Source organism: Semicossyphus pulcher, unplaced genomic scaffold, assembly GCF_022749685.1.
Source record: "Semicossyphus pulcher isolate SPU_LCO1_2020_fin unplaced genomic scaffold, fSemPul1.0.p SCAF_14, whole genome shotgun sequence".
Classification (NCBI taxonomy): domain Eukaryota; kingdom Metazoa; phylum Chordata; class Actinopteri; order Labriformes; family Labridae; genus Semicossyphus; species Semicossyphus pulcher.
This window is the reverse complement of record NW_027211648.1, coordinates 22,261,328-22,371,498: the sequence shown is the minus strand read 5'-3', so window position 1 is coordinate 22,371,498 and position 110,171 is coordinate 22,261,328. Positions and strand designations below refer to the sequence as shown.

Below are 110,171 nucleotides of genomic sequence, written 5' to 3'. Positions count from 1 at the left end.
CTTTTGTTTGTGAAAGCTCATTGGAAATATTCAGGCTCCTGCCATGGTGCTATGAAGACAAGATCAAAGTCCCTCCACTAGGCTTTTATTATTTTCGTTGCAGTTTCCCTTTTACCAAGAGAGTGCTGTAAACAATGGAGAGGAAATGTTATGATTCTATTACTGTCTTGTTTCCTCACATGATATCTCTCATAGATGGAGGATTTCCGAATCAGTTGTTAAATGACTCATGCTCTCTAGAGCTGTTAACAGTTTATGTTCGAATGTAAAAGATCCCCCTGCTCAGTCAGAGATGTGGTGAAGGAACACCATGTAATTAGCTTTGTGAGATAGCTGTGATTAAAACCTGTACTATCATTTATGACAGTAAACATAGGGTGGCAAAATTTTAAGTGAATTAAAACACTTAGAGTGTTTGATGGCCCTCAAGCAGAGATGTTCACACTCAGGGCCATGCACCCCTAAATTAATAATTTCACACATCATAAAGGATCTTTATAAAGAAGCTGTCACTGCCTTGCAGCCTCATCAAAGAGCATAAATCAAAGTAAAAGAGACTGTGCGCCTGAGTGTTGCATCAGTGGGAGTTTAGCTTGGTTGTTAAAGAGCAGCTTCTTCAGACCAAAGCTCCAGGTTTCCAGTGCTGACTAGCCATCTCAGCAAGAGATCTTTGACCTGTGGGTCAGTGAGTGAAATGAAAAGAATTTGTCCCGTGCCGCAGTTTTGCAAGAGGGGTTAAAAGTTCATAATTTCTCAAGAGATCAGCTTTCTTCCAGAACAAACTTTAATTCTCTACATTCTACCTCCAAAAACTGAGCTGATGAAATAAATTACATGCTGTCTTTAGGTTCTTGTCAGATGTGCCAGAGCCACCACAAATAGAGAGTGCTTTAACAATACAAATAAGAGGATATCTTTATTTGGAGGGTTATTTAAGGGTTTCTTGGGGGAAGTAAATTCATATTATTTTAAAGTCCTGCAAACATTTTGTTTCAATCAGCTTCTTACTATGAACAATGTGGTTCTACAAGAACACATATTTTATGCAAAAGTTTGTAGTTATGTTTAACAGTTACCAGTCATGATTCACTGTCATCAAATTGTACCATAGTCCTGATGGGGCAGATTCATTCAGTGTGTTATAAATTATTTTTAGATTTAAAATAATCATTTGTTGTGACCAAACTTGATAAAATACTAACCTTTTTCCAGTGTGCCCCTCCCTTAGTTGCGTTACCAATCATTATGTCGGCTACATTTCACTGTCTGGTTGCTCCAGACTTCTGTGCTGTTTGATTCATGCCTCACAGTAACATGAATCAATAAAAAATATTGGAGTTTGGAGCAGTCGCTCTTCCCCGTGCCCAGGGACTCACTTATAATGTACAGACAATAATGAAAGGTCAGTTGCTAACCGAGCTGGCCTGCAGAGATGGAAGGTTCTTCCCACAAAGGTATCTCCAAAGGCCCTCAGGAAGCAGCCGTAAAGCTTAATGTTATTGCCTGTTGGGTTTTGATGTTGCTGCTGTTGTAACGTTGTAATAGAGGCTGACAGCCACGTTGTTGAACTAATTCTCCTCAGACCATCAACCACCAATGAGTACAGGCTCTCTACAGTAAGTAACTTCTCTTCTTACTACGGATACAGTGGATTAAATTAATCATTCTTCTCATCATGTCTAAAAAGAACTAGAGATAAAACTCCAGTAATTGACTTGTATCCAGTTCACATACAACTAAACAGGCAAAAGCATTTTGAAACTTAATTCACTGACTCAGAAACATATTTTAAAAATGGTGCAGAGTCAGACCAGAAGTATTCATACACTGTGGTGTAAAAAACAGATGGAGCCCAAGATTTTTGATTGCGTTTAGAGCCCCTAATGTTGAAGTTTGGCATCTTTCTCTGTGTTCAAAATGGAAGCACCCTATGATATATCTCTGCAGCAGTAAATAAGAACAGAAAGCTAGATTCTGATTAGTGAAGCCGATGAAAACTGTCACAAAGATTATTTAAATGTTGTTTAAGTAGACTATTAAACACAGAGAGTGTTTAGGAGCGATTTTGGCACTACAGCTACTACTGGTATGACCGGTACCTTGGTGGCTAGTTTTAGCTAATATGAGCTAACTTTATGCAGATGTTGTAACTGGCATTGGTTACTGACATTTTGAGAGTGCAAAACAGAACATTAAGTTAATTTTGGCCTTTCTGAATCCAAACTTTTTTTTTTGGCTTTTGCCTTTTTTACAGCTGACGAGAGACAGTAAGTGGGGGGAGTAGAGAGTGGGGAAAGACATCCAAATTATCGGCAGACCGGGAGTCGAACTTGCAATCAGTGCATTAAGTACTGTAGCCTCTATACATGGGGCGCCTGCTTTACCAACTGAATTAAACCAGTGCCCCTAAATCCAAACATATTTGACCGCTGGTCTGTTTTTGAAGTCCATGTTTGTTTGCCCAAAACAACCTATGTACAGACTGTACAGGTATTAGTTGTATGATAATCAAGCTCCCAGTGCACTGGGCTTTGAAGCTGATTTGACATAATGGCCAAACCATGCAACTACAGTTTCTGTCAAGTGATTCACTCCAGATCCAAAAATACTTTTTTCCATATTTACACTATGAAAGAGATGCCTGTAAATCAGTAGTTAGTTTTTTAAAGAATTTTCAGTTTCCGCTGCAAAACAGGTCAATTTAAATGTTTGCTCTTTTTGTTCAGACACACATTAATGCACATTTTTTAAATTTATTGTTATTCTGTAAACATCCGCACATGTGATGCTGTTCAGAATTATCTCACTATCCTGTTTTAGATTTATTTCTGTTTTATAAACCACATCACAGCCATACAACAAAATTAATAAGCTACTCTTCATCACTTGAGGGATGAAAATTGAAAATGTGCATAGAAACAGGTGGATGAAAATACTTCCTGAATTAAGTGCAGGTCTGCCATGGAAATGTATAGTTATACTTTATGCTGCACAGCAGTGAATTGAATTTTCATTGTCAGGGAAATGTGAAATTGCTCTTACCATCAGCTCCCCATTTAACCCTGCTCTGGTCAAAATTGAGCACCACTCATCTCATCTCAGTGGAACTGCCCCATTAAAACACAGCTTGTGGCAAGTGTCAGTGAGAGGCGCAGTGTGAAAAATGAGAGCAATAACAGAAAAGAAGCACATCACATTGCATCAGTAGTCAACCCCACGGGTGTGGATTGAATTGATACATACGAACCTCTGAGGGTAGAAAAGGTTCAGTGTGACGTCATTTTACAGACTTCTCCCTTGAGTTGTATTAGCCGTGGCTGGGAGCTTATGAAAACGCCCTCCCTACACAGTGTTACGTGTGTATGAAAAATTACAGCTAGGTTCCTGGAGGCATGCAGTATGATTTTTGCTGAGGCCATGGAGAATTACAATCATATTAGAGATGTCCTCTGGGCTTAACTTGCAACCCATGTGAACACTAACCCTGTAGGCAGCTAAGTGTTGGAGCTGCCTTGTACTCAGCAGCACTGCGGTATTGCGCTTAAAAAATCCCCAGAGCTATAAGTTTATTTTGAAGGATGAAGGATGGAGAGAAACATGCCTTTTACATATGGGTGTCTCTTATCAGTGCATGTTAATTTGTTGTTTCACTGTAGTCGCCCAGCAAGTGAGATGAATGATTATAAAGAAATTAATTTGTGAGTTATGACTCCCTGCCCCGTTTCCTCCTGCAGATACTAAATCACTGAGAAAGAAAAGCAAAGCTAGGCGCTGATTAATTCAAACATTTATTCTCTGTACAACAAGCCTCACAGTCAGCTTTAAATAGACCCATTGTTCAACTGAAATTCGATCTCATAGGACACACTGCTTCTCATGACTTTTCAGTGAAACACCAATTAATATGGTCCATTTTTTGGGGCTGGCCAATGGCAGTTAGTTTAACACCGAGCAAGTGTAACAAGTCTAATAAAACAAAAAGATCGGACCTACTTGCTTAAACACCTACAATACATATTTTTGCTATTTAACACAAGAACAATTACCACATGTTTGCCCAAAAATCCACTCTCGGATTAGCGCAGGAGTCGAATGTTAGCCAGCAGTAAAAATGATGAGGCAGAAGTCAGGGCCTTTACGGGATGAAGAGGTTGCAGCCATGCTTACAGGGTCAGGAGAGCTAATTAGACAGAATGAATGACAGGGACCTGAGGGGGTAAATGCAATTACCAACAGAATGAAAGGCATAAGTGGAGGAGATGAACCCATGAGATAAATGCTGATGAGAGTTTACATTTTTTACCTTTAAGCCCTGAAACACCTAAAGTCAGAATCAAGTATATGCAGCGCTGTTAGGTGAGTCAAGCTTTGAGATAGAAATAAGCTCTCAGCTTATTACAACACAGCACGCACACTGGTAATTATGCATCACAGCTAGTTTGAGTGATTAAACTTCTCTTCTGTCAGGAAACATACGGATGAAATATGATAACTTATGATGATGACTTTAAAAATTATGACTTATCTTTAAATTATAGGATGAGCTAAAAAGCTGCAGTGTGTCAGGGTGACAAGGATCACCTGCTCCTAAATATATATACATCACTGTCTCAGCAGGTGCTGCCAGATGAGTTGTCTGAGCCTGCAGACAGAAAAATGTCACTTCAAGCACGTCTGGAGAGAGAAGCAGCCTGAATAATCATTATAGCTATGTCAGCTTTCGCCCAAAAAGGCAGCAATAAGCAGAGGAAGTACGGGCGCTGCTACTGTTTCATGTTGTCTGTTTGATTGTTGATCCAGGATAAAAGACGCACTGGAAACCCGGACGGCTGTCTCCACTTGGCTTCCCTCCAAAGACTGTCACTGTTTGGAAACGGCTGGGAGTCCCGTAATGTCTTGGCAGTATAGGAAGGATGTCTAGAGGAATTTCAATCAGCAGAAGACTGCGGTTGACACCTAACAATGTCTGAAGGCACAATGGTAATAAGATCAACAGGGCATAAATAAACTTCGACAAATCACAGCAAATAAATCAGATTGTTAGTCAGGAGGATTTGTAAATATCAATGTTTCAGGTTGACGCGTTCGTAATTTAAATATAACAGATAATTATGTATTATATAAAATCCAGTAACATCAATGAAACAGTCTTTTCCCTAACAGAGCATGGATACGTCAAGATTCTGCAAACCCCAAAATTATTATCAATGACATTATTATCATTATGAAGATGATGTGTTATTGACATATTAACACATCAAATATTGACAAATATGTCAAAGACATATTTACTGAACATAGACAAAGCGGATTGTTTTCAAATTGGAAGGTTGGCGGTTTGATCCTGTGCAGCAACAGCTTTTAAATTATTGCATTCAACAGTACCTTCACATTGCAATTCATAGACATTTGTAAAGGTTAGTCAACTAAAGTATCGGGTTAATGTTAGTGATAGATCATATTTAGGGTTAATAGGTGAATTTAACAGGAGAATCTCATTTAAAAAAGGCTTTCATTTCTGTGCATTGGCACTGCAGATCAGTATAACATTAGCACATAATGTGTAGATGGTGAGCTGACGGTGAGCTGCAACTCCTATGATAAGGTGTGATGTTATATAGGACTACACAGTATTGTGAACAGCAATAAAAAACTTTATAAATAATGAAAAAAGGTACAAAAAGTTCGACAGAATATTGAGTGAACTCTGTGCCTCACTGCTCAGGTCTGACTTCTGACTAAGGCAGCCCCACCGAGTGCCACTGGCACTTAGACATAGGGAATTGAAAAACAAGTTCAAAGGGATTGTGGAAGCTTTGGTCCTGACCCAAGAAAACCTGAGAGGGACAAAGCAATACCCTTAGAAAACAACATGCTGCCAGCAGAGACCATATATTGCAGGAGGGATGTGGCAAGTTCTGTTAGAATACATTCACAAGCAGAGAGGGGACTGACTGGGAAAACTAGAAGAGCTCTGTGTGTCCTGGTAAGAAGTGTTAAATTATGCTTATACAGTACACTTAACTACTGTAGCAGCAGTTGCTGGAATTCTGTAAAGATAAGATGTGTCCAATTTAGATTTTAGTATACTGAATTTGCATCTTTATTCATTTCAAGTTTTATACTGAGTACTTGTAGAGTTGGGGATTCATTGCCAGAGAAGGCAGCTTCAAAATCAGCTGAAAAGAATACGTGCATAGCCTTTCATCACTACTCATCACATCCAGTGCAATAGAATAAGCAAATGACAACCACAGAGAGTCACTTAGCATACAAATGCATATTTGCATGTGTGAGTGACCAAAAAAACACCAGCATAAACATATTATATAAATCACTGCACAAGGATTGCACAGAGGCAGGTGTTCAAAGGGCTCAAAGCTTACACCATGACAAATAAAGCATGATGAGCACATGTGAGGCATGAAATCCCAACACAAACAAAGACAGTGGGTCTGGACTGGACAATAACTGGTGCCCTTGGGTTTAAAAGAGCTGTGCTCGCAATACTGCAAACATGTTGCATATTAAAAGACATAGTAGCCTCTTAGATCAAATGAAAGACATGTGTGTAGTATTAAGGAAGCCAAAGACAATGTTTGAATGAATGATGCATTTTGAATTGATTAATTGAAGTGAGAACAAAGAAGGTCAGACATACATTGTTGACCTGGCTCGTCATCCTAACCAATCAAAATCTGTTTTAAATATTATGAAAGGAACATGTTATTGAAGTATTACTGGTAAGAAATACAGAATTAGTGTGGTTGTCTAGGACTGGAGACAAGCTAAAATATTTTGATTTGAAGAATCAGATGCAGAAATACGCCAATAAAGACCAAACCAAATAATAAACCAAAAGGCAAAGATGACAGAAACAAATGTCCCAGGAGAATTTACAATGATCAAACAAGCTGTATAAATAACTGAAATAACACAACCTCATCTGCTACAGGCAAGGACTCTCCCAAAGTCAATGGCTGAATGGCTTTATATACCCCTCTGGGCCCAACCCTGAGTGCACTACACCACTGCAGGGGGTGAGGGAAACCTGACAAGGAAATCCTCACTGAAACCTTACCCAATAATTCAAGGTGAGCAACTATTAATAAGATCTTTCCCCCATGATGAATTATTGCTCCCCCACCCTTAGCAAGCCAACAGCGTCTGGAAACATATAAAAGGAGAGAGAGACTCTGGGCCCCTTTCTCTTCAGCCCAGATACCCTTTGACAACAATGACACTAGAAGAAAAAGGGAAAGAAATTCCTAAGGTACATACACAATGTACCGACATGCACATAAACCTGCTTAGTCAAAAGCTGTGTTTCATATACAATTGATGGCTCCACCTTGTGTGCGGGTATAGAGGAAACATTTCACAGTAATAGTATATTATTGGATACACTTACTATATTCCTGACGAAGGCAAAATTTAAGCTCTACAGAGAAACTCATTATGCCTTATGTAATTGATACTGAGGCAACACATTTTTCAGCGGTGAGCCTACATAAATCACCTTCAGAAAAGTTTTCCTTTTCTAGTTTGTAAGTTTACAATTTTAATGCAATTTTCTTAATGTAAATGTGATAAAACAATAAATGATATTAAATACATTTGTTCCTTATAATGCTTAAATTTGGCAAACATGGGAAATTAAAAATGATTTATAAAATAAAGGTTTCTTGTGCTCTGCATTATAATCCAGTTTTGATTTTGCATAATGTTTGACCCATATGCACCCCTTAAGATCTTCTAATGTTGCTCAGACAGCGGGTACATACACTATTAAACCCTCTGTTCTGATCTTACTAGCATCTCATGATCAGTTGTTGAGACAGTAATTGAGACATGTTTTACATCAGCTTGCAGTGTTGGTCTGCTTAGCTGTCTATACCAAAGTACTTTTTTTCTCTCATTATAATGATTGGTCTGTGGCAGTGAGCCACAGTGCAGCTGGGCAAGAGAAAATTAGGTTCTTTGAAGTTCCCTCTTTTGAATGGCAACACAGATCGTTGTTGTTGTGCCTTGTTTTAAAACTGGAGCCTGCTTTGAAACTATACAAAGGGATAGGGCTTATTACTGCCTTGAAGCCTGTCCATACTTTGCCCTTTTTAAAAACTGAGGAGTTATTGGAATTGGCAGGATCAGTTTTTACTGAGCATGATCATGAGAGTGACAGACTTTGTATCTTTATGATGTACTTACCGCGTGTAAGGATGTCAGTGTATCCTGTTGTCTGATGTTATATGTCATTGTGACCTTCACAGCATGTACTCAGGGTTTTTTTTACAAAGAGAGTAGGGTATCGTGGCAGAATGAGGGAGGCTAGGATTCATGAAGACCCTGGAGGCTGCTCTGAGGGCAGTTTTGCCCTATTTCTCGTGGCCATGTGGGTTAGCGGGTAAAGGACTGATGTTAAACCGATCCTAATGGATGTTGGCGGTGGGCATCAAGCTGCCGGCCTTGGCGGAAACAGGAGCCCGACTGTCTGTCTAATGTCAGATGAAAAGAGATGCTGTGCTGTCACTCCTCTCAATCCCGTCTCCCTGAGCAAAAACACTGACACTAATGAAGTGAACCAGAGATACAGAGACACAGCCACAGACTCCATAACCTCAGAGTTTTTAGTACAGATGATGGCTCAGTTATCCAATTTAGCTCTTTGTACTTGAAAATCCAAATGAAATTGAGTTAAATCCCAATTAAATTAGCAATTCATGAGCTATTTTCAGTGCCAAACATAATGCTAATCCATTTGAAATGACTTATCAAGATACTATTAAGTGTCATTACTGTCTTCATCAAGGTTTTAAAATGAACATTCTTACCTTAAAGCTCAGTTGACAATCACAAAATCTAATTCACCTGCATTTTAAATGACTAATGAAACTGAACTTGAAATGCTATTTAGTATTATCAGAAGGCCATTGTATCTAAGTCAAAAGAAAGCAGCAGGCTGCAGGGTTAGTACAACAGCCACACTGACAGGATGATTAAACCTTGAGGAATGTTGTGTTGGCACTTGAAGAAAAAGTAGGGGATCCCCAAAATCATAATTCTTTGCCTTCTGGGGGATCAAGAATGAATATATAGAATTTCAGGGCAAACAGTTTTTTTTAATGTTGAAATGTTTCAATCTTAACCAACCAACAGACAAGCCAACATTGCATGGAGTGATACCACAGACATGGCTAAACAAAGTGGTCAGCTGGACAGCCATATGCTAAAAATATTAACCAAAAAAAAAAACCCATTAATGTGTGTCAACTGCAGGCTACAGTCAGTAAACATACTGCTGGCTGAAAATAGCTTTATCAGAAGCACACAGGTCAGAGCATTGTGACTAATGGATTCACAGCTGTACAGCTAATTATGTGTAAAACTGTGAAAGTGAAGGTTTCATTTATTAAGTGATTTAAGCCTTAGAGGGATTTTTCACACTAATCATGAATGGGTTGTGATAGGGAAACAAAAAGGTTGGCCTCCCACTCATTAGAGCACTCAGTAGAGAAATTGACAGCTGAAGACAACAGCAAGACTTTATACTGTCAAAGAGAACAGAGTTAACATTGGTAAATATAACAAAGTCAGAGAGGCTGAAAAGTTGGAGGTTATTAAAATGCGATCTTTACAGATGAAGAGTAAATTCACAGGTTTGGACAGTAGAGTAGAGGTGTGGAGTTGTTTGGCAGCTGTGCAACTCTAACCTCTGTAATTTCCCACATATCTCATATAGATGGTGAAAGAAATTTCATTTTTATGTACTACATTTATATTGCTCTTTTTTACTTGCTCATTCACCCACACCGCTTCCACATAGGGTGCTGGTCTTTCAATTGGGTTCATATCTCGCATAACGACACTTCCATGTGGACAGAAGAATGTGGGCATAGAAATGGAGGCTCTGTGATCAGTAGACAACCTGCTCTACCTCCTTAGCCAGAGCTACACCAGATGTTTGCCTCTTATTAGATATCAGAAGTGATTTAAAGACTGGAAATATGTACAGGATTCGTACAGATTTGCTACGTAAATACTTCCAGGCTAATTCTCAGAAAGGGGCATGTTCAAAAGGTGCATCAGCTAGCACCCTGGAATGTCAGAAAGAGGTAAGTGCCAAGATGGAGGTCTAAGGAAACGGATGGGAACTTTGCTGTCAAACAAAAATGAGGTTTTGTGATATGACATCTAAATATTTGAATGTTTAACTGAGCACATACTTGACAACGCGTGTTTTATGATTAGTTACGAGCATAGTTCTTGCTGGAAATATAAGAATATTGTGAACAAGAGAAGCAGTAGGAGTATTGCTCAAAATCTCCCTTCATGTCTCCATATGCCAATGGAGAGACAATAATAATCAATGCATGCTATCCACATATGTGAGAGACACTGCAAAACTACATATATCTAAATTTTGCTAGTATAGTGAGCGCAGTAATAATGGCTACAGGCAGTATAATATATGAGACGTTCAAGATTTCAGTTCTTGAAATGACAACAGAGGCAGCTTATTTTCAAATAGAGAACCTGTCCCAATACAGAACCTGTTGAACAAGTGGTTGGGGATCTTTAGCAACATAATGCAATTCTGAAAATCAAGCACTTAGAGATGAAAACTGTAAAAAAAAAAAATAAATAAATAAAGAATGTTGCTGAATGCAAAGCTAGAGTTGGAGATGGGCTTTGAAATAGCATGGATTATGTTATTGGAAAGATGCTTCTAGGCTTCATGAATATCTTGAAGAGGGTGTTGACATTGCCCATTGCCTTGTCCCAAGAAAGAAGGATTGATCTAACAGATCAATTATCATCTTGTTGGCACTCTTCCGTTTCTGCTACGCTGTGTGGAAGAGCGCCAAGGGCTGTAAGTTTCTCAAGAAAAACATACTGTGTCTCAACGAGGCACAGTCTTCACAGGATGGATCAGCAAGAGAATAACTTTGATCTTATGTGGAAAAAAGGAAAAAAGTCTCCTTCATTTGCTCTTCTGCTCTGATCAATAGAAAAAAGAATTGACCAACTGGACATCAATTCATTCTTTTATGCTCACACTGATGGATTAAAATTCTCACAATAATTCTGTTGAGAAACTTACACTCACAATCAAGGAGGCAATTTGAGTTCACTGAATATATTGTCTGAACACTGAACTTTCCCCTGACGGAAGACTATTGTCGGCTACATATTGAGCCATCCTCCATTCCTGGAACAGCCTGGAAAGAATCCTGAGCATCCTACTAATAATATAGCAACTAAAAGAAATATTTCTTCACAGAATCCTTGTCATTTTCCTGTACATTAAGAACTTGATACCACATACTGTATTTCTCATCAGTAACACTACTTTTTCTAAAACACAGCATACATTTTGTCACCTGTTTACATGGGAGCTTGTACTTCATTCATTTATTACTTAGTTAGTTTTGTAATTTAAATATTTAAATGAAATCCTCCTTGTGTTCTTGAATGTCAGGGGTACAGACAATCAAATTCTAGAAACAATCATGTGAGGCGGATTTAAATTTAGGCAGGTATGGCACCAGCTACTTCAAAGGGGTCTGAGGATGCTGCAAGATAGGGAGAACAGGGGCCTACGAAGCAAGTTCAACATACCCAGGGTATCTTTTAGTTAACTGGCTACAGTAACCCTGAGAAGGAGATCATGTTAAGTGGTCACACAACGCTGGTTATTATTTAAGTCAATCCAGGGTTTCCATCAGTGAGTTCACATAAAAGTGGTGAAGTCTGTAGCATATGACCGATCACACAGAGTGACAAGTCTGCCGTTAGCTGATCGGCATATTTTATTTGAAAAAAAATGAAAGAGATAATGCAGACTGAAATCCACTCAGCTGCAGCTGCTGAATGCAAGAAGGACCACTGGCAAAAAAAATCACAGACTGTGTAAATGTGCAAATTGAGTCATTATCACTGCTCCATCATTAGAGCACAATATATTGATTATAATGGCACTCGTGTATTACTTTAAATTAATATGTTGCACAGATATATTTATGAGGCGTTTATGACAACGACTTATTTTCAGCCGTATCAAATTAAAGCGGTTTAAAGCTTATTTACGTATCTAAATATTACAAGTACAAGTGGTTAGCATTGTCACGTCACATCAAAAGGGTTACTGGTTCAAACCCAGCAGCCAGCTATGCGGAGTTTGCATGTTTTCCCCAAATTTTTAGTTACTAGCCTTAAACATACAACACTTAATAACTGACCACATAGTGGCGCTATTGGTATCTTTTTAAACAAATATATTTTAATCATTTTCAAGTGGGGCAGCTTTACAAAAAAAAACTATATACTTTAGCGCTTTTGAAGTATCAGCTTTGAAGCATTACCCCTATAGACTTCCATTACAAATTTTAACCTCTCACCGAAAAGCTTCTTAGGTTTAGATGAGAGGTGAAATGTTTTCAAGAACTTCATCCAAGTCCAGTTGCTTTTTGGATTAAGCCTTGCATTACCATGACCAGATGACAGAGAACCTTCACAGACAATTCTCTTGGTCCTGCTGTAAACACAATGATTGTCACAGTTGATACCCAGCGTCATGTGACAGCTTAACGCGATTGCTTTTGTAAGGGTAAGTGAAGCTACATGACCAAACGATTCCCTGGCTTTGTTGAAATTCATTTGTAGAACAGAGGCAGGTAGGACAAAGCAAGTTCAACATACCCAGGTATCTTTTGGCTATCTGGCTTCACCCTAACGAAGGATAAACTGCTAAGTGGTAACACATCAACTCGATAATTCATCCCAGGGTTTCCGTGAGTGTGTTTATATAAAAGGGCGATACTAGCAGCATATCCATTCACAAACATGAACAAGTCAGTAGAGTGGCATATTTTACAAACTTGCAGTAAACTATAATATCATAAAACTAGAATGGGAAGTTTTCACAATCCTTGAGCACCACCCATATAGTTTAGCTCCTACACACCCTTTCACAATGTGAGGAAATTACTTCTAAAGTGTAAAACTTGGATTTTTGGTCATTGAATTTAAAACGCTTACATTATAACATTCAATCTTAAAGTGCTAAAAATCTGAAAATAATTCATGCATGTATCTGATGGTTTTATGGTTCTATCTAGTATTCATATAAAGTCTGTTTCCATTTGTATGCATATTAATGAAATGTTGGAAATATTTATCAATTTTGCATATTTCCAAAAATATACATTGAAGGACAGTAGATTGCAGTGAGGCAATAAATCAGCTTCATCCAAGAAATACCCTGTGAAAGTATTGCTTTGCTACGCCTTACAGTTCATGAGTTATGGGCATAGATGTATAACACGTTATAACTGAACACATGGTGGTGCTATTGGTGTCTTTTTTAACATATTCAGAATAGTTTAGTACTTTTAGACTTCCATTATAAATTTGAATACTTAAAAATTATATAATATCGAAGAAACGTGTTAGAACTTAGAAGAGTAGTAGCACACTTCTCCTAAATGAGCCTTACTTTTTGACACTGGAACCAAGTTTTTAGCACAAATGGTATGAGAGGAGATCCACATCCAAAAACTGCAAAATAATCACAATAAGGAAGTATAAAAAGTGACGATAACACGAGTTGTCACTGTTGCCAGCTCTCACACTAACTGTGTCATCTCGCTGATACATGGCTCTATTTTAAATGTTGGTATACAAGATTTTACTTATCCTCTTAATTCAGGATTTTTTGGTCTCCTCATCTGCTCTTCATCTTATTCAAGGTGTGTCTCATTCTTTTTGGGCCTTTGCCAATTCAGCAAATTTTTCAAAAGCTAGGTATCTCACGATACTTCAATCCATCCATCCATCCATTATCTGTTCCGCATATCCTGTTCAGGGTCGCGGATGGGCTGGAGCTTATACCAGCTGTCATTGGGCGAGAGGTGGGGTACACCCTGGACTGGTTACGGCTCTTCGGGTACTTCGACTTCTAAACATTGGAAAAATTGTCCCTTACCTTAACAGGCACACTTTCTCAAAATGGCATTTTTTTTGTTTGTTTTTTACATCAATACAATGATACTTAATATACAGATAGGTAATTTCTGAGAGTGTTGCCCCGTCTCTGAAAAATTAAGATGTGGGAAACCTCCTTCCCTCGTTGCAGTAGTGAAGCTGCAGTGCTGTTCGCAGAATGCAATCTCATCAGTAGGGCAGCCAGCAGGTACACAATTTTGTTAATGGGCAGTGACCTTGAAAGTGATCCAGCTTTGTTAAGCTGACTTGCTGGCAAGCTTTCCGCACATTGTCCAAGTTTGCTTAAGTCATAGATAGGACACAGGAGATATTGGACAAAGACTTCCACAAACTAAAAAGAAGTAATCTAAGCGATGAAGGTAAAGGAAAAAGAGTCCTTATATGTTCCAAATATTAAGAGACAGCAATACTATAACTCCTGCCTGGAGGCAATTAGTGCAGCTTGTGTGGTGTTTGGGACACATTTTCTTACCAAAAAAGAATGGCCTCCCTGGCCTTGGCTCATTTTCTGTGAAGAACATATAAAATAACACATTTTCACCATGATAATATCTAGCTATAATGACAGAAACCATGTTTGAGTAAAATTTATCAGGCGTGGATTTTGATTTTATACTTTCACCCATGTCCCACCTGTTAACATGGAGGAGGCGGGCTTTATGACCTATAGTGCAGCCAGTCAGCAGGGGGCGCCCGAAATGTTTTGGCTTCACTTTTAGGGAGCTGTCATGTCGTCCATCTATATATACAGTCTTTGGTCTGCTCCCACATTTCGCACATTTTACCCTCTGTCTTGCAGGAACCATTCCATAATTTCTTGTGCTTTATCCCACCTGCAAATTGGGGGGCAGAATACAATAAATATATAGCTTTGCCTGTGTGCCTCTGAATCACAGTCGTTCAAGATGGCGAAAAGATTCTCTGCTCAGAGGGCCTTAAAGGTGATTTTCGAAGAGAGAGAAGCTTGGGAAGATAATGAAGAGGAATATTTTTTCAGAATTTGAAGATCACATTTCTGTCAGTGTTTGACAGTGAGTTCGAAGAAGAGGACGAAATTGACCTTGAGTCAGCTCCTAAACGAGCCTGTCAGCAGCCAGTCTCAGGCCCTCCTCAGCAGCCAGCCACTGGACCAGCTCGTCAGCAGCCAGTCACACCAGCTCGTCAGGAACCAGCCACTGGACCAGCTCGTCAACAGCCAGCCACAGGACCAGCTCGTCTGCAGTCAGCCAAAGGATCAGCTCATCAGTAGCCCACCCCAGGACAAGCCACTGGACCAGCCAGTCAACAGACAGCCCATCACCAGTTGGGGCAGTTACTCACATGCAGGACATTGAGTCTTCTTTTGAACTTTTTACAGAATAGCAAGTCAGAGCTCCCACCTCAGCTGTTGACTACAAAGAGCAGGCTTGTCAACTCTTCCAAGTTTGTGTTCACAGCTGACACATCCTTGGTGTCCCAACAAAAGGAGGGGGGGAAAACATGGACAAGTTGGTGACTGGCACACACACACACACACACACACACACAGACACACAGTAAAGCTCTGCCCCTCATGTGTTGTATAGGCTGGCATGAATAGCCTATGAGTTCAAAGGGGCTGATGTTTTGTGTAGACTGATATGGATAGTCCATCTGTTCAATGGGACTGGTGTGTTCAATTTCTTAACATTGTTTCATTTAGATTTGTTCAAAATAAACAAGTTTTTCCACCCATATGTTGAAATTGATTGATTGATTGATTTGTTTTACGTTTTATCACAAAAACATTTATCATTAACATTATTTATAAATATGATCTAACAGAGGTAAATGATAAATATTAACCATATATGCTGTCTTTATTGCTTGTAATTGGGATAAAGTAAATATCTGGTAAGAATAAACTGTTATGGCTGTATTGATTTAAAAACCCAATAACCACCAAACCCGCAAACATTGGCTGAGTAACAAAAACATGAACACCACACAAGGGTGAAGAACAGTTGAGTTGTCAATAACTTCATGGTAATACTGCCCCTATATAGAGTAGATCTAAAGCACTATCATTTCTGTTTTCATTTCTTTAAATAAAGCGTCAACCTGCAGCCTATAAGGGTTGCTTAAAAAGGTGGCAAAAACCTAGCCTGGCCCTGACTGAAGCGTAGACTGTGTTAAAAGACTCAACCTAGCCATTGTGATGTCATCCATTGGTTTCTATACAAATGAAGCAAAAAACAGTAGGCAGACAACAAGGGCTTACTGTGTAAGCGTCCAAGCAAAATTAATCCAAAGGAGAAAACACAGGAAACTAGAGGAGGGATTCACAACCAGGTATCACGTAGAAGGACGACATGAAGACCTAGAGGCCAGACCACAGGGGTTCACAGTTCAATGTTCAATGACAGCCAGGAGGCTGGTGAGGGGCAGAGTCAGAGCCTTCAGGCGAACGGTCTGGAGGCAGGCAGTGGCTAAACAAAAGCCTGCGGTACGGTTGACATAAAGGAAATATAAAACAACAACAAGACTAACTTACTAACCAGCCATTTGCCTCGACTGGAAACCAGGAGCAGTTTTTGGCCAGGTCACCGACAGGGAACCAGGAGGTTTCGGCTGGGCCAACCATGGAGGACCAGGGGCTGGTGTCAGCCGGGACGCTGAAGGAGAACCAGGATAGGTATCCTCCTGGTGGCACAGAAGAGGATCTGGGCCAGACAGAACCTCTGGCTGGGCCAGAACAGGATCGGGGGTCGGCTGGAACTAGGGCCTTGAGGTCTGGGGATTCAGACTGAGAGTCAGCCAGAACAGTTGACTGGAAAGAACGAGTGGGCAGAGCTTCCGACAGGAACATAGGGGCAGGAGTTGGCAGGGCCTCTGACTAGAACACATGAGCAAGAAACACAGGGGAGCTTGGCAGCGGAGGCTCTGGGGTTCTGGGCAGCGGGGAAAGGCGGTGATGTTGGGGGCCATGATGGCCCCATCTCCATTTGGTGCCTCCTCGTGAGCCAGTAAAATTGGCCAGATGAGTCCCAGTCCAGGGAGACAGATTTTGTTCATCATGACTCCTCGCCTCTTTAAAAATGTCCTGCATGTAACTTATCTTTGAAATTAATTCTAATGAATTAATTAAAAACTGTTCCAATCTGCTGGGTCCATATTTGGCTAGTTCATTCTGTCAGGTTTTAAGTTAAACAAAAGGTTGCGGACCCAGGTGCAGACTAAGGCAATTTATTTAAACACAAACACCAAGCAAAAAACATAAGGCAGACAACAAAGACTTACTGTGTAAGCGTCCAATCGAAGTTAATCCAAAGGAGAAACACAGGAAACTAGAGGAGGGATTCACAACCAGGTATCACATAGAAGGACGACACGAAGAAAGACTAGGTCTACCCTTGCGTCACCAAACGCCACTCCTGTCGCCTAGCAACAGATAGCTAGCAGGCTAACTAGCTAGCATAACTAACTTTGTGTAAGTTAACCTATTATTTTAAAGATTATTTGTTTCAAGGGCCCTTTCATTTTCTTAAACGTGTAACGCTACCTATTCAATTGAGGCTGTTTAAAAGTCAGCCATTTAGTTTGAATTGGCGCGCAATGCATCTCAGGATACGATAGGTCACAGAGGATCCATTGGGTGCATCCTTTGTGGCTGGGGAAATGGAGGATGCATTTGTCGGCCGCATCTGAAGGAGCCTTCGAATTGGGACAACCTTCGACGTGCTTCTGTGGCGCAATCGGCCTTCAAATATGGCCTTCGAGGGCTGCAGCCCCTGGATTGGGACACAGCTAGTAATAAACTGGGAAATGATAACTAAACAATTAAACCCAAAAAATGCATAAACACAGAACGTGACAAGAACACAAAATACCTTAAAGGGGCTTTATGTAAGATTTTACATATATTCATCAATCAAATATAATTTTTTATTGCCAATGTGTGAAGGGATAGTAGAGGAACTGATAAATTGAGACCTCCCCCAACTTCCTCCATTGGCTCTAACAACCTGTGGGGTGATTTTTATGTAAAGCACTCGGGACGGTTTTTCCGGGAAACAAGAGGATGTGACATATCTGCATGTTCACGAGTACCTCTACGGAGAGCTCATTCTACGTCACTACAGTCCACAGTGTGCAACACAAGACAACGCAAGCTGTGAAATGGAGATAGATAATGCCAACAAACCACCGGCACCCACAACAACACAACAGGAATAAAAAACAAAATAAAGTTTTATCTAGTGAAGCCTATCTAACCAAACAGGAATGTGATCGAGGTCAGGGGGAAAACTAGAGTCAACATTGCCAGGGCATGCGAATCATGGAGACATTCGATTGCTTTTGAAGATCAAAACAGACCCACAACTTATTGTTGTCATAGAAAACCCGCGTGCAGCGTTCTCTCTCCAGGTGCAGCGTTTTTTCTCTCAGGACAAGTGCTTCATCCCAACTCTCTCCAGCCGCCCTGCCCTTCCTGGCTAATGTTAGCTGATGCTTGTAATGATTTGCTGGTTCGCCGGCGTAATTTGCCGTTTGGTTACGAAGCACAATGCCAGAGTCATGCGCATCACCCAGCTCTCTACAGCCGCCCTGTCCTGCCTGGCTCATGTTCGCTAATGCTTGTGATGATTTGTTGGTTCGCCGGCGTAATTTGCCGTTTGGTTACGAAGCACAATGCCAGAGTTGTGCAGTGTATTTATGTTAGAGCTAGTTGGCTAAGCTTAGCATGCTCACTAATGTTATGACTACCAAAACACTGAGTGTGTATGTCAGTTATCTAGCTTGACAAATAACTTTGCCAGCTAACATGTTGTAAATTATGTAGCAGAACAAAACAAATGTGTATAACTACCGATTGTTTTCTATTAGCCAATATCATTGCATTACCTGTCTAGGCTAAGGTCAGCCAGCCAGCTGTAAGCTGGCAACAAGCTACCGTTAGCTTGTCTGCTATCGCAGACGATTTGCCAGTTAGGCAACGTAGCAAAACACCGTCGAGTAGATAACATCAGCTAACTCACTTAGGGCCGGTTTCACAGACAAGGCTTAAGCCTAGTCCCAGACTAAAATGCCTGTTTGAGCTGTCTTAACTAAAAGCGACTTGCACAGACCTATTTTAAAATAGTCATAGACTTAGCCTGTTCTGGATTAAACTAAGCTGATTGCAAGAGGGAAGGTTAGAGCTACTCTAGGCCTAAATTGAAGCTTAAATTAATCCTTCAAAGAGGCAGGTTTAACTTCTGCTTAGTCCTGTTTGTGAAGAAGAATGGACTATTTGGAATATCTAAATGAAGACCAACATGCACTACAGAGGCCAGCCAGATGAGTACTTGTGGATAAGTGTAATCGGAGTGCTGCACAACTACCTGAAGCAGCGCTGCTGTCCTGATCCTCCAATGGAAAATCAGGATCAAGCAGTTGTGCCCATGGCTCAGGCCAGAAATGACAAACAAGGACTTGCATACAGAGATGCTTTTACATTGAAGCACAACCAGATGAGACGCATTTAAATATGTAGTGTATTTATTATGGCTTTTTTTATTTTATTTTTTTATTTAAATAGTGTGCACGGAAAATTAAATGAGAAAATCGAAGCCGTCTTAAGATATTGTTTGCGGTGATTAAAATACTCCATTAGAAGCAGATATCATTCTAAAGTGTATGTCACAAAAATAGAAATATGAGAAAAGTAAAACACTGAAAACAATAAAGATATCTCACAAGAAGTTAAACTTTTCTTGTTATATTTTAATTTGTGTTGAATTTACTGCAAATTGCAGCCCAACCACTCTTCTCTTGCTCAGTGAAAGCAGTCTGGCTTTTACTTTCAGTTACTGGATTGTTTGACACAGTTTTGTTTTAGTTTTTTCAGACTTTTTTCAGACTCACTAAGTATTTTGAACAAATTATCTTTGCTTCTCCTGTTGTTTTATTTCCAGGTTCACACCAGTCACTGTGTTTTTCAATTCCATTCCGGGTTTTTAGGAGCACCATTAGACCAACAGCATGTGCTCATACTTAACCTAATGAGGCTTAACCCTGGTGTTCTCTTTTAGGCTTACTTACCTTACGCCAGGACTCCATAGTCACCGACTTACTAAGCTAAACTTAGGCCACGTCCATGAAAGCCACTTAAATTTCCTGGTTTAACTAGTACACATTAAGGCCTACTCCTGGCTTAATTAAAGCCTTGTCTGTGAAACCGGCCCATAGACTCCCGGGGCTGATCTGGCTGGTAATTGAGTAATTTGCCGTTTGGTTACGAAGCACGATGCCAGATCCATGCAGTGTTGTAATGTTAGCGCTAGTTAGCTAACCTTAGCATGCTCGCTAAAGTTATGACAACCAAAATACTATCCAAGTGTGTATGTCAGTGTTGTCAGTCTAGCTTGACAAATAACTTCGCCACCTAACATGATATTAACTTAATTATTATGACAAACAGTGTTGATTTTGGATAACATGATGCCGGTCAACATGATATCGGTCAATGAACACGTCTCGTCAGTGAAAAGTAAACGGAGCCGGTGAGTCCCGAGATTGAGCATGCACAGTTTCGTATGTCTCTGGCAAAAAACCCGGATGCTCCTTCATGCGTGCAAGTGTCCGAGCAAGCGCTTACAAGAAGGCTGACTGCGGTTCCCTCAATGGCCGACCGTGTCGCTTGGAATGAGGATTTTCTGAAAGTTACATATAGCACCTTTAAATACAAAACTTGACAGTAGAACATGACAATCAGAAAATAAACTCAAGGGAAATTTGTTTACTAAGGTTATAAATTAATTGAAAAGTATGGGTCTTATCAGACTTATTTTTGCCCCATCTTGGGAATAAAAAAATTGTAGGCCTTTCCACACTAGCTTAACTTTTGAAACCATGACGCAACATCCACTTATTTTATTCCGTTTGGACCAACTGTAACAAAATTGTCTACCATCAGTCATATTGCATTTTATCTGTTTAATTCATTTAAAAATTGAGGTATGAAAATTGATAATTTGGCTTAGTTGATAGTTCCATGCCAGAAGCAGCCTCCTAGCGTCTTGTTGCTTATGCTCTGTCATGCTTGACATAATAGGTAAAGGATAATGTATGATGAAGTATCCATAATTTGAATCAGAACTACAAGCACATTTATTGGCAAAGTATATGTACAGATACAAAGAATTTGACCCTGGTTTAACGTTGCTCTCCGTTTCCATACAAAGAGGTAAACATACATTTAGGAAATGGACAACAAGCTTCACAAGTTAACTCAACAGACAGTGAGACATAAGTGCAATGTGATGAGCTCAAAGAATGTTACAATAAATATGAGAAAAAAGAATTATGTTGTTAAATTATTATATAACAGGTTGGTTTATCTACAGGACATACATGAGTTTTTACAGTATTTTCATTATAACCAGTGTTCATAGATTCATGTTAGATGAATTAATGAAATTTAATTGATTAATTAAGGTAAATAACCTTATTTACAGGCAGACTGGATGTTTTTTTCACAGGGTTATTGTACACGGATTAATCCTGACAGTCTGTGACTGATTTAAATGTTCATCAGAGTGACAGCCTGCGGGAAGAAACTGTTCTTCTGTCTTGTTGTTTTGGCGTACAGAGCTCTAGAGCACCTACCAAAAGGAGAAGAGTTTGTGACTGGGATGTGGGGGTATGCAGTAATGTGTATGTGCCTGTTTCCTGACCCTGGATCATTACATGTCCTGGGTGGAGGGCAAGTTGTTTCCAATGATCCTTTCTGCAGACCTGACTGTCCATTGTACTCTGTTCCTTTCCTGTTTGGTGGCAAATCTGAACCAAACAGTGATAGATGTCAGGTGGTTCTGACTGAGGGCCAGCTGTTCCACCTCCTGTTTATATGCAGACTCTTCACTATCCCTGATGATTGTTGTGTTGTCTACAAACTTCAGGTGCTAAGAGGCAATGGGACTTGCGTCCTTTAAACAGTGGTCCAGAATGTTAGTGTCACTGTTAAAATCCCAATGAATGATGAGCATTTGAAAGGTGCATTTTCTCCACCTTTGTTGTCTCGTCAGCCATATGTTGTAATGCCTCACTAACACAGGCCTGAGGTGGGAGGTAAACACCAACCGGAATCAACAAGGACAACTCTCGCAGTGAATAAATGGATAAAATGTATAAAACCTGATTATGGAAACCTTGAAGGGCATTATACCATGGTCACTTGCTAAAGAAGAAAAATATGACCAGAACGGTATGCTTTTGTGTATTTTGTGATGAAATATAAAATTCTCAATAAGCCATAACTCTGTTCAGATCAGGTATTACCCAGATGGTAAATCAAGTAAGATTGAATGTCAATAACATTGTGTATGGCTGACATATGGTGTCGGTGAACAGACAGTGTCACTGGAACTACATCATAGGTGTAACAACTGGTGCTCAGAAAAAGACTCAAATGCAGGGATCACACAGAGAGGAGTAGGCTTAAAATCAAACAGTTTACTTGACACCAGGCAGTAGTCATACGCAGGAGGTCAGTCAGAACATCAACAGTACAGATGAAGATCAGGCTTTCACTCAGTATCCAGGAACAATCCAAGGTTAAACAGTAAACAGACTTACGGAGGGGCATAGGCAAAATCAGAGTCCAAAAGGCAAAGCAGAGGTTAAAAACACATGAAGGCAAAACACAGGAAAATAGGCTGGAAAGCTTGTTGCAAAAGTACAAAGACAATCTGGCAGAGTACAAGTGATGGTATGGTACAATGGTGGAGGTATATATACTGAATGACTGATTGGAAATAGACAACAGGTGTGGCTGATTGCAAGGCGGGAAACTTACAGGAAATGACATGAGAAAATGAGGATGAAACTAAACTTAACAAAATAAAACAGGGTAAAAAGCACAAGTAAAAACAGAGTCCAGAATCATGACAATGGGTGTCCAATTCTCAGTTAATTGACACACTTCAGCCAATCAGAATCAAGTATTACCAAGACTATGGTCCAACTTAAGTTATAGGACACCAACAAAAATGTCTTAGATAGTGGCACAACTGAGTTTACAGTTTTCTACTCTCTTCAGTAGGGCTGAATGTCTGCAGGAGCGATTATTTGCACAACTGATGTGCAGTTTAGAGCCAACAGCTTCAGTCAACCTATCAGTGTCTCAATGAGACCATTAGGAGTAATATTTCAAAGTAGGTGTATGCTCAAGTACGTGAATATACAGCACAGAGCAAAGGAGTGTAGGTAATTTTGCTGCTATTTAGTCGAATTTGATGAAGGGGCTCACTGCATAACTGCTTTGTTTGCACACACTTTCACCCACTGCATACAGTATTGTAAGATGCTCTGTTTAATGGATGTGGGAAAATGGAAAATTCACGCTACTTCTGAAATGGTTGAGTCCATTCTTCAAAAAAAAGTTAGGTAAAAGGTTGTTTAAAGTTTGTCTGCATTTGAAAGATATCCTCAAGGAAAATAGCAGAATAATGTTAACATTATAGGACACATTTAAACTTAATTTAGTGATGGTCTGCAGCCAGTTGCTCTTGGGAGATGTTATGAATCTGCATTAATCAATGATGATTAAGTATGATCGCAAGGAGAAAAAGAAAAAGAAATAACAGCATGAAGTCTCTAGGACTGAAGTGGGGTGCCATTAAATTGGGCCTTCATTTAAAATAAAAAGCACATGGAAAGGTTTTTGTTTGCGTTCACGCTCAGTTGTTTGACCAGGCTTCATATAAAAAAAAACAACCTCATTGCCTGCAAGTAACCTCTTGGAATGAAAATTATATCATTGACTCACTGTCCACTGTTCTGCCTCGCTCGCTAGAGGACGCTGTGCATCACATTCAATGGTTGACGTAGTGCTAACGTCATAGGAAGTGTCTTGAAGACTGAAAATGCAGCTGACTAACCTGGATGTATAGAGAGGCTAATCATTTAAATATTGTATGCTATGTTAATAACAGCAAAAAAAAAAGAAGATTTTTCACTTACACCTGAATCTCTTCCTCTAGAAACGCTGTGGGTGGCGATTTAGTGCAAAAAAGACAGAACAAGTAAGTCACGTCTATGTAATTCCTGTGCTTGGTTTGGCTAATGCTAAGTTAATAATAACAGTTAGGTAGCGAGCTAGGCTCGATCCAAAAGCCTGAGTTAGCCTTACAATACTACAAGCTACTAACTAAACACTAACGTTATTTCGTTCTTTAATCCTTACCTATAACGGCACTGCCATTAAGCCATACAAAACGTGAACCATGTCACACCAAAGTTAGCTTCAAAGTAACAGTGTAATTTCTTAAAAAAGCGTAACACATAATGTTTTATTATGTCTTATACGCCCTATCGATCAAATTACTCGGTACATAAAACTTAAAAAGATAAAGTAAGGGCAGCGAGGGAATGAATGAAATCATCGCGGCTTAAAAGAGGTTTGGTGAAACCTTCGTCAGAATAATCTGTTGGTCAAATATTAGGTGGCTCCGATAATAATCAGCTGACCCGCACCACATAATTAACAAATTAATCTACTTTCCACATAAAGCCTTATAAGATTTCTTGTACTAAGTGAGTTGAAAGTATCCTGATCATTATGCACTTACAACTGGAAATAGGATCATCAGATAGGATGCTTTAGAGACTTTTCTACCTTTCTACCTTTTACCCAGAATTGACATGACACTGTTTTTTACAAAGGTGCATTTAACTAATACTATAAAATGTATTTTTTTTTGTTCATCATGCAGGTTCATTATCATTCACTCTTACACGTGAAAAGGCATTTTCATTGCCAATGTCCTCTGGCTGTCCACCCCAGTCACCTGCTGTGGCGAAGTCTGAGGTAGCAGTGGAGGGAGAATGCCCGCTGCTGGCTGCCACCTTTGCCTACTGGGACAACATCCTGGGTCCTCGGGTGCGTCACATCTGGACACCAAAGGGTGACCAGTTGATGTTCCTCAGTGATGGAGAAGTCACATTTTTGGCCAATCATACACTTAATGGAGAGATTCTGCGCAGTGCTGAGTGTGGCGCTGTGGATGTGAAGTTCTTTGTCTTGGCAGAAAAGGGTGTCATAATTGTGTCTCTCATCTTTGATGGTGAGCTGAAGGGGGACAAAAACACATGTGCCTTGTCCATCATCCTGCCTCAGACAGAGCTGGCCTTCTACCTGCCTCTTCACACCATCTGCGTGGAGAGGCTAAAGCATGTTATTCGCAAGGGACGCATTTGGATGCAGAAGGTACCCTGCTATTTCTGCTGAACTCTTGACTTCTCACTCTTAGACGTAGACTTATTATTCACACAAGAGAAGGCAAATTATTACCCTTTATACTCATTAAATGCACTTAAAAACCTGATCCCGCTTTAGTTCCTGATCTTAAAGAGGTATTAAGTAATCCATCACCTCTGCTTTACCCATTTGGGAATGTAGCAGCATTGGCAGAATAATAAAGTTGCAGTCTCCCAACACAAAGGAGTAAGTTCGCTAATTAGGTCTGAGAGCTCCCACAGAGAAAGCCAGCCAGGTAATAACAGTGGCAGACAAAATAACAGGACACACAACACTTGATTTAAAATTCATCATCTTTGCAGACACAGCTGTGGAAGAGTGTGTATTAGGCTAAATATCAACCTGTAAAATGCTTTTGTATTAATCTTCACATCAATTTCTGTTGGGTGTTTTTTTTATAAGACTGTTCTGTCTGTAGATTGGCCTTTTGGGTGCTCCGTTACTAAGCTTTGAACACATATAAACCAAAGTCCTGGTACTAAAGCTTTTATAGCTGACAAATACTGCTTACTGGCTCTAGAGCTGAGTAAAATTATCTGTGTATTTTGTGTCACAGACAAAAATGTGTCTGTGTGTGTCTTTACCATTATGTGTAAGAACGGTCAAACATTAAAACACCATAATGTAGATTTTTAGATTTTAGTTTTTTAAAAGTATTTCTTGGACAGCTTCTTGTTGTAACATTGGATAAATTTGACGTCTGATGTTATTAGGAAAAGGATGTTACAGGAAGATATTTCTTAAAGTAAAATATTAGTCTGGGCAAGACTCTTTACAGGTGAGAAATATTCCTGATTCTTGGGAGGGCAGACTACGTAAAACTAGGCCGATTTATCAGTCCGGCCTATTTACTTTATATTTTTCCCATCCCCTGTATATCATAATGCAAAACTTCCTAGCATTAATACATGAATATCTTTTTTTTTAGTTTGACAATTAGGCCTCCAGCTTTCACAGATTGTCCCTTTGGGCCAACAGCTCCTAACAACACATTTTATTGTGAATAGAGTATTCATTAAGATGACTTAAGTGTTTGTGTAGTGCTCGAGTTAACTTTTCACACCTTTTTTCAACTTTAGGGCTACAACATCATCTCAGTTCTGAGCTTGGAAATTGTCCCTATCATGGAGCTGTTGGCCTCTATGAAGACACACAGTGTTCCAGAAGAAATAGATGTGAGTAGCACACATATACACACATAACCCTATCCTGGCAGACCTCAAAACTGAACAGTTATCGAAATACAAACTAGAAACCCTAGTTAGTAATTACGTTTAACATGACAGCAAAAAGAATGTAAAGCTTTGGGGGGAAAATTAGGAGTTAATGGGTAATTTAAACATTGTGTTTTCATTGACTGAATGAAAAGAAGAAGATATCTTTATCTTTATATCAGATCTGACTCTAAGAGACTAACTGAATGGTAGATATTTGAGATAATCAATTATTTCATAATGGTTTACATTTTTCAGGTTCGCTGCCAAGATAACCACCCAGTGTGATTTAACACATTTTCCCCTTCTAATATGCAAATGTGACAAAAAAGAAGCAGCACAAAAACGTCCCTAGAATCTTTCTTGCTGTTTCCTACACTGTTACATGCTGGTATTTTTGCATCTTGTTCACATCTCAGCAGTGTTTGGAAATGTGCCTATCAGCACTTTGGTCTTTGTTTGGACCAATTTTAAAAGGGACTCATTTGTTTTGCTCCCACTGCGTAGATAAAAGACACCGTGCTAAATGATGATGACATCGGGGACAGCTGCCACGAGGATTTCCTCCACAAGTAAGCACTCTGGTACAGGCAAATGGAGACAGATGATGAACAATGCCCATTTAACACCCATCAACCGTCCAATGATGAGTAATGGCTCTCCACTTAGGTGAAGTTTCCTCCAGAGAAAGGACGAAAGCTAAATCGCTGTTAGTGTCAAGAGTCCAGAAAGTCCATTCTGGCAATGAAGCTCCCACTTGCTCAGAGGTGTACTACATTAGTTCAGCATCCTGTGGACATGTCAAAGCACCTGTAAACAGGAATTTATTTATTAAATTATATGTATAGCTCATGGAGTCTTTCTAACAAAAGAATAAGACTAATTTGTAACTACTTACTTATGAGGTAATGTAAGATTAAGTTTATAAACCAATCAGGCAAATTAGATTTTTGTGACCAATCAAATGATAACCTATGATGTGAAATTAATTATTTTATTCTATTTATTATAACAGTCTATTCAGAATAGTGAGACAGAATATTAACCAAAATACATAATTAATGATTACTAGGCAGATGTAACTTTCACTAGACAAGACCAGCAGTTGAGTCCATCTACGATCCTTCTCTATGCAAAGCCTTTGAATGTTTGTTCTACCTGGGTCTTCTGCCTTAAACATGATTCCTAAAAACTGTAATTAATAATTAGAGCAATGCTAATGAAGCTAATTGGCTATAATTTGCATGTCTCTGTCTCTCTGGTTCAGGGCCATCAGCTCTCATCTGCAGACTTGCGGTTGTTCAATAGTCGTTGGAAGCAACCCAGAGAAAGTAAATAAGGTAAATTTACCACTTTAGGGGCTGCACACAAACACATTTGTCATGAATCTATTTCATTCAAAATGTTTTAAATTGTGTTGTGCTGCTGTTTTGTGTTTAATTAGCCCCTTATGTACTTTTATACTCTCTTTTGGTGCTTGTGTCAGTATTTTTTAATGCCTCTGTAAGCTTGGTAACAACACAGTTACTGCTGCAGCCATAATGACAGAAGTTTGTTACAAAGCGTATAATGTTTTCAAAATAGGTAATGATGATGTAATTGTAGGAAGAAAAATAGGACACACTTATTGAGAAAAAAATTATATTGCACATCAGCCTAAACCAACCACCAACATTTTGCCTAGTGAATATGAAAGAGATAAACAGTCTATATTTGCTGTTGTATTGGCTTGAAACCTTGACTGACCACCAATTGAGAATTTTATTTATATATATCAACAAATCTCAAACCTTATGCCAGATTAAGTTCTATAAAGCACCATGTGGCTTCTTTAACAGATTTTTTTGCTGACAGTTTGCAGGAATCCACCTTTTTTTATTTTATTTTGTTTAATCTCTAACCAACAGAAAAATGAACATAAAAATCAAAAGCCCTTTTGTTTCCTGTTCACATTTTCAATAGAGAAATCTAATACAGCATGGACATATGCTTTTGCACAGGCATTATACTGGCATAAGTTACAATTATATTAAACCAAAGTGTTAAAATGTGGCTGTATTCTGCAGATTGTGCGTACCCTCTGTCTCTTCCTCACCCCAGCTGAGAGGAAGTGCTCTCGGCTTTGCAAGGCTGACTCTTCCTTCAAATATGACACAGGCCTGTTCGTACAGGGTCTTCTCAAGGTAGCCACCAGTTCCCTTTTATTAAATAGTACAATACATTTTGAATTTGAGCATGGTTATTTTTCTGGTTTGCTCTGCTTGCTTGAGGTTGCCAGGTGATTTTATCTGACAATATGACACAGACCTTGTGTGAAACAGAGGTTATTAGTTTGAATATAAAGTACAGTATGGTACACATCGTCTGTGCTGTAAAGCTCCTGCAGGAGTTTCTTATGGACTTCCACATAAAATGTTTTGAGGAACAAGAAAACTGGCCCAGGGAGAACTGGCCCAGGGACCCTTCTTTCTTACATAAAGTGAAATGATTTATGAAAACTTATTTGCACAAGCTTTTGTAGAGCCTTGCTGATGTTCATTTATGTGCATCTGAAGTTCTAATAAATACTTTTACTTTCTGCTAGCAAGCTGCTTCCCTCTGTTATTTTGTTTCTTCTTAGAAACATTGTATCTGCTGTTCTCTGTAGGAAACATATTTTCTACAAACTAAGCATAAAAAAATGCATTCCATATTCATGACATAAAAAATATAATCCCCAGGACTCCACAGGCAGCTTCGTCCTGCCCTTCCGCCAGGTTCTCTACTCACCTTACCCAACCACGCACATTGACGTAGACATCAACACAGTAAAGCAGATGCCACCGTGCCATGAGCACACATACCACCAGAGACGCTACATGCGGTCTGAGCTCAGCGCGCTTTGGAAGACAGACAGCGAGGAGGACATAGCCCCGGACACAGTCATTCACACTGATGAGACCTTCACACCTGACCTGTAAGCCATACACTCAGTATCTGTTGTATTTATGGATTACATGAAAGTTATAGGTTTCCATTTTTAATACACTAAAATGTTTTCAGTTATTTACTTGATGTTTTTGAAAAAAAAAAAAAAAATGCTTTTATCATAACCACTTTGCCTTTTTTCTTAGGAATATCTTTCAAGACGTCATGCATAAAGACACTTTGGTAAAGTCGTTCATAGATGAGGTAAGAATGAAGTGACAGTACTTGTCATACTCTTCTTTATTGTCTCAATAAAAGCTAGCATTAGCATTCATAATCCAGTCAGTAAAATCAATAAATCCATAAAGGCGAAAAGAACCAAACCCACCAAACTACCCTATGTTGCTGATGTATGTGTACATATGTATTTTTAAGCTCACAATAGTAATATTTGGTAAGGAATATAAATATTTGCCTAAATGTACTCTCTTAGCAATGCTCTTTCATACCTTCTGTGTTCTTTGAGAGGTATATAAATAGTTTCAATCTTAAATAGTTACAATAACAGAAAATATATACAAATAGTGCAGTTTTGTTCCCTTTTAAACAGATTTTCAACCATGCTGAGGCATATCTATTAGTAGCAGATGTTAAACCAGCATGATTATTACCCTCTACTTATCGCACAGGCCTAAGAATTACACCCAGAACAAAAATAAGTCTGTGTAATTGATTCTTTTTAGTATTGATCTTTGGAGGCTGTGGCTCAGTGGTAGAGTTGGTCGTCTCTCAATTGGAAGGTTGGGGGTTTGATCCCTGACTGCTACAGTCACATGTCGAAGTGTCCTTGGGCAAGACACTGAACCCTAAATTGCTCCCGGTTGCATAGCCATCGGGTATGACTGCATAGATCCTGATTGGAGATTGGCACTGCCATCAGTCTATCAATAGTCGTGTGAATGGGTCAATGTGACATGTAGTGTAAACAGTTTGAGTGGTCGGAAGACTAGAAAAGCACTATAAGTACAATCCATTCCATTTATCAAGTCATGAACCTGGACTGCAGTTTACTCTTCAAAAGTCAGTTATTACATAAATGGTTTACTAAGACAGAATCTCAGACTTTCTTTCAACTGAAGTGTAGTATGTCAGCTCAACCATACTTGTAAAGGGTTAATACAATCAAGAACTTGTGATGTCACCCATAATTGAATGTTTTTTTTTATGTATAGTGTTTTTGAACCAATTCAGACTTGATGAAAAAAACACTTGATGATGATGATGTGTTTCCACCTCTCTTATTCTTTCTCGAGCCCATAGATAAATTGAATCCCAAGGGTCACAAACCATCATCCTTTTCCATGAAAGTGCTCAGAGAGAGGTGGTTACAAGTTTCTCTCATGACAATAGCAATTTGTTTCTTTCTCAAGGTTAGCACAAAGGAGGTGGTACCTTTTGCAGCACAGCCGTAGCCCAGACTACTAATTGACATCCTGTGTTGTACCCAGGTGTTCATGCTGAAGCCAGGCCTGTCCCTGCGGAGCACCTATCTCGCCCAGTTCCTGCTGTTACTCCACAGGAAGGCCCTCACGCTGCTCAAGTACATTGAGGACGAAACGTAAGAGCTGTCACTAATACCACTTTAAACTTTTGTGTGGCAACACACCACTGCACTCAAACCCCCTCCTCCACAGAATAACTCACAAATATTTTAATACCAGAGCTGATGATTCACTTGTTTTCTGGGATTTGATTTTGCGTCGTCTTTGCACTGCAGCCACTGACCTTGCTCTGATGGCAACATCACCACTAATCATCATGTGGCCATCACAGGGCTCACAGCTATAAATACCTAATATTAATAGTGATATTATCCTCAGGGTTTTGTGTACAGGTTTGAAGGTACTGCAAGTTCACATGGATAAAAAGACCAAAAACTAAAAGACGGGGAGTGGACAACATAAAATCTAGTTAAGAAACGTGTTAGTCCTGGGTGAGGACACAGCTCAGAAGAATCCCAAACAAGACTAGGTAGATTGACAGTGGGGCTGCAGGAGGAGATCCTGCAGGTGCAGAGTGAGCACACTCACACAGTTCTAAACCTTTTTGGGGCACTTAAACCAAAAGGAAGAGCAGTATACATCGTAAAGGCCACTTTGGTACTATTGAATTGAACTGAAGTTAAGCATGCAGGATTAGGTTTGTGATGGTGCTACAATTATTAGTTGTAAATTATTCCACAACAATTTTGATAAGGCATTCTTTTAGTGTATTAAACAAAAATGCAAACAATGTATTCATATTTATTTTTTCAAGTGAAATGTGAAAGATTTGCTACTTGTCATTTGTTTTATATGATTGTGAATTATATCAGAATCAGCTTTATTGGCCAGGTATGTACACAAACAAGGAATTTGACTCCAGTTTAACATTGCTCTCTATGTACAAGCATTAAACATTTAATATTAAACCAAAAACTTTAAGCCCATTAAACATTAGTTAATAAACTAATATGTACAAGCCTACATTAAACATTAAACTAATATGTATAAGCTATGCGAGACAATAGTATAATGATGGAGAGTGCAAAGGGTGCTGAAATAATTTCTTTTCAAGAGTTTTCAGTATTTACAGTAAAAACACTGTGCATAGTGTCATGTCAGATGAGGGATGATATTTGTATGATTAAAAGTTGTGTCACACAATGAGGTGAACATTATATATCATTTAAATCCACTGGTTTATAGATGTCTCTTTTGCAAAATATAAAAGGGAAAAAGATTAAAGGCCTTGCAACACTATTTGCATTTAAGCCTTACTCATTTAGACACTTAACACTTAATTTTCTGAACGATAAAAATATTTAGAATACTATAATTTTACACTCTACTAAATCCATGGAATTACCTTCCTCTGTTGGGAACTTCAGTACCTTGTTAAAGAACTAAAAATAATTGTTTACCTAGTCATGATTTAGTCCCATCAGGGTTACAGTAACCACCTTCTGGCTCTGACCCAGAACTAAATTATTAAACCCCAACAAAAGCTCCCCAATTTTTTTCATGCACCCTCCTTGTGGTGACCTGGTCATTGCTCCATCTGGGCCTGACTCATCTCCTTCTGTGCTCCCTAACAGTGATCTGACCTTCCCACTCCTTTATGGGCTGGAGACACTGCCTGTTTTTTTTCTTTCACTTCGACACCATTCGGTGTCTTTCAGTAATTCTGTTCCTGAGAGGAATTTCCAAGAGCAAAATAGATTCTCAGCTCAGAGATACAAGACATATGCAAACTTGTTGAAGTGTAACATTAGGTCAGTAATGCCACACAAGTCTGTGCAGTTACAGAGGCACACACTATATAAATCACATTACAGTAACTATATGCATTCAGTTGTTGATGCAGAAAATGATCAACACTTTAAATTTCACAGCATATCATTTTTACTTTGAAGGAATGGTGAAGGCACTGCACTTATGGACCATTGTGGATTCTGCTGGTAGTGGTCTATTAGTATTTATCAGAAATCATATTAATTTCATAAAAAATATTTCACCTTGGTTTTGCCAGAAAGTAATTTTTCACCTATCCTTATTATGGGACAATGTCAGACGTACATGCAGTTCTTGCATAGTATTTTAAATGATCTATGTCAAGTTTAAAGCTTAAGATGCTGAAGAAGGCGAACCACAATAACTCCATTTTCTACAGAAGAGTCAAATGATACAAGCCTGAACAAGAACACCAGGGTTGACACAGCAACTGTCATGGTAGTAATTATCTCTGACTGGGGTTTTAAGTTTTGTCAAGCAAGCAACAACAAAACAAACATAGATAACTTGCTTTGTAGCACACCCCTCAGGTAGAGGTAGAAGTAGAAGTGGAGCGCTAATCTTTGGAAATATTCACTATTACACAGTGGTATTTAATCACGACAATATATATTTGAATTAATGTATTCCTGCATTAATTAATATAAATTATAACAAACTTATTCATGGTGATGTTTTTTCTATCTAATATTACAGGCCATTTTGACATGATTTTATATATGTATAAAATACTATGTACAATTTGTTCTCATACATAGTTAATACCTGGAAATATATCTCACTCCAGAGACAACACTAACTACACAAGCAAAACCATTATTTGTGTTCTCATGTGGAAGCATAAAAGTGGGCTTGTTTATGGTGTTGCTAAGAGCCTGAGGTCTAAGGGCATGCAATTTTACAGGTGCCTTGACAAGATTGTTTATGCTCAGTTGCCATCCTGTAGCAGCATACATAATTCATCGTAGCATGGAGTTTCTGCTCACAGATGCAACCCAACTGGATGCTAATGCAATCCCTCAGACCCTGATTATTGTAAGGTTGTTCACATTTACACCACTATGTCTCCCCTCCTCACTTTACAGGCAAAAAGGGAAGAAGCTGTTTCGATCATTGCGCAATTTAAAGACGGACCTGGATCTGACAGTGGAAGGTGACCTGAACATTATAATGGCCTTTGCTGAGAAGCTGAGGGCAGGACTGCACTCGTTTGTTTTTGGGAAGCCATTCTTCACTAGCATGCAGGAACGAGATGCACTCATGAGCTTTTGACCTCTTTCTTCGCCTGCACTTTATCTGTTTCAATAGTTTACTGAAACAGTCATTTTGTTGTTTTGTTTTGTTTTGAGTTTGTTTGATTGTTACATAAATGCATGCACATGTGTACTCTTAAGACCAGACTACTATCAGCCTAAATATTTGTTCCTGCTTTGCCAAAATGAACAGTCTTGATCAATACAAGACAAAACTGATTGTTATTGCTATGATGAGCCATTTAAATTAAAGGTTTGATATATTGCCTTGATCAACTGTATGCATAATATGAGTTTAATAATAATCATTTTTAATTAAATTATTCTCTGTGGATGAATTATTCATCTATTCTATGCCCTCTGTTAATAGAGAGTATGTTTTAATTTCTGATATTATAACTGGCTGAGATGCACGTCATTTTCAGCTTTATGAAGAATCATCTCTATTAAAACATGGGTTTGTAGTTTGTTTACTGCCAGTGTTATACAACGACCTTTCCATTTAAAAAGACGAAATAACTGAGCCTACATGATTTTACAACAGTAAAATTGTGAGTTATCATGAAGCACAATATTTCTATCAAACAAAATAAAAGACAAAAGCACTGTAAATAATCTTATCACAGTCCCTCCTGACTGCAGACTGTGTATCTTTTAGCCAGGTTGCCTAGTTGTGCATAAAATGGATTTGCAGTGATTTCTTTCCTCCCATAGCAACAACACAGCTGTTTGCAGTTCTTATTACCTGTCTTTACTGTAAACATACATTAGCTGTGTTTCCAGGGTAAATACATCTATTGTATTTGATTAGAGTATTTGTTTGAAAAATGCTTATTGTGTTGACATTGCTAACTTAATTAAGAATTGCTATCTTTATCACCATAATAGACTTGTCAGCATGCTACTATTTGCTTATTTCAACTACACTCAGTAAAGCTAAGGCCAATAGATATGCCATTACTGCAGTAACAGCAGATTGCTGTAACAATAAAAGTTAAGTTGAGAAAAAAAGATTTAAAGCTGGTTGGCAAAATGCAAAACGAATAAAAGGGGTTGGAATGCCCTTATTTTCTGTTAATTTTTTTTTTTTTTGGGTTGGCTAATTTAATCCTAAAAAAAAACCATTAACCTGCCTGGCTAGATTGGTTAGATTTTTAGGACTCTTGACGTTACACCAGAAGTTTTCAGTAACTGGAGCTTGGAAGAAAAAAGTAATTCTAATTTCTACTGGCAAGCTCAATTTTGGCTTACCAACGTGACTGTTGATAAGGTTAATGGAGTGTGCCAAATGTACTTCATATTTTTTTACAGTCGTTACTTGATGTAAAGTGGTTAATAAATCAAGTTATGTCTATCTGGCAAAGTGTTGTGTCACGATTGAGATTGATTTGCTATTTAGAATAAATGTAGATGCATTGAAAACACCTTTGGGCCTAACCCAAAGAACACACCATATATCAGATAGATCAATATAGTATATGACCATCAGATTCTTGTGGGAACTTAATCCGTGACAAACCACCTCTTCAAGATATGCTAAATAACATTAAACAGCATTATATGACAGTTGATCTCTTGACAGTACTAAACTTGAAAGGAATATAGTAAAACATTAGGTTTATCAGTGAGGCAGTGAAACATTTTAACTCGACAGTTCATATTCACGTTTTTAACAACCTGACTGCATGTAGTCTGAGATGATGATAATGATCATTATGATTATTTAATCACCAAATTAATTTAAAGCTCAGCCTTAAACAAAATATTCTGCCTTCTCTTCCGGGGGTTTGCAAATAAAATCTCCCTAGAAAACATGTTTTTTATTAGAACAAGTCAGTCTTTCAGCTGAAAGAAGTCAACATAAATTAAGGGTATTTCACTAAAAAGTATGTCACATACGTCATTATAGACAAGACAACCAAATGAAAAAAAAAAACCTAATTCTCAAGTTAATCTAGTTCACACAACAAAAAAAGTCTATCTTCCTCTGGAGTGAGTCTGAGATGTGGTTAATCGTAAAGGATATATGTAAGAAAACTGAAAAACGGTGAAAAAAATCAGCTCGAAGACTGTAGCCTGTCTATATTTGCCTCAAGCAAGAAAATTATAATTAGGGGTCCTTCAGAGGACCTTGGAATGCATATTTAAAATGAGGGGAATGAACATGAGGTGAAGGAGCTGTTAAATACAAATGAAATATCTTCAGTAGCTGTACAAAGGACCTCCTTCAGGAATAAATGGCGAAACATTCACAAGACAGAAAAAATAATTAATGTAAGATTTGGCTTCTTTAAAAGCCACAGCCAAAATAGGTTGGTCTTGAGGGGAATGCTTGATTGGCAGGGAAAAGCTTTGAGCCTCGTGTTTGGCACCTTTTCAGTAAAAGGACTCCTACGTGTTCTTTGGGGAGGCTTTGTTGTTGTGACTGGAGGAGGGCATGACAACAGCCTCCTCCATTAAACAGGACCCTAGAGTTCTGGCAATTCTTAGAGGTAACAAAGAGCTTGATATTGTCCCTGTAACTGTTTCTGGTTCTTGACATTGTTTGTGAATGGAACAGGAGGTCAAGTGGCTTTATGTTTATTTCTTCTTTCCTTGTTGTTACCAGAAAATAACTGAAGTTGAGATCAAATTTCTTTCTTCAATGCACTATTAATAAAATGAGCTAAAAATTCAAAGGATCTATTATTGCAGAGGTGTAGCTGTAGAAACTGCTCAAAGGCAAAAACAAAAAACAAAGCAGACTTAAAATTAAATTAACTTCCATGGTGGCAATACAAAACAATGAAGGGAACACTTAATCGTCACATTATAATACCAAGTCAGTTAAACTTATGGGATATCAATCCGTCCATTTAGGAAGCACAAGTGATTGTGAATCAATTTCACCTGCTATGGTGCAAATTAAAGAGACAACAGGTGCAATGGAGAGGCAAAAGCAAGACAACACCCAGAAAGGGAATGGTTTTGCATGTGGTGGCCACAGACAGTTGCTCTCTCCTGATACTTCCTGACTGATTCTTCTTTAGTTTTGTGTTCTGCTAGTGTCCTTGTCACTACTGATAGCATGAGGCGGTACCTGCAGTCCAGCTCCTCCAGGATGGCACATCCATACGTACGGTTGCAAGAAGGTTTGCTGTTTCTCCCAGCACAGTCTCAAGAGCATGGAGGAGGTACCAGGAGACTTGTTACACGAGGAGAGCTGGACAGGGCCGTAGAAGGGCATCAACCCAGCAGCAGAACCGATATTTGCCACTTTGTGCGAGGAGGAACAGGAGGAGCACTGCCAGAGCCCTACAAAATGACCTCCAGCAGGCTACTGGCTTGCATGTTTCTGACCAAACTGTCAGAAACAGACTCCATGAGGGTGACATAAGGGTGGCATGAAGGCCCGACGTCCTCTAATGGGACCCGTGTTTACAGCCCAGCACCGTGCAGCTTCATTAGCATTTGCCAGAGAACACCAGAATTGGCAGGTCTGCCATTGGCGCCCCGTTATCTTCACAGATGAGAGCAGGTTCACACTGAGCACGTGTGACAGACGTCAAAGAGTCTGGAGATAACGTGGTGAACGTTATGCTGCCTGTAACATCATCCAGCATGACTGGTTTGGCGGTGGGTCAGTGATGGTCTGGGGAGGCATTTCCTTGGAGGGCCACACAGACCTCCTTGTCATAGCCAATGGTACCCTGACTGCTCTTAGGTACCGGGATGAAATCATCCTAGCAATTGTTAGACCTTATGGTGGTGCAGTGAGCCCTGGGATCCTCCTGGTGCAGGACAATGCCTGGCCTCATGTGGCCAGAGTGTGTAGGCAGTTCCTGGATGACGAAGGATCTAATGCCATTGACTGGCCCTCTCGTTCCCCTGACCTAAATCCAACTGAGCACCCATGGGACATTATGTATCGGTGCATCAGACCCCGCCAAGTACCGCCACAGACTGTCCAGGAGCTCACTGATGCCCTGATCCAGGTCTGGGAGGAGATCCCCCAGGACACCATCCGCCGACTTATCAGGATCAATTTTTGACTCTGATTTTGGGTGTTATTTTGAATCCAACCCTCAATGGACTGATGATTTTAGTTTCCATTGACCGTTGTTACATAATTTTGTTCTCGAGAAATTATACAATGTACATCAGTAAAGATTTTCCACTTGAATTTTTCGTTCATCAAGATCTGATGTTTGATCTAAGTGTTCCCTTAATTTTTTGAGCAGTGTATCTCAAGGACTATTGGATTGGATTGACATGACATTTTGTACATACATTTAGATTCCCCAGAATTATCCTGTGAATTAAACAATTACTTATTAGTACACAATTTAGAACATTTGTGGTTTCAAGATCATGATTCTAGTTACATTTTGTGAATCACCAAGATATTTTAATAAGTCTGACCCCCAACTTTTCACCAAGTGCTGATTTGTACAAAAAGTTCATTACCCAATGCTGATGACCTTCCCATTAGCCTCAACTTTACTTTGTGTTCATTAATTGATAAATGTTAGCATGCTTACCCACTCAATTGGGATGGTGAATCTGGTAATAATACCCAGTAAATTAGTATTTAGTATGGTAGTATTGTCTTTGAGAGCATTTTGACATGCTAGCATTAACGTTTAACTCAAAGCATTACTTTGTTTAAGTGACCTACATCACACAGCTTAGGCACACCTGCTTTTACAGACTGTGCAAATCCTAACCAATACATATGATTTTAAAATATTCAATGTTTTTTTTTGGGACCAAACTATATTTTTCCATACATTTACAACACATTCTTGGTCTTGTATTCATTGAACAGTATTTTTGCAGATATCTGAAGAAAAATGTGAAATGTAAATGGACAGAATGTACAACAGGCCGCTTATAAAGTGCTGGTTTTGATGCCTTGATCAATTTTTTGTGTTTTAATATTACAGCAGGAAAGAAAACTAGTTATAGAAGTCTCTTGATATGCTATATTAGGCCAGGAGCCAGGTCCAGCCCTCAGGATGTTTTTTGCTACCTTTTTTCACTATTACTTTCTGTTAGCCTATGTCCCTTGGGTCATTACAAGATAACGAACACTCCCAACTCAAGGCCGTTTGGTCTTGGGGGCCCAAAAACCCCTTTTCTGAAAGATGCTTTTGGCTACATGATGTCCTTGCACAAATGAAGTTACTATTTGCACAAGTAGTCTTAAAGGTATGAAATTTGGCAGGGAGTAAAAATTGGGTTCTTGGGCCACCAAGACCAAATGGTCCTGAGTTAGGAGTGGACTGGGAGAGCCAGGGCTGGACCTGGCTCTCGGCCTGTATTTTTATAATTGTAATGACAGTGGAAAGTAAATGTTTATTTAACAACCACAACTTTTAAAACAAAATTATTTGCCTTTTTTTACACTTGCAATTGGCCTTGTTTTACTTAGACAAATTAAAATTGAATTCAGCAAATGCATTTTTTCTTATGCTCTCAATAAAGGAATGCATGTTACCTTGAAAAAAAAATTGTAATAGATTTAACATGAGATATAATAGGCTGATAAACAACCATTAATTCTTTGCTCTTTACTTTGTTTTTTGTGCTTTCTTTTATTTTGATAATGTATTTTGTAATGTGTTATTCGTCCCTAATGTCATATTTCATTTAAAGCTCTTAATGTTCTTAATGCTCTGTTTTAACTGTGTAAAGCACTTTGCATTGCTCTATGTATGAATGGTGCTTTATAAATAAACTTGATGCTTGTATACATTTCTACAGTTGTTGGTCTTTCAGTTTTCATATTATAATGCTGTTTTTCCGTCATGTTCTGGAAAACTATAGTAAACAGAAAATTTTGATAAACTTGAAATTAACAAACAATATACGTAAAGTCTTAATCATTTAGCCTCTGTTGTGGATTCAAATCACGCCTACTAGTACAAAATCATGCACGTTGATTGGACAGAATAACTGTCATTTATGTGTGTGGCTGTGCTCGCGCTTTCCTGTAATTGGTTAGTCATTGACTTTACATTTTCCCTATTGGTCGATGAAGTGACTGTTTTCGACAGAACAGGAAGAGATGTTACTTAGCCGCCTGCCAGGTAAATATTCATCAGAGGATGCTAGCAGTACCCATGTCTGACACGACTAAAGGACTTCATCTCCTAGATAACTGGATCAAAGATGAAACCACATGCTTTATCGCGGAAATTAAGGTAATTAGAGGTCACTAATTGATTTGTTTTATTGTTTTAACAGTTTAATAAAAGAGAAGGTATAGGGTGCGGCCTGCTGTCATTACCTTACTAGCTAACCGAAGTGCTAACGTTATGATATTTAGCTGTTAGCTTAATAACTGCATTATCCTCGAGCTAAAGCGTCATTTACCAAGAAGCTGGCTGGCTGTATTGGACAGGTCATCAGCCTCTTCAAGTGACATTACAAACGCTCAAAAATTGAATACGTTAGCAATAGTTCTTTGTAATGCTGAGGATAACGCTCAGGACTAAAGACATGGGATTAGCTAACGTTAGCTCGGTCAGATTTAATCAGACGGGAAGTGAATATTTCATTTTTCAAATGTCATACGCTGGTCGATGTTTAACTTTTATTCAACACATCGTTATATCGAAACAGAAAGCTGTGTCGACGGTAGCTCTGCCACTTCAATATGTAAACAAAGCCATAGACAGTACCCTCTCTAACTTCCCCTTTCGTTCGTTGTTTTTATTGTGTTTGACGTAACGCAACGTAAAACACCAAAACAGAATCAAAAGTTCTTGGACAAGTGTATACCGGTAGCTTGAATTAAATTAAACTGCTGCTTTGTGAATCTCTCATATCCCTAATGTCCTTAAACATCTTCAGCACTGTCTCAGATCATCAACCATAAGTGTTTTGCTGAGAAGCTAGGTCAGATTTAAGTTAACTGCAAGATGATTATTGTAGCTTGCCCAAACATACTAGTATTGTACTTCTGAACATCTATTTAGTTCTTCCTATTGATTTTGAAAATGGTTGTACTTGGAACAATAAGATTTGATAATTCTTTATTAAGATAAGAAGATATAAGATAGCAATTGCACTAAATGTTGTGATAGTTTGTGTTTAAGTCTGCTTGTGCCTTGGTTGACTGACTATCATGTTTTATTTTAATTCTCTAGTATGTAGCATAAGTGACTGTTGAGATGTATGTTTCCTTGCCCCATGTTATGTCTTGAATGATAATATCACAGGAAACTGTTCTAATGAGGTGTGTTGATAAATGCAGCGTTTTGGTCTAATGTATGTGTAATGTGTGTAGGAGGATACCATGAAAACGTTTGTGAAGAGCTGTGTGGCTAACTAAGAAACATCGGTGGGTGCTTAAGCTAACAGAATTTCCCCCCTCTTTCACTTCTGAAATAAAACTGAAAACTCTCAGGTTACAGGTAACTGTGATGAGTCACTGACAGGCTAGAACTAGTACTCTTTCTGGAATAGCAGCATAATCTGTGCTCATATCATAGCTCAGGTAGAGTATTACTCAAAACCTGAAATTGCCTGACAGAAATATCTTTATCATTATATTAATTATCTAACAGTTAGGTGGGATGTAGTAATTGGCACACATACACATTCCAGGTAAAATTAAGGTGAAGTATTTGTGCTTAGTATTTTAAAAAGTATTACATGCTGTTTTAGTTCTTTTAAGTTGGGCTGTCCACCTAAATAAGTATTTGACTGCTAGCTTGTTTGATGTAGGCTCTTAAACAAACCAAACAGTGTGTGTGTGTGTGTGTGGGTGGCAGAATTCAGGCTTTTGACTCCTAAGCATGGGCTGACTGAGATCAGAATGTCATGATTTAATGTTCAAAATAAAAAAATGTTAAGGACCCAGATGCAGACTTGAAATTTAGGTTTAATGAACTAAAGGCAAAAAACAAGGCAGAACAACAAAGGCTTACTTAGAAAAGTGTCCAGGTAAAATAAATCCAAAGGAAAAAAGAACCAACAGGTAACACTCACAGGGAGCCACAAGGAAACAGGTAAATCCACAGGAAGACGACAGGTCAACAGGTTAACAGGTCAGGATGAAAAAAGTTCCACAGATAACACGGCAATGAACTAGCACAAAGACCAAATAAACAAGGAGTAGAGGCTAATCAGACACAGGTGAGACAGTCAAGGGGCAGGTGAAAACAATAAGGGCAGGGCACATAATCAAACAAGCGGGAAACACAAAGGCAGGAAGTGGACCAACACAAGAGACAAGGTGACAAACTAAAACAGGAAATGATCTAACCAATGAAACACAAATGAAATACTAACTAAACAAGAATAAATCTTGACAAGAACACAGAATAAACTAAATACGAAACTAAAAAACAAGAACTAATGACAACAGGAGACAAAGTGACAGAGCAAAACAGGAAACAACATCTGATCACCGAAACACAAATCTCAAACCAACAAAGCTAGAATAACTCATGACATCATAGAATACACTTACCCTTCTGCAAGCCCCCCGACACACAAACAAAATAAAATAATCTCTTCTGTAGAAACAAAGTCCAGGTCACCAAACATAGCCTATATCCTCATGACATGCCAAGCAGCTACACATACAGCTGATTATGATCACATGAGGTGTTACGCATAGCAAGAATATTTCTTCAAACAACCTTAATGCTCAGACTTTGGTCATATTACTGGGGATTGGGGTGTCCTGTTTTATTGTCCTGCTAATATGAGTATACTGACTGGCAGAGTGGGAGCAGTAGTTTTGAGTGACATATTCTATAATAATTAGGATTCAAAAATCTAAATTAAATAAAAAAATCTTTCATCATAAAAAAGCCAGTATTATGTATTTTATGCTTTTGGTGATCTATTAAAGGAGAAGCTCGGTATTTTTAAACCTGGGCCCTATTTTTACAAATGCGAAGGCCATCTACTGGACCGATTCCAAAAGTTTTTGTTCCGACGAGTCATTTTGACGCCCAAATTTAAAAAAATAGGGCCCAGGTATAAAATACCAAACTTCTCCTTTAAGTAGTAGTAAGTAAGTAATAAGTACGAAATGGATTAAAGCTCCTGTGAGGAACTTTAGGTTTGTGTTGATTTTGGCGGCTCCTGTGTACAAAGCCGCACATCTTATCTCTTTGATGATTTTGTCCTGTATATGCTAAAGTGGTGGTTTTTAACAAAAAATCGCACTCTGCTTTTTTTAACGTTCACTTTAAATGTTTTCCCTGGAAAATGTGAACAAAGGCAGCGTGAAGTTAATCGCTTTGTCTGACACCTGCCCTCTGCCAGCAGTTTTGTAGGTCATATAGAGTAATCAGAATTGATTTTAGTCTGTTCATAACCAGCAAAAAACTCCTTACTGGGGCTTTAAATTTACATCATTACTTGGAACGATTATTGGTATTCTATATAATCATTCATTTTAAGAGTTGTTTTGATTCTTTACAATTTTTTACAATTACGTTTTAGTATGTATAATTGTAACAAATCACCCCCCCCCTTTTTTATTTCTTAACCTTTCAGATCTCTGTCACTATTTCGATGTAAAATTCAATAGTAAGACTTAATATTAAAGTAAATTGATATGTCTCTGTTGCAGTTTTAGACATCAGCCTGAGAGCCTATAGCCATGGATGGGACTGTTGCCAAAAACAATGAAAGCACCTTCCCCAGCTTTGTGGATCTGGATGACTTTCTCAACAAGCACAACTCAAACTTCATTTGGCTCCTTGTTGGTAAGTAGTCTGCACTGGGGAAAAGATATCCAGATCAATGGATATTTCCTTGAGACTTCAAGGAACCTGTCACATGAAAAGTACAAACCTGTCAGCACTGGATCAAGTAGCATTTTAGTGTCTTTGCAGTTTCCAAGGTGATGTGCTATCTTTTCCTTTGGTCTTAATTATTTTGGAATACTTTTATTTGTTTAATTCTTACATAATTTAACATTTTTGACATGTTTGGTACATTTGTTGGTGTGTGTGTGTGTGTGTGTGTGTGTGTGTGTGTGTGTGTGCGTGTGTGTGTGTGCGTGTGTGTGTGTGTGTGTGTGTGTGTGTGTGTGTGTGTGTGTGTGTGTGTGTGTGTGTGTACTACTGTACTGTACAGTCCTGCAGCTGCTGTACTATACTGATTTACTACACTGTGTAACTTTTTTGTTGTGTGCTTTGCATTGTTTGTTCTGTTCTAACATTGTGGGGATGTTGAAAATGGGACCTGCCAAACACATGCAAAAGAAAATTGGTTTTAAGCTTTGGTACAATCCATTAAATTGTAATATGTACATTTAATATTGTACATGGTTCTTTTTAGATAATAGGCCTATTTGCTATTTGATTCTTTAATCCACTGACTGTCTTTATATTTTATTGCAGTTTTATTTAGTTAAAGGAAAAGGAAAGGAAAACATATCCAAACTGCTATCCAAATTGGAGCAGTAAAACCAGGCTGTCAGCTTAGATATGAAAGAAAGGAAGTTACAATATTAAATCTATTTACATTTCTATATTAGTTTTATTTATTTAAAGGTATAGGCTTATTTTGTATGAGCTTACATCAGTGATTTAGACAAACTATTAAAAACACCAGAAAATATTCCAATCTTTATTGTCTCATATTATTCCTTGTATTAACAAACCTGACCATATTGGGCTTTTCCTTTCAGCCACCATACTCTCATGTGGATGGATCATCTACTTAACATATTACAACTCCCGCAACATTGGCCTCATCCTCACCCTCATCATCAACAGACTCTACAAGGATGGCTACATTCATATTGGTATGTGCATTAGGAGCTCTGTTACACAGTGATGAATAGAGAGGAAGCTGCCAAAGCCGTCAGTTCAAGGCGTTAACTCAGTCTGCTGAATATTTCATGATGAGCCAGCTTCTCTCAGTGATTATCTCCATAGAGTCTCTGCAGCAAACCGCAACCAACAGCAGATTGAATTTCTTTACATAAATGACACAGAACTGAATTTATAAAGCACCTTGAGGCATGTATTGAAATGTAACTCTGCCTTCATTTTGGTGATAAGTTCCTCTCAAACAGCAGTTTCTTTAGTAAAGAGTAGATCTTCTCCGTCATACTGTACACTTCAAAATTAACCAAGCCAGAACATGACATAGTTATGCCTACTTTGTAATGTTACATTTTATCAGTGATTGACAAAGTCAGAGCAGTTTATTTACCCCAACTTGCAGCTAATAGAATATGATTAAATAGGGAGTGCATTAATTATGGCAACCGCAGCATTAAGTTTCTTTTTGGGGTTCTATCTAAATAGGTTGTGTCTTTCCAGGCGTATTTACAAAAAGCCTCATTAGTGCACACAAATTTAGAAATATACAGAAACATCACAGTAAAACCTTTGCAGCAAACAGCACACACTTACATCTATGTCTCTTCATCACCAGGCCAGGGTTGAGTAAACATTCCTGGATGGATTCATAGGCGAAACACAAGTTTCTGAGCGAGCTGAGTTGCACATCCTGTGTTTCCGGAGGAAAAGTCAAAAATACCATAAACATGAGTGTCAGTTGAGATAATTATAGTTGAACCTCTCAGGTGTTGTCACTCCCTTGGCATGCAGTAATTGAAAGAGAGAAAGACAGGTTATGTGCTGAAAAGAATTTGTACTGGATAATCATGTTCAGCTTTTTTGTTCAGTCACAGGCTCTGACCTACTTGTTGTACAATTACATCCTAATTAAGGTTTTTTTCCCTCTCAATAATAAGAGAGAAAAAAAGTGATAAAATTGTCTCTTTATTTTACCAGAGTTTACACATCTCTATCACAGTGTTTGTTTAGTATTTTATTTAGCTGGGTTGTTGGCTTGAATCAAAAACATTTACACTTGCTTTTGTAAACTGTAATCATGTAGCTTTATATTATGAAAATAGCATACTTTTGTGTTTAACACAAAATGTGTCTGACCCCTCCACAGGCTCATTTTCCTTCTCCGTACTATCAGGGAAAGTCATGTTCAGAGATGTCTACTTCATCAACCAAGACATGTCCATCAGGTAACCGGACCTTTGCTGCATTGTTTGCTTCTCCTCTGTTCCCTTATTACCTCATAGCTCGATTACTGATTTATCTATTTGTTTTTGTCTTACAGGATACAGGATGGCTTCCTCATATTTCGTTGGTGGAAAATGTATAACCCTAAACAGAAACAGCATGGTGAGTAGAGTAGAAATGTGTTTCCATAGAAGGATACTTTAGAAAATAAAATTAATACAATTTTGCAGAATTAAAAGTGGTTTTCTAATGTAATGAATATATCACTCCACTACGGATAATGAAAAATAATATGTTCTTGAGGGGCGAATGTTCATCTGTTAGCATTTTGTTATAGGTTTTAATATTGTTTCATATTGTAAAGCCATATTGTAAAGAAGCAACAGCTTTTAAAATATACCAGTCATGAAAGGAAATATCAAAATGAGCTCTGAGTTTCCTGTCTTTGTCTTGTCGTTAGACCCCAAGGCAGAGACCAGGCTTTACGTGACAGTTAATGGCTTTGAGTTTCACGTCTACAATCGGACTGACCTCTACGCCAGACTGCAGGAGACCTTCGGACTGGAACCAACACTTATAACACCCAAAAAAGATGAAGAGAGGGGACGAGAGGACAGAAACAAGACCCTAGAAAGGTACTGCTAAGGGTAACATCCAACAGTTTTCCTTTTTATGTTGAGGTAACTGTTGTGGAAATTCAACATTGAAGTTTGTTAAGAAGTGGTAACTTAAATTATAATTTGATTACCATAGTCTCGTCATTGTTGAGTACTGCAGGAGCTTCTGCTGTTGTCTTAACTGATGATGATGTAAAAATATAATTGTATAAATGTTTTCTGCAAAATAATTCTCACATTTAAGCAGCATCAACAATTTCCAACCAGATATGATTGATGTAATTTTCCACTGTCAGCCAAATTCCTTGAACCAAATGAAAATTTAGCACTAATAAAATATTTTCTGACTGAATGTTACTGTTATGCTACTTTAAAGTGTGAACATCAAATCAGAGAGTCCAGACCCAACGTCATCTTGGCGCTCCCTCATTCCTGTCATCAAAGTTAACATCAGCACTGTGAGTTTGATTCCAGTGGAAAGCATTTCTTAAAAGTCTTGATGGGAAAAAAACCCCCATTAATAATTGAAAGAGCATATTTAATTTGTGTATGCCTTGTTCCTTTAATGCTTTTGTCTTTGTTCTCCTTTAGGGTCGTTTGGCATTTGGTAACCACCACCTCCCCCAAACTCTGTGTTTGAACTTCGAGGACGCCTTCCTGACATACGCCACCAAGCCTCCATCTAGCCACCTGGACCAGTACATGCACATCGTCAAAGGCTCGCTGGAGAATGTGCGTGTCATGCTGGTTCCAAGTCCACGCTACCTTGGCATGCAGAATGATGAGTAAGTTCAAGTCACTTTTTGATGAGGCACTATATATAATATATATATATATATAATATATATATATATATATATATATATATATATATATATTATATTATATATGGGGCGGCTGTGGCTCAGTGGTAGAGTCGGTCGTCATGTCTAAGTGTCCTTGGGCAAGACACTGAACCCCAAATTGCTCCCGGTGGCATAGCCAACAGGTATGAATGTGATAACTGATTGACAGTTGGGCACTTTACGTAGCAGCCTCTGCCATCAGTGTATGAATGTGTGTGTGTGAATGGGTGAATGGGATATGTAGTGTAAAAGCAGCTCTGAGTGGTCACAAAGACTAGAAAAGCGCTATATAAGTACAGTCCATTTACCATATATGCACTATTTTTATTTTTTTAATATATTTATATTTTTATGATATTATATTTATTTTTATATTTATATTTATGTTTATTTATATTATATCATTATATATTACTATTTCTATTATCTTTTTGCATGGTTTTTCATGTTATTTGAGCATAGCTGTAAAATTAATCTTGAAGGCTGGTAGTGTTTTTGCTGTTACCATTCATATGAAAGCAATACCAAAGTGAATGAATAATGTAGCAGGCTCTGATAATTTGGTATTTATGATTCAAAATTAAGTTTGAAACTTGTAAACATAATTTTTCAACCTATGTTTCTGTCAGAACTAAATCTATTTAGCACAAAACACTTCATAGAATCTTAGATATCCTTTGCTGCGCGTATATTCAGCATTTTAGAGGGACTGTAAAAAGGATAATTTTAGGCATTGCTTTCTTGCTTGAATAAGGCATACCCTTTTCTCCTCTGAAATTTGGCACTTGGCAGCTTTATCTTAACTTTATTATAGAGAGAAAAAATAAACCATTATCTGCACTTAAGTTAATTGAATGGACCTGGGAAGTAAAATAGCATTAACCCACAGGGATTGAGGAGTCACTCTCAATAAAAACTTGGCAACTGTACCCTCTGAAAAAGCCATCCGTGGTTTCAACCTCCAACAATCCTTGACTTGTCTTAAAGGTATACTGGAATGTCCACTGATGAATGAAGCCAAAATATGTGAGAGGAAGGCCAATGTGAGAGTGTTTTCAAACAATGGACCCAATTCAACTTCAACTGCAGTTTAATACATTTAAATAATGCTTTGGTACCTTTTAAGGCACCTTCATATCTGCTGTGACTGCCCTTGGAATTGTTTAGTATCAGCTACAGAGTTAATAACCCTGCAATAAATATGTATATCTCCTCTGACCTGTGACCTTGTGGCTTCATCTAGACCTCCAAGACTGATGGGTGAAGGCTTTGTTGTAATGCAGTCCAACGATGTTGACATCTATTATTACCAGGATGAACCCGGTACGCTCATTCACACACACATACAGACATACAGACATATACACATAAACACATAAACACATACACATATACACACGTAAACATACACACACACACAAACAATAAATCTCTGATTCTGTCTCAAAAGTCTGCGTTGGTTGTCGTAATAATGTCTTAACAGGTGTCTGCAGTACTACCTTCCATAGCATCTGCATCTAGCCTTGACTTACGCCGGGAACACACCGGACACGGAAGCGCCGCGAATAGCCGCGAAGCGGAGCCCGTTTCCTTTCGGCGCCAATGTTAACCGATTGTGTCGTTCACACCGGACGAGCCGCGGCGCGCACCTCCGCGGCCGGCTCACGTCCTGCAGCGATCGTTTCGGCGTCTGGTCTATTTTTTGCGCGAGGCCGCGAGCGATTGCGTCGATTTTGGCAGGAAGTCACACATGAAACAACGAGAGAATCCGGTCAATTTTCAAAATAAAAACAATTTTCAAAATAAAACACCGCGATTGACAAATGCGATGTTATAGTTGTCTGCTTTTACATATTTGTCAGTATCTAATCAGCGCGAGAGAGATGAAGATACACGCACACGCACGCACGCACACGCACACACAAGAAAGAGAGAGAGACACAAAGTGAGCTGGCTATAGGGGGTGGGGGTGGCGTGTCAAAACACACACGCATATAGAGAGAGAGAGCAGGAGAGAGAGAGCAAGATGAAAAAACAGCTCCAAATGTGAGTAAACGACAGCTGAGGAGCAGAGGTGCTTGTCGACCGGCGCGGAGAAATGCACGTCTGGTGTGAACAGAAGTGCTCCGGCTCGTGCACGATTTTCGTTGCGCGGCGCTTCGCAACGCTTCCTCGTCTGGTGTGTCCCCGGCGTTATACTCCAGCCCAGCATTATACATGCTAACAGAAAATATGAGCATGAGTAATGGACTTTGGCTACATGATGATGAAGTTGCAGTAAAATAGCTTTAAGATTGACTGTAATGCTTTGAATACAGTTTTGTGTTTGTTACGTATTTCTTGTCAGGGCCTACGGCTTGAACTATGTTTCTGTGTGTGTACAAAGGTCTGGTGCCCGTAGAGCAAGAGGGTGTGGAGGAAGCAGAGACGTGCAGCGAGGATGATAAGCTTCAGGACCTGCCTCCATGTTGGGGTCTGGACATTGTCTGTGGAAAAGGGACTGACTTTAACTATGGCCCTTGGGCAGATCGTCAGAGGTGAGTAATGATCGTGCAAAAAAACTCACAAACTCTGTTTTATCAAAGAATTTCAACTTGAAATCATAAATCTTGCTGGTATTCAATTATTATTATTATTATTATTATTATTATTATTATATTGTGTAAAAAAAATTGGTCTAAATGTGCTTTTTCCTTACCATAGTACCAATATTATGTCTTACACATGTTCTTAATGGCATATTATCAACTTGTCGTAAATGTAAACAATGTTAATGAGTACTCTTCTGATCAAGCAAGAGTCTTTTAAACATTTCCATCCGAAACATCTAGTGGAGAGATTTGCTTTTCTGATACAGTCTAACCTTTACATGAACTCTCACTTCTCTCAGAGACTGTCTGTGGAAGTTCTTTCTTCCTGCTGACTACCAGGCCATGAAAGTGACCGAAGTTGCCCAGCCAGGAAAACCCAGGCAGATCCAGGCCTTTGAGCTCCGCATGAACATCATTGCTGACGCCACCATCGATCTGCTTTTTACCAAAAACAGGGTGACTCTTGAGCACGCTTTTGTATGCCTTCTTCTTGTTCTTCTTTTTCTTGTATTCTTGCCAACCTGTGATCCTTCTTCCTCTTCCTGCTTTTCCCCTTCTCTATTTCTTTTATTCCTCACCATATTTTAGCCATTGACATTGGTTCATGTTTTATGCCTCTTCAAATTTTCATCCCCGAGCAGTGCAGGGATTTTCAAAAAGCTCAGTATGTGAAGTGCATACTAAATATCAACATAAATGCATGTTGGATAAAAATCTCCTTAAATGGCTTGAGTCAGGAAAGTTGTCATTTTATTTAATCTTTTGAACATTTTTTTAGACTAGGGGACTATTTTTAAGGCAGAAAGGCACCCTCTTATTATTTGATAGCATGTATGAATTTTCTGTTTGCTCTTTGTTCCCCCATGCTCTGTCTTCATCTCTGTTGCTAGGAAACCAATGCTATCCATGTGAATGTAGGGGCAGGCTCTTACCTGGAAGTCAACATTCCTATGACTGTAGGAGAGAATGGTAAGTGTGACCAGGTCCTTAAAAATTTAGTAGTTGGATAGATGAGACAAATTCTGTGCTCATAGGAGCTCACGTCATCTCCAATATTTTGGGCATTTTTTGGTTGTGATCTGTTTAAGTGACTACTGGTTGAACTACACCCATGATGAGCAGCTTTATCAAAAGTCAGCATGAACACATACTTTAGGATTTAAAAAAGTGTTAATAAAAATGTATATAACATTGGTCATATAATGAGCTTTTTTTTATTGTTAGTGAGATTTAATAACGTTTCCATTAAGATTTTCTTGTTCAAAAAATTCAAGTTCAAAAAGATTTCTAAATTATTTTGGCCCTTAATTATTATCTCTTCAGATCACAGCAAACACCAGTCATACTTGGAACTACCTGGCTGTTTAAAATTTAAAATGCACTTTAGGAATTTACATCAAAGTGCCTAAAATCAATATTTATATGATTATAATTTATCAGACGAAAAATGTGAAACTGATTCCTTTCCCCTTCTGACAATTATCACCTGAATCTGTTGTAGATCAGTATAAATGACTTGCTAAACTTCACCATTGTTCCTCTTGAACAACTAACCACCGGAAAACATCCCCAATTTCCACAGATTGTTTGTGAGATATGTGAAATAATTTATCGCACTGAGCTGATAATATTTTGTCATTCGTCAGTCAGTGCTCTCCTCTGTCCCCAGAAATGTAGTTAAGATAAGAAGCTTTTCAAGTTTTCCTGGTAAATGACATTATTGGCAAGGACTTAGCCCCAGCTGTGGGTTCTTAGAATTGATGGCCCTGCTTTTCTGTTTCTCTCTTCTGCCCTCAGGCTACTCTCCTACCATCAAAGGCCAGCTGCTTCACGTGGACACCACCAGCAGCATGCTCTACAGGACTCTTTTGGAGGCTGAGATGCTGGCTGTAAGTAGCAGGAAATTATTTAATTTAAGTTTTTAAGCTTGATTTTTGGTTCAAAATAAAAAAAACCCCCAAAAAATCACTTTTCCATCACCTCAGGATGAAAGGGAAGTTGAGCAAATGCAAGCCAAGCATACATGTACATAGATAGTGCTTTGTTATTAGTAAAATCGTGTTCTCCTGTTTCAGTTTCATGTCATAGCCAGCTACCCTCGGGTGTGGAACATGCCTCAGTCATGGCAGTGTGAGATTGAAGTATACAAGGCCACTTACCACTTCATCTACGCCCAGAAAAACTTCTTTACCGGTGAGTCCTCCAGCAAACAGACAGAACAATGACAACATTTGTATTCAACACTGCAATGTATGAAACGACGAACAAGAAAACTTCACTTCATCACTGTCTCTTTTGCCGTTATAGATTTGATCCAGGACTGGGCCAGTGACAGTGCCCCAGACATCTACTCTTTTGTCCCCTATTCCTGGAAGTTCAAAATTCTTTTTCACCAGTTTGAGATGATCTGGGCAGCAAACCAGCACAACTGGATAGACTGTTCCACCAAGCAGCAGGAGAATGGTAAGATAGTTTATAGAAGCATTATTGGAAACTCACTAAGTCCCAAGTCAAGCCAGTCAAGTTCTATATTAGCTATAAGCTATATTGAAGGCTCTAGTATTTCTGTAAAGATGTGCAGATATGTCGAGTCAGACAACAAATGGCAATTTGCACAAAAAAGGCATACATGAACACAATCAATAACTTAATGCCTGTTTAGTTTTGGAAGCACATTCTCATAATAGGATACTATGACTCTATTAAGCTGTGATATATTTGACAATATATACTTCATGTAATGCTAGAGCAGGGCAGACTAATTAATTGCATTATTGATCTTCTTTAGTGTACCTGGCAGCATGTGGCGAGACGCTCAACATAGACTTCACTTTGCCTTTTAATGAGTTTGTTCCAACCACCTGCCATACCCGCTTCAGTTTAAAGGTGAGTCTTTTCTGTCAGTGAATGTGAATGTGATGTAATATTTTCATTTTCAGCGTAAAGATCTTTCCCTCTTTTTAGTACAGAAGTACTCCTGCACACAAAACTATATATTTTCTAATACTTAAGATTCTAATGTCAGAGATTTCAGATTCAGATGTATCCTCTGTGCAGTTAATTTCAACACTTTCACACCAACTATGAATATGTGTGGATGCATTCATGTGTTTGTGCTTTGTCCTCAGGCAGAGGATACAGACATGCGATTGTCCCTGCCAGAGTGCCATCCCAGCCGCTACCCCCTTCTCACCCTAGCCAAAGACTATCAGAACGTAAAGCTCCCCCCAGACATGTTCATGCCAGGGGAGAACCAAGGTGCTCCCCCTCCCAAACCCACAAAGTCCCGCTGGAGGAATATAACCCACGCAGAGTGAGTTAAACCAGAAACATATCTCTTTCTAGTTATGGGCAAGGTGTGTGTGTGTCTGTGTGTGTCTGTGTGTGTCTGTGTGTGTGTCTGTGTGTGTCTGTGTGTGTGTCTGTGTGTGTGTGTGTGTGTGTGTGTGTGTGTGTGTGTGTGTGTGTCAATAGTTGTTGCTCCTGCTAGTTTTGGAACAGCCTGTTTTATAGAACTATTTTCAATTGTGCACTGTTAAGATAGAGTTTTATTTAGCATCCTCAGTGATGACTTAATAGTCTTTTTCAATTTAGATCCTTTATAATGTGTAGAACTATTGTAGATCCATCTTAGTCTTCATCTGTATCGGAGAATGTTGCAAAGCAGCGTCTATTTCCACATTGTAAGCACCACCACTCTGTGTGGCATGGTAATCAAGTTTTACGTTTTTCATCCCTGTGAATGTCCTTGAATAGAATGGGTCATAAAGCAAATGATAAAGTAGAAAATCCATTTGAAATGATAATTAACTCAGTGTTATGACTGTGTGCTGAGCAAACATATTTTCTGCCCCCCATTCAGAGCTGGCTGGGTGGATTGCTGGAGTGTACCCAACTTCTTGCTCATCATTGACTACACCTGGCACCCCATATATCCCCAGAAGGCCGATGAACAGCTCAAACAGTCGTGTAAGGTCACTGCTTTAGCGACATTTCTTTGTGGTTTTCTCTGAAGACAACCATGAGACAATGGGCTTATTCTTCCTAATCTTCCCTCAGTCACCTTAACTATGTCTTAGCTAGCGGCTTCACATAACGCTCTCTGACTTGCCTCTGATTTGTCTCTAAAGTGTCTGAGATGGAAGAATCCATGCTGTCAGCCCTACGTCCCCCAGAACACATCTCTGTACCTCACAAAGCACAACCACGCTACACCTCTACATCGGCTTCAGCCGCCCACAACCGGGCCCCCACTGACCCCTCAGAGCTCCCACCTGACAGACTTCATGTGGAGATGGAAATGTCCCCAGATTCTCAAATCATCCTCTATGGGCCTCTGCTCCGGGCACTCATCTCCATCAAGGTATGGAAATCCTCAATTAAGATGGTAAAAAAAAAAAAAAATCATTTTGGTTACATCTCAGTTAATCATTCATTGTGTTTTGTTGCTTTCCCTTGAGTGTAATTAATTGTTCTATTTAGTAGAGAGAATGCTCAATGTAGATTATAGTTTATAATGAAAGCATGTGTAAAAATTATACAATTTATAAAACAGCCTTCTTACCTTCCTTTCATCTGTTCCCACAGGAGAACTACTTTGGTGAGGACGACATGTACACAGACTTTGAGGAGGCAGTATCCAGCCCCGTGTTGTCTACCTCCACCTCCTCGGGCCTTGGATGGTCTCCTCTGGGAATGGAGGACAGTGAACAAAAGGACAACTCCGACATTCATCCCCTGGACCTGCGCCCATGGGACATCACCGTGTACATCAACCTCTACAAAGTCCACGGCCGGCTGCCAATGGTAAAAATTATCACTGCACATTTAGTTTAAATAAATAATAAATTTTTATTACCCCATCTATTTATATGCTATGCTTGTTATTTAAACCTGCAAGCGATGCTTTTTGAGTTTATATGTGTTTATTTAAATGAAAACAGTTGATGCATAAGTCCACACTTTTAAGTGCTACTTTTGCCTCCAGCACTGCAGCAGTGAGGGTCCTGAAGGTCCGTCCGGCTTCTTAGAGCGACTCTGTTTTGAGATGAAGAAGGGTTACAAGGAGACAATGCTTCAGCTGCTCCTGTCTCCAATTCACATCTTCGTCAGTGACAACTACCAGGTCAGAAAACAACTACACTATGCTTGATGTGCTCTGCTACACAGTACAGTCATTTAATAGATTAAGATTTTATCTGTAGGACATTGCCGAAGAAAACGTATATTTCATTCCTGAAGCCCAATAAAATATAAAAGGGACATGTTGGCCCCTAATTTCAAGACCGTGTAATCAACCAGAATAATGCAAACTTCAACTACACCTCTCACGGGTAAAAAGGTTACACTAATAGAAACGACTCCTCATTATGTGGCAACTAAAGGGGTGACTCAGTCTTTAGAAAATACCCCGATTAAAGCAGTCAGTGTTGCATAATGTAAAACAGGCTTTGCACCAGGCACATGTTTGCATAAGCACTTGCATATTGTATAACCACACAGAAGTTCTAAGCTTTAGCTGTGAGTTTGGATCCTATTTGCTGCTCTGAGTGAATATCTTTCTCTAATCCCTGACAAAAACTGTGTAGCCCTCATCTGTCTTCTCCAGTGCGATAACAAGCTTTTTTTCATGGAATCTGCAGGGATATTTTGAAATGAATTTTACTTTAGCTGAAGATTGCTATATTCTGTTACTTTGGATTTACCGACAAATTGTAAAGCAGTGAAGTAAGATAAAAATGTGTGTGTTAGAGTCCGTTCTTTTTCTCACAGCGTCCTACAGCAGACGGGGTGTTGAGGGATGGCCACCTGAGTCTGTCTGGCCTGCAGATGAGGGCCCATGCCATGTTCTCTGCTCAGGGACTCCCCCTGGGCAGTGACACACTGGAATACGCCTGGCTCATTGATATGCAGGCTGGGGGGCTCACCGGCAGGGTCACTGTGCCACAGGTGTGTGTCGTTTGTTTGTATTAAGGAAAAGGGTCATTTAGAATGTAAAAAGGATAAATGGGACAGATTATAATTATATCATTGATTTTTACATCAGCTTAGAGGAAGTGGGTGTGTTTGTCAAAAGTTTGCTTGTATCAACCACCATGACAAAATAATGTGATCCAAAGGTTATTTTATTTTATTTTGTTTAACATTATTTTTTATTGATTGTCAAAGAGAAAACAACAACTGCTCAGTACACTTTTACAAAGTATTTGCATAGTTGGTCCAGGAATCAAACCCAGCATTTATCAAGCCAGCATAGTACAAATGTAATTAACAGTGGCGTTGTACATTAACAAAACAATCCTTAAGCCCTTTCAATTGTCTTCATGCCAAACTGCATCTAATATTTAAATAATTCAGAGGTTTCTCCGGGTTTCTTTTAAAAAGAATAGCCCTTCCTCCAATACAATAACTGCTGAAGTGACAACATCAGAGATTTACACAGCTGAACAGAAGGAGATTCATCCCCAACCCACTTTCTCTTATATCCTCTCTAGCCGACATTCAAAGAAACTGAATTATTTCCTTATGTACCTTGAAAGGTCCGGTACACATCGTAGTAGGCATTTAATGTTGGCCAGGAGGCAGTATTTGTCCTATCACCATAGTTATTTCTCCACATATTGCCCTCCAAAATAACTGCATTTTTTTCACACTCCCAAAGATGATGTGTTCTAGTTCCAGTATTTGTTTTGCATTTGGGACAAATTGGGGAAGCTCCCATTGTAAACTTACTATGTATATATTAGGGGTGGGTATCGCAGGGCAACTCACGATACGATACGTGATTTGTGGCCCACGATAACAATAATATCAAGATACAGCGATTCTGCGATATATTGCAAGACAATTGTATAATGGTACATCACAATATCTGATTAACTGAAGAATACAAAATGCCCCTAGAAAGGTGAAGTGCAGGATTAATGTGTTTATTCACTGCAACTGGGTGTCAGTTTCACAGATTTTGACACAAATTGAGTTAAAAAATCATGCAGTGACTCAAATTGTCAGGGAGATCTGTTTAGAGCACTGTATTTTTTTTTTCAGTTAAAATATCGATATTTGGCACCAGCGATATGATTATTATATCACACCAGTGGGGACGACGATATATAGCGATATCGATATTTTGTCCCACCCCCAAAATATATGGAGATATGTATACATTATGTAAGATATTGTATTGCATCTCCCTATATTGCATATTGAAATCCTGGAGGGCAACATCAGGACTTCAAATGTATAGCAAATGAGGTACTAATGTGTGTACTTGGGTTTCTGACTATTAGGTGGCCAGTATGATAGAGTGGGGTGAGACCTTTCTTTTCCATGGGGTGTCCAGAGAGTTCCAGCTTGAACAACCCAAGCCCTCTGTCATCTGCCAGCATGGTGTCGACCGTCGCATCTGTGATGCCAAGGTACAAATAGGCAGTACGACTTGCAGAACAAGGTCTTCATTTCTCACATTCTCCTTTTGTCTTCTGTAGATGTCTTGCATTGGTTTGAACTAGTTGCTGCTGCTGTGTGTCTGAATCTCATACTGGAAACTGCTACATTTCCTCATTATGGCTCAAGACTTTTTTTGTGAGATTTTAATGTTGGTCAGAACTGGCAAATGCAAATGCATCATTATATATATGCATCATAATAAAGGAGACAACTGTGAACTTTTCTCTTATGATGCATGACTCTGAAAGCACAGTTTTTGTAGCAACTAAACAAGACAAACTGAACTGAGCAACTGTAACACAAAACTGTACACAAAATCTGAAGTAGTCTGAAGTAACTTGAACTTTAACTAACTGAGAGAAAACAATTCTTTGCACTCATTAGATTCTAAGAGCTGAGCAGCTGTAGCGGCAGTCTATGTAGCGGTGCGTAACATACAGCCATACTCTTCCTTGCTATCCCTGACAAGCTTCTGGTAATGATGGTTGTCTTTTAGATGACCTGCCTGCCAGGCCACTGTCGAACATCAGAAGAGCTGAAGTACACCATGACCCGACTGGCCATGGATGGAGTTGACCTCTTCATTGTTGAGCATGGCTGTGCCGCCAACATAAAGGTAGCTAGCATTGACCAATACATTTATTGGAATTGAAGAAAATATACCCATTTATCACATTTAAACTGATTTAAACCCAGTTTCAGTTAATGAATATGCTGTAAGATTGTAAATGTCCCACATTTTTTCTTTTCTTTCTTCCCCTACAGACAGCTAACATTCGCATAGCCAACTGCAACCTGCACAATCAGGCAGTGGGGGAGGGCATCAGCGCTGTGGTGCAGGACGTAAACATCCGGCAGTACATCGAGCAACAGCAGCAACACAGTGAGGCAACCAGGTTGCAGCCAGCTGGACAGGGTCAAGGTCTGGGTCAGCCATTAGGTCTCGGTCAGCCCCCATTGCTGCGACGCTCAGTCTGGCTGGAGGCAGGTTCAGTCAACCTGAACCTCATTACAGCAGACATTGCCCTGGCCGCTGACCACCCAGCCAAGTGTGAAGTCCAGAGGCATTTTCTCGAGCTACACGATGCTCAGACCAAAAGGTAAAAAACACACAACAGTTGTGTGTTTGTTGCTCTACTAATGACTTTTCATTTCTATATCACCGGCCAATTTTGTTCAATAATATAATTAATTAATATACTTATCAACCTTCAGTTTTATGACATGTACCACAGGGGTGGCCAAGATCGACGATGAAAGTTCTTTACAATGGCTTTAAAAACCTTGTTTGCTGAAACTTCTTTTCAAAGTCAAAATGACTCACTTGCTGTATGACAGCTCTATATGTATTATGAGTCAGTGATGCAGTCGTATAAAGTGATATGTGATCATCAGCTGGCAGATTGGCCAACTGCTTTTATAATAGATTTAACAAAATAATTATTCAGGATCTCATAAAAAGTCTGCAGGGAACCATTTGCACTACAAATGATATTGTCTAGTCTGCTATTTCTTATTACTTAAGCTAATGCGCTGCATGTGGTTTATGAGGAAAAAAAGGTATAGAAATTCACGAGTCAGGGAGTGTATGCCAATACCGGATTCTGGAAAACTTAACAGAACAAAGAGGGAGGTAAATTAGAATCAGAATCAGAATTGGGGTTTATTGCCAAGTAGGTTTGCACATACAAGGAATTTGTTGATGAGGCTGGCAGCAGAAGGGAAGAAACTGTTCTTGTGTCGGGAGGTTTTGGTCCTGATGGAGCGCAGTCTCTTGCTAGAGGGAAGGGTCTCTAAGAGACTGTGTCCGGGGTGAGAGGGGTCGGCCTTGATCTTATCTGCACGCCTCAGGGTCCTGGAGGTGTACAGGTCCTCGACAGATGGCAGATTGCAGCCAATCACCCTCTCTGCAGAGCGGATGATACGCTGCAGCCTGCGCTTGTCCTTGGCAGTGGCAGCAGCGTACCAGACTCACCGTCTGCTGCCACTGCATATATATTTATAAAAGTAGTTTTTAAACCAGTTGACTAAAAAACCGACCAATGCATCATTTAATCTCAGTGCTTGGTATGTCTGCAAGACACACATACAGTAACCACAGAGCTACCACAACCCTCCCTGTTTTTATTTGCTGCTTACTGCCATCCAGTCTGCCTCAATTCTTTTTGATCATCTCTCTCTTTTCCCTCTTCTCCTCAGACTCTGGTTCCTGTGGCCAGAAGAGGCAGGCATTCGTAACAAGCGCAGCAGGAATCGCTGTGGCTGCCTTGGGGGCTGCAGGTTCTTTGGAGGTATTAACATGGGCCTGGACTTCTTCAAGCTTGAGGAGCTCACACCCTCCTCATCGTCTGCATTCTCTTCTTCCAGCACTGAGTCAGACATGTCTTATGGCCAGTCTTTGCTACAGCCAGGGGAGTGGATTATTACCAAGGAAACACCTAAAATTGATGGTATTAAAGATTTTAATATCAATGTCCTGATTTTCCCCAGAGTTGCTTAAGGATTTTTTTTGTGAATCCAAAGCAAAATGAAATATATTTCAAATCTACAATGTTTAATTTATTACTGATAGAATAAACTCCAAGGTGTTCTGGTATTGGAAGAGTAGCTGTTCTGTTATATCGTAATTACTTGAGCTTTGTGTCATTACCATGTCTATCTACTCGATGATGTCTTATTTAGCAAAATGCATGTTTTCTTAGGGAGAGTTGTGGGACTAAAGACCAATACACACTCGCCATGCCTTCCTCCTGAGCTGCCTGAGAGACGTGGTCAGCAACACCTCAGTCTCCAGGTGCCCCAACGCTCCCACAGCTCTGCCTCCTCCTCTGAAGAAAATAGTTCCTCCAGTGCTGCGCTGCCCCTGCTGGCTGGAGAGAGAGACTCTCCCTCACCATGCACAGAGGAACGCATGTTTCCCATGAACGGCAAAAGCCCTGCTGAGTGAGTAACATCCAAAATGACAGTCTGCCTGGACTGTGTAAAATGCTATATTTAATGTTGCATACTAAACTGTGTCACTGTTGATGCTAGCACAGAAATATAAGAGGACAGAGCATCCAGGAACCACTTGAATGCACAAGAATTTTCAGCTTAGGTGTGGCTACTGAAAAACTACTGAAAAAACCCCCGGCTTTTATTTGTTTCAGGCTATGAACTAACACTACCTTTATTTGGGACAGACGTCCATACAAGACTGGCCTTTAATTAATTTTGCACAAAACTCTTGCATAGCGAAAATGGTTATAAATAAAATTGTATGAATGTTTACCTGTACACAAAATTAGGCTAGCATTTAGGCTTAGAATAGCATATCAATTACATATCACTAAGTTAAACTCTGCGTCTGGGCCAAGTTCTATGGAACTATTTAAATATAATGTTGTACTTCTTATATCCTCACATAGTAATTAATAGCTTACAATGTTATTTTCTCCTTTCTTTGCAGCACACTAGGTGAGGTCCCAGAGGTTTCCCCAGTCTCGCCCAACAGCTCTCAGGACCGCTCCTCAGTGCGCTCGCCCCTCTGTTCCCCCCTCAAACGCCAGTCCTCTGTACACTCAGGTCGGCTTGGCAGCACCAAGAGCCTGTCAGCTGCCGTCTTCACCGACAAGCCTCCACCAGTTCTGTCTGGAGGCGTTCAGTTCAGCAGTGAGGTTTCCCGCAGTGATGAGAATGTCCTGGATTCTCCACGTCAGAGAAGGAGCTACGGATCCTTTCCTTTCACGCCTTCAGCGGACTCCAACACCTTCCATCAGTACCGCTCTGCTGACTCCAGCATGTCTGTGGCCGACAGTGAAGCCTACTTCTCCGCTGCTGAGGACTTTGAGCCGATCAGTAGTGCCGATGAGGGTCCAGGGACATACCCAGGTCGCAAGAAGAAGAGGAGGCAGCAGATGCAGCAGCCACAGCAGCCCCCATATCACATGGAAAACTACAGGTCAGCTTATCATGTAAATTGATTTAGAAAATGGAAACTTCAGGGAGTAGAGCCCAGCCTCAGTGGGACAAAAGTTTTCAAAGTTAAAGGGTTTCAAACTTTGAATGGAGACTGGGTGGTTAGTCGGATGAGGTACAAGGTTAAGCACTGGATTAAGGTGATGTTTGAGTCAGACAGGGAGAGAGACAGCTCACAGTAACATTAAAGACTCTCATTTCTCATCTGTACGAGCAGATGAATTAATGACTTGTCTAGCAAGTTCTGACCTTGCCAGATTGCTTGAAGTGTTACTCTTTTAAATAATGTTAAAGGGCCCCTTCTGAAATATTGATGATTTCTATGTTTTACATTTAAGATTGTTTTAATTGGAAGAATTTGTATATTTCAATAGAGTTATTAAATAAATGCTTTGCTTCTTTTAAGTATCATGATAGCTGGAGATAGAAGCAATAGTAATGTTTTGTTTCAGTAACAGCGAGGTCTTTAACACTTAGCTTGTACCTGGAAACCGTTGCAGATTGGACAAGACAAACAGGCAGTATACTATGCATCAAATTACTTCTTATGGATCACACTAACATCATAGCAGTGATTCAGAAATAGCGCATTGCAGCGGAATACATTAACAGTGTTATGGCATTTTTATGTTTTATACCCAACAATTTTTGCATTTCATTGTGTTAAGCAACTTGCCCTAAAGCTAAACACGTTGCAGCTTTCATTTATTACTCTGATTGGATCATGTGAGGATGAATGTGTTCTAGGAGGGTTGTAGCAAATGAGATGTTTGATCCATAGGCAGCCACTTACTGATGGTGTGTTGCAGATTTGATTTCATTCTTGTTCTGCAACTGCCTTGTCAGTTTTCTATTACTCAAAATGTTGTCACATTGATTCCAGCATGCTTTTGATTGATACAGCCTCCACACAAACAAAGTAATCAATTTAGTCACATAAAAGGTTTCAGAATGACACAAGGCTGTGGAAACAAGCCTGTATGCAAGAACCTAAAACTATATACAGACAAGAAGTACTGTATATTCTGGCAGGTTTAATCCATACTTGTACAGGCTATTTTTTAATCAATAACTGGTTAAATACACATTTATATTTTCATTTAATGCCTTTGCGTGAAAATTTCCCCCCTAGCCGGAGCTCCATCTACCACAGTGTTGAAGGTCCCCTTACCTACGTGCTTAATGGGGAGCTGATCACTGAGCCACGTCCCCTGCCCTTGCCACCGACACTGCCTCCACTGCCACCCCACCCGCTCCCCAGTCACACATCCCAGGCCTCTTTCGTTTCAGCCCTGGCTGAGGAGGAGAGCTCAGTTGAAGCTGAGAAGACTGCTGAACCCGGCCCTGTAACCCGCCAGCCCCATGTCATGGCGTGCTACCAGAGCTACCTCGCCCACTACCAGGTAAAGTCCTAAACAATATTTTAATGAAAATCATGGCACCTCTAATTAATGGAACAAATACTTCAATCTGCATATTAAGAGTAAATTTGGCTCTGAATTGTGCTTATAAACAACAAAAAATATTGTGCTAACTTTAATGCTTTCAGGTCTCAAATTGGTCTGTGAAGCAGCCCACCAATAAGAGGACCTCCAAGTCTTCTCTGCATCGCCCCCTAGATTTGGACACACCTACCAGTGAAGAAAGCTCTGCCTCCTTTGACCAGCTCTCCGTCCCCAGCTTTAAGGTCTTTGACTAATAGCTAACTATCTTTGCCTGCATAATGGGAGTTAATTGGCCATTTTAATAGTTAGTTTAAATTTTATCTTAGTATTTGCTGATGTTGTTTTACATTCAGGTGATAAAGCAGGGCCTTTCTGCAAGCTCTCTACTGGACAGAGGAGTTCAGCTGATGGGAGAAAGCAACAGGTATTGAACACTGTGTTTTCTGTCAGCACAGAAATTATTTGTAGCTTCACATTTCATTTCGCATTTCATATTTTGAATATATAACTGCATGATCAGAGACTGTCTCATTGTCCCTCTGTAGTACACCATATACCCCACTGGATAAGAGGGCCATGGAAAACACAGATGAGGACACAACAACAGACGACTGGACTCTTGAGCAGCCCTTAGCTCAGACCAGGACCACTGCCATTGTGGAAGTGAAGGGAGCCATCAATGTGGTGCTCACACCCCTTGTAGCTGAATCCCTGGACAGGTATAACTATCCTAATGGTTTTTTTTTTTTTAACTCTGTTCCTTGTTTGAGCTATAACTATGTCCTGATTTTAAATGTCTTTTTATTTGTTATGCTGCTTATTCAACCAAGTCTCCCTTAAAACAAGGTTTTAAAACTGGTGTACCAAGTTATTTGATTTTTCACTTAATATTTTTCAAACTCCGTCTTTCTCACAGTACACATTCTTAGTTAGGGGTTATTATTAGCCTGAAGCTAGAAGCTAGATGATTTGACCTTAATCCTTATTCACACTGCATCTTGGATCTAAAATTCTGCTGACATTGCTTCAGAGTCTGTTCTCAGTCTTGGGTGTCTATTAGTGTGAATCTTAAGTTTGCCACAGGCTGACAGTGCTGGGTTACAATGGTTGTACAAGCTTTAAGCTCTTGACTTATGTAATGTTGAGATGGGTAAACTGTAGCGAGAAGGTTGGAGAGTGGCCAGCCTTCAAGTACTGACAAGTAAATTTTATCATACTTGGAAAGGAAGATTTTTTGGGGGGGGTTGGTTAGGTCTGTTTCAGGCAAACATGACATACATAAAAGTTAAATAACATATTTAATGTTTGTGTTTGATAACAGCTGTTTGTCTGTTTGGTCTCTTAGGTATATTGAATCCATGGTCCATTTTGCCAGTATCCGTCATCCTGCAGCCATTCTGGATGACCTGCATGGGAAAGTCCTCAATGAAGCCTATCAGATCAGCAAGTCCACTGTCACTGAGTCTGTAAGAACAACAAAGAACAGAACAAAGCAATACAGCTTTATGAGTTACTATTCATTGATAATGATAGAGGTTTTTGAATGTTGACATAGAGCTTGAGTCGAGCAAATCACAGACATTTTTCAATCAATCAATCAGTCAATTTTTGTTTCAATATTTGTTGATTTATACCACAAAAGAAAAACCTGTAATTGTTGTGATAATGATTTACCAGGTGGAATAAGATTAACAGGAACAGCCCTCTAATTAAAAAGTGACTTTGTTGCCAAGTGACTAATGTGTCAATTTTTTGGATCTGGATCCACTCAGAGCCAAACAGGCAAGCAGGAGCACAAGCTGTCCAAGACAGAGGGCACGACCCCTGGCTCCCTTAACATCTCCCATGGCCAGACAGACCTGTCTGTCAAACCAGATAATGTGAAAATCAAGGGCCTCCAAGCCAACGTCTCCATCCCCAAGGTAAGACCCGTGACCCCGAATAATGAAAGGCCAGCGGTCTTCCTGTGCTCTGGCTGAGAGAGGTTCAAGATCAGGCACAGAATCCTGAGCTTTGCTGTAGATCACTTTACATTTAAACAATGATTATCCAATGGGCTCAGCATTTTGTAGCATAATGATAGCATTTCAGCTTGGGAAGCAATACCTTGTAAACTGTAGCCTATATTATCAAAAGCATTTGTATTCTTCTTTTTAATTCCACTCAAAGGAAATCAAAGGCTGTGTACACCAAAAGTTTGGCTTTATACATAATACGTGTTTCTCGTTTGTGACTATTGCATTATAGATTTCTCTATTCCCCTCTGCATGTCTTCATATTGAGAAATATCCCCAAAAAAACACATTTTGGAAAAAGAGCCTCATACTCAGTATGACTTATCTGTTTTTGACTGTGTTCTCCCAGTGGAGCAATAATTTGTCTTGTTAAAGAGCTTCTAGTGAAGATAGCTACTATTTATGCCCGTAGCATCAGGTTTTTAATAATGATTTTGAGCGCAATATTTCACACCACAGTAGGGTTTGGTTTGCTTATCTTTATGTTTTGTTCTCTTTTCCTGCAGGTGAACCTTTGCCTCCTGCAGGCTTCTGTAGAGGAAGGTTCACCGTCTTGCTCCAGTAAGTGTGTCACACATGTGTCTCTTGTGGCGCTGTGCTTCGACAGGATCGCAACCCAGTTCAGAATGAACAGGTATGACTTCCAATACTAGAATTTTTTTGCAATCTTTACTACTGTTCCATTCACCAATTCAGTAGGATGGTAATCTTTGCAAATTTGGATATAATTGACTGAATTCACTCATTTTTATTCTTCTATTCATACCTTATTTTTCTCCCTAAAAGCTGATACCAGTTTTTCTGTGCAAATGCACTGGCCACATATAACAAATTGCAACTTCACACTTTTTCTTTTTGCTTCTTTCAGGGGTATTGTAGAGGAGACAACCAACACTACAGAACATGGGCGACCGTCAGTCATGTTGGAGAAGTACGCCTCTGCCACCAAGATGCAGCCTCAGTCTTCTGGCTCACTGCGCTCCAATGCTGGCATTGAAAAAGGCAAAGAGATTGCTGCCAGGCTCAACATCCACCGTATCCACAGCCAGCTGCGAGGCCTCGACTCCACAGGTAGGGTCTGGAACATGACCACTCAGTTTGACTTGTTTTTGAAGTGGTTCCCGTTACCTTTTTTTTTTATGCTGAAGAAAGGGAGCATGCAAAGTGCCCCCACTTTGACCTACAGTACCAAACAATAGCACACACAATAGATCCTTTCACTGTTTGTACATTTTGTGTGTAATGGCGTTACATTAACAGTCTCCTTTTTCAGATTATTTTTAGTACCTTTCTGTCTATACATTTCACAGCATTTTTTTAAATTCTAAACAACTGCAGTGTTTTTCTTCTCTCATAGACATTGGCACATGTGCTATAACTGCAATCCCTTTCGAGAAGTCCAAAGTGCTGTTTGGACTGGAGGAAATTGAGGAGTTTTCACTGGTGGATGAAACTGATGCTCAGGCCACAGCAGGGGATCTTGGCCGTTCCACTGCGTCTCTTGAGAAATGGGGCTGGATCATGTTTGAATGTGGCATAGAGAACCTCACGGTCAAAGGTAAAACATCCCAAACTCTCAGAGCAGGTGTCACTTACATTGAGACTTAAGAAAGATTAGAAGTAAATGAAAATGCCTATTGTCAAGAAGGATTTGTGTACAGATCAGTGACTGTATTGCATTTCATGTTGCAGGGGGCCGTCAGTCAGGAGCCATTCTTTACAATGCGTTTGGTGTGATGGGGCGGTCAGACACTGGTGGGAAGACAGGAATGTCTAAGTCCAATGGTTCAACAGGCTCACAGACAGGCAGTGGGTACAGCACTGACGTCTCTGATGACAACCTGCCCAATGATACTATCAGCCCTGCCTCTGATGTCAATGAACACTCAGACTCAGACGACCAGGTAATATACTGAGGAATTCTCTTAATGCTAATGTGAGGTGGATTAAAAATGTATCTGTTGTATAGATTATTATTTTTGCTCAAGTAAAATCTGCTTTAACCCTATACAATTCTAATATCAGCAGTATTTATTTCTTGATCTCACTTAACATCAGAATTTTTACCTTGTCACAGTCAAAATTGACACAACATTGAGCTCCTCATTCATTTCTTGAGTTTGGCAAATACACAAAAGCCTTTTTAGCTCTGCTGATGGTGATCTCAAACTTTCACTTATTTAAGGAAAGATTAATTATCATTTAGCTGATTTTTTCCTGATTTTATCGATGCATGTTAGCTGTGTGAAAATGTTACTTAGGGCAATGCTCTTTGTCTCTCTGAAAAAACAAAATACATATGTGCAACCATTCTCACCCAACATTGTGGATTATTCATCAGCTTCTTACTTATTTTCTGTTTCTGCATATTTTTTTTTTTTCGAGCACACAAAAGTCACTTCCTCTTATCAGCCTTAGAGTCCAATTTAAATTTGTCTCTTGCTCACTCAAAACACACACAGGACTGGTTCACTTTAAAATTTTGATTTATAATACATATTTGGGTTGAGCCTGATTAGAGTGAGAAGAAAGAGATAAAACTAGGAAAGGTCCAATCTTGAAAATAAACCATGATGTCAAACCATGTTGTGGCTCCAGTCAGAGGATAGCTGTAACTCTTTACCAAAACTGTATTACCGTTACTCATTCCCACCAGCCAGTTTCATCCCCCTGTAAAATCCAGTTCTCTTGTACTTTGTAGGATGAAGGGGTGGAGTCAGATGACCTAAAGAAAGACCTCCCCCTAATGCCCCCGCCTCCTGACTCCAGCAGCATGAAGCTGACCATCAGAGAGATCTGGTTCAGTTTTGCTGCTCCTACTAATGTGCGTTCGCCTTCACAGGCCATCTCAAGGTATGACTCCAATAACATTTATGGACCTCTTTTAATAGGTAAATTCGTAGCTCATGGGTAATTTGGTGTTTTTTTCTAATGTGACTTTTTAGGATTGCATTTATCACCCCTATTTTAGAGACTGACACAATAAAGACAAACATTAAAGCAAGCAATCTTTGAGTCTGACCAAATAAACACTAAGTAGCCTTCTTTTGATAGTCATGATTATCTTCAAAGGGATTTATGTACTGGGAACATTCATAGGTTTTAAGACACACATTTAAATATAGCAGAAGCATCCACATTTCACTGACATCTTTAAGCATCAGTGCTGTTAAAGCATTATAGTGTCATATGGAAAATGTTTTCTGTTGTGTGAGGGTTTTTAATGAGAACCCTTTCTTGTGTGCCCTGGGCAACAGTTGTCAAACGCTGTTAATTCTGCTGCTGATGCAGACCTGTAAGCCTCACAGTTCATTAACTGATCAAACAGGAAGGTGCAATCTGAGTTTTATTTGAACTCAGATAACTCATTGCATCATGTTTCTGGTCTCTGTAGTTCAGAAAAAAGCAACTAAAATCTTTTCTTAACCCCTGAGATAGAAAAAAAGTTGTTGACATCATGGTAATACTACAAGTCATTAGCATATTGTCTGAAACGGGAGGAAAACAAAAAAATGTTAATATATTTGAGGATATTTTGATTAATAGTTATTATTAGTTTATATACATCCTCTGACTCTCTGCATTTACAGGCAGTTGAATCTGCTGAGCACAGCGACGCCTGCTATTGGAGCCTGGTTGGTTCCCATTGACCAGCTCAAATCTTCTCTGCGCAAACTAGACATGGAGGGCACACTCCGGGTGTGTGCTGTAATGGGCTGCATCATGACAGAAGCTCTAGAGGTAAGCAGTACACCTGTAGATTCAAACACATATCACATATGTCCAGTACAGTTTGATTGCATCGACAAAGTAGGATTTAATCAAAGCATTTCTTTTTAATTTATCAGCTTCCTAATGTAGGAGACTTAAACACAACATCTAGTTTTACTTAATTTTCTGTGCAGTAGTTTGAAACTTTCCTTTTAGCTATTTTTGTCATTTCCCAACAGAAAAAGAGCATCCACATCCCGATCCGAAGCAAGTACAACCGTGTGACTAAACGAGCGCGCTACCTGCATGAGAATCCCTCCTGTATGCTTTGTAACATCCTTCACCGCTATCTGCAGCAGGCTGACTACTCTGTCATAGAGGAGGCTACCATGGTCAGTGTAAAGCCTCTGAATTATTTCTCATATACATTTTTGGAAACTCTCCAACCTGACTCTTTACTGTAAAATGGCTGCTAAAGTTTGTGTTATATGGTTTCATTTGGGCTCCAATCCACCAATTATTTTAAGTGTTCTTAAGTGTTCTTGGCTCCCCTTTACATCTTTAATTCACATGCCATGGCACTAATCCAGTTCTGTCCTCTTCTCCTTTTCATCCAAGAATGACGGGGTTCCAGCACTTGTGACTCTAAAAAAGGGTCTGGTTGCTTTGGCTAGGCAATGGATGAAATTCATTGTTGTAACTCAGGGCTTCAAAGCCATTGGTCTGATGAGGCCCAACCAGCTCACTAAACCAAAGGAGCCTCAGCAGAGCCTAGGAGAGACAATCTTGGGCCTGGATAACGGTGCTGCACTGCAGAGTGACACCAGTGCCGATGGAGCTGAATTTGAATTTGACGCAGGTGGGAACTTACAGCTTTCAGGGTGCTAATAGTATTTTGACCATCCATCTGTTGCCACAGATGGACTGTGAAACTCTTAACTTCTACTTCTGAGTGTTTGCACATAAATAAATAAACTGATATCACTTTTTAGCAGGAGATTTAGTGCATGTATTTAGTATGAATCTTAAGGTTTTACTTATGTACTAGTCATGGTTTTTCTAGGAGTTTTATTTTGTCTTATTATTGTGAAGCCACAGTGAGTGAACACACCATGTTGCTGGAGGGAGCATGCAGTCGTCCCCCGCCAAAAGAAGCAAACTCTGGTCCTGTTAGTGGCGTGGAAATCATGAGGAAACTGTCCAAGTCCCACACACACAACGAGTCTGCACTCAGGATCAAGGTAGAACTTTGAGAATGTGTATCTTTTTGTTCTTTTTGTTGTAAAGTGATATTGGGCTTTTGGAGATTTTACCAGTTTATCCCATAAATGTAATGGTTTTTTTTTTTTACAGCACAGGGTGCGGTGGTTAGCACTGTTGGCCCCCCAGGATCCTTAACAGGATACGTGGTATAGATAATGGATGAATGGATAAACATGATTGATTGTTTATAGTACATCAGCAAACAGTGACAAGCACCCCTCATAAGTCACAGAGCCCCTGCAGATGTCCTTAAATGTCATGTTTTCTCTTACCAACTCAACAAAACCCAATTATGTTCTGTTCTATTATAGAAGACCAAGAAAACCACCAGATATAAAAATTGTATACATTTCAAACAGATAATTTTAAATGAATTTTTGCTTAAAAAATTACAATAAAAATGACTATCAATTGGCGAGATAGTTGTCAATACATATTGTGTCAATGCAGTACAAAAGTAGATTGATTTATCTACTAATGGTTTGAGCCCCATACAATTATCCTACTTGTTCAGAGATATGGAGCTTCAAAGAATTAGATAAGGGGTTGCCAAATACATGCAGAATCTTAGGTTGCAGCCACAATTCAGAGAAACAAAGATGATATATTCTTGCATGTAGTACAGTCTGTTTCCTGTCCTTTTGTGCGAGGACAGTACTGTACCCAAATTGCCAAAAATTTGATCCAAATACACTTACGAGAATAGTTGAAATGATAATTGATGAATCAGTGAGTCGATCGACAGGACATAGTTTGATATCAGTTGTCATCAAAACTGTAAAATAAAAAACAAAATCAACAGATTGATTAATCATTAATATGATCATTAGTTGCAGCCCTGAAAAACTGCAAAATAAGGAAGTTAACATTTCACAGCAAGTCTTGGTAAGCCTAGTGGAGCATTTTCCTTTCCCTGCGAAATGAAATAAACGTGGTTATTTGTACAATTTCAGTGTCAGTTGAGGCCATATTTCCACTATTACCTCGTCTTTTGAAGTATTTCCATGATTGATCATAATGACCATCATGTTCCCCACTCATCTTTATAATGTACAAAGCCACAGGCAGTTGTACAATGTGAACAGAGGTCTGTACATTTGTCACACCCAGGGCTCCCATCCATACCAGTCTCTGAGCTACACCAGTGGTGACACGGCAGCTGACTCACCAGCCCATGTGAGCCGTGCAGGCCTGCCAGCCAAGGACAGCCCCAGGAAGGAGAGCCTCCTGAGCAATCTGACAGGCAGCTTTCGCAGTCTGCACAACCTGCTGGAGGGCATGCCTCAGAGGAATGAGCCGTCTGCCTCGGCTGCAGCCAAGAGCAGCTCCCTCACTCGCACAGGTACTCTGGAGCTACTGTTATTTTGCACTTATGCTAACTACAGTAGGTGGAAGCTTCATGTAACTACAAACACATACAGTGTTTTCTTGATTTCAATTACATGTAAAGGTCTACTTAATTTTTGCTGCAAGGCTGACCTCTACTGTTCAAAATTGTGAATATTAACAAACCAAAATGGATTAAAGCTTAGTGGCCACTGTTAACTAATATACTGAGTGAGTGTGCCATGACCTATTGACTTTGTTTTATTCGCTTCTGAAAATCAGAAACTTTTTATTATCACATTGCTTCATAAAAGCAGAAATACAATATATGACACCGGGTGGAAATAAACGTGACATCAAAAAGTATTTATATCTTTCGAGGCATCATTATAGTATACAACTGTACAAAAACAGTCTCTGTTTCGTAACCCACAAATTAAAATGTACATAAACCACAAGTGCCTCTATGGTGCAAGATGGAAGTGAAAGTGCATTAACAGCAGCCAGTATTCGTGTGATGTCCAGTTCTTATTTCTCTTAAATGGTGTGATGTGCTTTTAATCTCTTTCTTCTGGTGCTCAGGAAACAGCTTAGGTACAGACATGTTGACTGAGCATCCACTGTTGTCAGAGCCCTCCTCTGTCAGCTTTTACAACTGGATGTCCAATGCTGTTGGCAACAGGACGGGGACTGGAGCCCAGGACTCCCCAGTTAACCGCTCCCAGCACAACAGTCTACAGACAGGTAACACCGTGGACTCAGGGTTTGCATCAGAGGGATGTTTTTCACTTACAGTACATAGTACATAATTTTTGGATGAGGGCGCCAACCATAATAACATATTACTGTGAACTATTTCTTTGTTCTTATTAAATGTTTTGTTATAATGCTGCTAGAAATAATACAAAGCATTAACATGTTCTCCGATTAGAGTGAACATAACAACTGAGAACCTCAGCTAATATTGATGTAATGTTGCCATTTCACTAGACCCACTGGATTCTCCTGTCAACCACTACCAGTACCAACCACTACCAACAGTAAACAGTCCAGAAGGAGGTCAGGGTTTGTTGCTTAGTGTTGTGTTGAAGGTGTTGGTGAACTAATTAGCTTTATAGAAATTAGTTTTTTCCCTTTAGTTTGTTAAATAGTTCTATCTTACTCTGTGTCAATCTATCCTGCAGAAAAACCTGGAAGCAGGGTTGTTGTTGTTGTTTGCCTTTTATGCTAGGGTGGAAATGGCTTCTCAGAGCATCATGAAAAATAGATGTGAAAGTGTTTCTGATGGAAAGAGCAAACATTAGCCAACAGCTTTAAAAATGCTCTGATGCCCCTTTTCTGCTACTAATACTCTTGAATAAGATTGAATTTTTTATATTAAGTACCAATCTAACACCAGGGCTCTTTATTTTGATTAGTTTTTAAATCTGTGTACCTCACCTCATTAGTGGTCATTTAGTTCAGCAGCCCAATGGCATGTCAATATAATGGATACAATTTGTTTGATATCAATAGAACCAAATGTTAGCGTATCAGACTCTATAGCTGTGCTGCAGGCTGCAGCAGTGTTATTGTGATGGATCCATAAGGTCCTGTTTCGCTACTTTACCACCAACGTACCAGTGGAGTTAAGCAATCTGAAATTGTATTTTTTTCATCCTCATAGTGCAGCTCCTTCGCTACCGTCGATTCCTCTGTATTCTGACTCATGTTCTTACAAGTTACGAGTTACAAACAGCTGCTGTCAGCATTTGTTTCATCCGCTCTCAATTGTAGTTTAATGTTTAGAATCACACACATGGATCACTAAATAGATACATCTTCCCTTCCTAATTTAACAGTGCACTTATTGTGTTTGTTTGAGTTATATGTGTAAAAGGCTGGCTTTGTGCACAACGCGAAAAGCTTTGTTGTTATATACTCGCCCTCTATGACAGAGGAGTCAGTGACAGCACAGGAAATTAGCTATTGCACTGCCTGACGAACAGATTAAAGGGATGTGATTTGGCTGTTTGGTCTGAATTGTGCATTACATTCCCTGTAATGTGATTGTGGCGTCCATTTAATACCCTTCCAATTCCAACATCTTTGTTATGAAGAGTTGGAGTTGTAAAGTGTTTTCCCACTAGAGCAGTCCACTTACTGCCGTACAAGTCATATGCTGCCAATGAACTGTTCCTCTGTTCATAAGTTCTATTGTGAACTTATTCAGATATTAAACACAACAGTAGCACTCGGGACCACTCTGCTCTTTAACCACATGTCCAAAACCTCTCTTCCACACCCTTAGGTGGGACCTGTAATCTGCCAACAATTCCCTCAGCATCGGACTTCAATACGGTGCTGTCCAGTGACCAGAACACCCTTGATGGAACCCACTCCCAGCACTCCCAGCATAGCACCAGCCAGGACGACATGGCCGACATTGAGGAGGGCAACCAGTGTCCAGCTGCTGTTCAGCTGGCAGATGCTCAGGTGCTGTGAATGCATCTGCCTGCATTTGTTGTGCTTCTGTCTAAACTTTCACAAGGCAGACGCTTGCCTGCAGCTCTTGAATTTTTTAACAATTGGTTAAAGACCATTTTAAATGGGGTCTTACTTGTGCTATGTGAGAAAATTCGAAAACATTTAGAATTGAAATACATCAATTTATAAATCACTTCTGCCATCAATGTAAACTTTTGCTGGTTGAGAAACTTAGGAATCCATCTGTGTTTTGCAGAGTAAACAGTAGACGCTGTTAGCTTACACATCCTGCATCGATTTGTTTTTCTCATCATTCAACATGTAGATGTTGGAAGCTCTATCTGCAAGAGTCACAGCTCAGATAACACAACACCTCTAAAAAAAAAAAAAAAAAAAACTGTCTATCTTTATTGTGCCTTGATATCTGTTTTCCACCCCCAGGTTGTTTTCAAGCCTTTGCTGAGCTACACAGGCATTCAGGCCCAAGACACCACTCCTCTTAGTTACAAGATGTATTTTGGAGAGCATTTGTCTTTTTCTGGCAACCTCGAGTGTCTCAGAGCAGACATTGTCGACTCTGACACCTCCAAAGAGCGGAAAAACAAAAGATCCCGGAGGTAAAATGTTTCTTATCAATACATATGAATGTAACAAAAATACAAAATGATTAGGGAATTTCAAATGTCCATTTTTTTTTAATCCATGTCAATGTGTTTTAATGCTGAGGTCACTATAAACAGTAGAGAATATAGTAAGTAAAGAATATCCTCTTAATACATATATAACCCCCTTTCTTTAGACAAGGCATGGTTAACCTCCCTCCGCTGGAGTTCAAGCCGGCGCTGCTGATTGAGACATTCAGTCTGAATGCAGTGGTGATGGAAAAGTCGACCAGCGCTCCACAGGGCCCCACCGCAGCACCACTCTCCTTCCACGACCTCAACCGCCGCCACTACAACACATTCCACTGTGATTTCACTACAGCCTGCCAGGCCATCAGCCAGCGTGTCGATATGGCCCTGGTGCGCCTCATCCACCAGTTCAGTACAATGATTGACGACATCAAGGCAACACAGACTGATATCAAGCTGAGCCGCTACACTGCAGGCTCAGCCTCCCCGACTCCCACCTTCAAGGCCCGACCATACCGACACTTCCGGTCCTCTGACTTCAGCCGCAGCTCCCGGGGCAGCCTCAATGGAACAGGACGCAGCGGAACCCAAACCTTGAAGAGCAAGAGAGGGTTGGTTGCAGGGGGAGGAGCAGGTAGTGCAAGCGCAGGCGTTCCTGGGGGTTTACCACCAAATGGGCCTCCATCAGGAATGGATACACTTGGGAGAAGGGAGCCTCGAGGACGCAGCTCCCTTGGACGTTCAGAGCGACGCACATCTAAGGTAACAGTAGCCCTTTTTACATTGCGATTTCCCACAGCGCTTTAACAAAGCTCCACTGTTGTGCTGCGTTCGCCATTTTGCATTAAACCAAGCTGCACCGGCGTGAAGCCGCCCAAGTGTTTTTGTACATTGCGTTCGGCATTGTTTGATATTGGCAAGTGTTTGATTTGATATTGGCAAATGCTGGGAAAAAAATTTGAACTCATTCTAAATGTTTTTTTAATTGAAAAGATTCCATAAAATTAACCAGTTTAAACACCCCAAACAGACAATTTCAATGTTTAAAGGCATTATTGCCATTTTAAATGTACAACTTGGAAAAGTCAGTACCTGTCCAAGGACTAGGTAAAATTAGGCTCATATAGGTCATACGGTCATAAAGGTCTTTAATATTCATCTTGGGTACATCTTTAATCAGTTATTGCACAAAGTTTATTCTAAAACTGTTTTCTACACATAAACCCTAGAGGGAGCCAGTAGATAATAAGACTTTATTAAAATGAGCACCACACACTGTTGAACAATGGCAGCTGTTAAAAAAAAGAAAAGAAATTACTTCATAATTTTCCGGCAAAACTTAAAAATGGTAGAATATTCTCGCAAACCTGTCTGTTTTGATAGTTATCAGCAGGACAGTTATTCATATTTAACGGCTGGAACATACAGTATGCTTCAATTGTGAGAAGCTAGGCATTATTTAAAATGAAGTGATATTTGTAAAAGTAAATTATGTATCAGAAAGACTAGTGACAGACCTCAACAGAGATAATCTTACAGTCCCCATACACGCTAGGAGTGCTATTTGATTCTGCATATTAACGTGTTTCCTTTAAAAGCAGGAAACTAGGGAGGGACTTGATGCTAAAATTGGTTGGAGTTTAGACTAGCCAATAGCACTGAATGAGAGTACATTCAAACACTAACATTGTGATGACCAATAACCGAAATCTAACTTCTAGCTTGCTGTGCGCCATTGAGCAGGGACGTAATAATCACAGAAAGTGTTTAATTGGATGCAAAATTAGCTGTAAACTGTAAAATATTATTATACTACACTGTTTCAGTATACAGCAGGATAATGAAAATGTTTATGAGACTAATGATGCATATTTTGACATTTTAATTGTTTCATAATGTGAAAATCGTGTCCCTTCTTCAGGTGTCAAGGAAGGGCTCCCGTGACGTGGCAGACCACATGGCTATCCAGATGGACGACTCTGACTCCATCACAGTATCAGAGCAGAGCGAGCCATCAGCAGAATGTTGGCAGAACATGTACAAGCTGCTCAACTTCTACTCCCTCATCTCCGATCCCACTGGAATCCTGGAGAAAAGCTCCCCAGAAAACTGCCTTTCAGGTGGGAATCAGCTTCCAGCAGACACTCAGTTCCTAATTTCCAGCCCTTTCGTTCGTGTTTGGTTTACTCTGCCCTTTTTTTTTAACCTTCCTTCCAAGCATGATTTTTTAAAGCTATTGCTGTACTTTTTGATTTTCCTTCTTTCATTTCTTAATCAGTCTGCACCTTCTGCTCTGCCTTACAATCTTTTCTGTCACATTACAGTTCTCTCTGTCTTTTTTTTATGGTGTATCCTACCTTAACAGATTGATTATTATAAATGATGTACTATCAGTTAATATTATAATGACTCCGCTTTTTCATATGTTATGCTCCCTTTATGCCTAATTATTTATAAATTAATTGTCAGTTTATCCAGATATAACCCTTTGCGGTTGTTATAACACCACATTTCTCAAGGTTAGTTAATTAAGTATGCAAGAATACAGAATACTGTATTGTATTTGTAGAATAACATTTAAGCATAACACTTCTCGATGAGTGACTGTGATAAAAGTGAGTTTTTAAGTAACTAAAGCTTTGCATAAAATTTTGCAGTACAAAAGAGGGAATTTCATCCTGCTAATTCTGCAGTTAGTCATTGTGAACTAAAATCCACAAGTAATGTTAAATCTTTACAAAAATATAAATAGCTTATAACAGCAGTATTGTGTAAATGTATAATTAATTATGAATCATGATTCCATAATCTTCTGTCATGCAATTGAGTTTAAATGATTAAATGGTTAAATTGTGATTTTTATTTAAATATACAACTTTTCTGAAAATGTTTTTTTTTTCTGCAGAAGGTGGACTTCGGCCCACAGAGCCGCTCTGTAAAGTAATCTTCGAGAACGAGCAGCAGGAACCCACCACACCCAACAAACTACCAGGTGCAGGGGGGCGAAGACGGAGCTTGGTGAGTGCCGAGCCACAGCATGTCACACTCATAGTGTTTGGCATCGGCATGGTGAACCGCACCCACCTGGAGGCTGATATCGGCGGTTTGACGATGGAGGCTGAGCTAAAGAAGATCCATGGAAGTTTCACCTTAAAGGAGAAGATGAAAGGTGAGGCTGAGAAGTTCTTTGTGGACTTTTGTAGTTCTATACTCTCTTTATTGATTTACTTAGCTCTTTGTCAGTAACCCACCTTTATCTCTCTGTTGTGTTAAGAAAAAAACTTGATTAGAGTTGTTGAAGTAAACTTCTGACATCAGCCAAGCATCAAAGCCAGTTTATGGTGGATACATTTCATTTAAATTATTACATTTGCATTCTTTGGCCTGACAGCATCTATACTGCTTAAGAGTGTTAGGATCTAAAGTGATTAAGATAAATGATTAATATAATTAATTTAATGTCTGGAGAAAATAAGAAAGCACTTGTTCATTGAAATTTTGTTCTGTTTGAGTTGTTTTCTCTTTCTTGTGCCCCCAGATATCCTCCACCAGAAAATGACTGAGACATGTGCATCGGCTCACATAGGAGGGGTAAACATTGTTCTGCTGGAGGGAATAACACCTGACATCCAGTACGTACTAATTCTGTACTTGTTCTGCTAATTCGGGAGGTGATTCAATTATTATCTTTAAAAGATAATCCTCTTAGATAAACAGGTTTTTAAATGTGTTCTTGAAAAGAATTCTGAGAAAAGCTGTATGTAATTATGCTTTGGGTAGCAGAAAACAGTTTATTGATTCTAAACACCACTGGTGATGTTTTATTAATTTAGGTATTATGTTTGAAATAGATCATTAGAGCTTTTGAACAACTTTCTGATTAAAAGTTAATGATTTTTGGTTTTCTTATTCAATATTCTTATTTTGTGTGTTTTAAGATGGAACTTTTCAGGTGATCAGTATAACACCTTTGAATTTTTTTTTTTTTTAACATTAGCATCAAAATATCGAGTGAAGGGAAATAATAACTCTGCCTTGCGCAGGATCACAGAAAAAGAACTTGCGCTTGAAAACTTAAATTTCAAGTACATTTGAAAAATCCCTGAGTTTAAACTAAAAAGCGTTGGCACTCAGGGGAGCCAATTATTGACCCCTTTACAGCCAGGTAATTTAAAAGCAGTCTTTGTTTTTACTGCAAGCTATTTCCCCAAAACATAAGCATTCTAATCAGGTTACAAGCCTTGTTGTGCATTCAGACAGGCTGATGTATCTCTGCGCTGCTTTGATCTAACTTCTACTGCTGCTTCATTAAGAAGCTTTTTTTCATCTCATTCTATTTAACAGATGCGTCCACTGTGAATATAAAACTATTATATAGACTTAATCCTATTTTTCATACTGTCTGCACTAAACTGCACCTAAACGTTGGTATTTGTGTATGCTAGAGACAACTTGGCACTTTATAGTTGTTAATTATGTATAAAATTGCCCAACATTCAAATATAAGTTCTGGTTATAATGATTGCAGTGCCACTTCACATATTTTTATACTCACCTGTTTGTCTGCCATGTTTGCAGATACCTATAACATCAAATGTTATTCTGGTTATCCTTGATGGCTTTGGTTACACTGTTGTTGAAATAATTGATCAATCTGAGCCTTTTCATCATGCACTCTACTTGTGTGTCAGGAAAACAAAGTCAAGAGAGCATGACGCTCAAAGCAAACATTTTCACTCTAATGGGCTTCTCAATATGCTTGTTGGTGGAAAACTGTTTTCACCTTACGGTGCTTAGGTACTGTTTCACACTTTCTTCTTTTTTTATTCCTTGTCTTTCTTTTCCAACTACTTGCATAGACTGGAGGATTTCCCAACATCTCCCACCAGCACAGCTAAACAAGAGTTTCTGTATGTTACTGCTACCATTCAGGGCTTATCTCATTACTTAATTAAACTCACAGATGCCCTGATTGCTCATCCTTTTATTTGTTTCACACATTTATGTGTATTTTCAGTGAACCATTTTTCAGTACTTTCCGTGTTCGAGTGTGTGCGTGTGTGTGTTTTTGTGTATATGAATCCACTTCACTGGTAACAGAGACCTATATACAGTACTAAAATATTTTACAATCAGTCTTATATTTCAGCACTTTATTTCAGAATTTTGAATAACACATTCATAAGCCATCTTATAATGTATGTAATGTATTCGCTACAAGGAAGGTTCACTTTTTTATGCATAAAAGACATTCATCTGCCATCGTGTACAAATCATTATCTCATTCATTCATTATGGAACATGTGTCACTGTTATGCTTGTTGACCTGGGCCCAGAAAACATGCTGTCCTGAATCTGCATGGTGTCATTATGTGATGTCATCTCAGTAATTCCACGTAACTTGTTGTCCATGTCAACTTAAAAGAAAAAAGAAAAAAAAATTGCTGATTCGAGTTTACTCTGTTGTTTCAGAACGGTGGTCAAATGCAACATTGCCAAGTCCCAGGCATTGTACAGCGCTCAGCGAGGGCTGAAGACCAACAATGCAGCTGTGTTCAAAGTGGGGGCCATCATGATCAACATCCCCCAGCACCCTGCTACTTTGCACAGCATGATGGTCCGCAGCTCCCACCAGCTCTCCAAACAAATCTCTGACCTCATCCGCCAGCCCTCAAACATGTAGGTCCAAGTCTCACTTCGTGCATTTTAAAGTAAACAGACTCTAAAATGTTGTAGCTGTATTTAAAATCCTTAATATATCCGTATTCAACACCTGTAACTTAATAAAATTCTCATAAGAGGGCTTTCATCATTTGTGATAGGCAACTGCAGCATATCCACACTGTTGCCAGTCAACTGCTTTCAAAGCCTGTGTGTGGCCTGTTTCCATGGTAATATTCTGAATTATGTTAATATATTTATAGAGTTTTAGGTGTGCTGTGGATATTAAACAAGTTCTCTATAATTTGATGTTCGCAGGAATGTGAGTCAGTATCTGCAAAGCTCTGCATAATCACGCAAACATGCATAACTAAATAAAAGCAGTAGTAGCAATTTCCAGAGTGTGCTTCACTTCAGTGCGGTTTATTCTGTAAATTTTGGGACTGAAATCTAAGGCAGTGAATGCCAAACCCAGTACAAGCATTAACATAGAATATGTGAAGGCGGTGGTCTTTGAAGTAACTTTTCCTAAGTCAACGCCTTTGTTGATACTGAGGCAATACTAACTGTATGAATGTATTTTTGTTCTCTCCTCACAGTCAGCCTTCTAATAGGGAGGACACCCCCACCCCGCAACCCTCTGACAAAGCATCAAGCATCAATCAGACCCCAGTAGAAGCCAATGAGTTCCCTCAGCTTCCTGAAGGCCTGGAGAAGAAGCCCATTGTCCTCAAGTTTAGCGCCATGATGGATGGCATCACCATTGGGGCTGCCCTGCTGCCCTCACTAAAAGCCGAGTACAAAATGGGTCGCATGAAGAGCCATGGCATGACAGGTTTGTTCATGAGGTCTGACATTTCCGAGATGATGCAAACTCATTAAAACCTGTCTTCCTAGTGTTAATATCAAAATTGATGTTTGTCTCGTCCCTGCAAAAGAAGTCATAATAATGATGCTGTTTTCTTTTCCTTGTTTCTCCTGTGTTCAGGAGCACAAACCAGTTTCACGTTTGAGTTGCCAAACCACAAGCTTTGCTTCCAGTCAAAAGTGTCCCCAGTGGACATGTCCACCATGCCTCCATCAGCCAGCCTCACCCTGCCACCTGTCACCATGTCAGGAGAGTACATCATGGAGGACCACGAGAGCCACTCAGACCAGGGTTGGGCGCCTGATGATTTCCCAGCAAAGCAAGGAAACTACCTCCAAGGCAACTACCTTCGTTGTGTAGCCGAGGTAAGACGCTCATGATGGGGCTTCACTTATGTATGGCAAGATGATGAATAAAAGCTAATTAGCCACCAGGATGGATAAACAGAGAAGCCTTGGTTAATTGTAAATTGCTCTTCCTTGTCTTCTCTTATGTGTAGATTGGTTCATTTGAGCACAACCTGACCACTGACCTGCTCAACCACCTGGTCTTTCTGCAGAAGGTTTTCATGAAGGAGGTCAACGAGGTCATTCAGAAAGTCTCAGGTACTGTATATATACTGTATGTGTTTTACACTGCAAAAGTACATAATTTAAAAATGACAAGACAAACTTGACAGGTGTACAAATCAAGATCCTTTTTTTGTGCTGCTCAAGGCATAGTTTCCTCATAGTTCAATATAGTTAATCTCATCTTAAATATCTGATTGTTTCCCATGACATTCTTACAGATATTGCTAAAATCACTCTAAAGTTGTTTTAAGACTTGATTTATGTAGAGGATTAAATGGAAGTGATGTACAATAACTATTCACATCAGTGAGGAGTCCCTAAATGTTGTATCACTGTTTCCCACATTATCTAGAATTTCACAACAAACCATGTGAACGTGTGTGTCTGACTTGTATACTCTGTATTAATGCAGGAGGAGAACAACCCATTCCTCTGTGGAATGAGCACGACACCTCAACAGATGCTGACAAGCCAAAAATCCTGCTTTATTCTCTCAGTCTCATGTTCAAGGTACTTCACGCTCAGTTTCTGTCGGCATGGAAATCCAAAGTAGCACATGGTCCAAACTTTTTTTTAGTTTTAAATAATAAAACCAGTGAATTCTTTCTTTCTTTCTTTCTAGCTTTCTTGCTTTTTCTTTCTTTCTCTCTTTTTTATTGTATATTGACTGTCAATTAAGCTTATTAACGCTTTTTTCTTGAAACCAGGGTATCCAGATGACAGCCACCACTCCTTCTATGCGAGCTGTCCGCTTTGAGACCGGCCTTATCGAGTTGGAGCTATCCAACAGAATCCAATGCAAGGCTCAGCCAGGTGGCAGCAGCAGTTATCTTAAACTGTTTGGCAAATGTCAAGTTGATCTTAACTTGGCTCTTGGACAGATAGTCAAGCACCAGGTATAGCTCAAGAAATCAAAGCTTACAGTTTTTTTTTTTTTTGTCAGTAACGATAAAAAAAGTGCCGACTACTATCATACAGAATTGACACCTATTAATAAGGCTTGTTCCTCTTTTGATTGGTCATAGTAGATCACTATTTGAAGCTCTTTCTCTCTTCACTCTGCAGGTGTACGAAGAAGCTGGCTCTGACTTCCACCAGGTGGCGTACTTCCGCACTCGGATCGGCCTGCGGAATGCTCTGCAGGAGGAGATCAGTGGCTCCTCAGACAAGGAGGCTGTCCTCATCACACTCAACAGACCAATTGTTTTTGCCCAGCCGGTGGCATTTGACAGAGGTTGCTTTCCTTATTTGTTAACATCACATCCAACATCTAATATCAAAGCTTGTCCTTTGTACCTTTACGGACTGGTTAAAGCACTGGCACAGTTGGTTTAACTTAAAGTGATTTCACCAATATTAATTATAAACTTCTAAAGCTATTTGAATAAAAACAAATGATTATCCTCAAACTATGAGGTAGAAACATTAATACTAATGTTACATAGAACTTAAGAGAACAGAGTGGAAAGAAAATTCTAATCATTTAATACTAACCTTGTTTGTTGACACTGCAAACCTCATTAGCTGAGCAGGTAACCATGGATTTTATATTTTGTCTCCCTTAAGTAATCTTCCGACTCAGCACAGATTGTTTAACATATAAAGTATTATTTTCACAAACAACTAAATTAACCATCAATGTTTCTAAATCTCTTGTGACTTGTTAACTTGGTATTCAGGATGTAATTTAATATTTTATTTTTTTTCATCCATCCACCCTCCTGCAGCTGTGCTCTTCTGGCTGAATTACAAGGCAGCATATGACAACTGGAACGAGCAGCGCTTGGCCCTCAATAAGGACATCCACATGGCCACCAAAGAGGTAGTGGACAAGCTGCCAGGCATCCAACAGACCTCTGCCCAGGCCTTCAGCACACTCTTCCTACAACTGACTGTCAATGACTTGGGCATCTGTCTACCCATCACCAACACATCCCAGGTAATCTACTTTGCTTTGTTACTTATCTTCCTATCTTCTATAGTCAGTATTAATGTAGCTGTCCAAGCCACCGACCTATACAAGTTTTTGCTTTGTTGACTGGCATTAAAATACTGTGATTTCATTTTTAACAGTGTTTCACTATTTTATATACAGTAGATATCATGTTTTGCAGATGTGTTGTGTTTAGCATATGAAATGCCCAACGTGTAGAGCAAAATTTTTGGTGTTGGTAGTATTAATTTTATCTTATTGAAACAAAGGCCCTTTTATTAGGGCATCACTTTGTTAAAAAAAACACATACATTTTGGAAGTATTTTTCAACCTTTGTCAAATTTTTTATTCACATCATCTCCTCAAATATATCATAACCATCAGCACTTTGCAGCATTTGCTGTTACAGTATTCATGATAAAAAATGTTTTTATCAATAGCCTGAAAAAACACAGTTGACAATTTTAATTTATTAAAGGAAAACTTCTGTCATTTATTTCGATATCAGTGTTTCCCCTAGCGAAGCTGTTAGCGAGGAGACTGTCCATTAATCTGACCCCCCCCACACACACACCCCATCATTCTCCTTTATAACAACTATACGTTCACTTTTATGCAAAGATAACAACAGCTAATGATGCTGAATTATAAGACAAGTACAGGCTGGTATTTTTAACTTACTGTACAATAGAGCTAATTAAAGGTTTTAAGGAGAATAACGACAGCAATATTTTTTTCTTTGATGATAAATCCATTCAGGAGAGATGTCTTTTTATTATTCATCATACTGTGGTAAAATGAACTGTTCTTGTTTTGATAAAAGATTAACATGATTTTCTCCACACACGAAAAACAAACGTGTAGGGGAAACACTGGATATAAATAAATCCATATCAGTTGCCTTGTTATAATTATAGTATGTCCATGGTGACGAGATATACCAGCTGTTATGTCACACTTATTTCCATAGAGAGGACCAGTTACGGAGGGCATCAACTCTGAAGCTGGGGCCAGCACATCAGTAGGCCGCCATAAAAATGCACGAAAAGTAACCTACAATTTATTTCATCTGTTTTTATGGCTTGTTGTGAGACAATGACTTACTCTGATCAACACATTTCGACAACACAAGTACACTGCATCACAATTGCTCTTCTCTTTAAAAATGGCATGTATCAAATTTCCTCCACGAAGCTGGCATAACAACTAATGAAGCTTGAACTGGTGTCTCTGAGGTGTTTGGGGTGTCTAATTTCTTCATACTAAAAAGAGGTTATGCCAGTTGATGTCCAAAACATTGCTTATCTGTTGCTAACACGGGAACAAGGACTTTTTCAGGCTAATCTTTCAGACGCTGCTATGAAATTGAAAAAAAATCACACACAATATGAGATGTAATGAGAAAGTGAAGTGGTCTGCATGGAAGCCTCTGTCCGCTTTTAAAGGACAAAACGTGGGGCTTTGAAATTTCCTCAATTATCCTGCAGTAATTGCTCCAAAATGAAGGCCAGATTTTGATCAAAGTCATATTCATAGAAAACTGGTTAGATAGGAGGTAAAATTATTTTTTACCTGCCTCCAGTTATGACTGAGATGACAACTAGACCCTAATTCAAGGACCTATTCAGAGTTAATAAAGAAATTGGATTATTTGGATTGTCCAAATACTGCAATCAAACACTCTCTAACAAACTAATAGCATGGTAACATTTCACTCAGATGTATTTTCAGAATCCTGATTATTTATAGTCTGTAATTTGCAGGTTTTAAATGCAGACTTCTCAAATATCTCAAACCCAACCATTTATTATCCATTTTAAATCACAGGGAAATAATGATTTATCATTGTTTGATTTAACTGATTAAGTGAATATACAGCGCTGTGAAGTGTTACCAGCTAGCTCTGCCCTTTTTCCAAACACATGGAGGTGGGTTTTCCATGTACTTCATCCTCATTTGAGGCCCGGGTAACCCCTCTCCCTGCCCCCCCTGCCAGGCCAACCACAGCATAGACTTTGACACCGGCTCCGCTATGGTCCTGACCATTGAGAGCACATTGATCACTGCCTGCTCCTCTGAGTCCCTGGTAAGCAAAGGCCACTTCAAGAATTTCTGCATCCGCTTTGCCGAGGGCTTTGAGACCTCCTGGGACGACTGGAAGCCTGAAATCCGAGGGGATCTGGTCATGAATGCTTGTGAGTGACATATTATAATGAAGCGTGAATTCTGTCACATATATTGTTTTTATGAACAATGCTTGAACAATTTAGGCCTGTTATGTGTGATCATTGACCTTACTGCGGCTGGTAGAAACGAGATACTTATATGACTTCTATGCTGGCACTTCTCTGAAATATGTACTTGCTGTGTCCTGTTTGTCTGTGTGTGTGGTCTGTATAAAGGTGTAGTCCCTGATGGTACATATGAAGTATGTTCCAGAACTACAGGGCAGCCCTCTGCAGGCAAGTCTTTTTTAACTAATCTCTGTACTATTAAAACATGGATGCCATCCTGTAGCTGCACAATAAACTTTACATTTTTTATCTTTCTTTCTTTTCCCCCTCCACTCTGGCTTCCTCCTGTCAAACAACAGAGAGCAGTAGTGCTGGTACCTGGACTCTGAACGTGCTGTGGAAAATGTGTGGTATCGATGTTCACATGGATCCAAACATTGGCAAGCGCCTTAATGCACTGGGTAACACGCTGACATCACTGACAGGGGAGGAGGACATAGATGACATCGCTGACCTAAACTCTGTCAACATGGCAGACCTTTCAGATGAGGACGAAGCAGACACCATGTCACCCACCATCCACATGGTTAGTCAGTAATGACTCACTCACATCCCCGCTCTTTATCTGAACCTTATTGTTTGTTTGTTATGTGTCTTTTTAATATTACTTTCCAATAACCTGTTTTGAAATTATGTAATGTTAAAAATTTTGATCAAATGTTTTGTTCTGTGACTCCAAATAGTAAGTGCTTTAAATATATCTACGACATAAATTTCTTAGACTCTGAGTCTGAAGTTATTGAAGAAAAATGCAGTATACACAGTGAATTTCAGCCTACTGCTGGGGTTTGTAATGGGTTAAAGAAATAGATGGACGCATGAAAGTATGCGTATTTGCTTTTATGTTGAACGTTAGAAGGGAAGATCAATATCACTTTCACACTGTATATATCTTTTAGATATAAAGGCTACAGCCAGCAGCCAGTTTGCTTAACATAAAAACAGGCAATTTGGAAACAACCAGCATGACTCTATCGGGTCATAGCAAAATCAGCATACCAGCACATCTAAAGTGAGTATTTCTGGTTTTTATGAAGGGATGTGTGTAAAAGTCTTCGCTGGTTCCCTGGCAATCTTACAGCGGTGACAAGACTCAGTTCCATGGTGTGCACGGTTTGCCCCTTGAAGAAAAGCTGTACATAAAACAACGTACATCGATGAAAGGTTTACACTTTTTAGCAAAGATTAAACAGACAAGCTATAATGACGGGGGTTTTTTAGCTATAGCTAGAGGTGATGATATTGGAGCAAGTCTTTGTGCTGAGCTTAGTTTACCGACTGCTCGTTGTAGTAACATATTTAACAAACAGATATGGGAGTGATATCCATCTTCTTATCTAACTTTTGGCAGGAAGGCTAAAAAACACATTTCTAAATACTATATATACACCTATTACTTTTAATGAAACCTACTTGACTTGCATTAAATCCTCAGAAGGTAAAGTCTGACTCGAATTGCCCATTCTTCAAACACTCCATCCAACTGTCCCTACCGTTGTTTACAGAGTCCAGAGAGCCAGTTTAGCCCTCGGCTGACCTTAAGGAAACGTCTGGTAAACCACATCCTGGGCCTCAGCCCCAGGCCTCAGAGTGTGTCTGTCCCAGCTGACTACTTAAACTGTGCATCGCCTCGCCTCCGAGCGGGCAGTGCCAGGGCCCAAAGACCTCTCTCCTGGGCCTGTGTATGTAGCCCCCTACAGTATTAAACTCTTCTCTTGACTGACAAAATCACCTGCGTGGTTGAGTTACATCTCAGTCACCTGCAGTTATCAGAAGGTTGTGGATTCCAAAATGCTGGGCAATTCTATGTTATGCTTTAACTAAATGGCATGATAAGGGAGAACAGTGTTTCTTAGGATTTGCTTTCACTGCCCTTTTATTAAGCTTCAATAATGGGTGAAATGAAAAAAAAAAAGTCTTACAAAATTCCTTTTCGCAATAGAGCTCTTTTTCCCCCCTCTTGCATTTAAGTGGAGTGGTGACGGTGATTATGGTGGCGGAGTCTCATGTTTTGTGACTGGTTTATAATACCTGGTGCGTGGATTGACGCATAACACTGATTGATTATCAAAATAACACCTGAAATCAGAGTGATATGGGAAGGATGTATTCTTATTTATAACTGCTGCCTGGTGGAATTTTTTCACAAAAACAGTATCTTTGGGATTAACCACCGATTTGTTGCAATATATCATCAGTTTAACAAGATTAAATGTGTTCGGATGTTATTATTACTTTGACCCAATAGGAGACCATTGACCCCAGAAGGCAGATTTTGATGGGGAACCAAGTGATTGATGCACGTGGGAGGAAGTTCACCAAGAGGGTGGTGGACATCAGAGAGCTGAACGAACAGGCCAAGGTCATCGATGACCTCAAGTAAGATCTCGCTTACTCACTACTTTATTCTGATTCTGTATGATGTGATATTAAGAAGTCTGAGCTGTTCTACTTATGAAGAAATGTACTGCATATCATTGCTATATTGTTAAAACTGTCTATCAACTTTTCCTATCCTCAGGAAATTGGGGGCCAGTGAAGGCACCATCAACCAGGAGATCCAGCGCTATCAGCAGCTAGAATCTGTGGCTGTCAATGACATCAGGAGAGATGTCAGAAAGAAACTGCGACGTTCCAGCATGAGGGTGAGTGCTTCACCAAAGAAGCTCGGAAATTTTCAGAATATTGCTTCTCTTATCTAAAGATACCTGAATGTCTTTCATTTGAACCTTCTAACCTTGTTTGTTTGTTTCTAATCAGGCAGCCTCTCTGAAGGATAAGTGGGGCCTTGGCTACAAACCAAGCTACAACCGCTCCAAAAGCATCTCCGCAGCAGCAGGACGACCCCCTTTGAAAAGGATGGACAGACAGAGGTACATAATTCTGCAGGTGTAGCCACTTCCCTGGTTTTACATTATTATGGGAACTACCCTGTGAACGGGACTTCATCCAGCATTTACTCTAACACCTTGTAGCCTCTTACTGACACCACTGCTCTTTACACGACATGTGTTGAAACACATTTCCCATTAACTTTCTTACAAAAGGATGCAGTGACTCACAAATTAGAACGTAGTGCAGAGAAGGGAAAGTACTTATCTCATTTATTTACAGTAATTATGCAAATATATCAGAATTAATGTTGTAATGATATTGCAGCAGTTGACACACTGTAGGACCTTAAGCAATGGGGAAACATTAACTATGGAGCAGAAAAACTGGAAATGAAACCGATAGATAACAGTTCAGGCTTTCATTAAACAGTGATCAGTTACAGTATTTGCTGAAACACAACACCCAACAATATGGTGGTGTATAGTGTTATACTTTATCGTATTTTTATATATGCATTTCATGCAGTATGTTTATATCCCTGTGACTATAGTTCCAGAATAGGGGATGTGGATGATTTACCAGATATGCGTGTGGATGCAGCCTCTCCTGGACCTCGGGTCACCTTCAACATCCAGGAAACGGTAAACTTCCAATGTTAAAATGTTACACTTTCTTTAAGCAGACACATTTGTCCAAAGCAACGTACATCTGAGAGTTACGTATTTTTAAAAACATCCTATGTGTCTGATATGCTGTAAAAATAGAAAAAGGTCTAACATATGAATATATTATAGCTTAACAGTTTGTATTGCACTATTGCTTGTATTCTCTCACGTGTGTTCCAACCAAATCAACAATTGATGTGATGATGAAGTAGGTATTTTTAGTTTTGTGCTTTTTTAGTTTGACAATTTGAAGATCACCATTTCATTCTTCATTGTTAAGTGTGTGTCTCTGTAATTCTCCATACCACATGATATGTACATGATACTGAATCTCATATGATGTGTTTTGATCATGGGTTTCCTAGATGGCCCAAAAGGATGAACCATTATGCTTTCAGGATTTTTTATTATTTGGATGAGTTTTTTTAATAACTCTTTTGTTCAACTGAAGATAAATAATCTGGCCTTGGACTCTACAAATGCACCAGTCAGTCCAGGAGAGGTATTCAAGGTATATGGTTCAAAAGATTAATTTCAACAAGTTAAAATTCCTAACCAAAATCAACAAATACCTCTGCTTCCTCATCTCTGCTGTGATTACCTTGACTTTTCTGATCAAATTTTGACATGCAATCAAAACAGGATGATGAAATATAAGATTCTGCTTTACTAACCTTATGTTATCTTTGTTCTCTTTTATGATAACTTTCTGTAATTCACTCTTTGTGTCCCTAGTTACTCTATGATTTATATGTTGATATACAGTACTGTGTAAAAGTTTTAGGCAGGTGTGAAAAAATGCTGTAAACTAAGAATGCTTAAAAAATGGAAGTGTTAATAGTTTATTTTCCTCAATTAACAAAATGCACTGAATGAACAGAAGAGAAATCTTAAATCAAATCAATATTTGGTGTGACCACCCTTTGCCTTCAAAACAGCATCAATTCTTCTAGGTACATTTCCACACAGTTTTTGAAGGAACTTGGCTGGTAGGTTGTTCCAAACATCTTGGAGAACTAACCACAGATCTTCTGTGGATGTAGGCTTCCTCAAATTCTTCTGTCTCTTCATGTAATCCCAGACTCAATGATGTTGAGATCAGGGCTCTGTGGGGGCCATACCATCACTTCCAGGACTTCTTGTTCTTCTTTACACTGAAGATAGTTCTTATGACATGGTGTATGACCTGTGACATGAAACTGTCTTCCACAACCTCACCTTGGTAGCAGGGTTTGGCTGTTCCTCACCCAGTTTTAAGCCTCCTACACAGCTGTTTCTGTTTCAGTTAATGACTGTGTTTCAACCTACATGTGAAATTGATGATCATTAGCACCTGTTTGGTATAATTGGTTGATCATACACCTGACTATAATCTTACAAAATCCCTGACTTTGTGCAAGTGTACCTATAAGAATTTATGCTGGTTTGAAAGCAAAGGGTAGTAACACCAAATATTGATTTGATTTAGTTTTTTCCTTTGTTCGCTTACTTATCATTTGTAAATTGATAAAAATAAACAATTATTATTTATATTTTAAAAAACATTCTTAGTTTACAGCATTTTCACACCCGCCTAAAACTTTTGCACAGTACTGTATGTGGAAGCAAATTAAAATAAATGTTCTACAGTTTGTATTATTACTCAGAAGACAATGACAGTTGCATTCCATCAACCAGAAAAGATACGCAAGATAGCATTTTGAAGATAGATTTTTGTCCCTGACATTATTTGGATAACCCTGAAGCAAGGATGCTTTAAGAAATACATTTTCCTGCATCATGATAAGACTTACATGTAAAAACAAGTTAATAGTTGGAATGTCGTTAATTGAATTACAAAGTAACACATTCTCATCCTGTCTTGAAACTGCATAAAAATCCAAATCAACTTTTCTTCAACATTAATATATTGACTGATTTCTAACAACTATGCATGGTTGGCTTCTGAACCACATTGTGTCAGCTGTTGTTTCTCATAACAGCAGTTCTTGCAGCTAACAATATCTGATAAAATCAAGATACATGGACATCAGTTTAGCTAAAATGGTCATTGGTGTGTAATATAAAATAGTAATTTTTTTGGTACTTAATATAAATAAATACTGATCAGATAAATTTGGCACTTCAAGCCACAAACCTCATTGACAGTTCAGTCATTCCCTCCCTGAAAGTCTGAAGACTCCACACTTTAATGCTGTAATGTTGGTGTAAAGTAATTTCAGTTGAGCCATAAAGCTTTTAACAGATATTCAGTTGAATTGCGCTTAGTATGTGGTACCAAATTAAACTTACAGTGTTCAATTTTTAAGCCTTAGGGGTAATTGTCATGTTGTCATTGTCATGTTTGTTCAAGGTATTTACACAACTTCTTAATTTATTGATGTTGAATACTCCAAAATGCATCTTTAGACAAGAAAAAAGTGAATAGGCTTTAACCGAATAGTCAGACATTTTGGAAAATAAACTTATCTGCTGTCTTGTTAAATGTAAGGTAAACAGTTCTATACCCCTTTCATATCAGAGTAAGCCTGTCTCTGTGTAAGGTGTACAAATTCCACCAATTAGGGCACCTTTTTCATATCAAGCAAGTATATACCGCAATCTTTATAATATGTTTACAGAGACCTTATAATTCCACCAGGATTAAGCATTGAGCAACAGTGGCAAAGAAAACTCATTTTGGCAGGGTTAGGGTCTCAAGCAGAACAGGCCCTGGCTGGATGGCCATCTGCCTTGAGCGTTTGAGAAAAGAGAGAGGGTGACCGCTCTTCTTTAGTTTGGAAAATTAATTAGCACTACAGCCAACACAAGTACATGCTTTTTGTCAAGCATTCATTCTAATGAAAATGACAAGAAGAACCAGTTGACCTAGAGGAGATAGAGGCTTTAAATAATTGTTCAGACTCTGGCCTTTGTTCAGAAGACAATGTATGGAATTTAACTTTATGTCTGCTCCTGACAATGAGTTAGGTTTACGCATTGTTGTGGAAGAAGGTTTAAGCCTAGATGATGCAAGTGAAGTAGCATTATGTCAGACCTTGAAGAAGTTTCAACAAATTTAGCTTAAGACCAGAAGGCGTATCCCCTGTTGTTGCAACCACACCCTAGACCCTAATCTAAACTCATTCATGACCAAAATCCACTTTTGGAGGGTCTGAGATTATTTAAACCTTTTTTACATCTATGCAGTTCCTGCAGTATCTTTTTATCGATTTCCAACAGTCAACCTCTTTCAGTACCTCTTTTTGGTATCTGAAGACATTGAGCTCTTTTCCAACTGTCTTTAGGGTTGGTGGCCTTATACTTCATTATTATATTATAAGACTGTAATGGAAATTTAAGACTGTTCAGCTTCTTGCGAGTGTGTTATACATTTTCTTCTTTTGGGTTTCTTTTTTTTTTTTTTTACATCATCCTCATCTTTCTTTTTGTCTCACACTAGTCTCTCTTTCACTTCTCCTCACAGAAAGTGCATGACCTTTTTGCTCATCTGAGAGCAGTTGTAGGCTGGTAGTGTTCTGTCTTTGGACATAAATGTGGACATCTATACTGTCAGATTTGAAAATACCCTACCGTCCAATCAACAGAACACTATCTCCTTCAAAATTCCTTTGATACCTTCCTACTTTAAAGATTATGTTTTTAAGCAGGAAGAGATTTGTGATGTCCCCTTGTGTGAGTTTGACTCTGTATCCTTCTCTGAAGTTTCCTGAGGAGACAGAGGTGGACCTGTTGTCAGTCTCCATTGATGAGCCATCCCATCCTCATCAACACCATCATCCTCATTCCCCATCCGTTTTTGAGGGCCAGCACTCAGCTTTTAGTGCCCCCGTCACCCCAGCTGTCTTTTCACCCACACTTCCCTTCCAGCATGACGACATGAGACCTGACCTGTCGTCTTCCTCATCGGAGGATTCCGAAAAGGAGGACGAGTTTGAACGTGAGAGACCACAAAGCTACCGAAGGCCTATGTGAGTCATCTCTCTGTTTTTTTTTTTTTGCTTACTTAAGCACTCTTGTGATGAATGTTTGATGAAAGGAAACACCATTAAGCTTTTCTTTGAGGGTTTTTCTACTATAAATAATCTTACAACATTCACAACCCCTTTCCTCTCTCTCCCCAGCCAAGCGTCTCACAGGAAGTCCTCAGGGTTTTCTGCTGTGAGTCAGCTGTTCAGTGAGCGCTGGCCGAGCACACCTGCCAACCGCAGCTTCAGTGGCCCAACAACTGAAAGAAACATTGACTTTGAGCTAGATGTCCGTGTGGAGATTGACAGCGGGAAGTGTGTTCTTCACCCCACTACTCAGCAGCCAGAGCATGAGGACATTTCCCTCAGGAGGTATGATGAAAGGCATATTTTCTATTCTGTTAGCTCCTGTAGAGAGAAAAGAATTGTATTTCAAGTCTGACTTACATTTCGTGCTGCAGCCTGCTCTGAATCATCATTTTGAATAATGTCTTTAAAGAGTCAAATCAAACCCTACATAATGAAATCCAGGAAATGATTTGTACAAATGATATGTTATAGCTTGTCCCAAAACTTTCTTGTTATGCCGAATTAGGAATAAGCACGCCTTCCTAGTACTAATTGTTTCTTTTCTCTGTGGGTGTTGTAGGAGCTGTGAGCGTAGTCTCAGGAGCCTGGACCAGGAGTCTCCACCCAAGAAGAAGAAGCTGCAGCCCACCTACACCTCCACCACCCACCTTCTAGCTGGCAAGAAATGTCCATCCTCCTTACAGACCAAATCCAATGACATGGAAACCACAGTCTTCTACATTCCAGGAGTAGATGTTAAGGTCAGTTTCTTCCTCTGCATCAACACTCTGTCAGAAGTTTCTACTCTGTACTGTTTTTTGTGCTTTATATTATTAATTCTTCTTTTCCTGTCCTTCAGTTGCACTACAACTCAAAGACACTGAAGACAGAGTCCCCCAACACCTCCCGTGGATCCTCTCTCCCTCGAACTCTCTCCAAAGAGTCCAAGCTGTATGGTATGAAAGATTGTGGCCCTCCCAACCCTCCTAATGCTGTCCAAACCAAGACTAACTCGCTCCTACCTCCCCCGCCCCCACCTATTCCATCAGGTACTAAGCATTACCTAAGTTTTAATTGCATGCCCTCGCATCATTATAACCATCACTAGAGTGCCCTGCCTCTCTGTACTAATGATTTACATCCACACGTGGACCTACTGAATCAAATGCATGTGACTTTATCCTTTTCTTTGAGGCATGAATCCAGAGGGATTCTTTGATCAAATGGGCACATGCATACTGATTCAGACATCAAAGACAATTTAAAAGAGTTTAAGGAATTCACTTTTTAAAATGTTGTTGACATATAGTCCAGGCTGCAGATGACTTAAACGTCCATGTGTCTTTGCAGCCAAGGGCAAGGGCAGTGGAGGTGTAAAGACAGCCAAACTGTACGCCTGGGTGGCCCTCCAGACTCTGCCAGAGGAAATGGTCATCAGCCCCTGTCTGCTGGACTTCTTGGAAAAAGCACTGGAGACCATTCCTATCACTCCAGTGGATAGAAATTACACAGGTTTGTTTGTTGCACTTACTAGTCTTTATGGATCCCCTGTTGAGAGGACTTGTTCTTCTTTCTGCCCGGCGTTTAAGCTAAACTCTTTTTGTCTTTGTACTTTCATCAGCTGTGGCTTCCCAGGAGGAGGACATGGGCCAGTTTGATACAGTGGAGCAGCTGGAGGAATCCACCACCTCCCTGGTGTCCTCTTCCACATCGGCTTACTCCTCCTTCCCTGTGGATGTAGTTGTCTACGTCAGAGTCCAGGTACTGACAACCTGACTTTACTTCTCACAGCTCACTTTCTCCAGATTGTAAACAACACTAGATAAACAATCACAGTAAATTACTGTTTTGGATACCAGTTCACATTTTGTCATTTTTCAATGCAGTCTTTATTGCAGTATATATTTATTTGCATCTGTGTTGTTGTTGTTTATTTGCATCTGCGTTGTTTTATGTCTCTATAATTTCCATTATTCTAGCTTTTCTTAGTTATTCTAACTTCTCTTTGTCACTAATGCAGGTCAATAATGTTGTATATGTAAAACTGTTAAACATAGCATCCATTGCTTGAATTTGATTATTTTTTGTCATACTTTCAAGCATTTTATTTGGTATCCTCAGTCTCTGTTAGGTATATATTTAGATATTTAGATGGACTCATCAGTTACCCTTTATGTTTGCAGCCCTCTCAGATCCGCTTCAGCTGCCTGCCAATGTCAAGGGTGGAGTGCATGCTGAAACTCCCCTCTTTAGACCTGGTGTTTTCCTCTAACCGTGGAGAACTGGAGACCCCATCAGGAGCCCATCCAACTGAAGGACCTCATCCTCCCTCCTCTACTCCACCAGGGCAACATATCCCCAAACCACCTCCCAGCAAAGGTCTCTTGAGCAGAACAATATAAAATACATGGGGTGCATTAACTTTTTAGATGACAATTCATTCAGAACCCTATTGTTATTAGCTTCCTCCTCTCTATTTTGATAATATGACTAAAACATTTGTGTCAAACAGACTACTGATAGGAGACTTGTAAATGGTGGAGTCATATTTTTAGTTAATTAATGCCAACTGTATGTGACTGCTTGTTTTAATTCATCTGTGTTTTTCCAACCCCCTTTCTGTCTCCTTTTAGCGTCACCATTGCTGGGAAGCCCTCTGGGCAGAAGCCGCCACAGCAGCAGCCAGTCGGACCTAACCGGGCCCCCTAGTAACTCCTCAGGCCTCAGCTTCACCGCTTGCATGTCTGACTTCTCCCTCTACGTTTTCCACCCCTATGGCGCCGGAAAGCAGAAATCTGCTGTCACAGGCCTGCCTCCGGGCCCAGGGCCCTTAGGTATGGAAGGGTTCAACTTGTTGTATTATTCTAATGTGGTTGTGCCTTCCCCATAGTATCATTATTGTTGCTGCTAATGCTAAATAGTAGACCTGTTGACTTCAACTGTTACAATTACGATTACCTCAGTCTTTATCATTACTCTGCTTCTCTCGCTAATTTATTTATTTATTTCGCTAATCTTCACCCTAGTCTACCACTATTATTGGCATTGTAACCATAAGTATGTGTCTGTTGTTGTTCATGTAACAAGGACATATGTTGTTGTTGTAACAAGGACATATGTTGTTGTTGTAACAAGAACATATGTTGTTGTTGCTCTCTTTGCCTGTCTCTATCCTGCCTCTATCCTGCATCTCCTTCTATCCCATTTTCGGCCCATCCAGTCGAGGCAGATGGCTGTTCAACATGAGTCTGGTTCTGCTCTGCAAGGAAGTTTTTCCTTGCCAATGTGCCGAATTGCTAAGTGCTACTCATGGTGGATTCATGTTGGGCCTCTTTTTAAATAATAAACTCTTTTGCCGAATAAAGAGTCGGTCTAGACCTGCTCTTTCTGTAAAGTGTCTCGAGATAACTCTGGTTATGATTTGGCGCTATACAAATAAAATTTGATTTGATTTGGTTTGATTTGTGGTACAGAGCTTTGTCTCATTAAAATTTATCTAACTGCTAATAATGACTCCTTTACTGTGGTTATGATTTTTGAATGATAAACTTAGTATATATATAGGAGATGGGTACAAAACATAAAGTAAATGCTAACATACAGTATGTTAACTATTGATTTCTTTTGTTCCTTAAGGTACAGTCGATGAAGAGCCTTCTTCAGTAACGGGAAGAAAAGACTCACTGAGTATTAACCTGGAGTTTGTGAAAGTAAGCTTATCCAGGATGAGGCGTAGTGGGGGCCCTACTTTTGTTGAAAGCTTCATTCCTGCCAAAGGTGGCAAAATGGACACCACCCTCATCAACATCTCAGGTACATTTTTGGCCACAGAACATTTTCTTTGATCTTTAATACTGTCCATTGGTGATTCTCTTTTCTTTCAATTGTATGTTGCTCCAGTGTGGTACAACAGGAAGGTTTATAATACAGTAGGATATCTGAATCCATTGCGTAATGTTAAATGTTCATACACAGCACTGTTTGGTCCTTCTGCATATTAACTTGGGGTAAACAAAATTGAATAATTCCTCCTACAGTGTAGGATCTTTAGGACCTTTCTGTGGACTCACTCAAACAAAGTCAAGTATCGTCCCTGAAGTGTTAAATGTGAAGTTTTACAGGCAGAGAAATGAGACTGCGGAGCATTTTAGAAAAATAATTTACCTTCCCAATCCCTATAGATTTTATATTACGTGCATATGCTACCAATAACTTTCACTATAGAACAATTTCAAAGTTGTGTCTAACATATGATCAACTGTAATATTCTTCCATTAGCTGTGTGTGACATTGGCTCGGCCTCCTTCAAGTACGACATGCGGCGGCTGAGTGAGATCCTTGCCTTCCCGAGAGCCTGGTACCGTCGAAGTATAGCCAGGCGCCTCTTCCTGGGAGACCAGACAATCAACCTGCCAGGTGACTTTTTCACCACTCAGTGGCTTATGTGTAAGGGTTAAAGAAGTATGGTATGTTTTTACCACTCTGCTGTTGTGTAGAAAATATTGACCATTACCTAAAATTCTTATTGCGTCCAACGCAGTGGACACCAAGCTTTTCTGTGTTTCTTTCCATGTTGACTTCAGATTTTATTGACTAATGTGCTTTTTTAAAAAACTATTTATTTCTGACCTTGTATGAGACTTGAGCTATTGTAGCAGTTGAAAGAAATTTAACATTTAACATGGCCTTCAAGTAAAGGCCATAATATGGATGAAGAATTAACATAACATTTTACTGTTAGCAGAAATGTTATATGTATATTCCTTATTATTCAGCATGTCAAACTAAGTCCGTCTATTCATCTCTGAGAGTTTCGCATGTTTTTATTTGAATATCCCATATCGCTGACCTTCTTTCAGTCAACATTTCCTATTTGCTTTATGTTGACATTTCGAAGGTTGTCTTTTACTTACACCTCTCAACCTTTTTATTGCTTCAGCATCTGGCCCTGCCACCCCTGACTCGGCCGAAAACATCACCCAACATCTGTCCCCGGAGTCCAGCCGCAAAGCTTACTGGAGGACCTGGGATGGCAGCACAGGGACCCAGCACATGCCTCAATCCCCAAACGTCTTTTCAGAACACTCCACTGGAAGCAACATGTCTCCGGGTGGCCTGGGCCACCTCAAGTCCCCTGCCCCTGGACGTACCAGGAGTGTGTCAGATTCCTCTGCTCCTAGGAGAGGTAATTACAAACAGTGTTGCTATTTCAAGAAGGACCTTCAAAAATGCTCTTCTTAGTTACCAAAACAAAGATTTGGATGTGGAAATTCCTTGTGCTGTAAGTCAGAGTGAGTCCTAATACAGAAGCACTGTTGAGATGTCAAACAGTAAACAAAAATATAATTGAAAGTTTACACTATGCAATGATACCGAAAGATGCTAGTTGTACTTCCTAAAAGGCCTTCCTTACAATCTTTATTCATTCTCATCTAGATTCTGTGACAAAAACATCCACTCCTTCCTTCAGTAAAAATGGTAAGGCAGCAGGCCAGCAGGGGTCGCCGTGGGAGACTTTGGTGGTGTTTGCCATCAACTTGAAACAACTCACCGTCCAAATGAACATGAGCAACGTCATGGGAAACAATACGTAAGTTGTTTGTCCACCTTTAATGTAGATGCTTTGATACACTACTCGTAAAATACATAAATATATATATGTTACATGTATATATTACATAAATTGCTATTTTTATGTAACATAAGCTGATACTTCAAGATTATTTATTTCTATTATTTGAAAACAAAATCTAGTACCTTCTCTGCAAAAACATAACAGATGATGCAATAGTTCATAAAAATGTATGCATAAACCAACATCAATATCATTCCCACCCACAAGGCTTGTGCAGATTTAGCTTAATGTTGGCCTCTCAAACTCAAATGGAGAAGAAAAATTTCTGGCAAATGTGTCTGTGAGGGATTCATGTCACGCAGGAGAACTGTGAATGATAAATACAACGATATTTAGCTTGCTGACATTCAGCTGTTGCTGTCCTAAAAGACAAAGATTGCACTGACACATTTTACAAAAAAAGTTAAAGACATACATTTAAGCTAAGAATTTTGAGGAATAAGCGAGACATTGTCAGCATCAATCACTTTTATTGGCGTATTCAGCTACTACACTGTTTTACAAATCTGTCTCTTGGGTCTCTCCTTGCTGCAATTTGCACTTTTACCTTCTGCTGCTGATCTATTTACAAGTGGACTCTTATGGGCTAGATGTATCTCTTATAAACTCGCTGTATTTTACTGGTCACCAGGGTATGCAGTAGTTTCATTTTTCATCTCTACAGTTAAGGCAGAATTGCAAGAAAATCCTGCTGAATCAGTGACAAATAAAACACCCTTCTAACTAAGTCAGTATTGTTTTTGTACCTCCGCGTCATCATAAAGTAAAAAACATCCCTGACTCTGGAAGTGTGTGGGCTCTTTGAGCAACACATATGTCTCCTGCCTCTTCATCACCAAGTCAGGGTATTCCAGCACTGTCAAGGTCTATATTAAATAATTAAGGACTTCAGAATATTCTTCTGGCATCAAAACAATATGTGTAGGTGTAGTCTTGTTTTGAAGCAACAATTGTATTGACAAAACAAACACTAAGCTGTGCTTAGATATTTGCAGATGGTCTTATAATAACATATTATATTGCCCAGCTGAGATAATGGCATACTGTCTAAAGTCTGACATGTTGGTGTAAAAAGCTGACATTTAGGCCTTGTCAATCATGGTTAGTACTGGAGATTGGTTGGTCTTTTTCTCTGCAGTAACCTGTGTTTATTCCTGTGTACGAGGTTCTCCCTATGAGATTCATTTATGTTTCATAGAGAGCACTCCTGCATTATTCAGCAGTGTTTCAGGAGAGCTCACAGTTTTGTTTGCCTCTGCAGGTGGACGACCAGCGGGCTGAAGAGTCAGGGCAGACTCTCTGTAGGCAGCAACCGGGACAGAGAGATCAGCATGTCTGTTGGCCTTGGCCGCTCTAAGCTTGACTCCAAGGGTGGGGTGGTGGGTGGCAATATAGATGTGAACACCCTGGAGATGGTCTGTAAGTAAACAAAGCATCAACTTTTCAGACATCTGGTATTTTTCCACAACTCATTAGCAGCTGTTGTTCCCTCAGAGTGTAAACTGTAGATATGGACCTGAGCCACAGTTCAGTTCAGAGTTTTCACACAATGCTGGGAGCTGTGCAGTAATAAAATACAAACTTTATAATAGTCTCACGCATTACTCTCACTTCTCTACATTTACTGTGTGATTAAATATATACTTTTTGTAGTAGGAGTAGTATTTGGTATTTAATTTAGCTAATTTATGACATGCATACATACATTCTAAATATTACATAACTTTTGTGAATTGTATGGATATATAATCAGTTTTCCTTTTATTCAGTTTGATGGCCATTTCCTTGATAAATTGCCACTAAATGCTATCAGGCTTACACTACAAACAGTGTGTTTTAAGATTGTAATGCTGTAGCATTTGTTGGGATTTGGTGCTATAAACATAAAAACTGACTGGTAAAAAATGGATTGATGACAAATTGCTGTCTGTTTCCTAGCCCACATCTCTGAACACCCCAACCAGCAACCCAGCCATAAGATCCAGATAACCATGGGTTCAACAGAGGCCCGTGTGGACTACATGGGCTCCAGCATTCTGATGGGAGTTTTCAGCAATGCTGACCTGCAGCTGCAGGACGAATGGAAGGTCAACCTGTGCAGCGTTGACACTAGCCTATCAGAAAAAAGGTGTGAAATTATGTCAGCAGAAGCTTATCATGCAACACACCTCTATGCACATTACAGTTTTGCCATTTATTTATGTTTTCTACAATCTGAACCGTCTTAATCTTCAATCTCCCCATTTCTCACCTTTTCACTCTGCACATTTTCTACCTCTGTGCTCCCAGTGAGATCTTTGTCCATGGAGACTTGCAGTGGGACATTTTCCAGGTGATAATTTCACGCTCCACCACACCAGACCTCATCAAGATCGGCATGAAGCTGCAGGAGTTTTTCACTCAGCAATTCGACACCAGCAAGCGGGCCCTCTCGACCTGGGGCCCTGGCCCCTACCTACCCCCGAAAACCCCTGTCATCAACACTGAGAAAGGAGCTGCTGAACTTTGTGAGCATGATTTTTCTATACTGCTCGGTGAAATAATCAGTACAGACTGGTATAAAAAGGTATGCACAGCTGGTGTCTCAGGCAGTGGTGCTACAGGACCTGGAATGATTTGTAATTCTAATAAGCCTAATTTGTATACCACTTTTTTCAAAAAGTTGAAATTTGGTTAAAACACTGAATGTAATCACACATGATCCTAAAATAATTAAACACAAACAAGAAGCTCAAGCTGTATATATGTATTAAGATTGGAGGCTATATAAGAAAACAACAGGATACACCAAAACCTATAAGCACCAGCAGCATGCCTCATGTTCACGTCAAAATCTATTTTATTTTTCTAAACCCCCTTCCCTCTCCTTGCTTCTGATTTTGTGTCTCCTAACCATCTTTGTCACACAGACATGGATGCAGCCCATCACCGCCACTGGCCCGGGGTGCTGAAGGTAATTGCTGGCTGCCACATCTCCCTCTTTCAGATGCCTCTGCCTGAGGACGCTGTACAGCTGGGCGGTTCAATGAGCCTCCATGGCAATCACATGACCCTGGCCTGCTTCCACGGGCCTAACTTCCGCTCCAAGTCGTGGGCTCTATTCCACCTGGAAGAGCCCAACATCGCTTTCTGGACAGAGGCACAGAAGATCTGGGAAGACGGTGAGACAAAATGTTCATTTTAGGGACCTTCATTCTATAAATGTAATTGCAAAATGATTACATGATGAAAATAGCAATCAATAGTAAATTGAAATCTAACAGACAAATTGTCCAGATTTTTATTAATACACTTTGGACTATATTGTGTTTTTTTTGATAACTGAGTTGCATCTCTGTCACATCCAGGTTCCAAAGATGATTCTACCTACATTGTTCAAACACTGGATTTCCATCTTGGTCATAACACTATGGTGACCAAGCCCTGCGGTGCACTGGAAAGCCCAATGGCTACTATAACCAAAATAACTCGCAGGCGACATGAAAACCCCCCACATGGAGTCGCCACAGTCAAAGAATGGTTCAACTATGTCACTGCCATGAGGAATGAAGGTAACCATTTTTAAACTCTGTAAACCATATGATGTATTAAGGAAACCACATTTTGTTACAGTAATACATCGCATGTGAATCTATGATCCAACTTTCTCTTTCCATATACCGACTCCAACACTGATACCAGTGTGATATTTAAAAGCCCCTATTTGAATCAGTTTCTTGTGGAAAACTGGAAAATGTCTGTCTTAAAGCAACACTCACATGCTGACATGTACAATGAAACTGGATCCTTTGAAGGCCACTTTGATCAAGAGAAACAACTAGTTTATTATTGTTATATTTTTCTGTGTTTTATTCCTTGAACACTTAAATATAATGTGCAAATGATATACACACCTGACAAAAGAAGAAGACAGCACTTATATAGAAATGTATATAATGTACTGTTGTTTATTTAAACTAAATACATTATCAGAACAGTATTACATTCACCAATATAGAAATTATGGCTGAGTTCTTGTATCAACGTGATTACCTTCTAGAAATGTGTACCTTTATAAAGTTGTAACTGAATGTAGAAGATTGCTTCATTGTTAAACCTTCTCAAACTTCAAACTTTTTTAAATTCAGACAGCTGTAACTCAAAGAAGACGGATACAGCATTTTTTTTCTGCCATTTGTCTGCCTTCCTTTGCAACTGCTGCCTATTATCTTAGATGCAAAATAGGTGCAGATAGTATTAACAAAGCAGAGACTTGGGAACGTGACCTTCAACATAAAAGAGGTTTGACACACCTTATCTCCTTTTTCAGAGTTGAACTTGCTCAGGAATGTCGAAGCAAACAACCAAGAGAGTGGAGCGGCTGCCAAAAGCTCAAGTCTGCTGAGCAGCTTCCGCAGCTCCTCTAGTTACAACCATGAAACTGAGACAATCTTTGCTCTTCCCAGAATGCAACTGGACTTCAAGTCCATACACGTGCAAGATCCTGATGAACCCTCTCTTACAGGTAGGACCAGATAATAGAAAATAATGCCACATAAAGGCAGTAGACCATTGTAGACCTGTTTTAAGGTCAGACTTGCATCTTTATTTACAATTTCTTTGTACAACAAATATGTTCTGGTTTAAAGAAACGTGGTTTTCGTCCAAAGTCTATGAAAATTGAGCATTTATTCAATTCAAGCTACTTTCCTTACTCATTTATACTACCAAACCAGGTCTATTAGGTTTTCTCTCTCAAGCAAACAAGTACTCACTGGATGATCCAGCTAAAGATTATTTTCTCACTCAAATACCCATGTGCCTATGTTTTTATGTTAAATATGTTTTTTTACCTGACTGCAAGACAAATTTCCCCTCAGACACAATAAGGTGAAAGTTCAGGCCAATAGTGTAACACACACAAATGTACGACTTAACTGTCAGAGTTGATTTATAATGCGGGTAATGGAGGTAACAGGTTTCGTAAAGGAAGAAGAATATGAGGAAAACAATGCTAAATAAGATGTTTACTTTGTTTAAGTGAATTCAAATGATTTTCTGTGTTTCAGACTCTAACAGCAAGCCTAAAGTGGAATGCAGCGTGGTGACAGAATTCACAGACCACATCTGTGTCACCATGGACGCAGAGCTCATAATGTTTCTTCATGACCTGGTGTCTGCCTACCTGAAGGAGAAGGAAAAAGGTTTTTTTTTTCTTCCCAACACTCATTTATTTTTTCCTTCACTTAATCATTCATTCAGGGAGTAAATAAACATTGTTTGGTGATTTTTTTTTTTTTAAATCATCCACACATTCTGGGTGAGTCATCTGCAGCATGTCTAGCAATAGAAAATATTTTAGGAAAAAGTAAAATAACCTAAGTTCTAAACAAGGCATTTACAGAAAATCCAAGGAGAAATAATAAGATGAACAACGTCTGTGTGCTTCTGTACCCTTTGAATCTGTTTGTATGCTGTTGGAAATATTAAGAGAGCAGCATGGAACGCAGGAAGCTGAGTGTTATTTTCACACACAGTGGGGGGTCAGAGAGCACAATGCAGGCAGCATTTTAATGGGATATCTATTGTCAGAATGGAACAAATGAGTAATAAGGCCCTTTTTATGGCGGAAACCAGGCACTCTTGATAACAATTAAAATAGTGCAACTGATCTATATTGTTTATTCTGCTGATGAATAGAAAGAGAAAACAGGCAAGCAGTGAAGGATTTCATCCAAGTTTGATTTAACCTGGTTAAAGTAGGGCAGATTGGTATTTAAATGTGAAAGGAGTATAAATTATATCAAGGTGTCAGCTGTGCTTGCATGGATATTTATGAATGTTCATTGTGTTTCACTTGTGGAAGGGCAGCAGAGCATTCGGAGCAACAACATCATTGCTTTCTTCCTCCCTCTGTGTCCCCAGCCCTTTTTGCTCCGCGGATGTTCATGGCTCGGCCAGGCCAGAAGAGCCCCACAGCGCTGCATGACGAGAGCGCCACAGATAAGGACAAAGACGACAGCATAAACTACACCACAGTTGATTGGAGAGAGTTCATGTGCAACACCTGGCACTTGGAGCCGACTCTCAGGTCAGCTCTGCTTCACTGCACTGCAAGCATTTGAAGTGTTTCTCAACGCACACCCTCTAATGTGACGGAGGCAAATTGAGTCACAATGGTCATTCATGAATAATGCTTTTTCAAAAAACAGAAAAAAGCATGTCTAACACTGTCTAAGCCTCTATCACCTAGTGGTCACACACATGGACAAAGCAAGCAAATCCAAATCAAAACAAGGCTTTGTTAATTCTCATTAGCTAATCATACTTTTTATATATAATAACTCAATCTCCAAAGTAACTTGTATCACAGGTGTAATGTAGTGCAGTGGAGTAAAATATAACAATAGTTCACCCCTGAGATGTGGTGGAGTAGAAAATAGTAATCAAGTAGCTGAAAATTGTACTGAAGTAAAGTAATTGAGTAACTGTACTGTGTTATATTCTATCTGTGTTAGTGTTGACATCTGCATTAAATCAGTTTTTAAAGAACAAAGTTTTGGGAGTTTTGATACACAGCTTTTCAACTTGAGTTGAAATAATTGTCCAATCATTAGCAAATAGTGTCAGTAATGAAGCATCAACTACACTGATATTTCCTTTATATTCAGGCTTATCTCCTGGACCGGGCGAAAGATTGACCCAGTGGGTGTGGACTACATCTTGCAAAAACTGGGCTTCCACCACGCCAGGACTACGATTCCCAAGTGGCTGCAGAGGGGTGTGATGGACCCGTTGGACAAGGTCTTGTCAGTGCTGATCAAGAAGCTGGGCACCGCCCTGCAGGACGAGAAGGACAAGAAAGGCAGAGACAAAGAGGAACACTGATGAAAACTCATACCACTGTATTCAAAGCTGTGCAAAAGTTTGTTTCTGTCACAAACACTGGACAACTGAATTACAATAACTAATACTGTACAATATATTTGTCACACATACTTATTTTTCCTGCTACACCCTGTGAAATTCAGCATAGTTGTTTACTGTGGTCCATGCCACTAGCGGCTCTGACTGAAGCGTTTTGCACCAATGTTATTTTCTGTACATTTTGAACAAAGTAGCAAATGTTAGTATCATTTGACTGCTTTAATGGTAAAACCTGCCTCTTTTACCTGTTGTAAATGACCTTACTCAAATTGCTTGAAATTTTATTTTTAAAGGCTTACCAATATTTCATGAGAAATTATTTCTTAAACCATTGCCTTTTCTTTGTTTCCCATGGAACACATGGTAGATATGCTTTATGTATTTCTTAGTGTAGTTCTAAGATAATTAAGAACAGTTCAGTGACAATGTTTTTTTTTTATGTGAACAAATAAATACTGAGAGGTTACTGCACATCAACAAATTAGTCACGAGGATGACAAACTTGTAATTATGATTTTAACCAAGATTACTATTTATGGGTATGTAAAATGCAACGTCTATAACATGTATTAGCTTGGTGGGTCAAGCTTTATTTTGTCTTTTTTTAATCCATACCGTAGAACCAGTGTATATAATTAAGTTTCGTAAATGTGTTGATTTCCTAACTTAATAAAAATATTGCCATTCAATTAAAGATGAAGCTCTGGTGTTTTATTTTGGAGTGTTATAACTTGTACTTTTAAAAGGTATTGTTATTTTAATTTTATAAAGTCATAAACAAATGCTAAATTTCTTGCCATTAATAGTACTCTATTTGTGAAAACATGTATAATGTATTATGTGACACTGGATGAGACAAAAAAAATAAAACTCATAATATCAAGGGGATGTTATCAGGATCATCTTTGCAAATGTCTTTAAAATGTATAACAGAACAGAAAGCCAGAGTAACAAAGTATGTACATTTGTAAGACAGAGGGGCCAAAAAATATTGCCATTGGTCATTGCCATTCTTGGAAATTTTATATCCAGAGTCTTTCATACCCCTTGTTTAGAGCCCCCAAATTTATGGGAGAGCAATACAGGATAATTTAGTTGTTTAGTTTTATATGTGGTGTTTTTGTTATCTAAACACAAATCTGGCTCGTACTGCTAATTTTCCAACCTGGGAAATGCATTATTATCTGTGACAAAGGAATTCTCCAGGAGACAGCTGACATATGAGTGTTTAGAGATTCAAATGAGACTTTAATACTTTAATAGACAGCAGAATTTTCATCTGTGTATTTCTACAAGCTTTGCTTAGTAAGAACTACATAGGTTTCAGCCATTTTTTGCCAGTAACACTCCCCACCACCTTGCCCTCTTATCCATAAAAAGCCTGCCATGCTCACTCAGGGTTTTGTTACTACAGTACCCCTCCCCAAGCTCTAATCGCTTACATTGTGCAAGAAGATGTCTGTGGTATCCACTCACCATGAGCAATGTTCCACTTTTGGTTCCATGCCATGGGTTTGCATTTTTAATGGCTGAGGAAGAGCATATTGGTTTGATGACTGAAAAAGAAGGTTTTCCTCAGTGAAGTGTGCAGTAATATAACAGCGGTGTCACCTGAGGAAACCCACACAGTCAAGTCTTTGCTTTTGCTTGCCAGGCCATTTTTGATTTTTATTCTGCCTGCTGCACACACTTCCCTTTGAAGTGACTTCTATTTTACATATCACTACAATGTATCTCTTTTATTTCTTCACTTCACAGAGCCATAGTACATTAACATAAAAGCCAAGTGAGTGACCAGTAGATGGAGTCAAAAGCCACTTGGCCTAAAAATCTGAACTCTTCCTTAATGACACATCAGCTCCCAACTTCTTACTGTCTTGCTACTGAATTAATTATTAATAGTAAAAAGACATTGTCAGTCTCCACTGAGCTCATAGAATGCAAAGTCAAAGAAATTGGATATAAGCAGTAAGACCTAGCATATAATTATTTATCATTATAAATGTTTTAATATAGATTATTATATTACCATTATTAATCTTTTTAATTCGTAAGTAATGTGGATTTTTGGGTAAAAAAGAAAAACTTCAGTATTTTGAATAATACTCTGCATGTCATCAATGTTCTTGGCCCTCACTATCCGTAAAATATGGAGCCAGGAGACAGTTAGCTTCATAGCTGAGCGTAAATCAGCCAGCCTGGCTCTATCCAAATTTTCAAAATCTGCTCAAATCAAATACATTTGATTTCTTGCAGAGAGTTTAATGAATTGATACCAACACTCTTAAGCCGCCATCTTGAGAGAGTTAGCTTAGCTTGAAGACAAGAAATAAGGAAACAGTGATCATGGCTCTGTCCAAAACTCATTATTAAACATGCTCATTTGTTAAATTTGTTCAAAAACTTAATTAACATTGTGGTTTTATGGCAGGCTGTGTGCATTCAGCCAAGAAATAGTCCTGCTACCTCTGTAAAGCTTTAACTTCACGTTTTTAAACTGCTTATGTGCTTTAAAGTGGAGTTGATAATCAGCGAGCTTTACGTGCTGGTAAGCACATATTGTTACCCTCAAACAGAGTCTGTTTTGCTCCCCTTGTTTCCAGTAAGCAAAACTAAACAGTTGCTTACTGCTTTTATACTATCTTATGAAAACACTAACTATTTAACTCTAAAGCAAATAAGCATTTTCCTAAAATGTTGAATAATTCGTTGACATGTTTAACGTCAGAACTAATGGCTTTGGATAATGATTATAATCCATGTTTATGTTTAGGCTCTTATTTATCATTCTAAGCAGAAAAAACATTTGACGTGCTTGTTTAATGTCATTAAATTGATGAATAAGAATATTATCTCAACCCATCATGATTATTTTTAATTTGTTTTCTTTTTATGATGGTTGATAATTTTAATTTTAATGTGAAAAAAGTTCTTGCCTAAATGTTGTTCTTGTTTAAATGTCCACATTAGCCTGATGATGGATATAAAGTAGTCGTAGTAGTCAAAGGCACAATACAACACTGAAACCTCTGCTATTCTCACCATTGCCATACAAAACAATGCCTGTGTAGAACAATAAAGACTGAGTTTGATTAAGTTGAATACCGCAGTGTACCATTATGATGTACATCAGCTAAACAGTCTTAATACATATGAGCAAATTGAGATTTGTGTTACTTTCAAATGAGGTTCTAATGGCTCGTTACACTTCATCAGCTGTACCTTTACCTAATAATTGGTTTTCAGAATATGGCTGAAGTGTTGAAGGGAGAAGCTGGTAGTTTTAGTTTGCATGATCAGTTGGCGATTCTCTGGTTGAGCTGTCAAAAAGAATAGATTAGAGCAGGGGTTCCCAAACTTTTCCATGCCAAGGCCCCCCAAACAGCATTAGCTTCTGGCCAGGGACCCCCAAACCCACAGACAATGCTACAAAATATGTAAAGAAACATCAACTTTTAGAATGTATTTTCTTACTTTTATTCACTATTCAATAATTATTATTATTATGAGGCTAAAAATGATGCCTTCAGGGCCCGCTCGGGCACGGTAGCTTGCTGTGTGAATGCAGCAGATTGCCTGTTTTATCGGCCTCTGCCGGGTGTTTTTGCATCAAGTGACGCTGAAGTTTCGAAGGTTTTAAACACTCGTTTAGAGGGTCTCCAGACAGAGGATGAATTTCGGGCAATCATGGCCATTTTTCTGTATTGCTGTAAAGCCATACTTAATGTATGCTATTTTGGTTGGCCATGAGTTCTTAGGTTTTTTTGCAGCAGAGTCCTCAATGGCAGGGCTGTTGGTCTGCTCCTTCGGTCTATTTGTTGTCAAAAACCTGTCCATTTTGCGCTAGCTAGCTACACGGAAGCTTGAGGAGCAGAGCAGCTTGATAACAACCGCCAGGTCTGCACGGATTATGACGTCGTCATGCCGAATTTGCAGCTGAATTTGAGAATCCGAGATTACGGCAGTTTACGTGTTGTACGGTTCAGGACAAATGGTTATTAAAAAAATAAAATTAAAAAATTAAAAATAATATATAAATATTTTTTGCATTTTTTTTCTTGTCTTCCCTCCAATTTTCTGAGGCCCCCCTAGCGCCCCCTGGCGGCCCCCACTTTGAAAACCACTGGATTAGAGCCCTCACCCAGTTAGTGATGACTTCCCTGACCACCATGTTGTCTGAACCTCCTCGTAAAGTACATCTGCCATCGCTGCTGCAACTCTGTTATGTATGCTAATTTTATATGGTACTTCTGTACTAATGCCAATGTAGCAGGTTGAAATTTCTCTAAGGCCAACAAACCAGGAGCATAAAATCTGTCACATCTTTTAAAATATAGCTTGTTAGTCCTGTCTCAGGGAGTGCAGAGAAAATTATATGTTTTCATATGTCTGTGACTGTCAAGTTACCTGAGTAAAAACACCACAAATATTCTGTTATCAACAATGGATGACTGCAAATTTAAAGGATATGC

The 110,171-nt window shown here is 39.3% G+C and overlaps 2 protein-coding genes across 4 annotated transcripts; both read left to right on the top strand.

Annotated features, from left to right (window-relative positions):
- Positions 1–23,890: 23,890 nt before the first annotated feature.
- c9orf72 (C9orf72-SMCR8 complex subunit) lies at positions 23,891–35,324 on the top strand. 2 transcript variants are annotated; one of them, XM_069661873.1, is made up of 10 exons: positions 23,891–24,029; positions 24,720–25,213; positions 26,344–26,439; positions 26,986–27,050; positions 27,746–27,818; positions 28,545–28,661; positions 29,199–29,434; positions 29,592–29,649; positions 30,894–31,003; positions 33,803–35,324. In XM_069661873.1, the coding sequence occupies exons 2-10, from the start codon at positions 24,767–24,769 to the stop codon at positions 33,987–33,989; spliced, it is 1,389 nt and encodes a 462-aa protein (XP_069517974.1). In that variant the 5' UTR covers positions 23,891–24,029; positions 24,720–24,766; the 3' UTR covers positions 33,990–35,324. The 2 variants fall into 2 exon arrangements, with proteins under 2 accessions (XP_069517974.1, XP_069517975.1); XM_069661874.1 differs by lacking the exons at positions 30,894–31,003; positions 33,803–35,324 and adding an exon at positions 30,816–30,865.
- A 4,718-nt stretch (positions 35,325–40,042) lies between these two features.
- kiaa1109 (KIAA1109 ortholog) lies at positions 40,043–106,490 on the top strand. Of its 2 annotated transcripts, XM_069662533.1 has the most exons (91): positions 40,043–40,155; positions 43,548–43,683; positions 44,613–44,729; positions 45,899–45,977; positions 46,073–46,137; positions 46,436–46,610; positions 46,969–47,050; positions 47,184–47,377; positions 48,681–48,760; positions 49,824–49,974; positions 50,328–50,484; positions 50,919–50,997; positions 51,826–51,917; positions 52,104–52,221; positions 52,336–52,491; positions 52,817–52,914; positions 53,157–53,341; positions 53,891–53,997; positions 54,159–54,391; positions 54,616–54,834; positions 55,016–55,153; positions 55,801–55,977; positions 57,318–57,446; positions 57,974–58,093; positions 58,243–58,577; positions 59,677–59,927; positions 60,180–60,420; positions 60,926–61,417; positions 62,567–62,837; positions 62,984–63,121; positions 63,233–63,303; positions 63,425–63,598; positions 64,225–64,345; positions 64,652–64,801; positions 65,401–65,528; positions 65,763–65,965; positions 66,252–66,452; positions 66,587–66,798; positions 67,596–67,747; positions 68,485–68,635; positions 68,845–68,997; positions 69,224–69,464; positions 69,698–69,846; positions 70,979–71,210; positions 71,777–71,938; positions 73,485–73,669; positions 74,102–74,277; positions 74,460–75,054; positions 76,214–76,412; positions 77,198–77,461; positions 77,831–77,924; positions 79,152–79,202; positions 79,765–79,971; positions 80,553–80,788; positions 80,942–81,186; positions 81,321–81,426; positions 81,806–81,903; positions 82,101–82,289; positions 82,459–82,627; positions 83,121–83,332; positions 84,298–84,375; positions 85,324–85,522; positions 85,730–85,789; positions 85,921–86,147; positions 87,127–87,303; positions 87,870–88,000; positions 88,143–88,266; positions 88,382–88,494; positions 89,007–89,097; positions 89,573–89,632; positions 92,827–93,092; positions 93,246–93,461; positions 93,739–93,919; positions 94,018–94,207; positions 94,509–94,670; positions 94,780–94,919; positions 95,342–95,537; positions 95,792–95,992; positions 96,795–96,971; positions 97,437–97,574; positions 98,098–98,343; positions 98,595–98,748; positions 100,055–100,212; positions 100,732–100,921; positions 101,083–101,300; positions 101,703–101,954; positions 102,141–102,344; positions 103,103–103,297; positions 103,842–103,976; positions 104,698–104,863; positions 105,444–106,490. In XM_069662533.1, the coding sequence occupies exons 2-91, from the start codon at positions 43,578–43,580 to the stop codon at positions 105,658–105,660; spliced, it is 15,573 nt and encodes a 5,190-aa protein (XP_069518634.1). In that variant the 5' UTR covers positions 40,043–40,155; positions 43,548–43,577; the 3' UTR covers positions 105,661–106,490. The 2 variants fall into 2 exon arrangements, with proteins under 2 accessions (XP_069518634.1, XP_069518635.1); XM_069662534.1 differs by lacking the exon at positions 79,152–79,202.
- The last annotated feature ends 3,681 nt before the right edge of the window (positions 106,491–110,171 follow it).

Excerpts from the sequence above, each read along its gene's own strand:
- kiaa1109 (XM_069662533.1), top strand. The coding sequence starts at position 43,578 with ATGGATGGGACTGTTGCCAAAAACAATGAAAGCACCTTCCCCAGCTTT. Across the intron at positions 53,998-54,158 it reads TGAACAGCTCAAACAGTCGT|TGTCTGAGATGGAAGAATCC; the intron begins GTAAGGTCACTG and ends TTGTCTCTAAAG. Across the intron at positions 85,790-85,920 it reads TACAGGGCAGCCCTCTGCAG|AGAGCAGTAGTGCTGGTACC; the intron begins GCAAGTCTTTTT and ends GTCAAACAACAG.
- c9orf72 (XM_069661873.1), top strand. The coding sequence starts at position 24,767 with ATGTCCTCTGGCTGTCCACCCCAGTCACCTGCTGTGGCGAAGTCTGAG. Across the intron at positions 27,051-27,745 it reads CACGAGGATTTCCTCCACAA|GGCCATCAGCTCTCATCTGC; the intron begins GTAAGCACTCTG and ends TCTCTGGTTCAG. Across the intron at positions 31,004-33,802 it reads AAGTACATTGAGGACGAAAC|GCAAAAAGGGAAGAAGCTGT; the intron begins GTAAGAGCTGTC and ends CTCACTTTACAG.